Genomic DNA, 126283 nt, shown 5'->3' on the forward strand with positions numbered 1-126283 from the left:
GGGAAGGGAAAGGGAATGAACTGGTTGCAAGATTTGCTCTTCTAGTATCTAATTAAGAAGGTTAAGTGAAACATAGAACCTCAGCTCTCAAAATAGCTGCCTGACAACATACACACACATACAGACCACACACACACACACACACACACACACACACAATGTGCACACCAGTTTCCCCTGCTCACAGAGATGGCACCCAGCAGAGACCTTCTGAGAGGCAGGAGACAGAATCGCAGAAGAGTTTGGGACTTGCGAACACTGCTCCCCAGAGCAAAGATATAGCATGAGAAACAAGCTGAATGTCTGACCATGGAGGGCTCTCCCTGCGATCTGCTCACCTCTACGTTTCTGAGAGAACAGCAGATGCAGGTGAGCCAGTCAGTGGCTGTAAGCGGCTTCCTAGGAGCCCATCTGGGTTAGCAGTCATTTGAGTTGTTTATCCGTTTATTTTGTTTTATTTTATTTTATTTTTTTTTTAGGAGAGAGAGTTAAAGGCCAGAGGGAGATAAGCTGCCATCTGTCAGCAGTGATGTTTTCCCAGCAAGAGCAGAGGTTACCCAAGGGTGATAGTTTCTATAAGCTGAGGCCGACTTCCTCCTATCCCGCAGAGGGAGCGGTCACAGTGAAATCCGCAGACTTGTAGGTAGTGTGGCTGTCACAGCCTCTCAGTTCTTGAATGTTTGAGATGTGGCTGTGCTAGATAAGCCAGACATTTAAAATACACTTTGGATCTTGAAGGCTTTATGGGAGAAAATAATATAAACTATCTCAATAACTTTACATGTACCGCATGTCGAAATAGTATTTTGAATAAAGTAGGTTAAATAAGCTGTCTTTGTGTATGTGTAGTGTTGTGCACATGTGTGTGAAGCCAAGTGGTCATTGTCTACTGTTAATCACTCACCATCTTCCTTTCACTGAACTTCCAGCTCACTGGCTGGCCAGGCCACCCACGACAGCCCAGAGAAGCAGGAATACACATTCCCTGACCAGTGAGGGGACTCGGACTCAACAATGCACCCGACATTTTATGTGGGTGCTAAGGACTTGGACTCGGGCCCTCATACTTGTGTAGCAAGTACTCTACCTCTGAGCCACCTCCCTAGCCCCATAAAATGATTTAAAAACAAGATGGGGTCTCACTGTAGCCCTGGCTGGCCTGGAACTCACCACGTAGACCAGGCTGGTCATAAACTCAGAGAGTTGCCTATATCTGCTTCCCAAATCCTGGGATTAAAGGCATAAACCACCTCTCCTAGCTCCTTTATCTATCTATCTATCTATCTATCTATCTATCTATCTATCTATCTATTTAATTTTTATTTATTTATTTATTTTCCTTTTGCTTTTTCAAGGCAGGGTTTCTCTGTATAGTTCCAGCTACCTTGGAACTCACTATGTAGACCAGGCTGGTCTTGAACTCAGAGATCTGCCTGCCTCTTGGAACTCACTATGTAGACCAGGCTGGTCTTGAACTCAGAGATCTGCCTGCCTCTGCCTCCCAAGTACTGGGATTAAAGGTGTGCGCCACCACTGCCTATTTATTTATTTATTTATTTATTTATTTATTTATTTATTTTCTGGTTTTTCTTTCTTTTTTTTTAAATATTTATTTATTTACTTATTATGTATACAGTATTCTGCCTGTGTGCATGCCTACAGGCCAGAAGAGGGCACCAGACCCCATTACAGATGGCTGTGAGCCACCATGTGGTTGCTGGGAATTGAGCTCAGGATCTTTGGAAGAGCAGGCGATGCTCTTAACCTCTGAGCCATCTCTCCAGCCCCCTATTTTCTGGTTTTTCAAGACAGGGTTTCTCTTTAGCTTTTTGGAGCCTGTCCTGGAATTCGCTCTGTAGCCAGGCTGGCCTCAGACTCACAGAGATCTGCTTGCCTCTGCCTCCTAAGTGCTGGGATTAAAAGCATATACCACCACTGCCCGGCAATAAAATTATTTTTACATGTAGTTTCCCAAAATGGATGCAATCTTGGGAAATGGAGGCTGGAAGATCAGGAGTTCACCCTGGGCTACATAGCAAGGTTCGGGCTGGTTTGTGATACAGAAGACCCTGTCTCAAATAAATAGATAATTCGTAAAAAGTCAGTAGGTGAGCCAGACATGGTGGTGCACACCTTTAATCCCAGCACTCCAGAGGCAGAGGCAAGATGGTCTCTGTGAGTTTGAGACTAGCTGGTCTGTGTAGAGAGTTCCAGGATAGCCAGGGCTACATAGAGAAAATCTGTCTCAAATCAATAAACAAACAGGTTGGCAATGTGATCAATGCTTAAAACACTTGCCACACAAACCTAAAGTCCTGCATTTGATTCCCCAGAACTTACATAAAGGTGGGATAGAGGCTCCACCCTTAAAAGCAGTTCTTTGCTCTTCACACATGCATTGTAATATGTGTGCATGTGTGTGCACCCACGAATACAAATACAAATTGATAATGTAATTAAAAAATTTTTTTTTCGAGACAGGGTTTCTCTGTGGCTTTGGAGCCTGTCCTGGAACTAGCTCTGTAGACCAGGCTGGTCTCGAACTCACAGAGATCCACCTGCCTCTGCCTCCCAAGTGCTGGGATTAAAGGTGTGCGCCACTATCACCGGGCTTATTTAAAAATGTTTAAAGGAGGAAAGGGGACTCCACAAAGTTGTCTTCTGACCTCTGCATGCAAGCCATGACACACACACCTCAATAATCAAATAATACAACAATAACATATAAATAAGCAGTAAATAAATTTTTAAAATTAGCAGCTTTCTTGGGAGTAGTTGAGATAGGATCTCTCGGTGTAACTCTGGCTGTCATGTAGCTTGCTATATAGACCAGGCTGGCCTTGATCTCACAAAGATCTGCCTGCCTCTGACCCCCAGTGTGGGATTATAGGCGTGTGACACCACTTTTGCCCCCATTTAAAAATTATTTTTATGTATATAGATGTTTTACTTGCATATGTGTTTGGGTACCATGTGCATGCATTGCTGCAGAGGCTAGAAGAGGGTATCAGACGGCCTGGAACTGGAGCTACAGACGGCTGTTAGTCATGATATAGGTGACGGGAACCGAACCTGGGGCTACAGACGGCTGTCAGTCATGATATAGGTGACGGGAACCGAACCTGGGGCTACAGACGGCTGTCAGTCATGATATAGGTGACGGGAACCGAACCTGGGGCTACAGACGGCTGTCAGTCATGATATAGGTGACGGGAACCGAACCTGGGGCTACAGACGGCTGTCAGTCATGATATAGGTGACGGGAACCGAACCTGGGGCTACAGACGGCTGTCAGTCATGATATAGGTGACGGGAACCGAACCTGGGGCTACAGACAGTTGTCAGTCATGATATAGGTGACGAAAATTGAACCTGGGGCCTCGGAAAGAGCAGCCAGTGACCATCTCTCCAGCACCTTAAAGGCAGTAATCTTCTCATACATGGCAGCTTAGCTTTGACTGAGGAGGAGGAGGAAAGAGCAAGCTTGCCAATAGTGGGCAGAGAAAATCCTCTGGGGGAATTAAGGCCTACAGCCTCGTTTGCTCAAAGAGACGCTCCTGGGGACGAGTTCCTGAGTCGTGGGGCTCCCTCTTTAGTCTTTACCTCACAGAGCTCCCATCCCCCAAGACTGAAAGAACTTCAGAGATGGTGCCCACAGCCACTCAGCTTGGGGAGTCTGGTTGACAGTACCAATCTAGACTGGACACCGAGCAAAGGACTGAGACCCTTTGCCATCTGCAGCCGTCTCCCGGTTACTGCTTGGGAGGAGGAGCCAGAAGGGTTCATTGAAATTCATTTTTGTGGATGTTTAATATTTCAATTAAGATGATTAGGCCCAAGCCTGAATGAGCAGCAGGGAGGCAGACCTGCTGAGAAGACAGAGTAATGAGATCAGTGGGCCCATCCACAGGCTCCTCCATGTTCGCAGGGCGTGATCTGTTTAACGTCTCCACAAATGCCAAGATCGGATTAGAAAGGCAAGAAGGGAGAAGTGGGGGTGGGGCCGGTGAATGGAAAGTTACTGTGGAGAGAGAGCTTCCCACATCCTGGTCGCCTGGCACTGCCATGGCATCTCCTGGGCACTCAGCATAGAGTCCCCACTACATCACTCTCTTGTTTCATTTTAGGGCACCCTGGTGGGAGGACCTGCACATCCGTATGGTGAAGTGTAATTAAGTCTCCACACAGACATTCACTCAAACACACACACCTGCCAGAATGTCGTAGCTTCAGGCCACAGAATCCTAGGTTAAAGGAGGTGGACATGGTAGGTCACCAGGGATTGGGGGAGCAGGAGGAAGCACTAAGTCTCATGCAGTGCTTCAGGGGCACAGAGGGAAAGACAGACAGACAGACCAGGTTCACATCACCGCATTCCCACATGGAATTCTGGGTGTGGGACCCACCCTACCCAGGCCGGAGTCTCAGTTGGACGCGTTTCCAGCTGTGTGACTTTGGGCAAGTTATTTAACCTCTCTGTGCCTTGGTGTCTTCATCCATATCATACAGGGCAGTGTGTTAACAAGTTAGGAACTCTCACACGTTTGGAACAATGCCTAAGACATGGTTCTGCTATTTCAGATCCAGAAGAAGAATCTGCTTGTTTTGATAACTCAGGAACAGAAGCCTCCAGAATGCATCTAGGAGTCTCAGAGACACCCACAGCACTCTAGAGACATCAGCTCCACCCTGGGTAGAGGAACGGAATAAGAAGAGCAGGAAGCAAGGTGTTCTACAGAAGCTGCCAGTGAAGTGGGGATGGTGACCCTGGACCGCTACCACTAAGAGCTGATGTCCCCAGACCCACCCTGCACCGAGCAGGCACCGTGCTTGAACAGAGAGGGCCAACCTTCCTCTGGATCATGGAACACATGATCAGGTTTTGAAGTATAATTGGTTTCTTTTGGGGGGGGCGGAGGGGGGAATAATGGTCCCTAAATATGTTTTTTGGCTCCTCTCATCTGCCACCGAGCAAAGGAGGGAGTCACTGGGTACTCGGCCCTCAAGGGAGCCTGGCAGCTGTGCGTGTTCCCATAGAAGGAATCTCCACGCCACAGGTTCTTTGCATGTATGAGCAAGACACCACATTAGACTCTGAGCAGTAGGATGCCGAATTAAAGGGAATCTTAGTCTTCAAGAGACTTCTTCCAAGCGAGGGCTGCCAGCAGCTGGGCTCCCAGCCCATACACTTATACACACAAACCCCCCAGAGAGAAGCAAGGGGGTGTCTGCAAATGCCAGACTGCTATAGTTCCCTTTGCTTTCTTTTCGGGAAAATTATGCAGCCCTCCTTCTTCACTCACTTCCACTATCTCTCTTTCCCCACACCCCTTTGCCTTCCTCCTCCCTGCCTCAGGTTTGCTCTTGTCCCCCAGGCCCTGTGACGGCTTCCTTCCTCATCCACACCTCCCTTTTCAACCTGCTGCCTGTTCTCTCCTTCCTTCCTTCCTTCCTTCCTTCCTTCCTTCCTTCCTTCCTTCCTCCCTCTCTCCCTCCCTCCCTTCCTCCTTCCTTCCTCCTTCCTTCCTTCCTTCCTTGATTCCTCATTCTCAGGCTCCCCAAACACCAGACTCCCCTCTACTCCCCACCCCCAGCTTCCATCCCAAGGGTCTTCGCTTCCTCTTCCAGCACCGGGGACAGCTCCAGCCCCCGGAACAATGGACCCCAACTTAGGGCTCCTCTATAAATTCTCCATCTTAGTGTATTGCCCAATTTCTGATTGGGGAGTAAAATGGGGGAAGGGTTGTTAACAAGACCAGCTGCTCTTCTAGGGTGGAAAGGGAGTCAGGGAGGATAGGATTAGAAAGAGGGAGTGGCTCTTGCCTGGGTTGTGCGTCTCTCTCCAGAGTAGAGAATTTGTATTCTACCCCTGAGACTGACATCATTGATGTCAGGGGAAAGGAGGTGGGAGTGGGGAAGGGGGTGTGGAGGGGGGGGGAGGTTTTTGTTGAGGAGAGCGCGGCCGGAGAGCAGAGCTCCGGGACCCAGGTGACCGGGAAAGAAGGCAGCCCTAAGTGTCGGAAGTAGCCGGCAGCGGTCCAGGCCGGGGAACCATCCAGGGTGGGGGTGGGAGGGGGGTCGAGGGAGAACCTGAAGGGGATAGGGCAGAAGGGACCCCCGGAACCCTGCCGCCATCAGAGATCAAGTATTTGGCATCAGGGATCTTCGGACCCAGCAGAAGGATCAGCCACAAGGGAGGTGTCCTCCCTAGGAAGCCAACGAGAGAGTCACCTGCCCCACATCAGGAGCAGGGACCCCTCATGACGCCGCTGGCAACCATATCAGGCCCCTAGTCCCTCAGTCTCCTCCTTCCTATCTCCCTCCTCTTACTCTTTCCTCGACTCTTGTGGCATTTGTGCCTTTGCTCCCGCCCTCTGCGCTCCAGCGCTCCTATTACCACCCAAACGCCCCAGGGCTTAGCTGCCCTGACCCCCGTCCTGGGATATTTGCCAGATCTCTGGGAGGGAGATCATTTGTTTGGGCTATGCCCCCTGGTGGCCTGACAGTATCTGCCTAGACCCCTGACCCCTAGCCCTCAACTCCCCAGGCCTCCTTTGTGTGAAGAGCCCTCCTCTGATCAGCACTGTGGTTGGGGGCCAAAGGGAAAGCCGGCCCTGCTGGGCCCCTGGGCCCCACCACCTGTCTCCTGGTTGGGCAGCTTCCCTTGTCTTTGGGCCTCTCCCTGCTCTCCCCTGGCCCCTCCTCCTGGGCCGCCCCAATGAAGGAGCCGGATGCCATCAAGCTGTTTGTGGGGCAGATCCCGAGGCATCTGGAGGAAAAGGACCTGAAGCCCATCTTCGAGCAGTTTGGTCGGATCTTCGAGTTGACTGTCATCAAGGACAAGTACACCGGGCTGCACAAGGGTGAGGGGTCAGGCCAGGCTGAAGAGGAGGCAGCAAGGATGGAGAAAGCCAGAGGGAGGGAATGGCTGGGAAGGAATGACTTGGAAGCAGAGTTCAGGGGCTGGGGACTGGATGGAGGAGCTGAATGAGAACTCAGTGGAGTGACAGGGACTTCGGGGTGGAAAACTAAGAGGAACTGTACATAGAGATGAAGAAGGGTGTTGATGGCATGGGAGGAACTCCAGAAGGACCGGAGGGACAAGTTTGAGGAGAGAGGACCAAAATTGACGGTGTGAGTAGCCCCAGATGATGCTGGAACGGCCGGCCAGGTGTTCAACCTAGAAAGAGTGGGGTATAGCCAAGCCAGGGCAGCCTAGGCTGAAAGTGATGAGCAGAAGAGAGGGACAGGACGTGGGGAAGAGAGACTGGACAAGGTTTGTAGGACTTAGAAAGTTATTAGGAAAATGCTCCTCAGGGCTCTCCAAGAGCTGCGCTGCTAAACGGGGCTGGCCTGGGATCAGCACTTGGAGAGCTCCAGATGCTGGGAACCCGGGCCACACCACCTCCCCGCTCTCAGGGCTCAGGAAAAAGCACTTCCGGCTGCTGCTTTTCCTCTTCCTTCTCCATGCACAGCCCGCACCTGCCTCTGATGGAGTTTACGAGACTTGAGAAATCGGGGAAATGGAAGAGGAGAGGGTGATGATGGCCAAGATGGAGGGAAGAAGGGAAGAGAGAGGAAAGAGGAGGAGAAAGGGGGAGGGAGAGGGGGAGAGAGAGAGCCCTACCTGCTTGGAAATCACTGCTCTTCCTATCCCAGTCCCGTCTCTCAACACATCAAATGCTCCCCCGCCCGTGTCCCTCACCTCAGGTCTCTGCTCCAGAAAAAGGGTATAATTTTTATCCCTCTGGGATGCCTCCCCAACCCAGCCGGCAGAGATGGCAAGAAGGGGAAACGCCTTCCCCATCCGAAACCCTAGGAAGGGGAAACTGGGGACTCATTCCAACTCTGCCTCTCCACCTGTGTCTCCTCAGGATGTGCCTTCCTGACATACTGTGCCCGCGATTCAGCCCTGAAGGCCCAGAGTGCCCTGCACGAACAGAAGACTCTCCCAGGGGTGAGTTCTGCGCTCTGCAGGGTCAGGGGGCTGAGAAGAGTCTCGGGAGTGGCAGAGGACCCTCAGCCCTCCCAGGACACTGAGCTATTTTCCACCTCTTGTCATCAGCGGGAAACCCTTCTAGCATCCTTTCCTTCTGTAGATGTGTGGGAAAGAATGATTCCTGGAGTGGATGGGACCTTTTCTGGGGGGTGCGTGCCGCTCCTCCCCCACTCCTCAGTCCGTCCCCAGGCCACGCTAGAGGGAGGACCTAGCTGTATGGGAGGCTTGCACAGTAGACTGGACACCTGTGTCAGAGGGAGCGCGAGGCGCCCAGGCGCTCTTTTGTGGTACTGGATAAGGCAGGCTGGGTGGCTGTGAGGGGGGGAGGGGTGCTTCCCTGAGAACAGGCAGCTGGGCCTGCTGGACTGTTCCGTGCTGGCTTCTGAGACCACGCAGGCTCCCTTCCTGTCTCCCAGGAAGAACTCCAAACAGAGCCACAGGGCATCAAAGTTGAGCAGGGTCTGAGGCGGATATGAATTTGGGGACAGCAGGCAAGGGAAGAGCTGACATGGTCTTTAAAGAGCAGGCTTGACCCCACCAAATGCCCAGGGAAGTCGGGGAAGCAGAGGTGACTCTGAGGTGGCTTCCCTCTTGCAAAGTTACATTTCTTTGTCTCTTGAGCCAGCCTCCTACCAGCCTGAGCTGGTAACCTCTAGAAGCTTCCCCCTCCCCCCACCAGCCCCTTTGCCGGTGTCTCTGCTTCTCTTGGCTCTCAGACTGTGAGTACCAGGTAGCCTTTCCTGAAGCCTCATTGCCCACGGCAAACCTTGGCTCAGCACTGTCTGGGGGTTGGAGACATCTGTCCTAGCCTCCACGCCTTCCCCACGTGGGACAGAGCATGGTACTGACTGACCATCCTGAAAGGAAACAGACAAAACAGATGGGGTGGGGATATAGAAAATAGAACTACTTATACCGCCCCCGACTTCAAACTCTCTGGAGGTCCCCTCTAGCCCTCCCCACCGTCTTATCCCGACCAACAGGAACCGCCATTGCCCAGAGTGGAGGGCCGGTTCATGGTAGGTGCATACTAGCGAGCCGGCCAAGGGATCTAGAATGAGCATGTTCATGCGCATGCGCATATGAGCACCTTACAGGCCTGGGGAGGGGTACATGCGAACTGCTGGGTTCCAACTTTCCCTCCTTTTCCTCTCTGGAGGGCCCTCACAAATCAGTTTTTACCTCCACTGCTGTGGGTTTCCTGTTCCTCATTTCAGAGCTTCTGCAGGAACTGGAGGGTCAGCGGAAGGAGACCAAAAAAGGCCAGAGAAGGGACTTGGATGAATGAGAGTGTGAGCTGGGCAGGCGCCCCAAAAGGCAGAGTACCAGCTAGGGATAGCTCCCCTGTATCTGTCCCCTCCAGTTGCCTCTGAAGCTCAGGCGAAACTCTGTCTTAGATAAGACACTGCCTGCCTTTCCTGAAATCACAGTGGGCTGGGCACGGGAGTGGGGGAAGGCCCCTGCCAAGAATGCTCCTCTCACTTTGCTCCAGACCTCCCAGGTGACACGAAGTTCCCACGGTGGCCTTTGCCACAGTTGACAGAATCCAGAAGGACTGATAGAGTTTCTAATAGGAAATGCGGGGTTCTGTTCTTCCAGGAGAATCACATGCTAAGGGGTTGAGAAAGCTGGCACAGGGCAGTCAAGGGAGCAGACACCTGAAGCAAACTCCTGCCTTGTACCCTACCAGGTGTTCTACCCTGCCATTTGCCCCGTCAGGGCTGTGTGTGTGTGTGTACATACAATACACAGTTCCATCAGTAACTTTTTGTTCCTGTCTCCAAGTCCTCCTGCAAAGTCTATTTTAACGAGGACACTTTAACCTGCTTCCTGCTCCCCTTCTTCGTCGCCCAGAATCTAGAAGGCGCTACCATATTGAGATGTTTCAGGCAGGTCTGTGGCTGTTGAGTCCCGTTCTCGCTTCTCTCCAGGAAGAGTTCCCAGGGTGGCTCCTTTCTGATCCTTTCTGAGCAGGGTGTGGCCTCTTGGAAGTCGCTTGTTGGGGCTGCCTCTGCCTGGCTTATTCTTTCCCCGTCTGCTCTGGATCAAACTCCCACTCTGGAGATGTGGGCATTCCCATCAGCTTGAGGCAAGGAGGGTGGGCTCTGGGGCACCAGGAACTGTGGAGCCCGGAGTGGCAGGGCTCCCGATCTGCACCCTCAAGAAAATTAGATTTCGAGGAAGAGCGAGCTCTTTTTGGAGTTGGGATCTTACTGTTGATGAGAGGGATGGACCTGAACAGTGGTTCTGTTAGGGCAAGCAGCGGGCTGGAGTGTCAATAGCCCCTTCTTCTTTGGGAGGCCCTAGGGAGGGCTTATCACCTGGTGGGTGGTAACTAGGGAAGCGGCGCCTGCCTGGTTGCCAGGTAAACACAGCGCAGCTGGACTCAGGGGAGGGGGCAGGTGCGCCCAGGCAAGCTAACAAAACTGAGCTTCCCACAGGAAGTGCCAGGACAGGAAGGAGCGGGGCTGGAAATGTGCATTGGGGGTGCTGGGGAGTCCTCTGTGAGGGCGTTGTAGGGGGTCGTCCACACTGTGGTCTGCGCTGTGATCTCTGCGAGAATGGACACCAGCCGTGGGTATTTACTGACATGCTATTTTTGTGCTGGAAGCCTGGGCAGGCACATCATTTCCTCTCCCAGGTTCTCGGTCTCTGAGAGAACAGCAACTTCCCTGGAGACTCGTCGGGAAGGGCCTAGTGCTATTACTAAGAATGTCCATGCTGTGGCCCTGACTGGACTGTCTCCACATCTTGAGGGGGGATGTTGACTAGCTGCTGTGGGGCCTGGGAGAGAATCTCCTGTTTTGGTTACAGTACAGAAGAGGTGACTGACCATAAGTCTCTAGCCCACAGACCTCCCCTATATGTTTCTCTCTCTCTCTCTCTCCCCCCCCCCCCCCCCCCCCCCCCCCCCCCCCGTCTCCCTCTCCCTCTCCCTCTCCTCCCTCTCCCTCTCCCTCTCCCTCTCCCTCTCCTGAGGAGATTGAGTCTCAGATGGGATAATCCCAGATTGGCAGGAGGTAAAATCTGGGGGGTGCAGATTGGCAGGAGGATTTATGAGACTGTGACCCTCCCCCCCCCCCCCCCCCACCAGCTGCTCATAGACCCAGAGATTTGGGGGAGGGAGGCTGGGGCAGGAATATCATTGAAGATGAGTCTTAGGTTTGCTCTGAGGCTGTGAACACCTGGCTGGCGAGTCCGGCCAGGGGCTGTATTTTTGTATTTCTCCTTGTTAATTCCAATCACTCAGGGTCTCCAAATGCTAGAGGATCAAAGGTAAAGTGCACCTGACTACAGAATTCCTGGTCTGTCTTCTTGAGGAAGTTGAAGCCCAGTGGAGAGAAATGATTTAGCCATGGCTCCTAGCAAAAGGCAGGGCTCCTAGGACCTAGGTCTACTTGTTAAATGACTTTGGTTAGCCTACCCTTAGCCTCACTCTTAGCATGTAAATGATGCTTGTCTTAGACTGTGGGTCTCCGGAGTGGACTGGGTGTGACCCTAGCAGTCAAAGTCCTCACTAGTGACAGAAATCCAGCGCTGAATCCTGACCACTTTCGCTTTCCAGCCACTACCACGCTCGCCATCTTGGTTACGGAAATCAACTTGTGGGAGTTTCCCAAGTCCACTCACCAAACAAGACACGGGGAATAGAAGTAGGAATTTTTCCACCCACACTGAACAAAGGGTGATACTGTGGGTGTCAGGGAGAAGGTAGCGAGCGCTCTGGAGAACCAGGGAGCCAGGGAGGATTAAAGGGAGCACAGAGCCTCGGCTCCTTCAGCTTTCTCGGCTCTTCGGACCATGGATTGGTTCTGGAGGAGGAAGCAGGAGAACAAGCAGTGTGGCCCCTGCAGGACTCACTTCCCTCTAGGACCAGGAAGCTTTCCTGGGCCCCTCCCCCACCTTCCAGCCCCTCCCCAATCCTCCACCCCAGCATACCCTGTTCCCACCCCCCCCCCCAGTCCTTCTCTGGGTGTGTGTGGAGAAGCAGAAGTGATGACATCACCACGGTCGCCAGGGCGACGGGGATGGATAAATCAGGCTGAGTGGGCGGTTGCCATGGTGCGCATTCTCCCGTTGCCACGGAGACTGGGCATCTGCTCCCTTTGTGCTGCCCGAGTGCCTTCCCCCTGGGGTCAAGGGGTGTAGGGGAGCAGAAAGAGAGGCAGACACACCTCCAGTGGTTAGAAGGAATTCTAGGCCTCCGTGGGGGTCTCCCTCATCCTTCCTTGGGGTTTCTCCATGGGATAGCCTCTGCTCCTACTTTGCAGATGGGGGCAGCTCTGGTTGATCAGGCCCTTGGCTGAGCCCTGACTTAAGAGCTGGGTCCTATGGACGGGCATTTCTCACCTAAGAGAGCAACACCTATGGGTGGTGGCCCAGGCATTCTGAGGCCAACCTGAGTCCAGAGCTGCACCCATGAGCATATTCCAACACATCCCCTCTCCTCAGTACCTTTAATCCTTTCAGGTCTGAGTCCTAGACAAGCCCTGCCCTTTCCTTCCCATCATCTTAGAGGGCTGAGGCAACTTCCCATCAGTCTCTGGCCATCTCAGCAGGGGAGGGCTCTTGGATGTTCCAAGGAGGTCCTGCCAGCTTCCTTCTTTTCTCTCCTATAGATGAACAGGCCCATCCAGGTCAAGCCGGCCGACAGCGAGAGTCGAGGAGGTAGGTTCTATAACTTTGGATTCATCCCCTTTCCTCTTACCCTCAGGCCCAGGGTTTGAAAGAGATGAAGGGTGTCCTCTGCTAAGGAAGGAAGGCCGATGGTACTGGAGAATTGTCTCAGGCTGGGGTTAAGGGATGGGCCAGTGTTGTGGTAGGAGGCGAGGTCTGACCCCTTCGCAGAGATGACAAAAATGAGGCCAAGGTTCAAGTCCTTCTTTCTTGACCTGAGATGAGAGTACTGCCCATTACTGAATCTCAATTTTCAGCTATCACTCCTTTACACCTAGAGTTATTGTCCCCCAGGACGGGGGAGTCTTGTCAGGAGCAGCAGGTACACATAGAAGGTGAAAGGCTGGGAGAATGGTCAGGAGGTCCTGAACACTACTCCCCTCCTATGCCCCGCCCCCAGAAGATCGGAAGCTCTTTGTGGGGATGCTAGGAAAGCAGCAGACAGATGAGGACGTCCGGAAGATGTTTGAACCATTTGGGACCATAGACGAGTGCACTGTGCTTCGGGGGCCAGATGGGACCAGCAAAGGTAGCCTTCCCACAGCTTCCCTTGTCCACGGAACCCCAGAGGATGCCCTCACGTGAGGTACGCCCAGAGGTAGGCATTCACCCTCTTCTCCACCCCAATGTTCGTTCACCCCAGGCTGTGCCTTCGTGAAGTTCCAGACTCATGCTGAGGCCCAGGCAGCCATCAACACCCTTCACAGCAGCCGGACCCTGCCGGTGAGCCCCACTCCCCACCCACCAGGCCCTAGCATAGAGCAAGATTCTATTTAAGATAGGACTTCTGATTTATTATTTTTAAGTTTTTGCAAAAGAATCAATGAATTAAATATTGCACCCTACACCTACTCATCTCCAGTCCGAATTCTCTTACTCTCCTCCAGCTTCTCCATTCCTCGGTCTTACCTCCCACCTCTTCTCTACCCTCCCCTCCCCCCACCTTGCTCTCTGGGGTGTCAGGACCCTTGCTTAGAGGCCCCACCTGCCCAGCACACTGATACTGCTGCTCCTGATGTTAGCGTTGGGTCACTTGAGTGCTAGCCGGAGTTCCTAGCGGGAACCCAACTAGGTGCTTCCAAAAGATGTGGGGCTTCCCACAGCTCCAGGCTCTCTAGCAGAGGCAGGGTGGGCATCGGACAGGAAGAGGACTCAGCATCTGATAGAACTGAGCCCTGGGCCCTTCAGCTCAGAGAGTCTAGGACTCTGTGACAATCCTTGGAATTCGATTTGGCTCAGGCTAGCATGAAAGTGTGGAGTGGCATCACTGAGCACTCTGCGAGACCTGGGGTGTGTGGCTGGAGTCACAGCAGGGAGATGACGCAGCTGTCAGATTAACACTCCCCACAGCTAATCCACTGTGGGCAGCCAGCACGGGCGCCTCTCGGCGCTGTCCCCTCCATCCCCACAGACCCGTCCAGTCTGAGCATTTAACTTCACACTCCTCAATTCTATCTAGCCTTTTACAAACCGGGTGCAGGGAGACGGTGGGATTAGGATCCCATTTGGACTGGGTATTGTGATGGCTGTGCTCCCAAAGAGGTCTACGAGCAGGCGCCGAGGCCCTAGGGAGCAGACGTTGACTCTGCCTCTGACACATGGGCCTGTGCCCAGGGTGCCTCATCCAGCCTGGTGGTAAAGTTTGCTGACACGGAGAAGGAGCGAGGTCTCCGCCGAATGCAGCAGGTGGCTACCCAGCTGGGCATGTTCAGCCCGATCGCCCTCCAGTTTGGAGCCTACAGCGCCTACACCCAGGCCGTAAGCATGCCCCCTCCATCCCCAATGTCCTTCATGGCCCACCCTCCAAACAGCAGGGCTCGGGAGGGAGATGGACAGCAGTGCTGGGGGCCTGGCCCTACTCTCCTCTCCCCATCCCACAGCTGATGCAGCAGCAGGCAGCGCTGGTAGCAGCTCACAGTGCCTACCTCAGCCCTATGGCCACCATGGCTGCCGTACAGATGCAGCACGTGGCTGCCATCAATGCCAATGGCCTCATCGCCACCCCTATCACTCCATCCTCAGGTAAGGCCTGTGCTAAGCAGGTAGGGCTAGGGAGAAACACAGCTGGGCAGATAATGATAGCATGGTGACCGTGAGCAGGGGAAGCCACCAGGTCCAAGAGGTGCTGGGATCAGAGAATGGCCGCTTGCTCCACCCTGCCCCCAGATGTGTCAGCTGGTTCTCTGCATCTGTGTGCCTGTCTCTGCTCTGTCGCTACCATTTTCTCCTTCCTAGGAACCAGCACCCCTCCTGCCATTGCTGCCACGCCCGTCTCTGCCATCCCTGCTGCCTTGGGCGTCAACGGCTACAGCCCGGTGCCCACCCAGCCCGCAGGGCAGCCTGCCCCTGATGCTCTGTATCCCAACGGGGTTCACCCTTACCCAGGTGGGGCTCTGCCTGCCCACCTTGCTCCATCAGCCATCCAGGCCACCATTCCCATGCCGGCAGCCATGACACACCTTCCCACCTTCCCTCTCCAACCCCAGGGCTTACGGTGCTTTTCTTGCTCTCTTCCTGGGCAGGAGTGCTCCTAGGGTTCTGTTCTGTTCTTAGTGTTTTTGAGACAGGGTCTCTTTGTGCGGCCCAGGCTTTCCCACAACTCAGTACGTAGGCTAGGCTAGCTTGGAACTCACAAAGATCCGCCTGCCACTGCCTCCCAAGTACTGGGATTAAAGTCATGTGCTACTTACTTTACCTGGCATTCTTTGTGTTCTTGGCTAGGGCAGCTGAGGCTGAGAGGTAGAGCAATTTATAGTCAGTCATAGACCTGTCTACGCGACACTGGGCTCTTTCCCTTTTCCTACTGTCATAAGCATCTCCCCTTCTCATCTCACCCCTCACCCCTACCCCATGAAGCTCTGTCAGCTGAGAGGGACGCTGGTGGGGTTCCCATCGTGTCCCATCCCAGACCCCACTCATGGCTTGTGGTGCTCCCTTCAGCCCAGAGCCCTGCTGCCCCTGTGGACCCTCTCCAGCAGGCCTATGCGGGAATGCAGCACTACACAGGTGAGGAGACGGGCCCGGGCCTGCGCATGCGCAGATGGGCGGGACGGCGGCGTGAGGAGAGCCGACCTAGAAACCATACATCTAAGCCTTCTTCGACACTCTCTGCTAACCACGTGCTCAGGCTTTCCTGACAAGCTGTGCCTGTGAGAGTGGATGCTTGAGAAAGCACCCCGGGACTTGATCTGAGGAAGCCCCTTCCCTGATACTCTCAGTCCTGTGGATTCCACTGGACTGGGCTGGGGAGGGAGACAAGGCTGGCTGTAAGGGGTCGGGGGAACCCCATTTGCTTTTCCTGTTTTCACTACCCTAGCAGCCTATCCTGCAGCCTACAGCCTGGTTGCACCTGCGTTCCCGCAGCCTCCAGCCCTGGTTGCCCAGCAGCCCCCACCACCACCTCAGCAACAGCAGCAGCAACAACAGCAGCAGCAACAGCAGCAGCAGCAGCAACAACAACAGCAACAACGGGAAGGTGCCAGAGAGGGGCAGGGTCCTGATAGCTGTGAACCACCCATGTTGTGGGCTTGGGTACTCCCGAGCTCTGCGCCAAACTCAGCTCTGGCCCTATGTGTGAGGATGGAAGGAATGGGGACCCTGGTCCCACACTGCCGGGGGCCTGGATCGGCAGCTACTCTCTGCAGCTGCCCGCCCCCACCTCTGATGATCCAGTCTGCATTTCCCAGTCTCTGAGCTATCCCTTCTATCTCTGCTGCCACCCAGGCCCTGATGGCTGCAACATCTTCATCTACCACCTGCCCCAGGAGTTCACAGACTCAGAGATCCTCCAGATGTTTGTCCCTTTTGGTCATGTCATCTCAGCCAAAGTCTTTGTTGACCGGGCCACCAACCAGAGCAAATGTTTTGGTAAGAACATGATGATCCAAAAGACCCCATGGACATTTTTGTTTGAACTCTAACTTAGAACAAAGTTTGCCACATTTGGAGGCATTTAGGGAGGGTCTCAATGAGCTCAGCATTTGAAAACCTGATTATACAAGACCACAAAAGAACGATCTCCAACACACCCACCAGCCTATACAGTTGCCACCCAAGCCCGGCTCTTGTAAAAACATCATAGCTTCATCTTCCTCCTTAAGAACCAACCTTGGGGCTAGAGATGTAGCTCAGAAATCTGAGCACGTGTAGTGGCATGAGATCCTATGTTCACATCACACACACATGCACACACACATGTGCAGTGGCATGAGATCCTATGTTCACATCTCACACACATGTGCCATGGCATAAGATCCTATGTCCACATCACACACACATGCACACACACATGTGCAGTGGCATGAGATCCTATGTTCACATCTCACACACACATGTGCAGTGGCATGAGATCCTATGTTCACATCTCACACACACATGTGCAGTGGCATGAGATCCTATGTCCACATCACACACACACGTGTAGTGGCATGAGATCCTATGTTCACATCACACACACATGCACACACACATGTGCAGTGGCATGAGATCCTATGTTCACATCTCACACACACACACACACACACACACACACGAGCCAACTCCATTTCATGTAGTCTAGGGATATTAGATTTCCAAAGGACGTAGGTTTCAGCTGGAAGCCTGTTTCAGACCCTTGCTTCAAAAGCCATTTACAGGGTTCTCAAAGGGTAGGTTCTGAGAGCTTTCAGGCTAAGGGTCACCTTTCAATGAACACTGGGAAACACATCCTAGATTGTGAATGGCTGGACTGGATTCACTCATTAAATCTATCATGAACCAATTCTTTCTGACTGCCTACTGTGTGTCAGGCAGGTCTCTAGGTTTTAAAGATGCTCGGAAGGAGCAGGGTGGTGCTGGGAAACAAACAAGTAGCCCTGGCGCTACGGCTGGACAGCGCTGTGGGGCCAGGCCGGCCTTATGCCCTTCTCACCCCAGGCTTTGTGAGTTTCGACAATCCGGCCAGTGCCCAGGCTGCCATCCAGGCTATGAATGGCTTCCAGATTGGCATGAAGCGCCTCAAAGTCCAGCTAAAGCGGCCTAAGGATGCAAACAGGCCCTACTAAGGGCTTCAGGTGGGTGCTGCTTTGTCCTGTGACCTCATCTCCAGACTCCACACTGGGGCCAGACCCCTTAAGTGAACCCCCACCTTTCTTCCACTACCGACCCACCATGATGCTGGGCAAAACAAAGTGGGATCTGGGCCACTCCCTCAGCTACTGAGTCATTTGTGTCTCCTGCAAGCACGCACGTGCGCGCGCGCACACACACGTGCGCGCACACACACATACACAACACACACCCGTGCATGAGCACGTGTGCACACAAACACACAATCCCAGGGAGAGCCAAGTCTACACCTATGTCTGCTCCCGGAGTTTTCCACAGAATCTGGTCTTATTTGTCTGGTCAGTGTCTGTGTGTCTGTGTCTTTCTCTTTTCTGGTTTTCCTTTGGGTTGGATGTAATTAGTGAAGTAGGTTGGGGGAGGCAGGAGGCTGCTTTAGAGAACTGGAGGGTCATAGAGCCTCTTGGTTCGGAAACCTTCTCTCCCAAGAAGTGGGGACACTCAGGTCCTGTTGCCTGTTGCCCTGAACTGCAGGTGATTTTCCCAGGGCTGTGGACTCTGGGGCAGAACACAATACAGATGGGAGTGGGCGTGGCTTGGCTTAGTGGAGAAAGTGGCATAGCACAGACCTGGGATTTGTACTGAGTAGGGCCCCTCTACCCCAGTGAGGCTGCCATTCAGATTTGGGGCACAGAGCTGTGAACCCTGGCTACTTTTGATTTGTTTAATCTCCTTTGGACCAAACCTTGAAAAAAATCACAACCCAAGAACAATACCCACATTTCTGTTTCTCCCCTTTCCCCCCAATCCTGGCTGCTTAACTCCCCCCACCCTGGGGGCCCCCAGCCCAGGGTCCGTGTCCATTGTCGGCTGAAGCCCCCATCCCGGACCCCTGCTCCGGGCCCCTGTAAGTTGCATGGAACGAGCGTGTTGTCTTTGGAGCCAATTGTTTGTTATCTGGGGAGGGGCTGTGGAGGGAAGCGCCCCCCCAGCCCAGGCTCAGGGCCGGGGGCAGCTCGCGGGATGTGCTTGGTCAACAGTGGTTGGTGACTGTGGTCTGTGGTCTGTGCATTTTTCTCTTGCTTCCTTTGTTCCTTTCCAAAAAGGAATGAGAACAGTGCCTTAGGGCTAGGGGTGGTGTCACCCCATCCCTAAGCCCCTCCTGGGTCACCCCAGTCTCTGCGGATGCTCCCCTCTCCAGGAGTCTGTCTTGTCTGTGCACCCTCTTCTCCTTCTAGTTATCTCTGCCTGCCTGTGTGTCTCATTCCTTTGCCGCTCTCCCCTCTAGCTCTATCTGGTGTTTCTTCCTAATAGCTTCAGCTTCTATTTTGTTCCACCCTTTCTTCCCCATTTCTCTCTCCCTGCTCTATGCCCTCATAGCTGGAGGGATGGGGGAGGTGAGCGGATGGTTCTGTTGGGACATGGCCTTTCTGATGGCCTGCCTTTCTCAAGTAGCCCCATCATAGGTGCCATCACTCCCTGCCACCACCCGCCCCCTTCCCGGAACCCATGACCAGTATTAGCCATCTTCCCTGTGCGTCACCCAGATTTCCTTTCTTCACAGGTCTGGAGATACCAGAGGAAGGGCACTCTCTTCCCATGACTGGCCCCGGCCTTCTCTGCACATCTGCCCTGGGCCTTGATTGGACTCTAGGGCAAAAGCTGCTTCGTGGCCCTAAGGGTCCAGGACCTGGCTCACTCCCACCACCTTGCCTCTCTCAAGGGCCATGGTTTTGCTTCCCTGGCTCCAAGAGCCTATTTCCTCCCCAGTGCCCTTTTGGCCTTTGTGAGGAAGCAAGGAATAGGCTTGAAGGCCCAGGGATATCTGCCTTCTGCTAAGGCTCGAGTCGGGCCTCTGCACCCACCGTTCGCACTTGTCTCCCTCAGTAGGCCTGGAGTAGCTGTACAGGCCCACGAGGGCGGCCAGGCATCCTCTCTCCCAAGCGTTCTCACCCCAGCCTCCTCTGCACCGTAGGGGCTTCTCAGAAGCTGGCTCTCACATCTTCCTCCACCCTCAGCTAGACGTAGGATGTCTCCAAATCCCAGGCTCCTAGCCCTAACACTCACTGCCTCCCCCAAGAGCCCCTCAAAGGAGGGTGTGGGGGAGCCCTGAGGGCTGTCTCTCTGCCAGCCAGTCACAGAGACCCTCCTTTCATGAGGAAAAGACCTTCCCTGAATCCCTAAAATGTTTACTGTCTCTGCTGGCCTCCATGTGAGTACCAGGACCACCAGGGCCTCACCCAGCCCAACCAGCAGGCGCTGCCGCCCTCTTTCTGGGAGTTTAGACAATGTTGCCCTTGGATTTTTTTCTCTCTCTCTTGATTTCTCCCTTTGCTTTGGGGGTAACTGGGTATTTGGGAGGAAGGGTGTGGGGAGGGTTAAAGGGGTTTATTACCTGATCATTTTCTTTAGGAAGAAGTTTTAGGGAGAAGAACATGGGTGGGGGTGGGATGGTAGAGGGCGAGAAGGGGGGTCGATTTCTGACACTCTCTATGCTTTACTTATTTATTTATTTTTACTTTTGAAAAGTTGGTCTTTTCTGTCTAAATAAAGAAAGAAGTTTAAAAGCACCCAATATGAGTCTTGGAAGGTTGAGAGTAGGGTGTTCACATTGGGGAGGGAGGGAGGGAAGGAAGGAGGGAGGAAGATTAGGGTTAGGGAGACAGAATTTTGAGGAAGATCAAGCCCTTGCTATGGTCAAGCCTTGCTCATAACTTCATTCGTCTTTGGGGGCTTGATTCTAGAATGCTCTTCAGAGTCAAGCACAGTGGAAGGACCTGCAGCTGAGTACAGGAGTGAGCACTGGTCAGCAGGCCTCCCTGAAGGCTGGGGTCTTCTTTCCGGTGACTCTAGGAGCTGGCTAACACTACCATTGCTGTGTGCGTGTGGTCAACACCCGTGCTGACCATTAATGTTCATTCCTCATTCTCCAGAAGCCCTTTGGGCAGGAGGCAATTAGCAGCAGGCAGGGAAGATGTTTGGAAGGTTAGCTCCTTTTCCCAGAGTCACAATGCCAGAAAGAGGAAGCTGTGGAAGCTGAACACCTGTCCAGCTGCTGTCTTCTCACCTGTTCCCGAGGTGAAGATAGCCAGCAGTGTCAAACGGTGCTGGAGCGCTCCAGCTGGCAGGTCTCCAAGTCAGCTCCTATGATTCTTTCCCAAGAATGCTTTTACTTGTCACACCAAGGGATCATGTGGTGTGGGCTCCCTTCACTGGGCAGGGTCCACTGGTAGGCAGCAGCTCTCCCCAGGCTCTTATAGACTTGTCCTCATCCAGTTATGACCTGGCCTCAGGCCAGAGCTGTTCAGTGGAAGTGTGACTGAGGGCTGGGGATATAGCTCGGTGGGAAAACACTTGCCAAGGCTGCCCAGGGCCCTCTACACCAACACAGAGGTAATGAGAAAGAAAGCAAGGGAGGAAGAGAAGGAAGCGTGGGGTGGGGGTAAATACCAGGGCAAAAGAGAAACTTAGAGCCATGTGTAACTCCTCAGAGCTAATCTCACCTCTCCCCTCCCCTCTCCTCTTAGCAGGGTCCATAGTTTAGAAGAAGGCAGGCACACCAGCACATGGCTGTAATTCTAGCACGTGGGAGATTTGACATGGAGGACACAGGAGTTCTGAGGCCAGCCTGGACAGACAGACACACAGACACACACAGCACTATGGAGATGCATTTGGGTGTGGCTTCAAGGAAAAGCAAGTCTCAGTGTGGTAGAGATCAAGAATGGGGTGCTGTTTTTCTATAGTCCTTCCTTTTGTGACAAGCAGTAACTCAAGGGCCGAGACTTACATGCACATGGCAGGAGAAGAGCCCATGTTGGTGGCAGGAGGAGGTGGCTGGTTTATGTTGCTCGAGCAGATCACCTTTTATCTTTTTTCATTAACTGTGGACCATGGGATGGTGCCACCCACCAACACCAGGGTACCCTTTCTCGTTCATCCTCTTAAGACATGCTCTCTTAGGTCAGTTTTAAATCCAGTCAAACTGGCAATGAAGACCAACCACTTAGAGTAAAGATTCAGGCAGGACGCTCAGCTAATAAGGCACCTGAAATCTTAAGAGATGGACCGTGTGCGCACATCTACGTGGTGACAAGAAGTCAGGGTAAGGCCAACAGGAGCTGGCAGCTAGTATTTGGGAGTTTCCCCCAGAGCTATCTCAGCTTTACTACAGTTTATAGGTCAGAACCAAGATGAGAGGTGAGTTTCAGACCAAGAGAATCTCCCAAGGTGACTGTGTCCCCTCCCTCCTGCTCCCGGGCTGCTTGTAGGTGGATGTGGCAGCACCTCAGTCACTGTCTAGTGTGTCCTTCTAATAACTTGCTGAGGCAGAGGAGTGTAGGTGGCACAATAACAGATGAGATAGACGTCATTTTAACTGTAGAACCAAAAACCCAACACTGAGGAAAATATCCTGGTACAGAAACTAGGGCTGACAAGGGCACAGCAGGGGAAAGCCTGGAGGAGCTCATATTCTCCTCTTCCCTTTCTATAATGTCAAAGCTGGGAAATGTACACACACGTGAGCTGTCCCTACCCGTTGTCGTTCTTTGCTGATTTAAAAGTCATGGTCTTTTTGAATAAGCATTTTACTTCTTGGGTCTCAAGTATTTGTGACCCAAGAATTCCCTTGAAGGCCAAGCTTCCCTGCAAGGAGAATCTGAAGAAATCTAACCCAATGTCTTGGTTCTAGAAAAGCTTTGCTTTCTCACCTTTCAGCCTCTATTTTTAAAATTTACGTATTTAGGTTTCTCAAGACAGGGTTTCTCTGTGTAGCCGTGGCTGTCCTGGAGCCCTCTGAAGACCAGGCTGCCTCCTGGTGCTGGGATTAATGGCATGCACCCCGCCCCCACCAGGCTCAGCCTCTATTTTAAGCATTTACTATTCAATATGCACACACATGCATGCAGACAAGCATGCACCAAGGCACATGGTGGATAGAGGACAATTTCTGGGAAGCTGATTCTCTCTTCACCATGTGGGTCCTGGGGACTGAATGACCACTGAGTCATCTTGGTGGCCCACTGAATGACATGTAACTTAGAATGGTCTCCAGATCATTGCCTAGTCAAAGAATGAACTTCAACTCCTGCTCCTCGTCACCACCTCCCAGTTCTGGGGTCACACATGTGTATGACCACATGGCTCATTGTCTATTTCTCCAATTTCCATCCAAAGGACTGCATCCTCTCTCCTGCTCAATAAAGAGTTCCTGCCATGCACCCCTTGCTTTTCTCCTGCACTTATTTTGGTCTACCTTTTCCCTTAGTTTTCCTGCTAGTAAATATGACCACATTTACCCACTCATGTCCAAGTCTGGATTACAACCTTTCCATTTCTTTCCCCCCGTTTCTGGGAGGGGTGGTTGAGACAGGGTGGCCCCAGACTCAGTCTTCCCTCCTTAGCCTCTCAAGTCCTGAGACTACTGACAGGGGCCACTGCACTCAGCTTCTCGCACACCTTCTAGTCAGACCAACAATGAAGCCCCAGCTGGGTTACTCATGTCTAGGTGGCCCCACTACTATCATTACTGTCCATACCCACTGCCCCACTACAGAAGTCTGCAGGGTGCTCCTCTGCCTCTAGTCCCCTACCTGCTCTTCAAGGGCAGTGTCAACTCCAGTTCGCTAAGGTTTGCTGAGTGACTTCCATATGCCTTCTTCAATGCTACAGTTCTACTGCCCTAAACAGGTGCCCTCAACACCAGAAGCTACTTAGTAATCAAGGAAGAAATGACTACTGGGGCTGGATAGATGGCTTGGTAGCTCAAAGTGCTTAGTGTGGGTCCCAGCACCCACAGAATGACTCCCAACCACCTGTAACTCCAGTACCAGCTAATCCCAACTGCCACGATACACATAAAATACCTCTAAATGACTCCTAGACATCTACACTGAATTTCCCACCTGTGCCCAAATCTGAAGTCTGATACTAAAATACATTCCCTTCACAGTACAGGGCTTCTTGCTGCTGTTTTTAGAGGTTTCCTGATTGACTGATTTTTGGTTTTTCAAGACAGGGTGTTTGTGTGTGTAGCCCTGGCTGGCCTAGAACGTGCTCTATACACCAGGCTGGCCTCGAACTCAGAGAACAGACCTTTGTTCCCCTGCATGCTGGATTAGAGGCATGTGCCACCTTGCCTGACTGTAAGCTCTTTATGTGAGTGCTCACATGTGTATCTGTGCACCACATCTTCCTGGTGCCCAAAGAAACCGAAGAGGGCTGGATAGCCTAGAACCAGAGTTACAAACGGTTCTGAGTCTCCATGTCCTGCGAACTGAGCCTGAGTCCTCTGAAAAACAGACAGTGCCCTTAACCAACTAGGCATCTCTCTAGGCCGCTTGATTTTCTGAGATGGGAGCTCATGTAGTCATGATCTTGAACTTGCTATGTAGCCAAAGATGCTTTTGAATTCCTAATCGTCCTTCCTTCCTTTACTTCCCAAGAGCGGGCATTGCAGGTGTCCCTGCCTGGCCTGGCTCAACTCTTGCGTCTCTAGTCACACTCCCCTATCATGTAAATTCAATGTTATTACACCATGAAAGATTTCATTTCTACAATTTTTCCTTATATCTATTCCTTCCTTTCAGTTATCACTGTGTCTGCTTCTTAATGGAATAATTATAATAGTCTCCTAACTGATCCTGTCTTCTGTACAGTGGAAGGAGAATCACGTGCCACAAATTGCCCTCTGACCTCCTACATGTGTACTGTGATTTGTGCATGTCAACACGCGCACACACGCACATGCACACACGCGCGCGCACACACACACACACACACACACACACACACACTGTAAAAACGGGCTGGGGAACCCTTACCTCCTACTGCATTCTTGTGCATACACTCTGTTCCGCTGAAAGTGTTCTCACTGTGCTCTGGACAAGTCTGGTCTTTCTTACCCCAGGTTTCTTCATCCTCCGTTGCTGCAGTGTCTTATGCAGAACAGCCCAATACTGTTTGAGACCTGCTTGATGAAATTCTACTCATGTTAAATAATTCACATTAAATACATTAAGATTTCCGTTTGCCTTCATCTTTAAGTCCTAATATTTATTATATTTATTGAATATGTGCATGCAGTACAGCTCATGTGTACGCAGAGAATCACTCGTGGAAATCAAGTTTTCTCTTTCCCCACGTGGGACACAGGGATCGAACTCAGGTTGTCAGGCTCGGCAGCAAGCATCTTTACTGAACCATCGTGGTCCTTCCCTCGATTTTGAGACAGGGTCTTACGTGGCCCGGGCTGGCCGTGAACTTGCTGTGTAGCTGAGTCTGGGCTTGCATTCCTAATCCTCCTGTTTCCCGAGTCCTGAGGTTATAAACATGTACCACCACGTCTGGGCCTTTAGCTGGAACGCTCATAGCACTGAAATCTTCCACTGTGCATCATGGGGCTGTCCTGTCTCCTCTTAAGGCTAGGACCATGCCTGTATCTACTGTAGTTTCTCACACAATGTCCCATACACATGGTATTTCTTAATGGAGTTGGCTTTAACCTCTGTAATTCTAATTCTATAATTCTACCTTTCTATGGATCTCTCCTAATTAAAGAAAAAAAATTTTTTTTTAATGTCTAGTGGTCAATGTCAGATTCCAAATACTAGACGTTGGTGGCTGGGTGAATGAGACTGTGAATATCATCTCTTCCCAAATCCAAATATCAAACTTGGTCCTTGCTTTTAGGGTCAGCTAAGGAAGAAAAGCAAGTGGTAAAGGTTATGAAAATAACGAAGAAATGAAGATTCATAAAACAGATGTCTGACCCATTACAAATGCTGAGCTTTTGAGGGGCAGGCTCTCTTCTGAGTAGGAGGTGGCCTGGTACCTCAGAGCAAGGAGAGCAGGACCACCCTTATTTCTCAGGCATCAGAGGAGTGAACGCAGCCCCCAGACCTGGTGCTGCCTAGGCATTCGCTAGGGGTGATCTAAAAATGTCTCCTTGTTTACTTAGAAGATCCACATATGCTGAGGGCGAGGTGGGGCCTAATACTATGTCCCAGAGGCTCTGCCAGGTTTTCTTTGTGCTTGGTGAAGGGGTCTGTGAATAGTCACAGATTCTGTGCAGGAGAGCTCAACAAACTGAGAGCTGAGGAAGCAGGTGTGATTTCTGAGGGAGCCACTGGGAAAAGAACTGTCCCTTCCTGCCTCTATTCCCTGCCTCACCGGGTACCTGGGAAAACCAGTCAGATGTTCCCTCTCATTTTCAGACTAGTCGTTCCAACCAAACTCTCAAGGGCCCCTCCTTAGTTCTTCCCACATAACCCAAAGGATTTGTAGTCTAGGAAACCAAAGAATTGTTTCATCAATAAATCAATTTATTTAAAAGAATATGTTACAATTAATTACACTAAGTGACATTACCAAACAATCTTAGAGTGGTTAGCTCTAGAGCAGGGGCTGGAGAAACACTGGAGCCAGTGTGGTCTCTGCATTTTCTCTTCACATTTCATAGATCACAAATAAAAATACAAGACACTGCAGTGAAAATACAATTAGAGTTTCTCTCAAATAAATTAAAAGGATGCATGGCCTGGGGAAACTGAAGCCCAGCTCACTGGCTTAAAAGGGGCCTGATATCAAGTTGGCGCCCATGTTTAGCAGCTGGCCAGGTGCTCCTACCAGAGTCAGCCCCTCTTCAGTCTTGTTCCTCCCTAGACCCCAGTTCCCGTAACCTCAGTTACTGCTGAAAAAGCTGCTGCTTCTAGGTAGAGGGAGCCTGGCAGATGCACTCAGGTTAGATTAAGAGGAAACCAAGGTGGGGGGGCTAAAGAAGCATTCTCCCTCCCACTAGTTCTGAGTATTCGGCCACGCTCTCCCTCCTCCAAAACGAAGTTAAAGTAACCCACAACACTGGCGAAGGAGCGGCCATGTGCTGAGGCCATCCCCAGACATATTAATGGACTGGAGACAGGGAGACCCTCCAGTCCGGGAGACTTCAGGTCAACTCATATGCATGCAGGTCCCTTTAAGAAAGCAGCTTTCTAGGAGCTGGCCCTTAAGCTGGAAATTCTGAGATGAAAGAGGTGTCCCCTCTTATCAGTGCCCTACTTTGCTGCTCCAAGCATGGGACTGGAGCTATAAAATGGGTAACTCAAAGCTACTGGCCCAGGTAACTAAAGGATAAAACTAAATGGGCCAGGCAAGAGGATGCTGGAATATTTATCTCGTTCCTCCCTGAGAGCTCTGTCCAGGCCTCGGAGCTGCCCTGAGCACTAATCTGTAGCTGTGCTGAGCTTAGGCCCCGGCATGGGAAGGGCAGGACAATGGGGACCATGATAAAAATACAAAGAGCAGCAAGCTCAAAGCACTACCCAAACAAAGCTTTCTACAGGGTCAGGTTTCTCAGGGTCCATAAAAATTTTCTGAATTTTTGTCTCATAGAAACTCAACATGGAGGAGACAATGGGAGACCAGGAAGATCCTGCTGGGGTGAAGATGGGGTGGCGGATTCCCTTTCTCAGAGACAAACTGCAAAAGAAGACTGGGAGACAGATGCCATCCTGGGCAGAAGCCAGGACTACAAAACATAGTAGGGACTGAAGAAAGAAAGTGCAGGGGAAATGGGCAGATGGAGTAGAGTTACATCTAACACTGCTTCATGCAAAGGGACTGGATGCTGTGGGTCTCTGGCCGTGGTGGCCTCTGCCTCCATGACTGGAGCCCCACTCTGATCCCTCTGGGTCTCCCCCTTCCCGTCTCCTTGCTGCAGCTATGAGACCACCTCAAGTAGGCTGCTCCTACACAGATTCTGTTAACAGGCCAACACCTTTGGGGCTCATACTTAGAAACCTCCAAAAAGCCCTGTCTCTTCTCTAGAAGGCTGTTGAGTAGACTCCTTCATGCCTCTCTCACCGAGGGAACAGGAGCACAATGTTGCCATTTTTACAGTTTGAACAAAGATGACCTCCAAAGTACCTTGGAGTAGAAATCAATGCATCTACTTTTAAGGTACTCAGACTCAGGATTAAAGCCAGATGGAAGAGTTGATCCGGGATCAAAGCCTTCAAATCAAGTACCACCCTCTCCAACTTTAAACACTCACCATTCTTATATTTTATACTCCGTGGTCCCACAGATTTGCAGAGGGAAGGAATAGACTATCCTAAAAGGTTCACACCTTCCCGGGACAAGTGGCTGCCAGAATAATAGAGACAGAAAAGTGGTCTCCTAGGAATCTGCAAAACCAGTATGAAAGTAGTATGAAGTTTTAAAACAAACCCAACACTGCCAACACCACCCAATTCTGGCTGCCTTCCAGCTGTATAAAGCCCAGGATGCCAGCCTATGGAGGCTTCTATTTGGAAGGTACAGCGGGGAAGCAGGAACTCAAGGTCTGAGAATATTACCCTAGTGCCAGCCCTGGCCTGTGCCCCTAATGTAGTTCTTAGGTCCTAGAAGTCCAAATGCAAAGGCAGACAAGGACCTCTTCTATTTCTGAGACAGGGTCTCATGGAATCAAGGATAACCCTGAACTCAGGATGGGCTTGAACTTCTGACTAAGTGCTGAGATTACAGGTGTGCACCACCACACCCAGATTTATGCTGTGCTGGGGTGGAACCTAGGGCTTTGTGCATACCAGGCAAGCACTCTGCCCACTGAGGCCCAATCCAGCCCCAGATGAAGAACTCTGAGAGACTTCTCTTCAGTCCCCTTTGAAGTAAAGAGTGGAGACCAACTGAAATCAAGCATATTCCACTTCTCCCTGGCCCTGAGCTGGCATGAACAGGGCTATGATTTGGTTGACAGAGACCCAGACTCTAAGTTTACCCAAGTCACTCCCTCCCCACAAAACTGTTTAAGGTAGTTACTAGACAGGAACGGAGGAGGTAAACCCTTATAAATATGAGGCACTGCTTCCCTCCTCCTCTCCGTATGTTCCTGCCCGACTGTCCCTGTCACAGAAGAAAAGTTTCCTATGGTGACAGCTCCCTGACACTACCCTCACCTCTGTTTTGGGCCAGTTGAAAGGAAGCATATAAAAGGCCCGAAAGAAACAGGAAGGAGATGTAGAATGGACTAGAGTCACAATGACTTTGAATGGAGACCATAGGTCTTTAGACTCCCTGTAGACCTGCAGTCTAGCTGCTCTTGAGAAACAGCCTTTCTCCTCCTCAGCACCCTCTTGAAGATAAAGACATACATTCCTTGCTCCTCGGACTCTATGGCAAACCAATAGCCAGAAACTGTACTCAACACACAAAAAAAGGGGGGAACCAAGCAGGTTGTAAACTTTCTGAGTCCTGCATGAGGAGAGGTATTTTCCCTGTAATTTTTTTTCCTTTTTAAAGTTTGTTTCAAAATAAAGAGAGCAAGAGAGAGGTCATGAATTCAGCGAAAGATGTGTAAAAACACAAGCTAAAAAAGGTACTGCCATCAATAGGAAATTTAAAAAGAAATATATATGTATATACGTGCAGCTAATTTGTGTATATATAATTTTTTACATACATACATATATATGCTTGAACAGTGCAAACGGATGGAGTTCATAGTTCCAGTTTTAAAAATATAGTACAGGAGAGTCTGTTGGTACGAGGCCTGGGGAAACGACAAGGGTGCCTTTGGCGAGTTGGTTGGGCTTCCTTCTGTCTGATCTCAGTGGACTTCGGGCACTATCAACCTGCTCTTCTCTACCAGCTCAGTTCCAGAGACGTGGAGTTCACAGGGAGTTATTAATATTTAGCTTAGGACTTTGGGATAGAACGACCTTTTTTTCTTCTTTTGTGTTAATGGTTACTGTCTGACATGGGAGACAAGAGGGCCAAGAGGATGAGGGCAAGGAGAAGGGATGGGATGAGGAAAGGCTAGGTGGCCACATCCCTCTGCTGTGACCTCGCCATCTGGAAAATATTCTGAAAGGAAAAAAAAAAGAAGAGTTATTGAGGAGCAGCGTGGCCTCCGATCTGGAGACAAGCCTCAGACAGAGCTGGAGCAGCAAGCCTAGCGGAGAGCTTGACCAGCTTCCCATCCAGAACCACAGCCTCCTTGAGCACAGAGAACTCTCTCTCACTACCACCACCTGGCTCAGTCTTCCTGTTTTACAAGAGACAACTCAGATCTAAGGAAGTTGCTTTGCCCAAAATCACAGACCAAAGAAGCAGGAGAAATCCCAGGTGACTTTCAGAGCCCAGTGTTCTTTCTACTATAGCAAGAACATCAACTTCCACATGACTGACTGGACCTTTTGATTTCCTGATTTTCTCTGAGAATTTAAGTAGCTAAGTATTTAGACAGAGTCTTCTAAATTCTGCTCCAGCACGGATGCTATAAACAACAGTGCAACAAATTTCCCCCACATGTATGTTCTTGGTTAGTGAAGAAAGACCCTACTGTGACTTATCCAGGCAGACGGCTAAAACTCAGGGCAGGTGCTCTCCTGGGTCAGGAACAGCATGGAGGGTTGGTTATTCGATTAAAACAACAACAACAACAGTAAAAATCAAACAAACAGGCAGAAGAGGGTCCATGAAGTCATGAGAGGTGGGAGAGCCTGCAGCCAGTGTCCACCCCTACACAAGGGGAGAAGCAGGGCTTTGTGCATAGCCCATTCACCATCCAGAGGCCAGCCTTGCTGGGAGAATGTCCTGGCTCACATGGGACAATCAGTCTCTAACTAATATTCCTAGAAAGACAGAAATGGAGGTGAGGGTCCCGGTATTTGGTAATGGACCTATAAATTTTAAATAAGATGAGGAAATTAATTCAAGAATTCTTTACAATTACCTCTTTTCTCCACTTGAGCTCGCAGAATACCCTCTCAAAGCATTCATGCATGTAATTGAACTGGAAAAAAAAAAGGTAGCAATACTCACTGACTTCCCAAGAGCAAACACAAGATCCCGTCTTTGAACTTCAGCTCTATCACCCCACCTTCCAAACCCACCCAGGACCTGCTGTGAACCATAAACACAGACCTGGCAATCTATTGTTCTCGAGCTCCTCCTAGTGGTGACTATGACATATGGATGCAAATTTCACAATCCCAGCTGGACAAAACATCAAACTATTCCTTTTGATCTTATGGCTATCAACAAAGGAATAAAAGCATGTGCTCAGGGCTATAGAAATGCTCCAGAGAAACCAGGCTGTGATGGCATTCATCCTTAATCCCAGCACTCGGAAGGCAGAAGCAGGTGGATTTGAGCTCAAAGCCGCCTGGTCTACATTAGCAAGTCCCAGGCCAACCATGGCTTCATAGTTTGATCTTGTCACAAACAAAAATACAACAAACAATAACTATAGCAAGACAATGGAGAAAAAGCTTTCTCTGAGATCCCAACTTCATTGCTTCCTAGAGCCCCAGACTCATGCGATTTTCTCTTTAGTTCCCACTAGGATTTACTTAAAGCCCACTCTATCTCCCCTGTGCCCCCATCTCCCACTCACATATGGCGTGAAGATTTTAACCCATCGAGGCTTCTTCTCTCCTCGCGCATATTCAAAACAGAAGGCCGTCCCCTCTTCATCTGTGTCCCACCGCTGCATTTCATCCCATTCAAATGCTATCACCTGGTTCTAGACGGCCAAGAACAGAGTGAGGACCTCAGACCAGCTGAGCCAAAGGGGTTCTGACAGAGAAACACTAGTGCTTCAGGGAAAGGCTGGGACAAGAGAAACTGAGGCTGGGACAGTGGCTCAGTGGTAAGTGCTTGCTGGGCAAGGTGACCTGAGTTTGAGCCCCAGAACCCGGACAAAGGTGGAAAAAGAGAAAAAGACTCTATAAAGTCGTCTTAAAACCTCCACAAATTCACCATGACATGCATGTGTGTGCATGCACACACACAACACGTGCACGCGCACTCACATGAACACAAGCACACACATGCACACACACACTCACAAGCATGCACACACGCACACGCATGTGCACACACGCCCACACCATATAATAATCAAAATGAATAATTTGGTGTAAGGAGTCAGTGAAGTAAGGATCAATATGGTTTCACTGATTATCAACACAGGTTTGATTTCAATTGCCCCACAAAGAGGATCTAAAACACAGAACGCATCACAGAGCTCCTGGCCCAGCCCCGGGGAACTCCTACCTCCAGCTGCCCTTCTTCAGTGCAGGCATGAAGCTTAAAGTGCGTGATGCTGATGGCTGTGATAACGTGCCCCTTCCTCCTGGAGTCACAGGCACAGTGTGGGAAGATGATTTCATTGTAGCCCTCACAAGTCCTTAGCATGTTGAGGTACTAAATAAACAAGAATGAAAACCATGTCACAAGACACTGAAGCACAATGCAGAGTCACTCGGTGGACAAGAGTATTTCACCGAAACTACCCAAAGCCCTGGCTTCTGACTCGCATTTGTCCCTGGTCGGGCCGGGCCTCTGTGCACTCCTTTATCCCATCCTCAGCTTCAACTGCCACCTCCCAACACCAGTTCTTCACTAAAGAGACAGGAGAGACGCTGTTGTCAAGACCACCAGCTTCAGAAAGGAATTCCGACGGCAGCCAGTGTGGTCCTCTCCCTCCACTGCACTTCAGGCATGGGAATCTAATCTATCTTCACAATTGTTTCCACCCATCTTTGCTAACCACGTCACACCGATCTTAATGATGGAGACTAAACTACTACACAGCTCACACTCATAGCCCAACTCGTCCTCTTGTCACTTCACAGAACCAGAGTGAGGTTATTGGTCAGAAATGGAGCAATTAGACCAGATTCCTAGACTTTCCTTTCTTCACCATCAATTAATCCCTAAGTGACTCTGTTGTCACAAGTCTCAAGTATATAAGTGTGGTAGTTGCCAACTCAACACATTCTAAAGCCGACTGAGAAAGGGGCTCCGTGAGGAACTGTCTAGACTGAGCTGTCCATGGGCACGTCTGTGGTGGGGGTGGGGTTACATGTTGAAGCCTAAACGCGAGCGGCACAACTGCCGGGCTTGGGGTGTTGGACTGTGTAAAGGGGAAAGGTGGGCTGAGCACAGGCATGCGTGTTCTGTACTGTGCGGCGTGCTGGGACGAGCTGTTTCAAGTCCCACAGCCTGAACCACAAACTCAAATAAACCTTCAGCTGCTGTCAGGGCATTTCAACACAGCAGCACAGATAAACTAAGACGCCAGCCTCCCCATACAGCATCCAGACCCACATACACAAATACATGATCCTCTCAAGGTTAATCCAGAGACGGCTCTGCACTCTGAAGCTCACTCGACCTTGCTCCTGATCTACTGCTATCCCTGGTCTCTGAGTCAACTCACAATTCCAAGGTGAGAAGGCACATGGATGGAACATGAAAGCATGCAGACAAAGGGAGATGAAGGAGGAAATAAAAAGATTCACGATCTCTGAGCTGGTGTCCTTCCAAGGGTTGCCTCTGAAATAAGCGTACGGGATTACTCCCACACAGGCACAGGAAGTTACACAAGACCAGGGCACGCCTTTAATCCCAGCACTTGGGAGGCAGAGGCAGGTGAATCTCCATGAGTTCGAGGCCAGCCTGGTCTACAGAGCTAGCTCCAGGACAGGCTCCAAAGCTACAGAGAAACCCTGTCTCGAAAAACAAAACAAAACAACAACAACAACAAAAAAAAAAGGATGTCTTAAGAGCTCAAGGAGTGGCAGTACACCACTTGGAGTACAAAAAGGAGTGGTTATGAAATGACAGATCTGGAAATTACTTTTAAAAACTCTAAAGCAGGGGGCTAGCTAGAGAGATAGCTCAGCATTTAAGAACAGTTGCGCAGGCAGAGGATCAAAGTCTGGTTTCCAGCACTCACACTGCAGGGTTCACAACTGTCTATTACTCTAGCTCCGAAAGATATGACAACCTCTTCTAGATTCTTTGGGCAATGCATGCACATGGTACACATACAGACAAGCAGACAAACACACATTAAAAACAAAAACAATTTCCAGAGTAGGGACTGGGAGATTAGCTCAGTGGAAAAATACTTGCCAAACACATGTGAAGTCCTGGTTTCAACCTTCAGCATTACGAAGAGGGAAGCAAATAAAAAAACAAAAACTCTAGTACAAGACAGAGCCAAACAAAGCATGCAGGTTATAAGGTGAAGACAGCCAGCCAGTGTAGCAGGTAGTACATGTACCATCCTTTCAGCTTCTCTGTGTGCTTAAAAACTTAGGATGAAATGGTAAAGGAAAAAAATGCCCTGAACCCAGGCTCCCAACATCCAATCCAAGCCATACTCCTAACACAGTCATTAGAAATGCTGACAGGCGGGAGCTGGAGAAATGGCTCAGCGGTTAAGAGCACTGGCTGCTCTCCTAGAGGTCCTGAGCTCAATTCCCAGCAACCACATGGTGGCTCACAACCATCTGTAATGAGATCTGGTGCCCTCCTCTGGCGTGCAGGCATACATGGAGGCAGAATGTTGTATACATAATAAATAAATAAATCTTTAAAAAAAAAAAGACATGCTGACAGGCTCACACACAGTTATTCTGCTCAAGGGTGCTTCAGAACCTATAATGCAGGTGGGTGTCGCAGGACCTGAAGATGAGTTCTGCATGTTCTTTCACAAAAAAAAAAAAAAAAAAAAAAAAGTCGACACTGGTGCAGGACAATTGCCTATATTCTGTCAATTATGTTTTAAACAAACGCTGATTGGCCAGTAGCCAGACAGGAAGTAGAGGTGGGTTTATGAGAACATGAGAATTCTGGGAAGGAGGAAGCCCATTCCTCCCCAGTCCTGTCCCAACCATAGAAGAAGGATGATGTGATTGCCCCGCTGAAAAAGGTACTGAGCCATGTGGCTAACATAGATAAGAATAATGGGTTAATATAAGTTATAAGAGTTAATAACAAGCCTGAGTTAATGGGCCAATCAGTTTATAACTAATGTAGACTTCTATGTGATTTCTTTGGGACCTAACGACTGTGGGAACTGGGCAGGACAGAAACCTCAGACAACACAACATAAAAGAAATTCATTGAGAATTGTCTTCTGCTGTTCTGACAAACTTATCTGTATATTCCTAATAGGGCATTTTATTGTACAGATTTTTTTTCTTTTAGATAGGGTCTTATTATGTGGTCAGGTGGGATAACCTGGAGCAGGTTAAATACACCAGACTAGCCTTAAACTTGTTTCTGTCTCTGTCATGAGTACTAGAATCACAAGCTTGGTCCACCATACCCAGGCCCTCTGTATTCTTCTCTCTCTCTCTCTCTCTTTTTTTTTTTTTTAAAGCAGCATGCAGATAAAGGCAAAGATTAGAAAAAGCTACCAGGAGAGACATGGACCTCTGCATATTCTGAAAGCTCTGTGATATTAAGAAAATATTATTCCTGGGGCCTCTCCCACTGAAAAAGGTCGCCTGGAAGTAAAGGGCACCGCCTCTCCCTTGACTCCGGGGAAACATGCAACATGAGCGGCAGTTCTAACCCCACTCCTAACCCCAGCTCTACTCTGACGAGTCACATGATCCTACAAACTGATTTGGATGTGAATGACTCAGATAGGCCCAAGGGTTTGAACACTTGGTCCCCAGCTGGCTGTGGAAGGAAGCTGCAGGAGGCAGACCTCGCTGGAAGAAGTGGGTCCCTAAGGGAGTCTCTCACTCCTGTCACCATGATGGACGGACTGGATCCTCTCTAACTATAAGCCAGGGTAACTTCTTCCTCCCTTACGTCACTTCTTGTCTAGTATTTGGTCACAATAAGCAAGAAAAGTAACTAGGACACTGGGTAAGGACTGCACTCTGAGTGCACTTTGTAAAATGAGGCGAACACTTCATAACCAGTCTAGAACCAGATCTCTTCTTGTCCTTGGATTCAACAGTGTCACTCCTGAAAGCAAAAGACCTTCAAGAACGTCCTTATTGGCCTAAATTCTAAAGCTAATCTGAATGGAAACTAGGGGCACCCGTGTCCTTGACAGGAAGTCAGATAACAGTCTTACTGGGACCCGGTCTTTGGAGACTCTCGGGTTGGCATTATTTCTTAGGTTCAAATACACAATCCTAACATTGTTGCATTTGTAGCAAACTTGAAAAGAAGAAACACTGAAACTTTACATGAATTTAAAATTAGAAAAGGTAAAAATTTTTATTTTCTAACATATTTATAACATATATCTAAAAAACCAAACGTTAAAGCTAGGCACGGTGTCTACCTCTCTGATACTAGAACCTGGGAGGTGGAAGTGGGAAGATGCTTAAGACCAGCTTTGGCTAGATAGCAAGTGAAACCCCAGTCTGGGTAGGAGACCTAGCCTAAAAATAAAGCAAGCACACAGAATTATTCTGTCCATTCTCTATTTTGAATAGCTAAATATTACATATGACTTAGGTAAGTGGACCACTTAGGTAAAGAGGAAAAGTATAGAAAGGACATTTTATAAATGTTCAGTAGTTAATGAGAGTACCTAACAGAGCAGTACAGTTCAGGTGAATGGGCAAAGGGTCCATTCTAAAGAATCCTGTGCTCTCCCAGCTCACTTGTCTAAGGTCAAACCAAAGGTCTAATGGAAATACGGAGGAACCCTGGGAGCCAAATCTCCCCAAGCTCAAATTGAGATTCTGAAGCTCTTCAGGTTTCACAATCTTAAGTACGCTTTTTTCTTCCTTTTTTTTTTTTTTCTTCCTTTTTTTTTTTTTTGGAGATAGGGTTTCTCTGTGTTAACAGCCCTGGCTATCCTGGAACTCGCTCTGTGGACCAAAATGGCCTAGAACTCACTGAGATCCACCTGCCTATGCCTTCTGAGTGCTGGGATTAAAGGTGTGTGCCACCACTGCCCAGCTTCCAAGTATGCTTTTTAAAATGTATTTTCTACTTTTATTGTATGTATATGCATGTTTTCCTTCATATATGTTTATATACCACATGTGTGCCTGGTGCTGTGGGGGCAGAAGAAGGCATCAGATCCTCTGACCTGCAGTTAGATAGTTGTGAGTTGCTGATGTGGGCGCTGGAACCTGACCCTCAGTCCTCTTCAAGAGTAGCCAGAGCTTTTCACCACTGAGCCATCTCTCCAATCCCCAGGACAATGGATTTTTGTTTATTTTTTGAAAGAAGACCTCAAAAAGTAGCTCTGGCTGGCCTGGAGTTCCTATGCAGGCTGGCCTCACACTCACAGTGATCTACATGTGTGTGCCATCAGTGATCTACATGTGCGTGCCATCACACGTGATCCCAGTGCTAATATCTTTCTTTTTAAAGATTTATTTAATTATTTATTTATTATGAATACAATACTCTGCCTGCATGTGTACCTGCACCCCTGAAGAAGGCAGCAGATCTCATTACAGATGGTTGTGAGCCACCATGTGGTTGCTGGGAATTGAACTCAGGACCTCTGGAAGAAGAGTCAGTGCTCTTAACTGCTAAGCCATCTCTCCAGCCCCTCCAGTGCTAGTATCTTAAAGAACAGTTGTGTTTTAAAATATTATTTCATAGACAGAAAAATTCCCTTAGCCAAAATCATGCCAATATTTAATTATTTTTGATTTTCTATTTTAGTTTGCTTGTATGTATTGGTAAAACGGTTCCTGTATTTCTAGTGATTGTCTATGGAAAAGAGATTATTTTTTATCATGTAAGTGATAAAATAACTATCTTTTCTAGATGTAAGGTTATGAGCTAAGATCAATGCTGACCGTATTTACCTTCTAACTTAATGGCTCTCTGGGGACGATGAATGAAGTCAAGACATGGTCTACGTGATTAGGCTGATCTCAAACTGAAACTCGTTAGATAGCCCAGTTGGTTCTAAATAACAATCCTTTTGCCTTAGCTTCCTGAGGACTGACATTATAGGTGTATAGCACCACACCTGGCCCAATTAAATTAATAAATTAACTTAAATGGGTAAGTACACAAAAGATAAAAAAATTCACGTAATGTATCAGAATCATTTCTAATGCATCTACTGTCCTGTGTGACACACATGGAATATTGCAAAAATTACAGTTATAAGTGATCTGCCAAGAGAGAAAATGATAAATTTATATATTTATAACTATATTATATATAATTATATAACTATATTATAAACATAACTATAAATTTATAAACACTGAAATCTTTGTATTCTTTACATTTTATTTTTATTATTTTTTTACTAGTTTTTAAAAAAACATCCACTGTATTTACAGCAGATACAAAATAAAAACTAACTTTAAAACATTTAAAGAACATGCTAGGTAGTACTATCCAACCGAACTTCCTGCAATGCTGAAAATGATCTATGCATGTACTGTCCAACATGGCAGCCACTGCCACATGTAACTATTTAATACTTACAATGTGGCCAGTATAACCAAAGGAATGAATTTTAAATAATCAAGTTTAGAGACTGGAGAGATGGTTCAGTGGTTAAGAGCACTGACTGCTCTTTCAGAGGACCCAGATTCAATTCCCAGCATCCACATGGCAGCTCACAACTGTCTGTAACCCCAGTTCAAAGGGATCTGTCACCTTCAGATCAATGCATATAAGATAAATTTAAATACATTTTTTAAATTTCAAATTTCGATTTAAATAGTTACACGAATAGTTACACTACATGAAGTAGTGTCTAGATCAAATACAATTCTAGGAAATCATACATTAAAAAAGCTCTACTGAGCATAACTGTCTGAACAAATGGAAAAAAAAGTTGTAAAAGTAATGACTTTGCTAACTCATGATAAACTAAATGTTAATGTTAAAGACCTAACGTAGTCTCACCATCTGGGAGGCTGAAATAGGAAATTCAAGATAAACTCAAGGTTAACCTGGTCTACACTGAGAGTTTGAGGCCAGACTGGACTGCATACCAAGCTCTAGGCTAATCTGGACTAAGACATGCTCTAGAATAGATAAATACTAAAAGCTTTTTAAAAAAAATACAAATACTAGGTTCTTACAGAATATTTATATTATAATGTTAGGGATTTTTTTTTTAGATTTATTTATTTTGTGTGTATGAGTGTTTTGCCTGCATGGATATAAGCACACCATGTGTGTGCCTACTGCCCAAGAAGGTCAGAAGAGGGCATCAGATTCTCTAGACAGTTGTGAGCAGCCATGTGGGTGTTGGGAATCAAACTCAGATGCTCTGCAAGATCAACAAGGGCTCTTACCCACGGAGCCAACTCTCCAGCCCATATTGTTTTAGACGTCACTCTGGTGCTGTTCCGAGACAGGACTCATGTGACCCTTAAATTCACTAGGCAGCTAAGGACAGCCTTGTCTTCCCGTCCCCACTTCCAGTGCTAGGATCACAGAGTGGATCGCTATCCCAGCTTTATCTTATGACATCTCCATATAAAAGAATACTGTTTGGCTATTATTAACAACATTATGTACTGAATTATAATAACCTAAGTTTCTGATGTAATCAATGGGGAGATACAAAGAGATTTTGCATCAAAGTCTATAGGCTCCCTCTATTAACGAATTAAACCTCTGATCAGGTTGTGGTACCTTTCAAAACTGACTAGGACAAGACGTTTAAGAGGTAATGAGGTATTTTATGAAAGTGTTTGGACGCAGACTTACCATGACCATTTTCCTTTGTTCATATAGCTTCTGTAACTGGTAAGACTTCTCCTCTGCTTTAATGTGACCTTTCTTCACATCATCAGCAGCCTATCACAAAGCAAAGCCCGGGAAAGAAAATTATGCAGGTGCATTTTCAGAAAAGCTTGCATTCATCTGAAGCCCCACCGCCATCGCTGCAGTGAATGCCATCACACAGGTGTATTTACTAGAATAACTAGTACTTACGGAGCATGCCTGTGAGAACTCTCTTGTCAAGAGCAAATTTAAACACATGGAAGAAGAGAGAGTACACATTATCTATTAAAGGTAACAATGACACAACCAAGTGCAAGTGTGCAATGTGCAGTCAGAACAGGAGCAGCTGTAACCATGGTTACGGGGAAGCCCAAGGCAGACACCCCTGGGCGCGCTGAGTAAGAAAGTCTCTCAGATGAAGTCAGGAACAGGAATAGGTGTGGCCTAAATACATTTAAGAAATAGACCTGCTGAATTTAAGGCAATGGAGCTAAAATAAGCATGTTTGTTCTCTCTCTCTCCAAATAGGTGCACACACATATGTGTGTATAGATATATTTGCATACATATAGATAGATCGATATGGATCCGTACATGCGCGCGCACACACACAGAAATGAGAAAGGAATGGAATAATAGCGGCAATCAAGGATGTTGTAACACTAAGGTACAAATCATTTCTAATAGATTTACTTCTTTTTTTTTTCTTGAGAAAGTTTCTCACTCAGGCCTGTTTGGAGATCACCATGTAGACTAGACTGGTCTTTAAGTCATATTTCTCCTGCCTCGGACCTGAGTTCTAGGAATATAGATGTGTGTCACCACACCTGGCTTACCAGAATCTCTGAAAAGAGAATGGTTCAAGATTGAAATCGAGAGACCCGATCAACTCGTAGCTCTACTCCCAACTGCTGTGGAACATGACTTTAACTGTGTAAGGATGTGTTACATTTGTTTGTTACAAAATAATACTTTACCTATGTAAAAGTGCTTTGCACTTGTTTATGCTGCATTTATTTAACTATGTAAAGATGTGTTACATTTGTTTAATTATGTAAAGATGTGTTGCCAGTTCACCTTGCCTAATTAGTCTAATAAATAGCCAAATGGCCAATAGCTACGCAAGAGAGAAACAGGTGGGGCTGGCAGGCAGAAAGAATAAGTAGGAGGATTCTAGGCTGGAGGAGAGAGAAGAGAGAATGAGGGAGAGAAAAGGGGAGATGCCCCTGGACAGCCAGTCAGGCAACTGCCAGTCAGTCAGACACAGAGGAAGCAGGAAAGCAGGGCATACAGAATGAAAGAAAGGTAAGAGCCTCGAGGCAAAACAGATGAAAAGAATGCATGTTCACCTTTTTAATGTGAGTGTGAAGGATTAGAGCTCAGGTCTTTATGACTGAAGAGCCACTGCTCTTACCCACCAGCTATTTCCCAGGCCCTGAATGTCCTTAGAGGGGCTGTGCTAATTTTCCCTTGTCTATCTTTTTTTTTTTTCTCTCATGGTTTATTTTTTTATATTTAAAAAATTTCCATCTCCTTCCCTCCTCCTCCCCCTTCCTCCCCTCCTCCTCCCCCTTCCTCCCCTCCTCCTCCCCCTTCCCTCCCCTCCTTCTCCCCCTTCCCTCCCCTCCCCTCCATCCCTTGTCTATCTTGAGTTGGCTATAGAGACCCTCTGAAGGTCCTGGGAGAGAGTTCATTGGTGAACCGCTTGCTGTGTGAGCACAGAAACCATACAAATAAATAGCTTCATACAGGACTGCAGAGATGGCTCACTGTTTAGGAGCACTTGCTACTCTTACAGAGGAACACTCAAATGGTAAAATAACTATCTGTAACATTAAAGCCGGGCGGTGGTGGTGCACGCCTTTAATCCCAACTCTCAGGAGGCAGAGGCAGGCGGATCTCTGTGAGTTCGAGGCCAGCCTGATCTACAAGAGCTAGTTCCAGGAAAGGGTCCAAAGCTACAGAAAAACCTGGTCTCAAAACCAAAACAAAACAAACAAATAAACAACAACAACAAAAACACCCAACCATCTGTAACATCCAGAGAATCTGAAGTCCTTTTTGTTTCCTTGGGTACCAGGCAAGCATATGGTACACATACATACATACAGGCAGACCACTCATAAACACTACAAAAGGGGGGGGGAGCCAGGAGTAGCACATGCGTGTAATCCCAGTGCTAGGGAGGCAGTGACCCTATCTCAAAACTAAAGTAGATAATTCCGAAAGAACACTACCCAAAACTGACTTCTGGACTCTACACACACAGGCTCATACGCTTACTCACACTACCACTCTCTACAGAGGAATACGTACCCAAATGAAACAAAACCCTCTCATGACAAGATCCCTATTCATGAAGGGCATCCTGGACCCTATGAAAAAGGAATGCTGTACAGAGGCCAAGCTGGGTATCACCATTCAATCTAACAGCATTAAACCAAACCTGGTATGTCCAATCATATTTTAATATGGTTGCTTATAATTCAGTCATGCTCACATATTAAGTCTCTACACACACACACACGAAGGGAGATGGCTCAGTGGGTAAGTGCTTGCTTTATAAGCATGAGGGCCTAGTTTGAATCTGCAGTTCCCATGTTAAAAAAAAAAAAAAAAAAAAAAAAGCTAGGCTATACATGCCTGTAATCCAAGCATCAAAGGGAGGAGCCAGATCCCAAGAGATCATTGGCAAGTCAACCTAGCCTAACTGCTGAGCTTCTGTTTCAGTGAAAGATCCTATTTCACGGGGGTGGGGGGAAGGTGTCAAGGGAGGTATAGGGGAGTAGGGGTGGTGCATGCCTTTAATCCCAGCACTCGGGAGGCAGAGGCAGGCGGATCTCTGTGAGTTCAAGGCCAGCCTGGTCTACAAGAGATAGCTCCAGGACAGGCTCCAAAGCTACAGAGAAACCCTGTCTCGAAAAACCAAAGAAAGAAAAAGAAAAACAAAAAGAAGAAGCCTGTCTCAAGACAACAACACAGAGAATGACATAGGAAGGAACTTGTGTGCTGCCTTGGCCTCAGCATATTTGTGTATGGGCATTTGAACCACAGTATCTGTACCACATTTGAGTGTATGTATCACGTACCTCACACACTCTCTCTCTCTCACACACACACACACACACACACACACACACACACACACACACACACAGACACAGACCCAAAAGATGGAGCTCTGAAAGCTCTGAATTACTTAACATGACCAATTTGCAGGACAGGGAACATGAAAATTAATCCACCTGCCAGGAGGGCAGTGTACTCCCAGCTCTCCCAAGATGGAAGTTCCTATGCTCTAGACCATTTTAGGCTCACTATTTTTTTTTTGTTTGTTTTTGTTTTTGTTTTCAAAACAGGGTTTCTCTGTAGCTTTGGAGCCTGTCCTGGAACTAGCTCTTGTATACCAGGCTGGTCTCGAACTCACAGAGATCTGCCTGCCTCTGCCCCCCAAGTGCTGGGATTAAAGGTGTGCGTCACCACCGCCCAGCCTTATGTTCTTTAAAATATCCTCTGTAATACAATGGTAAATACAAAGTTACTTTTGTTTGGGAGCAGTTTAAGCAAATTGTGCACAGCAGAAGCAGTGTGTGTGGTGGGGAAGGGGTCATGGGAACCTCAATTTGTAGCCAAGGGTTGAGTAGTTTCAGAGCGCTTGTAACGAGGTCTAAAATGGGGGCTGTTTGAGGACTTTAGCCCTTGATCAGTGAGATTTGATATTTCCAGGAAGACAGTGTCAGAACTAAATTATGCTTTTAAAAATTTTATTTATTTATTTATTTATTTATTTATTTATTTATTTATTTATTATGTATACAATATTCTGTCTGTGTGTATGCCTGCAGGCCAGAAGAGGGCACCAGACCCCATTACAGATGGTTGTGAGACACCATGTGGTTGCTGGGAATTAAACTCAGGACCTTGGGAAGAGCAGGCAATGCTCTTAACCTCTGGGCCATCTCTCCAGCCCCTAAATTATGCTTAATGATGCCTGGGGTGGTATCCACTGAAGAATCACACACTTGCTGGTGGGGAGAAATCCCTATACCCTTTAACATCACAGAAGTCTTTTGTGCTGACTATGATATGAGAATACAGAAGAAAAAAAGAAACCAGATATTTTGCTTTTCCCAGACACACAGCATATATAATACTGCTTTAAAAACCCTAAACTTACTTTTTTATGTGAACTTTTTAAACACTCTGGCACAGCTCTAGCCTTTATCTCCTATGAAACAAGATAAACTGTATTTTAAATGTTACTCAGACTCAAGGATTCACGCTGAATTGTCAAATTACCAGCTCTCTACCAACAGACAAAGAAGGAAGACTTATTTACCCACCTGATGAAAGAAGTATGTAACAGCAAGGTCATTGTCATTTAAGAGGACCTCTTCCTCTGTGGTAAAAAGCCACTTGCGGACAGTCAGGCAGGTGCCGGGCACCGCTGACGTGTAATTCTGGACGTAGAGTTTATGAGGAAATTCATTAGGTGCCAGCTTACGTACTGAAGAAGACAAAATAAAGCAAGCTCAAGTAGAGAGATATTTAGGAGCTTCCCAAGTAGAGCTGTACAAGGCAGACTAACATAGTAGCTGCCATTATTTTCAGCGTCAGCTCAAACTCATCAAGAAACTCTACCTCAGGATCACATAACTGCATATCCAGCCAAATGTACCCTTCCTAACTAAGACTCTGGCCAGTGAAGCAAATGACAAGTCTTCCAGCTAACATGACTGCAATGGATGCCAACTCCAAATTCAGTTAAAATGCTTGATCTATGAACTGCTCAGTTACAAACATCAAAGTGGACATGCTAAGTCCACCAAACGTCTTCAGAGCAGCCTCTCCTTTTACCTAGTTCTTGGGCATCTGGATTCTCTCCAATGGCCACTCTCAATGTACTGCATTTATTTATGCAGAACGGAACAGTACTTCTCTCTCATCCCCTCCCAAGCCCTAAGGCATTTACACAGTCTAGCCAGCCTCTGAGTAGCACCCCAAGAGCCTGCCCCCCTCCCGTGGGGCCACGGGTGGCGTGTTCCACCACTCTCAGTTTACTACTCCTAATCCCTACACTTGCTTGCTAAGTCCTTTCTTGGCTTTCTGACACTGCAAAAGACGGCTCTTGCTGTATTCCTCCTCTATAGCTTAGAAAGGATAAAGTTAGAATCTAAGCATGGTGGTATCTCACCCATTCTTTACAATACAACTCATATCTGTGCACTGGGCCACTGAGAGTTAGTAAGAAAGATAAGAAGAAGATGGCGGCTCCCTGGAATCAGTCGCTGTCTACTGACAGAAGAAGAAGATGACAGTCAGTGGTCAGAAACCCTTTACAAGATCTGCCGAGTCTGCTTGCTGAAGGCAACTCATGAGTCCTAAAGCCCTTCTTTGGCAAAGCAGTTTCTGTCCAAGAGTATTAGAATAAAACACCCCAAACAAAATATAGTAGCAGCTATTAGCACTTACCAAAGGAATGATTGATCACTTCAAATAAGGCAAAGTAATTCACTGTTGTACTGTCCATGCCAACCTTTGCTGCAATAGCCTGAAGTTTAAACATGAGAGAGTTGTTTCAGAAAAAGTAAGTTCAGACAATGCTATGGGACAGGTATATATACATGAGAAGGGGAAAGGGAAACACACTGCATCCTGGCTTCATAAAAACTACATGGCCCACAGCTCTCCTTAAGCTACACATGAACCCAAATATAGCTGTCCTCTGTGAACATCTCCCTTCCAACACAAGCTGACAATATTTTGTCCATGGTGCCAAAGTTCCTTTTTCAAATATGAATTAATCCCACAAAGGTATTTTTGAACTTATTTTTAGTAATATGTGTGTATGTGTGTCTGTGTGAATGAATGCCACATATATTAGGATGCTCACAGAAACCAGAAAAGACAATGGACAGCTTGAAACTGAGTTATCTCTCCAGTCCCAACATAGGTGTTTTATATCACTTAAAAAAATATACTTCCCGGGTGGTGGTGGCACACGCTTCTAATACCAGCACTTGGGAGGCAGAGGCAGGCAGATCTCTGTGAGTTCAAGGCCAGCGTGGTCTACAAGAGCTAGTTCCAGGACGGGCTCCAAAGCTACAGAGAAACCCTGTCTCGAAAAAACAAAAACAAAAACAAACAAACAAAAAGTATACTTGATAAGACATACCATAAAATGAAAGCAATTTAAAAAAATATTTACTGTTTGTGTGTGTGTATGTGTGTATGTCTCTGTGTATGGGGATGGGGGAGATGAGCCATGTGGACGTCAGAGAATCAGTTCTCTTCTAAGGATTAGACAAGACAGGCTGTCAGGCTTAGAGGAAAAAGACTTTACCCACTGAGTCATCTCACCATACCTGATACCTAGTTTCACAGACTCAGCTTACTTTACTATAAGCTGTTAACACACAAGATCTTATGCGTAGAAGTGTTTTACCTGCATGTGTATCTGTGTGACTGGTGCTCATGGAAGCCAGAAGATGTAGATCCACAAAGAATGTAGTTAGAGGCGGGTTATAAGCAGCCATGTGGATGATGGGAATCAAACCTGGGCCCTTTGGATGAGCAGCAAAGTGCTGGCTGCTAGGCCATCTCTCCGGATCTGCCAACCTCTGACTCTTACTTTTTTGTTTTGGAGATAGGATCTCACGATGTTAGCTACAATGGCCTTGAACTCCTAGATTCAAGGGATTCTCCTGCCTCAGCCTCCTAAGTACTTGGATCTATATATGTGTATTTCTGTGCTTAATTCTTGGGCTTAAAACATTGTCAATTCTATTCAGAATTCACAAATTATTTCTATTTTTCAGATGATCTATGTTATAAACTGGGGACATCTCTCTTTCCTAAGAATTATAGTCACCAATATCCATCAAAGTCAGAAAACGCTGACAAGCAGCATATTCACAAGAACCAATCCTCTCTGAGAACTAAGAGCCTAACATGACAAATGAGAAACTGAAAGATTTCATGTGCAAATAAATCAAAGTAAAATTACATATATGTAACACACACACACAAAAAAAACCCCACAAAGCAGAAAACAGTAGTAACAAAATCAGTTTTTAAGAGCACTTCCCATATAGGCAAGGTGCTCACGAAATAGCTAGAAGATGTTGGAAGACTGAACCAAATAAGACCTTCTTCCTATATCTGCTCACACACCCAGACTAGCTTCATATGATATTGTGTAGGAACCAGAAACTACAGGTATTCGAAATCAACCTTCTATATACTGTATTGATCAAAACTAGAATACTCTCAACTACGGTTTACAAAATGGCTTCTATCTACAAGATTCAGTAATATGATGGAGAAGGGAGAGTATTAAAAAATACCCTAGGTGCAGGCTGGAGAGATGGTCCAGCAGCTAAGAACACTTCAGTTCCCAGCACCCACACTGGAGCTCCAGTTCCAGGGTACCCAATGTTCTCTGCTGGCCTTTCCAGATAACCACACACAATATTTACATACACAGTCACAGATATACAAACATATAAAAATTAAACAACAAAATACCCTAAGTTTTTCTAAAGAAACACTGAAAAAAGTAGAGAACAAGCCAGGTTGTGGTGGTGCATGCCTTTAATCCCAGTACGCAGGAAGCAGAGGCAGGTGGATCTCTGTGAGTTCGAGGCCAGCCTGGTCTACATAGTGAGTTCCAGGACAGTCAAGGCTGTTACACAGAGAAACCCTGTCTCGAAAAACCAAAAAAGAAAAAAGAAAAAAAGGTAAAAACAAACTTTTTTTCAGTTATTCCAGTACTATAAAATTTCAAAGATGGCTGGAGTCCTACAGTCAACTGCTAAGGTATATTGCAGTAGATTAAATGAAGGATAGATTTTTTTCTTTGATAAAAGGAGTGCTTTGTATAATCACTGATAACCAGAAATCTGTCTGTCTCCCTGAAAATCTTGATCAAGTTCAGGCAAATAAATGGGCCTGCAGGCAGTGCTGACACCCACCCCAGACTGTGATCTTGACTGCTATTTCTCACTGGAGAACCAAGACTGGCAGAGCAAGGCAGGACATGTCTACAAAAGACACCAGGACACCTTGTTCTAATGAATGCCCCATAAGCTAATGGATGGAACCAAAACTATATAGAAACAGACATGAAGGAACTTCCTTTGGTCAAACATGCAATCATTTGAGCATTGAAGAGACAGTAACATGCTGTTTATTAAATCACAATTAGAAATTTACCTGTAATTAAAAATAAACTATTAACAATTGTTGCACCGGACAACACTGGAAACAACTAAGGCATCAATTCTTTATTTTGACAATTGTCAATAAAGGAAAGAATTAAATTTCTAACATTTCTTTCCCACAAACAGCCCTTCAGACTAAATTAATAGCCTTAATTGATAAGGAAAAGTTACTTATAGAAGAATTCTAGTTACATGAAAAAACCGAGGGAACTGAAAACCAGCACTTTGCAACTTTTGTGGAATTATTGATTAAGGCAACGATTATCAATGGACAATAGAAACTTTGTAGTGAGAAGTCTAGGTAAACTCTCAAGTGACTGACTAAGCATGTAAACACTGAATGGACAACTCGAGACCCAGAGTGCCTACAGAGAAGCAACATATTGTATTATTACAGCCTGTAAAAATATATACAGTATTTAAAAACAAAACTTAAATATAATCAAGCCTCTAGAGTAAATTTCTATTTATAGAAAATACAGGGAACTACAAGGACATGGTAAATGACCTACAAGGAAACAGATAAATTCGGAATAACCCAACTTCTGCAAACACACAAAAGCAGGGAAGGGAAACTACTTTATATTGAGTCAAAATTAAGACCAAATGTGATATAAGGACCTGTTCTCAACCAGATTTTTTTAATTTTGTATGACACTCCATCGTTTATTTCACTTTTTTCTTTTTTAAATTGATATCTATTGAGCTCTACATTTTTCTCTGCTCCCTTCTCTGCCTCTCCTCTTCCCCCTTCAATCCTCCCCCAAGGTGCCCATGCTCCTAATTTACTCAGGAGATCTTGTCTTTTTCTACTTCCCATTTAGATTATATCTAAAGTTTCTCTTAGTGTCCGCATTGATGCCTAAATTCTCTGGGATTGTGGTTTGTAGGCTGGCTTTCGTTGCTTTATGTTTAAAAAACACCTATGAGTGAGTACATGTGATAATTGTCTTTCTGTGTCTGGGTTACCTCACTCAAAATTATGTTTTCTAGCTCCATCCATTTTCCTGCAAAATTCAAGCTGTCATTATTTTTTTTCTGCTGTGTAGTACTCCACTGTATATATGTACCACATTTTCCTTATTCCATTCATTGGTCGAGGGGCATTTAGGTTGTTTCCAGGTTCTGGCTATGATAAACAAAGCTGCTATGAACATAGTTGAGCACATGTCCTTGTGGCACGACTGAGCATCCTTTGGATATGTACCCAAAAGTGGTATTACTGGGTCTTGAGGAAGGTTGTTTCCTAATTTCCTGAGACATCGCCACACTGACATCTAAAGGGGCTGTACCAGCCTGCATTCCCACCAGCAATGCAGAAGTGTTCCCTTTTCCCCACAACCTCTCCAGCATAAGTTGTCATCAGTGTTTTTGATCTGGGCCATTCTTAACAGGTGTAAGATAGAATCTCAGAGTTGTTTTGATTTGCATTTCTCTGATGACTAAGGATGTTGAACATTTCCTTAAGTGTCTTTCAGCCATTTTAGATTCCTCTGTTGAGAGTTCTCTGTTTAAGTCTGTACTCCATTTTTTAAAACTTGACTATGTGATCTTTTGGTGTCCAATTTCTTGAGTTCTTTGTCTATTTTGGAGATCAGACCTCCGTCTGACGTGGGGTTAGTGAAGATCTTTTCCCATTCTGTAGGCTGTTGTTTTGTCTTGTTGACTGTGTCCTTTGCTTTACAGAAGCTTCTCAGTTTCTGGAGGTCCCATTTATTAATTGTTTCTCTCAATTATTAATTGTCTGTGCTGCTGGGGTTATATTTATATATATAACCAATGCGTTCAAGTGTACTTCCCATTTTCTCTTCTATGAGGTTCAGTGTGGCTGGCTTTCTGCTGAGGTCTTTGATCCATTTGGACTTGAGTTTTGTGCATGGTGATAGATATGGGTCTATTGTCATTCTTTTACATGTTGATATTCAGTTATGCCAGCACCACTTGTTAAACATGCTTCTTTGTTCCATTTGATATTTTTTGCTTCTTTATCAAAATCAGGTGTTCCAAGATGTGTGGATTGATATCTGGGTCTTCTATTCGGTTCCATTGGTCCTCCTGTCTGTTCTTATGCCAATACCAGGCTGTTTTCAGTACTGTAGCTCTGTAGTAGAGTTTGAAGTCAGGGATTGTGATGCTTCCAGAAGATCTTTTATTGCCCAGGATTATTTTGGCTATCCTGGGTTTTTTGCTTTTCCAAATGAAGTTGAGTACCGTTCTTTTGAGGACTTTGAAGAATTTTGCTGGGATTTTGATGGACTTTCAACCAGATTTTTAACAAACCAACTATAAAAAATTTATTTATTAATTATACAGTGTTTGGTCTGCATGCCAGAAAAGGGAACCAGATCAAATTACAGATGGCTGTCAATCACCATGTGGTTGCTGGGGATTGAACTCAGGACCTCTGGAAGAACAGCCTGTGCTCTTAACCTTTGAGCCATCTCTCCAGCCCCAGCCTACAGCACCTGATATTCCCAGGCAGTCTCCCATCCAAGTACTAACCAGGCCCGAGTGCTTAGCTTCCGAGATCAGACGAGATCGGGCACTTTCAGGGTGGTATGGTGTAGACAAAATTTATTTTGATAATTGAAAATTTCTAACTATGGAGTTAATTAGTAATAAGAAATGGTACCCTTTTGTTTTTTAATATTTTTATTTTATTTTATTTTACGTACATTGGTATTTTGCCTGCATGTATCTGCATGTGAGAGTGGCATCTTGGAGTTACAGACAGCTGTTAGCTGCCATGTGGGTGCTGGTAATTGAACCCAAGTCCTCTGGAAGAGCAGCCAGTGCTCTTAACCACTAAGCCATCTCTCCAGCCCCATGGTGCCATTTTAAAAATCTGATAATGGCATTGGTTATGTAGAAAGAATGTGCATGTTTTAGATGAATGCTGGCGTAGACACAGGTCTAGTATGGATTTTGAAAAAAAAAAAAAAAAAAAAAAAAAGAAGATGAGGAGGAGGAGGAGGAGAGGGGAGACCTTCAGAGGACAGGGAAAGGGTGCATGGTGTAAACGTGGCAGAATCTTGATGTTGATAGTTACTACACATAACTGATGAAGGGACTGGGAGAGTAGTTCAGTGGTAGAATACTTGCCCAAGGCCCTAACACCATAACAAGAAGCGTATGGAGAAATGTATGATATATGAAACAAGTGTTTTGCAAGGCTGGAAAGATGGCTCTGTGGGTAAAGGAGTTGCTGTGCAAGTGTGAGAAGCACGGTTCAGTCTCTCACACCCATAAGAACTCTGGGCTACTTGTAACCACGTCCCTAGGAGGCGGAGACAAGGAATCCCAAAATCAAGTTGGCTAGAAAGACTTGCTAAATCATTTGGCAAGAGACCTTGCCTTACTCTGTAAGGTGGGGGCAACCTAAGAAGGCACCTCTGGCTTCCACAAGCATACATACATGTACATTACAACATACATGTGCACCTCTACAAGCACACGCATGAGCATATAACCCACACATACAAGCTTTGAGGGGACTAGGGAGATGGCTTCGTGGTAAGAGCACTTGCTGGACAAGCATGAGGGTCTGAGTCTGAATCCCTAGCACTCACATAAAAGGGTGAGACGACCTATATGTACTCAAGACCCAGCACTGTCAGGGGTGAAGTCAGGAGGACTGCAAGAGCTTGCTGGTCAACAGCCTAAAGATTCTGTCTCAAGGAATAAGACAGAGAGTGATACCTAATATTTAGGAAGAAAATAATGTCAACCTCTGATCTCCACAAGTACAAGAATGCACAAGCCGACACACGCACAAACACACATGTATACATGCAAACCTGCTCATAAACCTGAACATACCACATACGTACACATTTTTCTTTTAACTTTTGTTTTCTGGAGACAGGGTTTCTCAGTGCAGCTCTGGCTATCCTGGAACTTGCTCTGTAGACCAGGCTAGCCTCAAATTCAAGAGATCTGCTTGCCTCTGCCTCCCGAGTGCTGGGATTAAAGGCGTGTGCGACCACTGCCTGGCTACATACAGCATTTTTTTTTAAGGTTTTTCAAGACTGGGTTTCTCTGTAGCTTTGGAGCATGTCCTGGAACTAGTTCTTGTAGACCAGGCTGGTCTCGAACTCACAGAGATCTGCCTCTGCTTCCCGAGTGCTGGGATTAAAGGCGTGCGCCACCACCACCTAACACACACAGCATTTTTAAAAGAGGGTTGTTTTGTTTTTACAACAACAGAGAATTATAACCACTGCACTCTGGGATATTTACTGTACCTTTTTTTTTTTTTTTTTTTTTTTTTTTAAATACAAGGTTTTGTTATATAGTCCTGGCTACCCTAGTACTTTCAACATTCTTGCCTTAGCTTCCCAAATGCTAGGATTACAAACACACATCAATACACCCAGCTCTCATATACCTTTCTTTTAAGGGCAAAATTACTTCACATTAGCAATATGAATTAGCAAGTGTACCCTGAACATTTTGTACATATTAGCTCATTTAATTTTTTACCCATCGTCACATCTTCCAATGTCAAGCCGACTTGCTCAGGTTTAATTTACCTGGTACACTTGGTCTGTAGTGCTGTTCTTTTTAACTCTGACGGTGACTGTTGTTCCATCCGGTAAAGCTACTCTCAGCTCTACATCAGACACACCATTGTAATTCTAAAGGAAAAGAAAACATTTGCAGCCCAGTAAATTTTCAATCCTTGCTACAATGCTAGCAAAACAATAATCTAGTGTAAGAAATAGGAAATAAATTCTATTAAAATGAGAAAAAACAAAGTCTTAAAAGTTAATATATTTACAACTCATACAGCTAACTTTAGGTACATAAGTTTAACTCATGTTCCCATTTCAAAACAGAATACTGTTGAGAATGTCTAGATGGAGTCCAGATGAGATTTTGGGTCACTCTTTGTCACTCCATTCAGAACCCACAGAGGAGAGAAACAACAGACAGGCGCGGTCTCAACATGTGTCGAGTAACTGAGCAGTAGATCTGCTTAAGGGATATGCTGGTGTCCTTTCTGAATCTTGATATGATCAGACCATCTTCAAAAGGAAAAAATGGATAAGACTTAGGGATCTAAACTAGTGTCATGCCCATTTTTCTAGCAAAGACTATACAATTCTTATTTTACTTAATTAAAAACAGAGTTGGGGGTATGGCTCAGTACAAGAATGCTTGCCTACAATGCTTAGGGCTCTAGCACCACACACACACATACAAAAAAACCTCATGGCTTTTGATAATAACACATTTTTCTTTTTTTGTATTTTTTTAGATTAATTTTATGTGTATGGTGTTGCCTACATGTATGTATGTGCACCACGTGCATGTCCAGCGCTTACAGAGATCAGGAAGATCTTTGCATCCTCTGGAACCAGAGGACAAATTAGCTGGGAGCCACCATTCAGTTGCTGGTAACTGAAACTACGTTCTCAGCAAGAGCAACAAAGGCTCCTAACTGCTAACCATTTCTCTAGCCTCAATATATTTTTCTAATACAGTTTGTCTTTCTGTTTTGCTTCTTTAAACGGTTTTGCCTTGTAGCCCAGGCTCACCATGAACTCAAGGCCATCTTCCTGCCTTGGTCTCTAGAATGCTGGGATTATAGACATGAACCACCATTGCTAAGCTTCAACAAATTTTTGATCTTGTCATTTTTTCCTCTTCTTTTATATATGTATGTATATATATATATATGTGTGTGTGTATATGTATATATATATATATATGTATATGTCTATTTTTATTTAATGTGCATTGGTGTTTTGCCATGGATATCCAGTCCCCTGGAACTGGAGTTACACAGTCACGAGCTGCCATGTGGGTGCTGGGAATTGAACTCTTCAGAAAGAGCAGTCAGTACTTTCAACCGCCAAGCCTTCTCTCCAGCCAGAAATTGTTTAATTTTTATTACTGAGAAATAACCACCTAGGAATAAGTTCATTTTTATTGACCATTAAAAAATTTACTATTCTTTGTCTAAAAGTACACTAAACACTACAATAGCTTCCTCCTTACCCACAGGCTTATGTTTCAAGATCCACAATGGATGCCAGGAACCGTGGTTGGTACTAAAACACACAATTATCATGCACTGTAGCTATAACTTTATAGCTTAAGGTGCTCCAGCAAATCAGCATAAATTTACTTTTTTTTCAATTTAACTTTATTTTACGTACATTGACATGAAGATGTCAGATCCCAGATCCCAGGGAACTGGAGTTACAGACAGTTGTGAGCTGAAATATGGGTGCTGGGAATTGAACCCAGATCCTCTGGAAGAGCAGCCAGTGCTCTTAACCACCGAGCCATCTCTCCAGCCCCAAATTTACTTTTTCTTGTCCATAATTTCATAGGTAGAAGGGTAGAAGGGACAATCCTACTACAGACCCTGGCAATCTTACCAGGATTCTTTTTCTTACTGTTGTGAGGGAAGTACTCTATGGCTTCCTTTGGATCTATGTGATTGCTAACCTTACTCTCAGGCATTGAGGGCATCATTAAGGATTATTTGAATATAGCAAGCACTGTGTGTGATACTAGAGCAGGCACTGTGATAACTGACCAGACTACTAGGTGACTACCAGGAAGGTGGTATATGCGGAGTAGATATACTGGACAAGATCATTTAGGTCCCAAATGGGACAGCACAGATGACATAAAGCTTTATCATGGTACTCAGAATGCCACACAATTTGAAGCTTACAAAGTGTTTATTTCTGAAATATTGTATTTTATATTTTTAGACTATGGCTGACCACAGATAACAAAGTAAAACCATGGACAAGGGGAGGATACTATTATTCTTTATACCCTTATTCTATAAGAAGCCTATAATCTAGTCAGAAAACAAGATACGTACACATTAAATAACTGATGGACAATACATTAGTATTACATATGCATCCTTCTATCCAATTAACACTTATTAAGCACCTCCAACATGCGTGATACTGTGGTAAGGCACTGGGGATATAAAGATAATCAAGATTTAGCTCTTACCTACTGGTAGCTCACACACTCTTGTAAGCTAAAAATATAAAGTGACAAACTGATTATATGTATAAAAATTAGAAAATGAGATGGCAACAACATGATGACTGGGTGGTACTAACTGCAGAAGTTCTTGGTAGGATGAAAAATTGATGACTTGTGTTATCGGAGAAAAAAGACTTCAAAGAGAAGGTGGACCTGGAAAACGGCAGACTAGAAACTGCCTCTGCAGAGCACAGTGACTGAGAAAGTCAGAGAACAAAGAACAGACTCCACTCCAGAGACAGACAGAGCAACTCATGGGATGGTGCGAAGAACCGAAAAGATCGGAGACCCAGCAGGGTGGTCAGGGAGGAGTGACTCTGATCTGCTCTAAAGGATTAGCAGTACAAAGTGAGGGAAGGCGGAAGAGGACATAAACTCTAGGGAATGCCATGGATTAAAGAAATAAAAAGTACTCCAGAGCAATGAAAGGGTCAGCAGGTTTGCTCAGCTGACAAAGGCACTTGCCACCACACCTGATGACCTTGACAAGTTCGGTCCCCAAAACCCACATAACAGAAAGAAGGAACTAATTGCTCCCCAAGGTGTCTACCGTGTTGTATGTGCTACACTGCATGTACAGGCACACACACAATAAATAAACAAATGTTAAAAGCTATTTCATAGGTTTCATAGCATCATAAAGAGAAAGTACCAAAGTACTGGAATAACAATGTACCAGACAGGGGTATGGATGGGATGGGGGAGAGGGGCAGATCACAATGTGTACCTTGTGAGTGTTTTGTAGGAGTTCAAACTAAATCCTGAAAACTGTGGGAAAGTTTCAAACTTGGAATTAGCTAGTGTAGCCAGGCTGGCCTCGAACTCACAGAGATTCACCTGTCTCTGCCTCCTAAGTGCTGGATTAAAGGCATGCACCACCACCTTGCTCAAGTTTCAAACTTTTAAGTGGGAAAATGGTGCAAAATAGAACAGTCCTCTAGAAACTTAGCTGTGAACAAAGAAAAATGGTTACTACAAAGAATAAAATTTTGTTTTTTTCTTTAACATGAAAGAGCCAAGCTTTTATTCAGGGGGCAGAGAAGCAGGGATGGAGTGATGGAAGGGAGGGGGGAAGATAGGAGAGGAGGGGAGAACACAGAGGAGCATTTTCTCATGGCAGCAGAATTATGGCAGTGAATTCTCAATTAGTTCTGCCACATATACCATTAAGACAGTTCCCCAACATAAGAGAGACCCTAAACCCAGTGCCTTGGGAGCTTTGGGATCAGCAGGCCACTATGTCACTTCTACATAATCTTACAGCACTCTACAGGAAGCAAATCATCATATTTGATATTTGTTGATGCATCAGTGTCCACCAGACAATGAAGAAATAATCAAAACATTACCTCAGAAATACAGAAAGAAACTTGTATCTCAAGAAGAAATAATTTACCAACATGCAGGTCCAGAATAACCACTGTGGCGGCCATTTGTCATCAGATGAAAAAAATTACCTTTAAAATAACTTCAAAAACAGCAAACAAAGAGGGAAATAGGCAGGTAGGCATGCAGAGGAACAGTACAGTGAAAAGAAGCAAGTATCTTCCAGCTCCAACTGAGAGGAAAACAGAAGACTCACAGGAAAATGGGTAGAGCTGGAGACCATCCTGTTCAAAGTCAACCAGACTCAGAAGACAAGCACTGCATGCTTTCTCTCATAGCTTAACATATGTGCAGGACATGGACGTGGAGGAAAGAGGAAGGGAAGAAAAGAGAACAATGCAGTAGGGAAAAGCGACTGTCACGTTCTTCTCTCATCTGAGACTCAACTGCATAAATGTAAATGGAAAACAAAGGCAGGGGGAAGGACAGGAAACACAATGAGGGTGAGCCTGGACAGAATACAAAGGTGTGTGCATGTGCATCTGCACATATACATGTGCGTAACTGAAAATACCATGATGGAATTTATTATTTTATAGAATAACTAAAAAAAAATTAAAACAAAAAGAAGAGAAAGTAAAACTGGCTCTAGATCTTAAATGGTAGATATATATGAAAAAGAAATGGAAGAAATACAGCTGTTTAGAGAGTCAATTGCAACTTATCCCATAAGCAGTATCTACATTTTTGCCCACAAGGAGCTAAGCAGAAGCTGTTAGTGCGGTGGGTGCTCACCTACCTCGTCAGATTCTGACAGGAACTCCTGCATGATGTCGCTCTCACCAATGACTCGGATTGAACACACTGAAGAGAACAAAAACAATATCTAGCATCAGGCCCTAAATCAAGAATATTAAAGAATATATCAAGGTTTACATTTAAATTGTCAGAGCTAAGCATGGTCATACACATCTACAATTCTAGTACTTGGGAGGCTGAAGCAAAAGGTTCACTGCAAGTTCCTTGTATCAAAAAGGACACAGAAAATGTTTAAATCATGGGTAACAGGTAACTGTAACCTAGTATATTATATGTATCCTTAGCTGTAAACCTAAGGCATGACAAACAATTCGCCTAAATGATATAAAACAGTACAATAAAAGGAAATATAAAGATGTAGTTTGCTAAAAATGTTAAACACAAAAGAACATAGCACATTTAACTCTTAAGTCCTGTGGGATCAATTATCAAGTCAGAACATAAGGGAAAAGACAATGGAAGAAAGAAAAAGGTCAGGTAAGAATAAACCAAATATCAAACTGAAATGCAAAGGAAAAACATTTATTTGTCCTAGGAACAGCAAGTCAGAGAACATCTAACATCAATTTGGAAACGGGACAGGTAAACCAAGAACTTGAGAGCAACAGAGCACCTAACTTCACTTACAAAGTGATCTAAGGAAGACAGACAGAAAGACAGAGAGGCACACAGAGCAAGACAATGGGGAGAGGAAGTGAGAAGAAAGGAAGGAAGGAAAGAGAGAAGCAGGTAATAAGTAACTTGTTGTCTAATCGAAGAAAGGTACCCACCACCCCAGGATGATGAATGAAGAAAGGTACCCACCACCCCAGGATGATAAACAACACTGAGGACTTTATGGCACAGTTTAAAGTACCCTCTGTAACGTGCCCATGGCGTGTTCAGAGGCCAGGCTACTGTAGCAAAACATCACTTCAATGCAGGAAATAGTTCTTCAGGAATAAGGTTCACTGTCAGAGTTAATTTTGTTGGGGTGTTCTGTTTTGTTTTAATTTCAAACTGAATTGGGTCAGTTAGTCTTTACACATTATTCCTTCAAACTAATGTAGTGTTGAGGCGGAGGGCCGCTTCCCGCCACCTGGCTAGTTTTACCCAAAATAATTACACGGAAACTGTATTCATTTAAACACTGTTTGGCCCATTAGTTTTAGCCTCTTATTGGCTAATTCTCACATCTTGACTAACCCATATTTAGTAAATCTGTGTAGCACCATGATATGGTCGCTTACCAGGAGAGTAACCTGCATCCAACTCAGAGAGGAGAGGCATGGCAACTGCCTATGGCGACTGCCTGAAGCGTCTGCTAACTCTGCTTTCTTTCTCCCACAATTCTGTTCTGTCTACTCCGCCTACCTATGTTCTGACCTACCAGGCCAAGCAGTTTTCTTTATTAATTAACCAATGAAACAACAGATATACAGATCACCCTCCTCCATCAAACTAATATTCTAAAGAACCCACTGCACAATGTGGTGGTCTGAATGAGAATGGCCCCCATAGGCTCATGTGTTCAAATGCTTCATTCTCAGTTGTTGGAACTGTCTGGTGGGAACTGGGCAGAGTGGCCTTGCTGGAGGAAGTGTGACACTGGGGATGGGCTTTGAGGTTTCTATAGCTTATGCCTCTCTTGTGGATGAAATGTAATCTCTCAACTACGGCTCTGGTTCTAGTGCCAGGCCTGACAGCCTGATTGCCTGATACTATGCTCTGGCCATGAGGACAGCCATGACTTACCCTCTGATACGGTAAGCAAACCCCCAATTCAATGCTTTCTTCTATAAGCTGTCTTGGTCACAGTATCTGCTCAAAGCAGAAGAACAGTGACTAAGACACACAGCTAGCAATAATAATCAGCTGTGACAAAAGAGCCAGGCGAGTCTCTCCTCATGACCACGAGATTATCTTACTCAGATCTGTGTCATTTCTTTGCCTTTCTAGAAAAACACAGATTCTAGTATCTACACGCACAGAAACCCACATTATCATTTCAAAGTTTCATTGATTCTACCTATAGGCTGTTGAGAACAAGGAGACTTTAGATGGCCTACAGCTGAGTAAACCTTTACAGCTATAAAAGGAATGTTTATATACAACGTGCTATGAGCCAAGAATCAATCATCAATGCAGCGTAATATGTATTTATAGGTAAATATGACCCTTTAAATAAAAGCCAACCAAGGGCTACCAAAAGCATTCATTTTTCTGTTAGGAAGTCTCTGCAAGCTAGCGAAGAGGGACACTATTACTGCAGAGCACATTTTGGCCTTCAGAGCCTAGGTCATTTACTACTTCTCATCTAAAACATAACTTCCTTACACTACTGGTTTTTATGAAACACAGGTATGCAATTTAGGGATCAGAAACAATGTCCACTTAGCATAGTAAAGTTTAATGAACTAGTTTACTTTTTTTTTTGGTCTTTTGGTTCTTTGAAACAAGGTTTCACTGTGTAGCCCTGGCTGTCCTGGAACTCACTCTGTAGACCAGGCTGGCCTCAAACTCACAGAGATCCACCTGCCTCTGCCTCCCAAGTGCTGGGATTAAAGGCGTGTGCTATCCCCTTATCCTTTTAAACATTTTTAAAACTTACATTTATTCATTTGGGTGGGGCACACACCTACCACTGCAAAGGAGTGACGGTCAGGGGAGGACAACCTGTGTGAACTGGTTCTCTCCTTCTACCACGTGGGTCTTGGAGACTGAACTCAGGTCATTAGATTTAATGACAAGTGCCCTTACCTACAAGTAATCAAGTCTGGCTTACCCTTTTCTAGATATTCCTCCAGTCCGCGACGCCGGGCATCGAGCTGTTGCTCTGATAATGAGAACGGCCACTTTCCTGGGAGTCGAGGAAATGTAAAGTTGGCAAACTCCCTTTTCAGGTTTTGATGCAGGATGGCAAATTCCCGGTACCGCTTAGAACAAAGCTGCCGCCCTGCCATGTAAACGTTGTACACCTGATGAGACAGAAGAACAAGAAAGTCACAGTCACCTCCACTCACGAGGGTCCCAGGCAAAGTCATCAGGTTTTCAGGCCAGGTGGCCTTTACCTGTTGGGCCATCTCACCAACCATGGTCCTTTCTGTTCTATTTCTTCTCTCACAGATGGCATTTGGGCTGTCTGGAAATTTAGCTAGCAATGTGAACAATACTGCCATAAATGTCTATATACAAGTCTCCTGTTGTACACACAGAAATGGGAACTGAACCAAGGCTTCAAAGATATGTACACTTAACCTCAGGAGACAGTGTCCAACTAAGATATGTACATTTAACCTCAGGAGACAGTGTCCAACTAAGATATGTACATTTAACCTCAGGAGACAGTGTCCAACTAAGATATGTACACTTAACCTCAGGAGACAGTGTCCAACTAAGATATGTACACTTAACCTCAGGAGACAGTGTCCAACTAAGATATGTACATTTAACCTCAGGAGACAGTGTCCAACTAAGATATGTACACTTAACCTCAGGAGACAGTGTCCAACTAAGATATGTACACTTAACCTCAGGAGACAGTGTCCAACTAAGATATGTACATTTAACCTCAGGAGACAGTGTCCAACTAAGATATGTACACTTAACCTCAGGAGACAGTGTCCAACTAAGATATGTACATTTAACCTCAGGAGACAGTGTCCAACTAAGATATGTACACTTAACCTCAGGAGACAGTGTCCAACTAAGCCGCAGGATTTTTAACAACTTACACTCCTTTCCTTAGCATCTTGAAAAAAATCCTTTTAAGGGCTGGGAAGGAAGTATAATTTGTAGAATGCTTGCTGAATGCAGGAATCCTGAGTTCCTAGCAGGAGGAGCCAAGCACCAGAGAAACCAGGCACTGTGGAGCATAACATAATCCCAATACTCAGGAGGTATAGACAGAAGTTCAGGGTCACCCTCAGCTATACAGCAAATTCAAGGCCAGTCTGAGATATGCGAAAAGAAATGTATTTCTGCCAATGGAAAGAATATGAAAAAACTTCAGAATGATCCTAGTTCATTTTTCCCCAGTTACTAGCCAGGACAGTCTGTCAACATGACACAGAGTATATCACTTACTAAGGCCTTTCTTCATCATTTCCAAATCTCATATTAATATCAGCATCGCAATCTGAAACATTCCAACTTTTCAAAGTTCACAGTTGGCCAGGCACACCTTTCTCTCAGCACTCAGAAGCCAGAGGCAGACTGGTCTACAGAGGGAGTTCCAGGACAGCCAGGGCTACACAGAGAAGCCCTGTCTCAGGAATAAAACGTAAAAAAGTACTACAGCCTTTAAGAATTCAGTCTCTTTAAAACATCCATAGTGTCTTTCAACATTTGAAATGTCTCTATGTTGAACATTTCTTCCTATATTCATTGTTAGAGTATCCTTTTTGATAAAATACCAGTTCTTGAGGCTCACCTATTGTTACCTTAAATCTGTGTGCATTTCTCATGGATTGGTAGGGCTCCTGGAGTCCTTTGTTTTGAGATGTTTGTTTGCTTCACTATGTTGCCCAGTTGGCCCCAAGCTCCTGAGCTCAAGTGATTCTCCTGCTAGCGCCAAAGGAACAAGCCACCACTCCAAGCTCTGGATGGTTTTTCCACTGGGATTTTTGTTGGGTTGTTTTTGAGACAAGGACTCAATGTGTAGCACAGGCTGAACTCACACCTGAGACTCTCTAGCCTCTGCCTCCCAAATGCAATCTGATCACAGGTGTGCCCCATGGTGCCCAGTTTATGTTGTTGTTCTTTGTTCTTGCTGATCCTTTTCACTTGTGCAGTATGACTATCTTCTCCCATTTTTTATAATTTTTGAAAAATAAAAGCTCTTAATTGTATTTATTTATTTATTTGGTTTTGGGGTGTCTTTGTTTTGTGATGGTCTCCCTATGTAGCTAACTGAAGCTGGCTCTCAGCTCCTGATCCTACTGTTTCTACTTCTCTGGGCTAGGCCACCAGACTTGGCCCAGATAGCAACCCTTTCTTTCTTGCTATCAGTTCCACCATGAACAGCAAAAAGCTCTGCAGTCTAAGAGTATAGTTTATTACTCTTCTTCATAGAGAACACTTTTGTGCCTAAACAAACTTTTTTCTACCCACACATTCAAACCTTAAGTAGAGTGTGGTAATGTATGCACTCAAGAAACAGAGGCAGGGGGATCACTGCAAATTCAATCAAGGCCACCCTGATCTACACACCAAATTCATGGCCAGTCTGGTCTAACACCAAGCAAGTCCAGTCCAAGGCCAATCTGGTCTACAGGGCAAGAGCAAGGTCAGTCTGGTCTACACAGAAAGGTCAAGGCCAGCCAGGAATGCTAGTAAGAACCCATATCTACAAAGTAGGGGAAAGATCTAAAAACTATTTGCCAATATTTACTACTAAGAACTTGTAATTTTTTCTATAATGTGGAGTTCTACTGGCAATTTTTTTCTCACTGTCTTCTTTTTTAACTTTTAATATTTCTTTTGAAGTCAGAAATATTTACATTAATTTTTAACTGTTTTCCCTAAATATAAATATAAGCCACCCAAACTGGATGTCCTTAGGTGGTCTGTAATCAACTTCTTACTATAAATAACAGAAAGCTAGACATAAGACAGGAAGCAACTCTTTTCCAGTCATGGGACAACAGGCAGCGAGGACCTGTGATCCCTAAGAAAAGGAAGAAAGTAAGATGAGCACTACAGCTACGCGGCTCTCTGCCTGGGTAGCTTCTAAAGTAAGGCTCAAGGAGGTCACGTGAACGAAGGTGCTAAAAAGACACAGGATCCAGAAATTCCCCTCCCGGTCACTTGAATTCTGATTGATTAGCAATCCCAGGGGAAAACTCTCAACTAGGGGAGCTGTAAGTGAACAACTCTGAGTTCACACTGGGTTTAGAACAACTCACCTTTTTCCAACCAGAAAAAAAGAAAACAGAATTCCCTGAATTTTTTTGTCATTTAGAAGACAGCTCAAAAGGCTACTCTAGGAAGGAGACTGAACTAGCTCTAGACCAAGAGCTCCTCCAGCTGGGATGTTCTCGCGCATCCTGCACTTGCCCGGCATGCTCTAAGATCTCGGGTTGATCCTTAACACTTACTTTATAATTTTTTATGTTTTTTAAAAAGTTATACAATGCCATGTACGTTAGTGCACGCCTTTAATCCCAGCACTCGGGAGGCAGAGGCAGGTGCATCTTCGAGTCTGAGGCCAGCTTGGTCTACAGAGCAAGCTCCAGGACAACCACAGCTACACAACACAATGAAACCCTGCCTTGGGGGTGCAGTGGGTGGGAATCTGACAAAAATCTAGTGTCTAATAGCATTAAATTCAGCATCTAGTATCCAACAAAAAATTTAACAGGCATATAAAGAAGCATGAAAATTTCCAGCCAGAAGGAAGGGCCTCAGGAGAGACAGAAACAAGAATGCAGTAGGCAGGAACTGTTACACATGGCTTTAGCTTCTATCTGGGATTTAGGAAGCACTAGGAAAACTTTCACCACTTGAGGTAGAAGAGCACCGAGGTCTGACAGACCAAATCAAAAGCTGAAAGTGAGCATAGAAAAGAAACCAGTTGGCAGAGAGAGATTGGAAATACTGCAGTGTCTGAAGGTGGAGTTTAAGATATCAATCAGACATGTGATGCATTAAGTCTCCAGAAAGCCGACAGTGTGCCATAAAAGCCATCCTTGTGCAGCGACCCTAGTGAGGTATTGAACTCTCCACTCCAGCCTGCATCCCCTTCTTCAAAGTGTGCCATCTCTAAATGCCAGTATCCACATCTCTGTCCAACTCCTTACCCTACCAAACAAGTGCCTAGCACCTCTCTGGAGGTCCACTGAATGCCGACGTACCACACTGGCACAATACATCCCACTGACTTGCAAGCCTTTTCCATGGGTCTCTAACAACAAAAACTGGGTACACTGTAGGAGACTAAAGAGAGTTTCCCCTGGTGGCTCAAGCATACAAGAGGTGATTTAGCAATGGTGGAGTCAGACACAATGTCCACCCACTACCCAGTTCCTTTTTGTCTACTAAGAAAAGATAGCGGCAAACCCCGTGATGCAGAGGGCATGGGCAAAGACTTTGGAAAAAGTAAAAGGGAGTCACTCCCTATTCCTGGGAGTGAAGGGAAGCCAGCCCACGTTCCTACTGTGACACTAACACCAAGAGGTCTGATGAAGGGAAAACACTGCAGAGTTGGTTTGACTTCAATAAGGAGAAAAGGCAGAAGAATTAAAGAACCAGAGACAAAGACCTACCTAAACAAAAGGTAGACCAAACAATATCCACCTCTGCCATGACAGAGAGCAGGTGAACAGGGTCTGGTGAGATGGTCCAGTGGTAAAGGTACTTGTAAAAACCTAACAGTCTGAGATATTGCCTCAACATCCACATGGTGGAAACTCTGAGGCATCCTCTGACCCCCATACACACCTACAGCAAATAAATAAACCAACAAACAAATAAATGCAGAGAGAAAAAGAACTTGCCTGTTGTACAGACACTCAGAAGATGGAAGAACACTGAGAACCCCTGAATGCCTTCCCCAGCAGCCAAACACCAGGAACAGCAGCCATTCAAGAGGAGCTGCAGCCAGTCAATAAGGTAAGGATAGCTCCAACAAAACCCAAACCCATTTGACTACTTGCTCAGCTCCTTAATAGAAAAGGCCCAGCCACTTCGAGGTTCAAATATTGATTTCAGTGCTGACAGTTTCCCACACATGATAGTTTGGAATCAAATACTAAAAAACAACAGCAAAGCTGAGTATCCCTTCTCCTTCCCTTCCCATTACTTACGAGATAATGCATCTACGTGAGAACACAGATGCTGTGGTGCCTTGAGTAAGAATGGCACCACAGGCTCAAATATTTAAATGCTTAGTTATTAGGGATTGGCACTACTTGAGAAGGACTAGGAGGTGTGGCCTTGTTAGAGGAAGTGTGTCACTGGGGGTTTGAGGTTTCAAATGCCCAAGCAGGCCCAGTGGCTCTCTTTCTTCTTGTGGATCCAGAGGCAGAACTCTCAGGTACTTCTCCAGCATCATGCCTGCCAGCATGCCACCATGCTACCCAACATGAAAATGGACTAAACCTCTGAAACTATAAGTAACCTCCAATTAAATGCTTTCTCTTCTAAGAGTTGTAGGGCCATAGTGTCTCTTTACAGCAATAGGACAGTGACCAAGACAGACGCTGAAACTAGCAAAGGTATTAGAGCAGGTGTGGTTAACATGCTGACAGAGCTAATGTTTAAAGGGGAAGTGTAACATGAACACTTCAACAATAGGAAAGAAAGATGAAAACCAGGTGCAAACATCAAGTGGAAATGGCAGAAATAAAAAGCACAGCGAGAGACAGTGCAATGATGACAAACAGTGACTTAAAGACAGATCAGTGGGCTGGAGAGATGGCTCAGTGGTTAAGAGCATTGCCTGCTCTTCCAAAGGTCCTGAGTTCAATTCCCAGCAACCACATGGTGGCTCACAACCATCTGTAATGAGGTCTGGTGCCCTCTTCTGGCCTGCAGGCATACCCGCAGACAGAATACTGCATACATAATAAATAAATATTTAAAAAAGACAGACGAGTTAAAACCATCTAGACAGAAACAAGAGAAAGAAGACATAAAACAGAGCATCCGAAAGCTCTAGCACAAAACCAGTATAACAAACACTGAACTAGACTCTCGGAAAGATGAGAGAGGCTTGGAGAGAAATATATTAACATTAAGAGCACTAGCTGATATTCCAGATGATCCAGAATCAGTTTGCAGTACTCACATGGTAACTCACAATCCTCTGTAACCAGTTCCAAGGAATTCTACACACCCTTGTGTCCTCTAAGAGTACTAGGCATGAATGTAGTGCACAAACATACATCATATATGAAGGCAAACCACCCATATACAATCTTTAAAAATTTTTCTTTCTTTTTTTTTTTTTTTTCGAGACAGGGTTTCTCTGTAGCTTTGGAGCCTGTCCTGGAACTAGCTCTTGTAAACCAGGCTGGTCTTGAACTCACAGAGATCCGCCTGCCTCTGCCTCCCGAGTGCTGGGATTAAAGGTGTGTGCTACCACCACCCAGCTAAAAATTTTCTTAAAGAAAGAAAAAAGAATGGAGAGTTGAAGAAATATAGACACACCAGCTGAAAAATTTCTAAAACCCACTTAAGACTTAGATAAATCAGGCTGGAGGGATGGCTTAGTGGTTGAGAGCACTGGCTGCTCTTCCAAAGAACCCAGGTTTGATCCCCAGCACCCACATGGCAGCTCACACTTGTCTGTAACTCCAGTTCGAGGGCTTCTGACACCCTCACACAGATGTACATGCAGGTAAAACACCAATGAACATAAAATAAAAATAAATTATTTTTTAAGAAGACTTAGATAAATCAAAGATGAAGAAAAACTTTGAAGGCAGCCAGAAGGAACTAAAATATTATATAAAAAGACTAAAAAAGTAAAATAAACAAGCTTCTCATAACAAATTATGCAAACCAGAAGCCTACATTGTGTGTGTGTGTGTGTGTGTGTTGCACACGAGCCTTGCAACCGTATCTCAGGTCTTGGTTCTCTTCTACCATGTGAATACTCGAGTTGTCAGGCTTGGCAACAGGCACATTTTTGCCCTCTGAGCCAATCTCACTGGCCCATGGTGTGGCTTTTTTATAGTAAAAGAAAACATCAACCCATAATTCTGTGTCCTATAAAAATATCTTCCAGCTGGGCGGTGGTGGCGCACACTTTTAATTCCTGCACTTAGGAGGCAGAGGTAATCATACCTCTGAGTCTGAGGCCAGTCTGGTGTACAGAACAAGTTCCAGGACAGCCAGGTCTACAGAGAAATCCTGTCTCAAAAAACTAAAGCAAGCAAAGAAAAAATTTAAGCTGGAAATGGTATTTCATGCCTTTTATCCTAGCACCTGGGAGGCAGAGGCAAGCAGATCTTTATGAGTCTGAGGCCAGCCAACTGGCTTGGAACTTGCTATATAGACCAGACTGACCCCAAACTCAGATTTACCTCTTTCTGCCTCCCAAGTACTGGGTAAGGTATGTATCACCATATTCGACATGCAATCAAAACTTTTGTTGCTTTTGTTTTTTCTTTTTGGGACAGGGTCTCACACTATATCCTACACTGGCCTGGAACTCCCTATGTATTATTATAGGCTTGCAGAAACTGGCTCTCAACACTTTTTCAGGCAGACAGTTTAGCCACCCTGTGAGTCTCTGGATCACTCCCTAGTATCACATAAACTGAGAATGGTGGCACATTCTCATAATCCCAGCACTTAAGAGCTTCCTGCAGGAGGGCCACAAGTCCAAGGACATCCTTGGAGGCCAGCCTGTGATATAGAAGATACTGTTGTTTTTAAACTTCAGACCCACAGAAATTGAAGAGGACACATTGTCTATAACAGATTTGCATGCAATGTTAACTGAAGTTATTCGCGCAGAGGGAATATGATACCAGATGAAAACTAGATTTATACAAAGTAATGAACCACACCAGAAATGGTATGACGGTAAATACTTTTTTTTTTTTTTTTTTTACTGAAGTCTCTTTAAAAGTAATGGTGGAGCCAGGTATAGTTCTGCATACCTTTAATTCCAGCACTTGAAGCAGAGGCGGGCAGATCTCGGTGAGTTCAAGGCGAGCCTGATCTGTACAGAAAGTTCCAGGTCTGTTTCTTTTTTTTTTTAAATTTATTTATTATGTATATAACATTCTGCTGCCATGTGTGCCCACACGGCAGAAGAGGGCGCCAGATCTTATTCAGATGGTTGTGAGCCACCATGTGGTTACTGGGAATTGAACTCAGGAACTCTGGGAGAGCAGCCAGTGCTCCTAACCACTGAGTCATCTCTCCAGCCCTCCAGGCTGTTTCTAAACAAACAAACGAACAACAACAAAAGTAACTGAGTTTGGCTCAGCAGATAAAAAGTGCTGATGCCTGACACTGGGGTTTGTTCCTCACAGTCCACGGTAGGAGATGGAGCAGCTCCTTCTGGGCTCCACAAGCACACAGCAATGTGAACATGCCCCCCATATACACACATCTTCGATTATTATTATTATTAGTGTGCACACTAATAATAAGTAAAATAATAGGTAAAATAGTAAAAAATAAAATATTTGACAGTTGATGCTTATAAATTAAAATGTATATTGTGTACAGAACAAACACTAAGAAAACAGAATAGCCAAAAGCAATCTACAGATTCAACGCAATGCCCATCAAAATCCCAGCAAAATTCTTCAAAGACCTCAAAAGAACGGTACTCAACTTCATTTGGAAAAGCAAAAAACCCAGGATAGCCAAAACAATCCTGGGCAATAAAAGATTTTCTGGAGGCATCACAATCCCTTACTTCAAACTCTACTACAGAACTACAGTACTGAAAACAGCCTGGTATTGGCATAAGAACAGACAGAAGGACCGAATAGAAGACCCGGATATCAATCCACACATCTTCGAACACTTGATCTTTGATAAAGAAGCAAAAAATATCAAATGGAACAAAGAAAGCATATTTAACAAGTGGTGCTGGCATAACTGAATATCAACATGTAAAAGAATGACAATAGACCCGTATCTATCACCATGCACAAAACTCAAGTCCAAATGGATCAAAGACCTCAGCAGAAAGCCAGCCACACTGAACCTCATAGAAGAGAAAATGGGAAGTACACTTGAACGCATTGGTTATATATATAAATATAACCCCAGCAGCACAGACACTGAGAGAAACAATTAATAAATGGGACCTCCAGAAACTGAGAAGCTTCTGTAAAGCAAAGGACACAGTCAACAAGACAAAACGACAGCCTACAGAATGGGAAAAGATCTTCACTAACCCCACGTCAGACGGAGGTCTGATCTCCAAAATAGACAAAGAACTCAAGAAGTTGGACACCAAAAGATCACATAATCAAGTTTTAAAAAATGGAGTACAGACTTAAACAGAGAACTCTCAACAGAGGAATCTAAAATGGCTGAAAGACACTTAAGGAAATGTTCAACATCCTTAGTCATCAGAGAAATGCAAATCAAAACAACTCTGAGATTCCATCTTATACCCGTAAGAATAGCCAAGATCAAAAACACTGATGACAACTTATGCTGGAGAGGTTGTGGGGAAAAGGAAACACTTCTGCATTGCTGGTGGGAATGCAAGCTGGTACAAGCCCTTTGGATGTCAGTGTGGCGATGTCTCAGAAAATTAGGAAACAACCTTCCTCAAGACCCAGTAATACCACTTTTGGGTACATATCCAAAGGATGCTCAGTCGTGCCACAAGGACATGTGCTCAACTATGTTCATAGCAGCTCTGTTTGTCATAGCCAGAAGCTGGAAACAACTTAAATGCCCCTTGACCGAAGAATGGAATAAGGAAAATGTGGTACATATATACAGTGGAGTACTACACAGCAGAAAAAAAAATAACAGCTTGAATTTTGCAGGAAAATGGATGGAGCTAGAAAACATCATTTTGAGTGAGGTAAACCAGACCCAGAAGGACAATTATCACATGTACTCACTCATAGGTGGTTTTTAAACATAAAGCAAAGAAAGCCAGCCTACAAACCACAATCCCAGAGACCTTAGACAACAATGCGAACACCAAGAGCGACTTATATAATCTAAATGGGAAATAGAAAGTAGAAAAAAACAAGATCTCCTGAGTAAATTGGGAGCATGGGGACTTTGGGGGAGTGTTGAAAGGGGGAGGGGAGCAGAGAAAAATGTAGAGCCCAACAAATATCAATAAAATCAAAAAAAGACAATAGAATAAATTATACCTAGTAAAACAATAGTAAGGACAAATATTCTATTAAATCAAAAAGAGGCAGAGGAGTTATTAAAAAAAAGAATGGCTGGGTGACAGTGGCGCATGCCTTTAATCCCAGCACTCGGGAGGCAGAGGCAGGCGGATCTCTGTGAGTTCGAGGCCAGCCTGGTCTACAAGAGCTAGTTCCAGGACAACCAGGGCTACCCAGAGAAACCCTGTCTGGGAGGGGGGGGGGTACAGATTTTATAATGTTAGAGTCAGCCCACCAATAACAGCTTTTATACATAAAGAAAAACTATAAAACTCAAGATTCTACTCCAGTTATTACATACTTGTACAAATCAATGTACCTACTGATAAAATTCTGAACAAAACACACACATAAAACGAATCTGAGGAACTTGAGAAGTGTTCTACAAAGCTGGCAGACTGGAGGAGAGTGAAAGCACCAGGGAGAGCTCTGTCTGCAGGTGTCCCATTTGTTTACTGTCGGCAAGGCAAGCTCAAGTCATTTCACTACAGACTCTCAACTGAGAAAATGACCGCATTAGAATGGCCCATAGGCAAGCTTGTGGGGAATTTCCTTTCCTTTTTTGGTTTCTCAGGACAGGATTTCTAAGTAGCTTTGGAGCCTGTCCTGGAACTAGCTCTTATAGACCAGGCTGGCCTCGAACTCACAGGGATCCGCCTGCCTCTGCCTCCCAAGTGCTGGGATTAAGAACTTGTGCTACCACCGCCCGGCTTGTTTTTTAATTTTACAGAAGACCACAGTTAAGAGATTTAGGAATTTTACAGAGATTGTGGCTATTTTAGAGAGACTATGGATATTTCAGAGAAACAAATTTTTGTTGTTGTTGTTGCTTTGGTTTCTCAAGACAGGGTTTTTCTGTGTAGACCAGGCTGTCCTCAAACTCAGATATCCACATGCCTCTGCCTCCCTAGCACGGGGATTAAAGGTGAGTCACCATTGCCCAGCTGAAGCTGAGTGTTTTAAAGAAACTGAAAATGTAAAGACTGTAGTGTTTCAGAGTTGGAATGTTTCATATTGTGGCATTTATGTTAATATAAAATCTTCAGGATCATCAAGGAAAAGAAAGTTTTATGACCTTAATAACTGATGTGTTTGTGCGTCAAATTGACAAGGGGTCAACTGTCCTGGCTAATTTATTGTCAAATTGACACAAACCTAGACGTATCTGGGAAAAGGGACTCTTGATTGAGAAAACGCCTCTGAGAAAATGCCTCCATAAAATTGGCCTAAGGTAAGTCTGTGGGGCATTTTCATGGTTAATGATTGATGTAGGAAAACCTAGTTCACAGTGGATGGTGTCTGCCCTGGGCAAGCAGTCCTGAATGTGTAAGAAAATAGGCTGGGGCAAGCCATCAGGAGCATTCTTCCATGTTCCCTGCTTTTAAGTTCCTGTCCTGACTTCCCTCAGTGATGGACTGTGACCTAAGGGTTGTAAGCCAAAATGAACCTTTGCCTCATCAAGTTACTTTTGGTCACAGTGTTCTATCACAGCTACAGAAACCCGAAGACACAGGGTCAGGACGGCTTCCTGCTTCTAGGGGCTTTGTGCTACAATGGGCATCAGTAGCCAAGTAGCACAACTTGGACAGTTACAACTCTGAAAAAAGCTGGATGGATGCCATGAAGTCCCATCTGTTGAGGAGGCAGAGGCAGGAGGATCCTCTGAGCCAAGAGTTTGGGGCAATACAGGACTACATATTGGGACCCCATCTCTTAACAACAAAACCTCCAAAAGAAAATCTAACATCATCTTGGCTTGAATGGGAAAAGACTCCTAAGCAACTGTGGCTGCCATGGGAATAGGCAATAAAGACGCCTGGAATCAAAGCCAGAGATAGGAATCTCTTCTGTGAATTGAATAAACACACATGTATTTCAGACTAGTTTCTCTTTGAATGATGTGTGCAGATGCAGGGGCTGAGATGACTCAATGGGCAAAGCAGGTAAGTCAGAAGAATACTAGAGAGCCCACAATCTACACATGTAACATTCACAGTATCCAGGATACTATTCAAAATTACTATCAAAATTAGGACATGGCCCATTCTCGAGGAAAAATCACTTAGTTGAGAACAACCCTAAAATAATGTAAAAGTTGAAATGTCCAAATATAAGCAGCCAATGGAACAGAAACAAGTCCAGAAAAAGAACTGCATTCTCAACAATAATGCTGGGATACTTCAATGGGGGAAAGCATATTCTCCTCTAAACAACTGGCTCTCTGCTTACAAATAGATAAAAGAACCTTGGTGCTGTTTGAAGCACAGCTACTGCGTCCTGCCTCAGGAAGCAGCTGGACAACCTGACTGGAGAGCAGCGCACGTGACAGAGACGCTGAACAGCACAGACACATACAATGGCCTTGAAATGAAGGGACTGGGAGCTGGTTCCCAGGACTTGCTCAAAACTGCCTGTAACTCCAGGTGCAGAGGATTCAATGCCTTCTTTGGGCCTCCATGAGCACTCATACACACACAAACAAAAATTATATATTTATATATTTACAGGGCAGGATTTTATATATATATGGGGCAGAATATGGATGACATACGTCTTTAATCCCAGCACTCAGAAGGCAAAGGGATAGGGATCTCTAACTTCAAGGCCAGCCTGGTCTATAAACCAATTTCCAAGCCAGCTGGGGCTACACAGTGAGACCCTATCTCCAAAACTAATAAATAAATGAACAAATAAATTTTCAAAAGAGAACTAAGAACACAGCATTTATTTATTTTTTTTATATTTACTTATGTAACCAGTGTTCTGCTTGCATGTATACCTTCATACCAGAAAATATCTCATTATAGATGGTTGTAAGCTACCGTGTGGTTGCTGGGAATTGAACTTATGATCTCTGGAAGAACAAGCAATGTTCTTAACCTCTGAGCTACCTCTTTAGCTCCCAGTATTTATCATCTTATATCTCAAGATTAACCCTGAACCAAAAGGGTCTCTGTGTAGAAAAAAAAAAGAAAAGGAAAAAAAAAAAAAGGTGATTAGGAGGTCCCTAGCTATCTCCATGGATACCTGAAACATATGCTGGAAAACAGATTGCAACCAACACAGGCCCTGGGCCCAGTTTGGGGAGCAGCCCAGCTATAATTACCACTGTTCGTTAGACTGTAATTACATTGCACTTACCCACCCTACCCAGCTCCTACTGCCATCCTGAGACTTCTATACCTGGGCCTTAGAAAGCAGCAAAGTAGTTGCCCTTAGGCAGCTCGATGGGTCCAGCCCTGTGAACATGATTTCATTAGCCTTGCACAGACCCTGGGTACCCACCTTCCCTCTGCTCCAGGAAGTAGCTATGAAAATGAGCCCCTGAGAAGCCCTGCAAAGTCACTCATGCAGCCCTCAGACATTGATGGGTACCTCGTGTGGGCTCACTGGTACCACCTGGTGCCCACGTAGAACTAGATACTGGTACATTTTCTGCTCTGTTAGCAGTCATGTTGTGGATATGCATACTTATCTAACTTACCAACACACGTGGGAGCCCACAGAAGTGGATCCATTCCACCTTGACTGAGGTCAGAGAGTTCAGACCTATTCTTGCTCCTAGGTGTGGCTACTAACAGGATGTTTTAACCTAGGTGGTGGTTACTTGATGTTTGGGTACTGTTTGTATCTTGATAAAGAAGACTTTTGCCTTCCCCCTCCATTATGGATTGGGGTCTATAAAGGCTATGAGAAATAAACCTGAGGTCGATCTCAGCGGTCAGTGGATGCCCTCCTGACTATCTGTTGTCTCTGATCTACTCCTCACTCTTCCCCCAAGCATGGACACGTGTGCCGGGCGACACCCCTGCTGACGCGCCAGCTGCACCTCACCTATGTTCCACAGTCCTTCCTCACAAAGAGTGTTTCAAGAAGGAAATTTCCCTTGTTGGGGATTATAACTTGCTTCTGAAAAAATACAAAGAGGAGATTATATTAATTATTTAGGTTATACAATAGGTTTATAAAAAATTAGACCCCTGCCAGGTGGTAGTGGCACACGCCTTTAATCCCAGCACTTGGAAGGCAGGCCAGCCTGGTCTACAGAGTGAGTTCCAGGACAACCAGAGCTACACAGAGAAAACAAAACAAAACAAAAAAAGGACCACAAAAGGTGCAAATTAGGAGCCGGGCAATGGTGGCACACACCTTTAATCCCAGCACTCGGGAGGCAGAGGCAGGCAGCTCTCTGTGAGTTCAAGGCCAGCCTGGTCTAGCTCTGGGACAGGCAGGCACCAAAGCTACAGAGAAACCTTGTCTCAAAAAAAAAAAAATTAGAAGAGACTGAATGCAGACTATTAATGACTTCCTTAGATAGCGACAAGGACTTAAATAACCCCAGGAAATCATCAGCTGAAGCTGAGAAAGAATTGACTTTGATTGAAGAGAAAGTATAGAAAGTACATGTGGATCATGTGGATCCAAACCTTAACTGCATTCTGGTATTATTATATTACCCTCCAAACATTCCTCTACAAGAATTTTAATGCAGAGGGAAGATATCATCTTAGAATGGATCTTTTTATCACATAAGTTGAGTAAAAAATTTAAAATTTATGTAGAAAAGATCTCCAAGTTAATTAAAAGGAAAACTGGAGACTTCATCAATTAGCAGGAATAGACCTAGCAGAAATTATAGTACCTTTCAATAATGGTGAAACTGACAAATTATGGGAAGAAAGTAAACCCTGGCAAAGAGCTTTGGGAGAAATTAAAAATAACTATCCCAAAAGCAAGAGAATTCAACTTATGAAGGGAACAAACTGGATCCTTCTTTATGTTGTACAGGACACACCAATAACTAACTAGAGCCCCTACATTCTATACTGATGCAAATAAATCAGGAAAGGCAGGTTGCAAATCAGAAAATTTGAGTAAAGGAGATCAACGCCCTTATGATTTTGTCCAAAAGTCAGAATTATATGCTATTTTCATGGTACTAAGGAATTTTAAAGAACCTCTCAACATAGACATTACCGATTTACAATATGCAGAAAGAGATGTTTTGTATATCAAAACTGCTAAATTTATGCCAGCTGATACAGAATTGGCTTTATTATTTATTCAGTTATAAGACAAAATCAGGAATAGGAATCATCCCATATACATAGCACACATCCGATTCCATACAAGTCTACCAGGTCCTCTAGCACATGGTAATACAGAAATCAATCAGTTATTGATTGGAAATGTGCTGAAGGCCTTAGAATTTCATAAACAAACATCATGTCGATAGCAAAGGTTTAAAAAAAGACTTTTCCATTATGTGGCAACAAGCCAAAGAAATTATAAGGAAATGTCCAACTAGTTCTCTGCATAACCAAACACCACTACCTGCAGAAAGAAACCTAAATGGTACTCAAAAGAATGAAATCTGGCAGATGTGTGTGTTCATTTTGCAGAATTTGGAAAGCTAAAATATGCACACCACACCATTAGTACTTATTCATGTTTTCAATGGGTAACTGCTTTGAGTTTGGAAAAGGCTGATTTGGTAATCATACATTTGCTAGAAATTATGACCATCATGGCCATAAATAAAGACAGACAATGCTCCAGCATATGTCTCTAAAAAGGTGAAACATTTTTTATACTTATTATAATATAAAGCACATTACAAGTATACCACATAATCCTACAGGGCAGGCAGTTATAGAAAGACCAAATCAAACTCTGAAGGATATGTTAAATAAACAGAAAGGGATGATAAATACTTCCAGAAACAGATTGCACAAAGCTTTATTAACTTTGAATTTTCTAAATGATAATAAGAAAGGAACGACAGCTGTGGAGAAACATTGGATAATAGAAAAACTACAGAATTAGATCAGCCAATATACTTTAAAGATGTACTGACCTCAGAATGGATAATAGGACATGTGTTATGTTGAGGAAGAGGTTTTGCTTTGTTTCCACAGAGGAAGGAAAGCTATGGATACCATCAAAATTGATAAAAATTCAATTTGAACAAGAGACACCTCTTAATTAGAAGAGATGATAGTTCATTAAGCACCATGGCCATTTAATCTAAACTAACCTATAAAACTAACAAATGCTTTTCATTTGATCCCATATAACTTGCCAAAAGAGAATCTCCCCAAAACTAGGATGGGGGGGGTTGTTTCTGTCTTTTCAGGAGAATAAAGGGAGCCAGCTAAGGAATCTGAAGACCAATGGACAAATGAGACATCTAAAGAAAAAGAACAAATCATCCAGAAAAAATGTCTCAAGAAAAAGAATAAATTGGCCTATTGGTATATCACATTTCCAACAGGATAAAATTTTATAAATCTTCCTAAATATGTTTCTCCTGTTCTCTACAGACATATAATGCAAATGGTCTTTGTAGTCCCAACCAATTAAAGATTAAAGCTGGCTTTGGAGTTGGAGTGCTGCTCTCTCCTTCTCTAAACCCAAGCATGCTTATTAAAGTGAAATCCAAAATCTCTGTCTCATGTCAAAAGAGCCATGGGATATGGGACAGAAGAAAAAAAAGTTAAGGACTATTTTATTGCCACTAATCTCATAATCCTTTGGCTTTATATTGGCTCTTTAACAGCTTTTCTTAAGGTATGAATTTTATAAGATTATATATATATACATTATATATATAATATAATATATATACACACACATACACTTTTAATCATGATATTAATGGTCATACAGAGTACTAATTCTAGAAAAAGGTTTCATCTACCTTCCTGAACATGATTTCGGGTCTGAGTCTCTGTATCAGTTTTCTGCAGTGACCATGAGCAAACCTAACAGAGACCTTTAAAGTCTCTAAAAGGAGAATAGGGCCCCACAATGACAATTCCTCCAGGACTATGATAACACCACTAAGTTGAAAAACATCACCTAAAGATCAGCTTTGGACTATAAACTTCTCAGAACAATTTCAAGGTGACTAACTGAGATGATCCAGCCTAACAGACTACTTTAGCCAGGACTTGAGACAAGCCCTGTACTTTCCCATTATGCAGAGACTGAACAACAAATGATACCTCTCCAAGGACTTGACAATTAACCCCAATTTTTCTTTTCAGGATCCCCTAAAAATACCATCACTCCCCACCCCCAACAAGAGGAAGTAAATTTAAGATTATGATGTCCACATTCCCAAGAGGTGGGATGGGTGGTTTTTAGTCATCCAACAGGTTATGGATATTTGTCATTGGTTAGGGGGGTTGGTTACCAGCTGTTATTTGATAAGCCAGGAGTAAAGTTGAGCAAAAGAGATTAGATTCAGAGTTCTTGTTTTGAAAAAAAGGGGGGGATATAGATATGATAGGATAAAAAGGTAGATTACAGAATCTACTCTGAAAAGCAAAATGGGGAAATATAGATATGACAAGATAAAAAGGTAGATTACTGAATCTACTTTTAGAAAGCAACTACTAGTTTTAAATGTTTTACATTGGACTGGACTTTTTTTTTTTTTTTTTTTTTTTTGGTTTTTCGAGACAGGGTTTCTCTGTGGCTTTGGAGCCTGTCCTGGAACTAGCTCTTGTAGACCAGGCTGGTCTCGAACTCACAGAGATCCGCCTGCCTCTGCCTCCCGAGTGCTGGGATTAAAGGCGTGCGCCACCACCGCCCGGCTGGACTAGACTTTTATATATTGTATACAAATTGTGTATACAGATACAAATTTGAGATTAATTTTGTTAGAACATACTGTACATACATTGATGGAGGATTCTCATTGGCTAATAAACAAACTGCCTTGGCATTTTGATAGGGAAAGATTTAGATAGGTGGAGTAGACAGAACAGGAAGAAGGAAGTGAGGTAGATGGCTCAGTCAGATACCACGCCTCTCCTAAGTGAGATAAGCCATGCCTCTGCTCTCTGAGACAGACTGCCGTGCCTCTCCTCAGGGAGACAGATGCGATGAAGCCAGCCGCCAGGTCAGACATGCTGAATCTTTCCCAGTAAGACACCACTCGTGGTGTTACACAGATTATTAGATATGGGTTAAAGCAAGAGATGTGAGAATTAGACAATAAGAGGCTAGAAATAATGGGCCAGGCAGTGTTTAAAATAATACAATTTGTGTGTTGATATTTCGCGTGTAAAGCTAGCCGTGCGGGAGCCAGGGCGGCAGGAACGCAGCCTGTCTGCTCCTCACTACAATACATTTCTCCTCTCGTTCAAGGTATTGTACCTATACAACTCATTTAACAATATAATGCAAATTCTAAGTCCTTGAAAATTATTATTATCCACTGTTTAGAATAAGAAATTGCAGGCTAGTAATTAATCACCTATTACAATTGAACTTTCAGTTATATTAGGCTTTTTTTGTTGTTGTTGTTGTTTGGATTTTTTTTTTTTTTGAGACAGGGTTTCTCTGTAGCTTGTCCTGGAACTAGCTCTGTAGACCAGGATGGCCTCAAACTCACAGAGATCCACCTACCTCTCTGCCTCTTGAGTGCTGGGATTAGGTATGTTTTCAAGGTCAAACAAAAATATATTTTAGACAGACAGGTCACCTTCAAATACTTCAGAGATCTACAGAATATGGCATTTAAAATGTTTTAATAACATAAGTTCTTCTTTTTCTCCTAGCAGCACCAATCTACTTTAGAGAGGATAATGGGCATCGAAGAAACTCCACATGGAGTTTACATTCTTTGTAGCAAAATGGGCAAAATACCCTTGCCTCGACTGCTGACAGTATGCTGCCCTGATTAAACAAGCAGAACACAAAAGAAAATGTCTGCCAAATATTGTCATGACAAAGGTGGAACAGCCCTTCAGAATATTCTGCTTCACAGAAAAATCTGTCAAATTTTCTCGGCCTGTAGGCCAAAGAAAGATGCCACATACTGCAGAGGAGCTCTGGGTGACTGACTGGGCAGCCACCTATTTCTATCATTTCTCACTTTTTTTGGAAGTCACCTGCTCACACTTCTTGCTTACTCGGTTAATATTATTTCCTTCTTGGGTCTCTGAGGGAGTTGATTGAAGTTGATTTATCAGATACAGAAAGCAAGTTATGATAGAAAGCAAATTAGGCACAAGACTTTGGACGCATCAAGATAGGATTGATAATGTAGTGTTTTCTCTCCATTTGTCAAATGCAAATGGACTAGACATTGTTGATGTATTTATTGCTTGTACATATTGTATACAGTTATTATACTTATTGTATATAGTCTTTCTTATATTATTTATAGCCTTCTTTTTTTATTTTAGACAAAAAAGGGAAATATAGTGGTATATTATTTGTGTTTTAATAAATAAGTTTGCCTGAAGATCAGTGCAAAGCAGCCAGACTAGTCAGCCATACAGGCCAGGCAGTGGTGGCACACACCTTTAATCCCAGCAGCCACACTAGTTAGCCACAGAGGCCGGGCAGTGGCGGTGGCAATGCATGCCTTTAGTCCCAGCACTAAAGAAGAATATTAAACAGGAGGAAGACAGCTCTCAACTCAGTTTCAATCTGAGGATTGATTTGAGGAGACATGATTGCCCATTTATGGTTCAAGGTAAAGTTAAGAGCCAGAGGCTGGCTGCTTTGCTTTTCTGATCTTCAGGTTGAACCCCAATGTCTGTCTCTGGGTTTTTATTTTTTTATTTATTTATTTATTATGTATACAATATTCTGTGTGTATGCCTGCAGGCCAGAAGAGGGCACCAGACCCCATTACAGATGGTTGTGAGCCACCATGTGGTTGCTGGGAATTGAATTCAGGACCTTTGGAAGAGCAGGCAGTGCTCTTAACCTCTGAGCCATCTCTCCAGCCCCGATTTTTATTATTCGTACTACACACCACCACCAAAAACAGACTTGGAAGAAGATAGTGCTGTCTTTTGCAAATGTAGACTGAAGACTAGCAGCTCTCCAGGAATCCTCCAGGGCTCCTGCACCAAACTGGGACTGCAGAGACATCAGCCTCATGAACAAAACAGCTACTGGATTTTCAGCCTTTCCATTGTGAGACAGCCACTGTTGACAACCCAGACTACATCCTGTAAGCCAGTCTAATAAATCACACACACGTGTGCGCGCATACACACACACACACACACACACACACACACACACACACACACACGCACGAGCACACGCACACAACACACATACATACGTTAAAAGGGGCTATATATATCTATACATACACATGTGTAAATACATTATATAGTATACATACTATACAAAATAATCTAGTTCTGTTCATTCAGAAAACCCTGACTAATAAGTACACCAAGCCATGGAATGCTAATGGAAGTTAAAATAAAATATAGGTTAATAATACAATACAGGTAAGCCTTGAAAACAGCTAAATGAAAGAAGCAAGTCACACACAAAAATCCCATACGATTCCATGCACATGAAATGTTCAGTCTATGTCAGTTTATAGGACAGGAAGTAGACTAGCATGACCTGGAGCTGGCGGAAGATGAAGGCGTAGAGGGATGACGGCTACAGGGTGCAATGTATCAAAGTAGTAAAAATGTAAAATTGATCACAGGAGCACACTCTGTAAACAATCTAAATACCACCAAACTAAATAAAATTTATATAAACAATTATAGTAATGGTTTATACATTATTAAAAATAGTTAAAATAACTCTAAAACTTTTTTTTTTTTTTTTGGAGACAGGGTTTCTCTGTAGCTTTGGAGCCTGTCCTGGAACTAGCTCTTGTAGACCAGGCTGGCCTCAAACTCATAGAGATCCACCTGCCTCTGCCTCCTAAGTGCTGGGATTAAAAGCGTGAGCCACCAGTACCCAGCCTAAAGCTTTTATAAGATTGCAAGGTAATAAAGCAAGATGTGGTAGTACATAGCTGTAGCCTCAGCTCTCAGAAAACTAAGGCAGGAGGATCATGAGTTCAAGGCCAAACTAGCTCTGTGTTAAGACCCTGCTGAAGAGAGCTGCGGGGTGGAGGGCTGGCATTCTGGAGTTAAGATGCTTTATTAAAACATGAATTGCATTACCAATAATTAAAACGTGACAGAGTGGGCTTCATTAAAATTTCTAACTTTTGTTCTTTAAAGCACTCTAAAAAAAATAAATAAATAAAAGGGCAAGCCACAGACGGGAGAAATACAAAACATCTAGAGAATTTACATCCATTACAGATAATAAATTCTTATTAACAAAATAATAAAACTCAAAATTTTAAGTGGACAGAAAATTAACAGAATCTTCACACCAGTGAAACAGATGAACAATCAGTTAGTCATAAATAAATCAATTTGAGATTCCACTGTACCTACATGAATGCCCATAGTGGGGGCTGGGAAATGGCTCAGAGGTTAAGTCCACTTGCTGCTCTTGCAAAAGACCATACCAGGCAGCTCACAACCTCCTATAATTCCAGCTCCAGGGATCTAACACCCTCCTCTCACCTCTGCAGGCACGGCACCTACTAACAGATGGCCTACACTCACGCTGACACACACACTCACGCTGACACACACACACAGGTAAATAAAAATAAAAACCAGAATGGCCAGTAATAGGAACTGATCAGACAGCTCCATGGCTAAAAGAGTGTACTGCTCTTGAAGAGGACCCATGTTTGGTTCTATCTAGAAGCTCACGACCAACTCTAGGGGGATCTGACACCTCTGGCCTCAACACTGGCACACAGACACAACATACACACACACTCTCTCTCTCTTCCTTCTGGCCCCCATCTCAAAAATAACAAAAATAAATCTTTCAAAAAGCTGCATAAGAGTAAAAAAAAATTAAGTTCAAGGATGTAACTCAGGGGGACAAACTATGCTTAGCACATACAACACCCTGGGTTCAGTCCCCAGCATGAGTAAAAAAAAAAAAAAAAACAAAGGACAATAAAGGGGGACAGGGACGGGTCAGGTAGCACTTGGAGACTAAGGCAAAACCACCATGAATTAAATGCCATCCAAAGATACATGGCCAGTCTCTCCCTGGAGAAAAAAAGTATTAAAATACCACATATTGAGGTTATAGAAAAACTACAATTCTTTACTGCAAATGAGAATGAAAATATGACAAAAGTATTTTGAAAAGAAGTTTGTCAGTTTCTCTTGAGTTTTTGAAAAAAGGTCTAAAGAATGGCCTCAAACTTACTGTATAGCTGAGAATGACCTTGAACTACTGATCCTCCTGCTCCTGGCTGCTGGGTGCTGAGATCACAGGCATATTCTGCTACACCGGGTTTCTATGGTTCTAGGGACTGAACTCAGAGCTTCATTTAAGCTCAGCATAGTTCCCCCCTACTGAGCCACACCTCCAATCCAAGTCTGACAAGGATATGTGTGTCCCTGCGTGCCTGCACGTGGACCTGTGTAATGTGTGTGAACAGACAACAGAGGGCGCTGAATGTCATCCTCCATCACTCTCTGCCTTGTTAGTCAGAGGTAACGAATTTCTCAGAGAGCCAGTAAGTTCTAGTAATAGTCCTGTCTGCCTTCCACTGTGCTAGAGTTACAGGTGAATAAGAAACCACATATGGTTTGTTCCATAGGTGCTGAGCTCTAAACTCAGGGCTTCATGGTTGTGCAGCAAGCACTCTTGACCACTGGGCTATCTCGTCAGCTGTGCCAGTGAGAAGGCTCAGCTGATAAGGTTCTAATTGTTCTGCCCTCCACACACCCACGCATACTTCACCCCCAACATACAAATAATGTAAAAATTAATAATAACAGAGGTGGAAAGTAACTGAGAAAAGGATGACGACCTCAGGCCTCTACATGCACATGCTCACACGTGTGTGTGTGCGCGCACACACACAAACACACACACACACACACACACACACACACAGACCTCTAATAATTAATCTTGATTGTTAACCTGAATGGATACAAAATTACCTTAGAGATAACCTTCCATTTCCAATGAAGTTTAACTGGAGGAAAGGACTACCCTGAATGTGGACACCATTCCTAGGCTAAATAAAAAGTAAAAAGAAGAAAGCAAATTAAGGACTAGCATTCATCTCTTCTGGCTTCCTGAGTAAGGGTGCAATGTGACTAACTGCTTAATGCTCCCAATCACCGCAACTAGAACAACTCCAGCCACCATGCCTTCCCGAACACGACAGCACTCTCAAACTAAACCTTCAATTCTCAGCTTATTTCTGTCAGTTATTTTGTAGCAGCAACAAAAACAGCAGCTAACACAAGCACATATTATATGTTTCCATGTGTCTGACAGTCAATACAAAGAACAAAATATAGAGACAGAAAATAGGTCAGTGGTTAACATGGGGAGTGATGAAAATATTCTCTCCTGACTGTGGTAATAGATAAAAGACGGACACCATAAAACTGGATATCTAGCTAGATGAATGGTTAAACATACAGAAATTTGGCTAATAAAGCTGATCTTTTACAAAAGAACAATTAGTAGCTTCATTCCTTGTCCTAAGGCTACAGAAGTTGCTAAAACCCTAGGTGATTCTCAAAAGGTTCCACAACCAATCAGGACTCATTTCTAAACTTCGTGTGCAGCTCTAAGAATACAGAAACCATGCTGACACAAAACTCATGTGCAATTATCCAGTTAACTGCCATGTTTGGTTCACCTCCCCACTGGAAAGAACTCCACAAGCATTTAGTGGTTCATTCCAACAGAAGAGATAAATCTGAGTTTCAGAGATATCGTGTTAATCAGCAGATCAGCATTCTATTTCACAGAGTACTGAACCAAGAACACTGCCCTGTTAGTTAAGCACTCTGCCCCAGCTCTACTCCCAGCCCTACAGCTCCAAACACAGGTGGTCTGTTGGCCACTCTCTAACAGAACCCCTGCAGTTCCGCAAAGGATAAAAGAATTAATGCTTTGCATGTCAACGTTTCTGAAACAATCAGAGGCAAATAAAACATAGTACAACCAAGAGAAAAATAAACAGTCTGAAGTATCAATAGCAACTACATTTTGAAGACCAAACAGCATCAGGAAACAGGCTGTTACATATCATCTAAAATTCAAGATGAGTTCTACTAATTTATAATAGCTACAAAATAGAAATATGTAGAACAGCTCACGGAAATTGCAGCCAAGAGTATGTTAGGACCATGGGGGGAAAACTAAAGAGTTATTCATGCACACAGACATCACCAAGAAATGAAAGAAACAAGATGTGAAAAGGAATGAGTATAGAGATACATAGGTTTCAAAATGACAAACCTCTATTTATCCAAATATTTTCGAAGATACCTTTCAAAATTAATCTCGGTCTATAACTCCAGAGTCAACTGTAAATCAGACTACAATTAGCAAAGACATATGGCAAAAGAAACTCACGTGTTTTTATAAAAGACCAGAATACAAACTTGAAACAGTTAGGAAATAGATGAAATCGTATAAGCAGAAATAGGACTCTTCATTACTGAAGGTTATCCCTGCACAAATCAATCAGTGCCAAGACCGTCTCGAAGTGAATTTAACTTCCTGATAGACAGACAAACTAACCTAGGTTGCAGTCTTATTTTAGTGCTTGAAGTACATTCACAAGAGTAAGGAAAACAAAAGCTGATTTTGAGGATCAAGCTGGGCTGACACTCACCACAAACTTCTCACCATTCTGCTCCACATGTTTGTATGTGGGGACCGATATGGGCACTGCTTGCTTTTCTGTGTAATCATAAAATGATTGTCCCAAGGAGTCGTCACTGGGATCTAGGTTATCAGCCTCATGAGGAGGTACAGACAACACTGTCAAGATCAATTCCTTCTCTCCTGCTCGGATCAGGTCCACCACCTGCTTGTGTGTCGCCCCCTCAACATTCACGCCGTTCCTAAGGGGAAAAGGAAAAAAACAATCCCATAAACCAGAAGGGTCCAAACACTTTGCAACTCCACCCTCCTATCCCCACTCCAGCGTCACAGTATGAACCACAAAAATCAAAAGATTCATCTGGTTCCAGAAAGTCGTTAATGTCTTTCTAGACTCTAAAGTGAAAAGCTGTTGGTGAACTTACGACAGGGAGAGGAAATGCAAACAGCGAGAGACCTACCCTTCCTCTAGTCCAGAATCCGACACATTGCTTGAGTCAGGAAAGCATGGAGCAAAGACGGTGCTGCTGGGAAGCAGCGAAGCTCTTTCAGCTCAGCAGTCTACATTCCTCATCTTACCCCGTCGTGGACAGCACAAAGTGCTGTGGGCAATTCTCCCGTTTTTACTACAGTCTGTTCACCTACACCTCGTGGAAATTTCTAACATCTATTTTTATTCTTTTTAATTATGTGTATGTGTGGGTGTGTGCATGGAAGTGCAGGTACCTGCAGAGCCAGAGGCCAGGAGCTGAAGTTACAGGCAGTTATGAATCATCCAGTATGGGTGCTGGGAATCAAACTTGGGTCCTCTGCAAGAGCAGTGCGCACTCTCTACCACTAAGTCTTATCTCCAACCCCAGGACTTTTCTAAAAAAAAAAAAAAACTTCCCTCGGTCAGGTGGTGGTTCATGCTTTTAATCCCAGCACTCAGGAGGCAAGGCAGGTGGATCTCTGTGACTTTGAGGCCAGTCAGGTCTACAGAGTGAGTTAAGAGACAGCCAGGGATACAGGGAGAAACTTGTCCTGAAAAACCAAAACCAAAACCAAAAACTTCCCTCTACAGAGACTAATGTGTGCGCGTGCATGTACACATGTGATCATCCCCAAGACAGTTCTTTTACATTATATTTTCATTTTCCCCATATCTTCAAATTAATCTTTCTTTCTTTCTTTCTTTCTTTCTTTCTTTCTTTCTTTCTTTCTTTCTTTCTTTCTTTTTGGTTTTTTGAGACAGGGTTTCTCTGTAGCTTTGGAGCCTGTCCTGGAACTAACTCTTGTAGACCAGGCTGGCCTCGAACTCATAAGAGATCCGCCTGCCTCTACCTCCCAAGTGCTGGGATTAAAGGCATGTGCCACCACAGCCTGGCTAAATTAATCTTTCTTTATAGCAAGTTATTATCATGATATTTAAAAAGTATTAATCTGCATGTAGACTGATCTCTTGCTTTTAAAGGAGCAATACTTCTTTATAACCCAACTTCTTTTGTTCTTCCAGTCAGTCTGGATAATCTCTTTTTTTTTTCCTTTTTGGTCTGGATAATCTCTCAGGATTCAATCTACACATTTTCTGCTCCATACATTTCCCTTAAAACTATGTATAATCTGCCCAAACCAAGAAACACACACCTACAGTTATACAGTAAATCAACCTACTCATTTTTCTGCCTGATCACTTGTACGCAAGACTGAAATAAGGAAAGTATAAGATTGAAAGAACAGTAATTTTGTCAAGAAAGATGCTGAGTCTCACAGCACTCAAAAACTGAACAACCTTCCCAGCATGCTGACCTAATGAGCTACCTCAGCAAAAACCACTGGGCAGCTGGCCTGGAGGGCCCTACCATGGCTCTCACAAGAAACAGGAAAAATACACCTGGCCTCTACTACTTTTATATTTAAAGCTTATCTGCCCTTTAGAGTTAGGTTATTGTTCTCAGTTCTGTTCCAAACCTTTAGGGTTTTCCCTTCCTGAAAAGGAAGAATGCTAAGTTTAGCAACAAGCCTTCCGCAGTTCCCAGTCACGGCTTCACCTCTGTCGAAGTCTGGTATCTAAAACATCCATGTGTATAAACAGCAGACAGGAGAGGCCTCAGCTATCTTCCTCCCTTCTTTTCAGTTTAACAATCTAGCAAGTTCAACACAATAACCATTAAAATCCCAGCAAAATTCTTCAAAGACCTCAAAAGAACGGTACTCAACCTCATTTGGAAAAGCAAAAAACCCAGGATAGCCAAAACAATCCTGGGCAATAAAAGATCTTCTGGAGGCATCACCATCCCTGACTTCAAACTCTACTACAGAGCTACAGTACTGAAAACAGCCTGGTATTGGTATAAGAACAGACAGGAGGACCAATGGACCAATGAACTGAATAGAAGACCCGGATATCAATTCACACATCTTCGAACACTTGATCTTTGATAAAGAAGCAAAAAATATCAAATGGAAAAAAGAAAGCATATTTGACAAATGGTGCTGGCATAACTGAATATCAACATGTAAAAGAATGACAATAGACCCATATCTATCACCATGCACAAAACTCAAGTCCAAATGGATCAAAGACCTCAATGAAAACGAGCCACACTGAACCTCACAGAAGAGAAAGTGGGAAGTACACTTAAACGCATTGGCACAGGGAACCACTTCCTAAATATAACCCCAGCAGCACAGACACTGAGAGAAACAATTAATAAATGGGACCTCCAGAAACTGAGAAGCTTCTGTAAAGCAAAGGACACGGTCAACAAGACAAAACGACAGCCTACAGAATGGGAAAAGATCTTCACTAACTCCACATCAGACAGAGGTCTGATCTCCAAAATAGACAAAGAACTCAAGAAATTGGACACCAAAAGATCACATAATCCAGTTTTAAAAAATGGAGTACAGACCTAAACAGAGAACTCTCAACAGAGGAATCTAAAATGGCTGAAAGACACTTAAGGAAATGTTCAACATCCTTAGTCATCAGAGAAATGCAAATCAAAACAACTCTGAGATTCCATCTTACACCTGTAAGAATAGCCAAGCTCAAAAACACTGATGACAACTTATGCTGGAGAGGTTGTGGGGAAAAGGGAACACTTCTGCATTGCTGGTGGGAATGCAGGCTGGTACATCCCCTTTGGATGTCAGTGTGGCGATGTCTCAGAAAATTAGGAAACAACCTTCCTCAAGACCCAGTAATACCACTTTTGGGTATATATCCAAAGGATGCTCAATCGTGCCACATGGATATGTGCTCAACTATGTTCATAGCAGCTTTGTTTGTCATAGCCAGAACCTGGAAACAACCTACATGCTCCTCGACCGATGAATGGATAAGGAAAATGTGGTACATATATACAGTGGAGTACTACACAGCAGAAAAAAATAACGACAGCTTGAATTTTGCAGGAAAATGGATGGAGCTAGAAAACATTATTTTGAGTGAGGTAACCCAGACACAGAAAGACAATTATCACATGTACTCACTCATAGGTGGTTTTTAAGCATAAAGCAAAGAAAGCCAGCCTACAAACCACAATCCCAGAGAACTTAGACAACAATGAGGACACTAAGAGAGACTTACATAATCTAATCTACATGGGGAGTAGAAAGTAGAAAAAGACAAGATCTCCTGAGTAAATTGGGAGCATGGGGACCTTGGGGGAAGATTGAAGAGGGAAGGCGAGAGGTAGGGAGGGGGCAGAGAAAAATGTAGAGCTTAATAAATATCAATAAAAATGTATAAAAAGTTTTTAAAAAGAGTGAAAAAACAATCTAGCAAGTAAATTCAGCTTGTATGGTAGGGCACATTTGCAGCACTCAGGAGGCTGAAGCAGGAGAATTGCCTCAATTCTGAGACCAGGCTATATGGCAAGACTCTATCAAAAGAAAAGTCTGTGATCCTCAAAACTCTTGACATTTCTCAAACTAAAATCCTAGTTACAAACAAACCCTTAAAAGTAGTAATTTAACCAAAAACAGTCAGTCCTTTTGCTGATGGAAGTCCCAACTTGCAGAATCTGAAGAGAAACCAGAATATGACATTTCCACTTTCCAAATAACCTCAGTTCTGGAGGCAGAGGCAGGAGTCTCTTCTTCCAGGGCAACAGGAGCTACGCCACCATTTGAAAAGCCAAACAAGAAGATGCAAACAAGGAGGAAAGAAAACTGAGCAGGGTCCTGCTCAGCAGTGGAGAGCCTGCTGGGCTCAATCAGAGTTGGGGGCTGGCATCACACTGTGCTTAAAGACATCTGGGGTAAAGAAAAAAACTAAAACCTAAACTTAGGGGTTGGCAAAGGAGTTCGTCTATTCTTTTTTTTTTAAGAATTTTTAAAAATATTTATTTATTTATTTGTTATGTATACAATATTCAGTGAGAAGTCCTGCAACTGCCTCCTGCTCAAAGTGAACCAGATCGGCTCCGTGACCGAGTCTCTGCAGGCGTGCAAGCTGGCCCAGTCCAATGGCTGGGGCGTCATGGTGTCCCATCGCTCTGGGGAGACCGAGGATACTTTCATCGCTGACCTGGTAGTGGGGCTCTGCACTGGGCAGATCAAGACTGGTGCCCCTTGCCGATCCGAGCGCCTGGCCAAGTACAACCAGATTCTTAGAATTGAGGAAGAGCTGGGCAGCAAGGCCAAGTTTGCCGGCAGGTCCTTCAGGAACCCCCTGGCCAAGTAAAGTGGATGGAGATCCCTGGAGCCACCAGCTGCTTAGACCCTGTCCCTGATGTCATCAAGGTGGCGCAAGGCCGGCCCAGTGCTTGCCCCTCCCATGCCACTGCTTCCTTAGACGTCTTCAGTTCGCCCGACCCGACCGCCTGAAGCCCTGCTGGAAACCCCAGCTCTGTAATCATGTGACTGGTCCGAATCATTGTCACCTCACTTCCAAGCTAGTGTCTGGAGCCCAGTGTAATCTCTAGGGTGGCCACAGGAAAGACCCCTGCCCCGGCGGTTCTACCTGCAGAATAAAAGCCTCAGTGACCCTTAAAAAAAAAAAAAAAAAAAAAAAAAAGAATTTTTAAAAATATTTATTTATTTATTTGTTATGTATACAATATTCTATCTGTGTGTATGCCTGCAGGTCAGAAGAGGGCATCAGACCTTATTACAGATGGTTGTGAGCCACCATGTGGTTGCTGGGGATTGAACTCAGGACCTTTAGAAGAACAGGCAATGCTCTTAACTGCTGAGCCATCTCTCCAGCCCCGAGTTCGTCTATTCTTTAGCTAGTACTTCAGAAATAACTAAATTAAAAAGGTTAGTAATCAGCATAAAATCCCTAAAGACCTTATTAGCTTTTTCACGAATATCCATTTTAATGTTTCAATAAAATAGGAGACACAAGACATCTCAGGGACTGAACAACATAATATCCTACATGCTAACAAAGTTTTTTTGTAACTTTATCCTCAAATCTTACCCTTTCTTTCTTTCTTTTTTTTTTTTTTTTTTTTTTTTTTTTTTTTTTTTTTGGTTTTTCGAGACAGGGTTTCTCTGTGGCTTTTTGGAGCCTGTCCTGGAACTAGCTCTTGTAGACAAGGCTGGTCTCGAACTCACAGAAGTTTTTTGTTTGCTTGTTTTTGTTTTTTAAGACAGGGACTCTCTCCAAAGCCCCGTTGCGGTTTTTTTTTTAAGCTTTAAAGAGCTTTTTTCGTTTGTTTTTTAGCAGAACAAACATAGACTTATTAAAGAAGAAACCAAGAGTAGGAGGGCCTCCAAGGGAGAAATGAACACATTTCCCCAGCTTTCCCATACAGGATCTGACAATCTGCCACACCCTGACTTGAGTTCTGCTATTGCAGCTTCCCTCGTGTGGGCATTACCGGCACGTGTCACCCACTCAGTCTTGGAGTATTTTGTATAGGCTTGGGAGTTAGTGACCCTACAAAATTTATAGATAAGAATGTATTTGTATCATGTATCTTGTGTGTGTGGGGGGGGTCCATTGCTTTCATTGGTTTCAAAAAGGAATATGTGGGTCCAAAAAAAATTAAAAACTACTGATTTGAATTGGGCACTGGTGGCACACACCTTTAATCCTGGAACTCAGAAGGCAAAGGCAGGCAAATCTCGGTGAGTTCAAGGCCAGCCTGGTCTACAAGAGCTGGTTAAAAACCCTGTCTCGAAAAAAAACAAAAGAAAAAAAAAACAAACTACTGATTTCAAAACACAACTTTACCAAGTTGTCAACAGAAATGAACTGCCCCTTGAGTCACTCACAAAAATTCTCCCTGAAACTGGCCACACAGTGGCACACAAGTTTTTTTTGGGGGGAGGGGTTGTTTTTATTTCATTATTGTTATTATTGGGGGGGGTGATACAGGGTTTCTCTGTAGCTTTGGAGCCTGTCCTGGAACTAGCTCTTGTAGACCAGGCTGGCACTGAACTCATAGAGATCCACCTGCCTCTGTCTCCAGAGTGCTGGGATTAAAGGTGTGCGCCACCACTACCCAGCAGTGACACACACTTTTAATCCCAGCAGTCCAGAAACAAAGGCAAGCAGACAGATCTTTGTGAGTTCAAGGCCAGTCTGCTCTATATAGTGAGTCAATGAGACTGTGTCAAAAATAAATAAATCCAGGAAAGACTCCAGGGAAAATTTAGTGAGTGTTATAAACAGCAGAGAGCAAAGGGAGCTGCTTCAGTTCCCTGTCTTTGTTATCAAGAATGGACTTCCAACTGGCTAACATCCTAAAAGCTTCAGTAGAAAATAAATGCAGCCAAAGGGCGGGGATACGGTTCAGTGGCAGAACACTGCCCTAGATTCAACCCCCAACATCACAAAAAGAAAGCAACAACAAAAAACAGGAAAGAACTTCTAGTGTTTAGTGTCACACACTAAACACAGCTACCTGGCTCCACTACAGAAGAAATGCTATACACGCCTCAACTTAATACAAAGAAAGAAATTTTTTCATTCTCCAGAGAATAAAGTCAGCAAAAAACTCCAGGACATCTGATCTGAAACAGGGCCCTCCCTCCTCAGGAATTTCAAGGACTTCACAATCATAAAAGTCCTGGGCTGGAGGGACAGCTGAGCTATTAAGTGCATGTGTATACTGCTCTTGCAGAAAACCAAGTTCAATCCCAACACCCACATCATGTGGCTCACAACCACCTGTAACTCTAGCTCCAGAGGCACATGCCCTCTGGTCACTAAGAGCACCAGCCATCACATGCACGTCCCCAAACTCATACACATATACACACTCACACTTAAAAACAATAAATACTTTAAAGTATTAGTCATAACACTGTTTTCCACAAGAATACTAAACCAGATTCAAGTTAAGTATGGCCCCCAAACTTGTGCAAACATGAGACATAAAAACTGAAAGGAGAAAAGGGAAGTTTCAGTGCAGACATCTGATTCAAAGCATGTGCTCGGGGGAATTAGACATGCTTGAGACTTGAATACCAAGGACACCACTGAACAAATACTTAGTATTAGGAAGTTTCCCAACTCATATAAATAGCTGCCAATAACACCTATGGCTAATGAAGTGGCTATGAGAACTGAAGTGAGCTGTGGCTCTAGAGCAAGGGCCACTTGATAAAGTTATCAGAACTGATATCCACACCAGCAAAGGGGCGGGCAGAAGTGAGTTCTCCATCATGATAAAACCTCTTCCACCAATTTTGCTTGTCTTCTTTCTTTGTAAAATAATCTATCAGAAATTCATCTGAAAATAAATGATCACAAAATTAGTAAAAGAGAATCACACAAGTTCCACAAACAACATAAAAGGATCTGAGGCTGGATAAGACATACTAAACTATACTTTCCCATCTCTTCAAAATGAACTATTAAATTTATTCGATCAATATATGGTGATTAAACAAAGAGAATAAAAAGAGGGTGGGTATAGGGGCTGGAGAGATGGCTCAGCAGTCAAGAACACTCACTGCTCTTGCAGAGGACCCAGGTTCAGAACCCAGCACCCACATCCAGCAGCTTACAGTTGCCTATAACTCTAGCTCCTTGGAGACCCAAAACCCTTTTTTGGTTTCCCTGGACACTTACATGCATGGACATAATTATACATATGCTTACACACAGACACACACACTTTAATATAATTAAGAATAAATAAGATGGGCAGTGGTGGCGCAAGCCTTTAATCCCAGCACTCGGGAGGCAGAGGCAGGCGGATCTCTGTGAGTTCGAGGCCAGGCTGGTCTACAAGAGCTAGCTCCAAGACAGGCTCCAAAGCTACAGAGAAACCCTGTCTCGAAAAACCAAACAAACAAATAATAAATAAATACATTTTATTAAAAGATACTAAGCATACCGGTACCCTTTAAAATTCAACTTCTGGTGTCTAAAATTTTTCATAAGAAAATGCTTTATAATTAAATTCATAAATAAGACCAGAATTTTGTTTCCTTGGGAATCTAAGTGGTATTCAAATTAATTGTGTGTTTTCAACATTGTAAAGATACACTTGATAATTTTAATGAAAATTCTCATTTTTTACTTTGAGTTCAACATCTGACTCCAATGGAGAAGCTTTTAGCTAGCTAAGGGAAGTGGCTTCAGCTACTACTTAAGTCAACCAAAGTTACCCAGCTGAGGAAATTACAGAGCTAATGTTAACACTTCCAGAAGGAGAAAAGTTCTAAATAGAGTCTGCACCCTCTACTGAAGGGAGTGATCGTAATGAAACATAACGGATAGAAGTGTAACACAGCCACTGCTGTACACACTAGGGGAAGGCGCCGTCCCCACACAGCCACTGCTGTACACACTAGGGGAAGGCGCCGCCCCACAATAAGCACCATATATTTTGAACTCCTGTAACATGTAAGAGTAATTTAATGAGAATTAGCCCCTCAGAAGCAGTCCTTTAAAAACAGACAATAAATTCATGTAATCGTAACAATCAGATGCTTTTCAACTTTATACATTAAAACACAATGGCAATGTGCCCACAAGAGCTAAACCTTTAAGTGACAAAAGTACTGGGAGATGGCGCAGTGGGTGAAGCACGTGCTATATAAGACTAAGGGCCTGAGTTCAAATCCCAGCACCCACATAAAAAGCAAGACATGGCTGCAAATGCCTGTAATTCCAGTAGTGGAGGATGGAGACAGGCAGACCCCAGGAAGCCTCCTTACCAGTCTGACTCAGTGAGAGACCCTGATTCAAAAGAACAAGTAACACACATAGCAATACAGTAAGAGTTCAACGCCCCCCCCCCCATGGCCTCTGCAAGCCATAGATGGACAGGCTTGCACATTGTAATCCACATGCAACAAACATACCAAAAAAAACCACCAAGTTTTACCAAAGATGTGGGACAACTAGAATTCTCACACACTGCTGATAAGAACATAAAACAACACTCATTTCTTGTGCTACCACAACACATCTATCAATCCCACTCTCTCTTTACCCACGAGAAATGAGAATATGCTACACAAATAACTATAGCCCAACAGTTCATTGTGGCTTTATTTACAATATTCCAAAATTAAAAACAGCTTAAATTTCTAACAAAAAGTTGAAGGTAGGAGCTGGAGAAGTAGCTCAGCAGTTAAAAGGACTTGGTGCTCTTGCAGAGGACCCAGGTTCAATTCCCAACCACCCACATGGAGGCTCACAAACATCTGTATACAACTCCAGTTCCTAGGGATCTGATGCCTTCTGGATTCCATGGCAGAAGGCATGTACATGGTAAACATACATATATGCAAGCAGAATACTCAAACACATAAATAAGAGTAAATTAATTTTTAAAAAATATTTAAGATGAGGCCGGGCGGTGGTGGCGCACGCCTTTAATCCCAGCACTCGGGAGGCAGAGGCAGGCGGATCTCTGAGTTCGAGGCCAGCCTGGTCTACAAGAGCTAGTTCCAGGACAGGCTCTAGAAACTACAGGGAAACCCTGTCTCGAAAAAACCAAAAAAAAAAAAAAAAAAAAAATTTAAGATGAGATGTAAACATGGGAAAAACTTATTATAAACAAAAAGAAAGATCTTTGTTTCTTATATCATTTAAAATTAAAAATACTATTCACCATGATTATAAACATCATTTTTTTTGCCATAAAAAGGCATAACTAACAAGTTGGGCATGGTGGTGCACACCTTTAAGTCCAGCACTCAGGAGGCAGAGGCAGGCGGGTCTCTGGGAGTTGTGTAGTATGATCTATACAGAGAGTTACGGGTCAGACAGGGATAAGAGACCCTGTCTCAAAACAAACAAACAATGGCAGAATAGGAAGCTGGAGAGATGACTTAGTAATTAAGAGCACTGGCTGATCTTCCAAAGGACCTGGGTTCAATCCCCCGCACCAACACCGCAGCTCACAGCTGTCTGTAACTCCAGTTGTAAGGGATCCAACACCCTCATACAGACATACATGTAGGTAAAGCACCAATGCCTATGAAATAAAATAGTTTATATATGTGAAATAAAGTAGTTTTTTTTTAAAAAAAAAAGACAGAATAAGCATTTTGACATCAGACGTGGAGATACAGAGTGGGGAGTTGCCCAGCTGGTTTTCAGTCTTGCTTTGGTCCAGCATTTCCTTACTACTTCCCTTCCCCACATTTTGGAATAGCAATGCATATCCTGAGCCATTATATGTTGGAGTATGTGATCTGCTTTTTGATTTTGATTTTACAGGGGATTACAGTTAGGAAATTATATGAATCTCAGAAGAGACGTTGAGCTTTAGACTTTTAAATAAGTTTGAGACTGTTATAAACTATGAAAACTTTTGAAGTTGGATTGAATGCATTTCTGCATTATGATATGGCTATAAGCCTTTAGGGACCAGGGAGTATAATGTGGTGTAATGAAAGAAAATGGTCCCCAAAGGGAGTGGCACTATTAGGAGGTATGTTTTTTCTGGCCTTGTTGGAGGAAGTGTGTCACTGTGGAGGCAGGCTTTGAGATCTCGTATATGCTCTGAGATCTCGTATATGCTCAAGACATGCCCAGTGTCTCAGACCACTTCCTACTGCCTATTGAGTCAAGATATAAGAACTCTTGTAGGCAGAAGTTTCCTGTCAAAGAATTGCTCAGCCCCAAATATCCAGCAGCCACTTCCCAAATTACCACACAGAGGCTTAATATTACTTATAAATGCTCAACCAATAGTTCAAGCTTATTATTAACTAGCTCTTACATTTTAAGTTAACCCATATTCCTTATTTACACTCACCCACCTGGCAGTATCTTTTCTAACTACACTCAGGCAAGTGTGCCCATCCTGCTCTCTCTGCATCTGGCTGGTATCTCCTGACTCCTCCCTGTTCCTTCCCATCACCCTTAGTTTGGTCACCCTGCCTATACTTCCTGCCTGGCTACTGGTCAATGAGTGTTTTGTTAAACCAATTCAAGTGACAAATCTTTACAGTGTATAAGAGGATTACTCTACAGCAAACTCTCAAGTCTTCTCTAGTACCATGTCTACCCTGCATGATGCCTTGCTTCTCACCATGACAACAATGGGCCAAACCTCTGAACTGTAAGTCAGCCACAATTAAATGTTTTCCTTTATAAGAGTTGCTGTGGTCATGATGTCTCTTCACAGCAATAGAAACCCTAACTAAGACAACCAGCCTCAGATAGATAGTGAGGCCATCTCCAAAAATTATAAAACTTCTAAAAAAAAAGTAGAAAAATCTATGTGATTTGATACTTGAAAATGAGTCTTTAGATCTAACACTAAAGGCATGGTCCACAAATGAAAAAAAAAAATGTAACAAGCTAAACTTACCTTTAGCAACAGTAAAAACTGGCCCCGGTAAAGCCAATGAACTGTGTGGGTCAGCACCTGAAGCTCCCAAGCTGAAGAAGAATGTGCTACACAAGAACTTTGCCTTTGGCTGCCAGGTCTCCCACAGCAGCTGCCTGAGGCAAGGGAAGGACAGAAAGCTCACCAGCTCTCCAACTGAACACCTCCAGCAGAACAAACAAGGGTTTATTGCTTAGGAAAGAATAAAAAGTTCCTTAAATCTGTAATTACAAGGCAATCAATTTGCAAATACAATCTACTCAGGCATATAAATTTCTGGAAAATGAATCTATTTGTCATTCAGAAAAATAAGTATAAGGCTCTAAGATTTTTTTTGACTATACAAATATAATCAAGTTATTAAGGAAAAAAAAAGTTTGGCAATTACCTGTGAAGCCAAAATTTGTTATCAATAGTAAAACCAAACTGATTCATTTCACTCCCACTAGAACGTAAAATTCCAGGCTTATTCTTTTTTGTTTATTTGTTTTGAGACAGGGTCTGTCTATATAAACTATAGATGTCCTAGAACTTGCTATGCAGACCAAGCTGGCCTCAAAGTCGAAGATCCACTTGCCTCTGCCTACTGAGTGCCAGAATTCAAGCCTCACCCAGCTTGAAGATTTATGTATATGCATGTTGAGTATGTGTGTTCACAAGGTACAGAAGACAGCAATGGATGCCCTGGAGTTTGAGCCCTTGCAATGTGGATGCTGGAAACTGAACCTGTATCCTCAAGAGAAGCAAGTGTTTTTAACCATTGAATCATCTCTCCAGCCCCCAGGGCTTATTGCTCTTGCAGTTAATAGCATCTTTTAATATACATACATACATACATATACACATACATATCCCTCATAGTATGTTCAATAGACAAACACCTTGCACATTTTGTAGATGAGAAACCTGGCAAAAGGAGAGCATTTTCAAACTTCCCAAGGTTGTCACATCTTCCACAACCTCCAAATACCCAGTCCATTTCCCAATTTTAAAATACACTAACTAAAACCTAGAGAGACAGACTTAAGAAACTTCTGCTGGATCAAGGAGCAATTCCCTTATTTTCATTGAACGGTTCTGTAATAACCAGCCTAAAAGCAACCGAAGAGTATCCACACGAGCAGTTAACAAGCAGATGGCTCCACTCTTTTCAAAAGGAAATAAGCAAATCACTTGTGTATGGAGTCCATAGAATACATAGATCTACTAGTTCAGTCTTGATCTGTGGTCTGGCATTCAAATCTATCACATTTTGGATAAAGTTGGGGGTACAGTTCAATAGAATGAATGTTTTACAGTAGAGCTGATCTTGTAGGAAGAGATCTAAGCGAGATAGCCCTGAGGGTGTGAGAGTGGAAGAGCTGGCCACATCCCTTCTCTGCCATGTGGTGGTGAGGGCCAGGAAAGATACACCCCCTACTCTCCCGCCTGACCCCCTTACCAGCTACAACACTCGCCTAGGCAGCAAACACAGTAGAGCCGACCCTGCTGGCAGAGGTGAGAGAGCCAGCCCTGATGTGAGCATGAAAGAGCTGTTTCCCATTACTCATCTGTCATGTGGAGGCATGAGCATGGGGGTGTGGGGGGTGTCCCCTCCATCAACACCTGGGGCAGGTGAAAGAGTTGGCCCTGACACCAAGAGTAAATAAAAAGAAAGTTTTTAAAAAAGAATGAGGGGCTAGAAAGATGGCTCAGTGGGTTAAGAGCACTGACTTCTCTTCCAAAGGATCTGGTTCAATTCCCAGCACCTACATGGCAGCTGATAACTGGCTGTAAACTTGTTCCAGGGGATCCAACACCCTCACCCAGACATACATGCAGGAAATACACCAATATACATAAAATAAAATAAATTATTAAGAAAAACAATCTTGACTTAAAAAAAAAAAAGATGAGTGTTTTGGCATACATAGACCCTAGGTTTGACTCCAACACACACACACACACACACACACACACACACCAAAACAAGTTTTTGATAGCTTAAGTAAAAACAAAACATTTTTTTAAAAGATGTTTTTTGCTGAGTGGTGGTAGCCTATGCCTTTAATCCCAGCACTTGGGAGGCAGAGGCAGGCCGATCTCTGAGTTAAAGACCAGCCTAGTCTACAGAACAAGTTTAAAGAGAGACGGGACTATACAAAGAAACCCTATCTCAAAAAACCAAAAAACAAACAAACAAAAATCACCATATTTGTTTCTCCATTGGGTTTAATGGCTCAACAGGTAGAGATGGAAGAACATAGAGGGCAGGCTACCTGGCTACACAGCAAGTCTGAGCAACCTAATAAAACAAAGTTGCATGTGGTAATATGCAAGTGAAAAGATCGAGAGTTCTAGACCAGCTTCTACTAAGTAGTGAGTTAGAGGCCAGCCTGGGCTACTGTCACAAAAAAAAAAAAAAAAAAAAAAAAAAAGCAGCATTTTCACAATAACAGAAGTCCACTGGAGAAGGAACATAAGGACACTCAAACACAAGGTCTCATTTAGCAACTCAAATACCCAGTGCTGGGAACAGCTCCTTGGGGAACCTTCCTGGGCCGGCAGAGGCAGTAGTAAGAAATGACTCGCAGAGTGCCTGACGGTTAACTAAGAGCATCTCACAAAACACATTCCTGACCGGCAGAAATTCACCTGAAGACAGACTTTAGGTATATATTTTAATATCATATCAACTTCTCATCTTTAGTCACCTCAACTCCCAACAGGCTACGGCAAAACAAAAGATTTAAGATTTATTTTTATGTAGGTCTCTGTGTGCTCACGTAAATGAGGGTCAACAAAGGTGCCCAGAAACCAGATGTAGGTATCAGACCCCTGGAGCTGAAGGGGATGGCTGTAGTTGCAATCTGGGTGCTGGGAACTGAACTCTGGCCCTGTAGGAAAAAAGTGACTGCTCTTAACCCCTGAGCCATCTCCCCAGCACCGTCAATGGAAAGGATTTAAATCCAGGTAGCATCTTGCAGTAAAAGACAGAGAAAAGCATAGCTACAACAAGGCATGAGAGGCAGGGCCCCACAGCACATGAGGATGAAGGCGCTGTTAATGCAGTGATAAATATAGGCACAGTCACTTACAACATAAGGTGACAGGAAACAGACATTTCAGAAGCTGGGCGGACTAGGCAGGGAAGTGTGGAATCAAATGAAAGGCAGCGTCTCATCGGCTGCTCTTAGCACTGGGTACCAGAGCTTCCTAGTTCTCAGCTCCCATCCTTATACAGTCCAAGACAGTCCCAGAGGGAAAAATGGTGTGAAATTCTTTTAACTCTAGTAGCAATTTTTCCTCTCCAGTCACGGAAATGTATTCAACCAAATAAAAGCAAAATTTGCAGGAAACTATGGGTACAAATATATACACAACTGTATTCTCAGTACATAAGAACAAAATCCAAACTTATTAGTCAGGCGTGGTTGCTCAGGCCTTTAATCCCAGCAGAGGCAGGCAGATCCCTGAGTCTACAGAGTGAGTTCCAGGCCTGCCAGGGCTACATAGAGAAACTCTGTCTGGTGGGGGAGAGAGGGAAGCAACTTGTTGGCATTGCTTTCAAGGCCTTTTGTATTTCATTTTAACCTTCCTTTCCAGTTTCCATGGCACCAGCCTGCACACAGCAGCTTGAGGACCTTTACAATCTTAAGAACTTCTTGCATCTTCCTCCCATAGACTCTAAGCCTATGAAACCCTTCCTCTTTCTCTACTACTGAGATTACACTTGTCCCTCAGTTTCCCTTTAAAAGCCTTTTGTAGGAGCCAATGGGAGGAAGACTTAATGGGAAAGAGCACTTGCCTCAGAAGTTCAATCCCAGGAAGCCATGGTGGGAGGAGAGGATTTACTCCTGATGAGGCTGTCCTCTGACCTACACACAGCACTGTGTCTGCCGCATGCTCACAACACACAATTTTAACTGTGTTAAAATTTTAATAAAATTTAATAAAACTTTTAATAAAAGCCTTCTGTGAACCACCTAACCTCTTATCAATCTTCAGAGAAGCCATTCTTTCCTCTGAATTCCCATTCCGTTCCTCATTCACCTCCATTACTTTATTTTGCTTTTCACAGAGTAAACTATTTCTAGTACCTCCCCCACTGCAAAGCAAGCTTCTCAAGGGCAGAGAGCCAGACTTCTGACTCACAAGCCTAGTGATACTTGACACACAGTTTGTGCCTAACAGTGGAACCAGCTGACATGAAGTGGGCCAACATGAGAAAAAAATACACTTACAGTGGTGGACCACCTGCCTAGCAGGCACACGGCCTAGCATCCTCAGGATGAACTAGTCAGTTCAAACAAAACCCAAACAGCGGGCTGGCAACATGATGGCTCACTGGGAAATGCTCTTGCCTGGAAGGCTTGTCCGGAGTTCTCTTCCCTGTACCCACATAAAGGTGAAAGGAAAGGAAGCAGACTCCAAAGTTATCTTCTAACCATCATAACATATGTTGCAGCACACATGAATACCCATACATGTGTGAGTGTAGTCACACATATGCACACTACTAATATACCTTTTGTTAGTAATGCCATCATCCAATGAATATTTATTTATTTATTTATCTATTTATCTATTTATTTATTTATTAGTTTGGTTTTCGGGACAGGGTTTCTCTTGTAACAGCCCTGGCTGTCCTGGAACTCACTTTGTAGACCAGACTGGCCTTGAACTCACATAGATCACCTACCTCTGCCTCCCAAGAGCTGGGATAAAGGCGTGGACGAAAGGTCCACCGCCGGGAGGACCAGTGAATAATCTTACCAGAGATTATGTTCTTAAAGCACTTTGCTGTGATCATAAATTAAAATGTTTGCTTGTCAGTTAACTTTTTTATCTACCATTTCATAAGAATTATTCCCGCTGAGGCTCAGCTTCTAAAATACTTATCCAAGGCAGCATGGTAATAAAGCCCTCACCTAAAACAAACTAAAATTAACTATTAGTGGTGGTTAATAGTGGTGGCTGAAAAGTCCACCACAAATTAAAAATTAGTCCTTATGCTACTAATCAAAGTCTCTCTTTTCAAGGGTGGGGTAGAAGGGTGGAGGGGTTTAGATGGGGTTTCTCTATGTAGCCCTGGTTGGCCTCAAACTCACTATTAGACGAGGCTGGCCTCGAACTCACAGAGGCCTGCCCACCTCTGCCTCCTGAGTTCTGGGATTAAAGGTGAGCGCCACCACCGCCTGAAAGTCCTTGTCTTGGTCACAGCAATCGACACAAGTGATTTCCAAGGAAAGGTAAGAGCATTTTCAATTACTATTGCTTGTTTGCAACCTCACTCAGGAGACAAAACTTATTTTTGAAGTAACAAGGATGGCTGTCATGTTTCCTTTGCTAGGAACAGAGAAAAGCAGCAACAGCAAGGGCAAAGAAAGCTTGCTTTAGACTCCCGCCTCTCATCCAAATTAACAACATGAAATAAAGGATAAATAAAAACATAAGTCACATTTCACAAACAGAAACAAAGTTCAACTGCTATCCATTTTTACAGGAAAGTAACTTGATGGCTAGTTGCCATCAAGAATAGTGTACTATCCAAAGTCCCCACCCCCAGCTGTGGAGCTACAGGCAGCTGACGACTGGGGGAGGAACTTACTTTAAGAATACAGCCAAGAATACTACCACTGGGAGAGTCCCTGGTGCCCCAATAGATGACCTACATCCATGTCCATATGCACAGCACTAATTGGACTGAGTGGGTTAAAAATAATTAGAAGGGGGCAGGCGGTAGTGGTGCACACCTTTAACCCCAGTACTTGGGAGGCACAAGCAGGCAGATCTCTGTGAGTACGAGGCCAGCCTGGTCTACAGAGTAAGCTCCAGGACAGGCTCCAAAGCTACACAGAGAAACCCTGTCTCCAAAAAAATAAAAAATTTAAAAAATTTTTTAAAAATTAGAGGGTTGGAGAGATGGCTCAGTGGTTAAGAATTCTGACTCTTCTTCCAAAGGACCCAGGCTCAATTCCTAGCATCCAAATGGCAGCTCAAAACTGTTTGTAACTCCAGTTCCAGGGGAACCAACACCCTCACACAGACATACATGCAGGTGAAACACCAATGCATATAAAAAATAATTTTTGGTTTTTCGATTAAATTATATAATTAATTAATTATAGAAGGACATGAAGTTGGGAAGGAGATGTCATGAGAGATTCCTAAGTAGATTTGGGAGAAGTTGAGATAGATGTGATCAAGATACACTATATAGATCTGTGTAACTTCTAAAGAATAAAAATTAGGAACTTGACTATTAACAGTCAATAACTAAAACATATTTTAAAAATGGGAAGGAAACTTAAGAGCTGGATTTAATTCTGGCTGTCACTCAAAGCAGTACCCTTTCTCCTCACAAAACAGGGCTAATTTACTCCTATCCATTCAGCAAATACTCAGAAGAAAGCCAAGGTACCACTGCACTTTTGGCTAGGGATTCAATACACATAACAGTCAACACAGTCTCTGCCCTGAGAAGCTTTGAAGCTCCCTACAGGAGGCAGCCCTGAAGTTCCAATGCACAGGCACCGCACTGCAAACTGTAACATAGCAGACACTGCAAACTGACACAGCGATCGGCATCCTTTGTTCTGTCTCTTAACTGTACACCTTTGCCGCAGGACGACAGCAAGCTCCACGGAAGGAAGCACAACTGTACAGACTACTTGCTGAGGAACTGGCTTCCCTTTACTCTGGAGTTCCACGCTTAATAAGTCACTATTTGTTAGCCAAGTCCTAGCTACTGACTACCAGTATAACCATAATGATAAAGCACAATGAGCTGAGAACAGTCTAGAACAGTCCATAACCATCATGTTGTTCTGAGAATGTGGCTTAGCATGTGCGCTCCATTCCCTACACCAGGCAAAGGAGGGACAAAATGTCTAGCCTGACGCAGACACCAGTGTCCCTGCAGACCTGTGCTTCCGACTGTCCCTGGTGGTTCTTGTGCATACCAAAGTGTGAGAACTTTGCCACCATCATTCCCTTTGCTCGACAATCATTTCAAACATTATTATCTAAGTCTACCTGGAATATCTGAGCCAAAGAAAAATCAGTCAATTTTTTAAAAGGCTCTTAAGATACTTAACAGTCAATGTTTCATGACTCACTCAACTGTAAAAATACTTATTGCATCAAACACTTTGTTCAATGATTTTCAAACATTCACATGAAACAGGAAAAAAAATCCTTCAATAAACAAATTGTCACATACAACATAATTCATCTTATGCTTTACCTTAACAAGGAATGGCTGATGGTACATTACCAGGTAGCTATTAAGAAGGAAGGCACATACTCTCTGACTATTCTCACATGCATCATGACTTGGAATGCCTACAAGCCAACCCTAAGGGTCCGTGCTTGAAATGCACACTCCCCAGATCAGCTTTAGCAATGTGCATGCTGTGCAAGTCTGACCACCTGAGTTCGGTTCCTGGAACCCACCTCAAGTTTGGATGCACTGTGAAAATGTCTGTAACCCCAGCCATCCCATGAGGAGATAGAAGTAGAGACATGAAAATTTGCCCCAATATTTAGAACCCCTCAAAGTGTGCCTTGTGCATTTATATGTGCACATACACAAAGATCCCAGTACCTGGCCAAAAACATACAAACATAATCTCAAATGCAGCCTGAGTACATAATAGGCAGCTCCAAATCCACTACACACTGCAACTCTCCAAAAGGAAACTGTCAAGAAATCAATCAAGTGTCTTTACACCTAGTCTAACCTTACAGAAATTAACCTGAAGCCAGTTACTTCACATACTATGTGATTAGTGCAAAGATTTTGGTTCTGCTTATTGAAAACATCTTTCACACAATGGCCTCAAGATATGTGCACATCAAAGGGAAGACATTTAGTACACATTAGACTGGGAAAACTATAAGGTGGAGACTAACATTGTTAGTCAAGAAAACCTCCCATCTATAATAAAATCTAGAGCCCAGCGGGCTTCTTCACACTGCAGTACCAAGTCCTGGAACGTGATTCTCTCTTAAGCCAGTCACAATCTAGTCAGCCTCAAAAGGAAAAAGCAGAAAGTGAGCCAATACTGGCCCCAGCTGACAATTACCCCAGGACTCGAGCCTTGGTAAGCAGACTAGGAGCAGCACAAAGAAACGGGTCCTCTTACTAACGTTCAGGTCTGTGTCCACTTCAATCTCAGGCACTGGTCTCTCACACCTCTACCACCTGTCAAACTGCAACACGAAGGCTGGAGTAAGAGCTGTGCATCAGGAAGAGTTTAAAAATAGGGAGAACTCTCCAAGCTCAGTTATCAAGGTCCAGACACCCGCTTGTGACTTGGTGTATAATCCTAAAGGTACACAGTAATAATCCACCTATGCCTAACTCAGACTCCACTGCTTGGTATTCATCAACATCAACATCAAAAGCTTTCCCAAGACAACGGAGAGGTTAAGAACTTGAGTAAGAAGACAAATTAAAGAGCTCAAGCTGGGAATATAGTTGAGTTGGTAGAGTGCTTGCCTACCAAGCTGGAAGCCCTGCATCCCTGGGTTCCATCCCAGCACCACATGAAGCCAACAAAATGGCACACACCTGTCATCAATCTCAGCACTCAGGAGGTAGAGGCAGGACAACCAAAAGCTCAAGGTCTTTCTAAGCTACTTAGTGAATGTGAGGTCTGCCTGGGCTACACGAGACCCTGCCTCAAATAAGTCTCTAAAGCTAAGTTAGTAGCTGATTTCTCTCCTCTGACTTGAAAACCAAAGGGGAGGGAGGGAGAGACATACTAAGGTCTCAGATGTTATCGACCAGCTTAGAATTGTCACTACTACTACTTCTACAACAGCACCATAGAAGTTTCAAAGGCTCTGGAGATCAGAACACCAGCAGCTGGAAGGGGACAAAGCAAGACCATGAAGATTTTCTATCACCATCGGCCTTCCAGAGAGAATTTCTCCAGGCAGTGTTTCTTTCCCCTGCCACCTAAAATGACAAAAACTACTCTCACCCAAGGACAGTACCAAAACATTAGCTTCTACTTCTAGGTTCCTGGCCTGTATTGCGGTCCAAGGCAAAGCCCTCTCCCAGGGGTCCACAGGGTCACTCATATCTTTGCTGCAATGACTCCTTTACAGCAGGGCTCTCTGCTGAAGACTGCAATAAAGGCAAAAAGCCACCAACTGTATCTCTTGGCTTACGCACTCATGGTAGATGACATTAGCTGCAGTTTCATTGTTTTGGATCCTATAAAGCAAATGACCTAGAACTTTAACACACTTATAACTTTTATATATTGCAAATCTAAAAATAAAAGGCTGAATCTGAGTTAATTTCCAAAGGGAAAGCAAAATAACTCTAAAAGTTTCTAACAAAAAAAAATCATCAGTCGCAGATTTGGGGTTGTCTAGAAAATAAATACCTGGGTACTCAGGTACAAAGCATCAAAAGTCATTACTGCAGTCAGTACCTTAAGGCTCCCACAAAGACTAAGAATACACTGCCAGAGAATATTAGAAAATAGCCTGTAATACAGTAATAAAAAAAGCAAGCATCTATTTCCAGAAAGGTCAGAGGAAATGTACAAAGTTCCACAAGCACGCGTCAGTGAGCTACTCCTTCTTGGGGTGGAAAGATGAGGAAGCAGAAGGAATGATTCCACAGAGCAAGAGTAATGGGCACAAAAGTGGAAAGAAGGGAACCGACTCCTCTGGAAGATACAGGCAGTACAGACCTTAGGCGAATAGGCTTTGCTGTGAAACTTGTAATTAAAATGAAATGTTTAAAAAGATTTACGTGGGAAAATTCCATCATGGAAGGGTTGAGCCCAGGTGTCATGTGTGTATTGAGGGGCGGGGGATACGATATAGATGCAGTAGAGAAATTCTAGGTTGAAGGAGGATGGAGACAATGAATGCATACAGCACCTACAAGCCGGCCAACAACCACTATACAATTTTAGTACAAAGTACAAACTCACAAGCACAACACAGCTTAGGGCAGTGGAGGTCTGGGTTGAAACTGCCAAGACAAGGAGCTTTAAGACTTTAAGAGCTGTGGTGACGGCGAGCCAGCTAAAGGAGTATGGTGAAGGAAGCCACTGCAGCAGAAGGTAGTTGTGAGAGCAGAAGGGGCCTTACAAAGAGAAGGGAAAGCTATCTGGAGGAACAAGTAAGATAAAGTGTAGGATTGCAACAGCACAGAGCGGGAGGAAAATGGAGAAGGCAAAGACCTAAGGCAGTTGGGGGGGAGGGGGGAGTAGGAGCTAGGAAAGCACTACCGAAGTGTAAGGAGTGTGCACGTGGGAAGACAGGAAGCCAGAAAAGGGGCGCACTCAGAGAAATGTGGCCATGGAAAAATCAGATTGGAAATTAGGTTGCAATATCAGGATCGGAAGAAAAACTAGTGTCAACCCCTCCCCCAAAAAACGCATGCGATGATACGGTATACTCGAGATGGTATGACTACAAAGAGGAAAGAAAAGGCCAAGCGGTGGATACAAAAATGTCGGTTTGCTTTACCATAACGGGGGAGTAACTAAGAAAATAAAGGGGGGGGGGCTTAAGGTAGGGGAAGAGATGATGCCTCCAGAGGAAAAGCAGCTGACCACAGATCCTACCGGGTCTAGAGGGCAGAAGGGACAGTCCACAGGGTCTGAGGGGAGTGGCAGAGACCAGGAAACTATGATGCTAAAGATGAGAACTTGGGGAGGATACAGTACTGGCTGGGTCAGTACAGAGCAGAAACCAGCATGCCACAGGAGAAGGCAAAGGGTTTGAGAGCAGCCAAAGGCATGGGGACAGCGGGGAGAGCATTGGGATGGTGGGGCAAGGGCACAAACTGGAGACGCCAGGAAGAAGCCTCCAAGCCGAGCCGCGAAGGCCCGCCGGGGGCGAGGGTCGCGGCAGGCTCACGAGCTGGGGGAGGTGCGGCCTGAGTGACAGGGTGGGGGGTCAGGACAGGCAAAGGGTAAGGGGACGGGGCGTGGCGACCGCGATACTCACACCTCCAGGATGCGGTCCCCCTTGCGCACCCCGGCCCGGTCGGCCGCCCCCCCGGGCAGCACGGCGCTCACATGCTGCAGCGGCGCGTACAGCTCCCCGTTGATGCTCCGCAGTTGCCCGCCCTCGCTCACTTGGCCCCGCACGTTGAAGCCGTAGCCGGACTCGGACTTGACGATGCGCACGACCCGCGGGCCGCAGCCTCCCCCGCCGCCGTTCCCGGCGCAGTGGAGCCCAGACCCTCCGCCGCCGCCTCCATTCCGGTGAGGGGCTGAGGGGTAAATCCCTTCCCCGTCCTCGTCCGCCATCTTGCGAGCGAGCAAGCGAGCAAGCGAGCCGTCCCCCGCCCCCCTACGCCTCTACTCCTGCGCGCGCCCGCCCCCTTCGGCAGCCGCGCGACCCCAGCGCGCGCCCGCTCCGCCGACCGCTGGAGCTAGCCGGCCACCGCGCTGCGGGGGAAAGAGGAGCAGGGGCGGGGGAAGTGGACGGTTGGGTGCTGTGGGGCTTCCTGGGAGATGTAGTTCGGGGAGGGGGGGGAGTTGGTGCATGACGCATCCGGGAACAAAGCCTTCTGGGAGTTGTGGTTTATTGGGCTTTGGATTCTATTAGGGGTTTTCTTGGTTGGATGGTGAACATCTTTTGCTTTGTTTTGTTTTGTTTTTTGTTTGTTTGTTTTTAGAGACAGGGCTTCTATGTGTAGCCCTGACTGTGTAGACCAGGCTGGCTTCGAATTTGGAGATCCTCCCGCCTTTACCTCCCAAGTGTTGGAATTAAAAGCATGTGCAACCACCGCCTGGCTTACTTTATTCCTTTCTGTAGAATGGCAACATTTCCAAGTAGAGTGTCTTAGTCCCTGATCCTTTAAGGAAATAGCACTCATCAGAGCTGTTACATGATTCCTTGGTGGGTCAGAACTAACATGCTGAAGCTAACTTTGTTCCCTTTGTCTTTGTTTTGTAGACTCTCAGATGTTATACAACATTTACTAAACAGTAGCAGATTAACTTGTGACCTTATCAGTCGGGTAAAATCAAACACCAGACTGGAGTAGTAATTTCTCAGATTGCTATTTTCATTATTTCTGTTCTTACTCTTCTCGCTGGGACCAGGCACTCTATACATCATCCGTTTATATTTTGGTAGGTAGCCAAAAATTTCAATTGCTGTGTTTTCAAAGAATTCTCTGGTGCTATTGGGAGAAATAAATGAGATAAAGGCAACTTCAAAACTATTGCTAAATTGAAATTATTGACTACTCTAATATCCAGTTCTAAATCATGGAGACTGTTGTTTTCTTCCACATATGCTTTTTGTATGTCTGTGTTTAGCTTACGTAAAGTTGCAATACATGAAAAAAGTGCAAAAATAACTGAGCTTTAGATTGTGTTACATAATCCCTGACTTTTGTCATGCTAAGGTTCCGTTTCCCAATACATGAAATAAGGAACCGAATTCTCGATTGCTGGGTCATCGCCCAAGATGAATATACAAATGAATGAACAATTTAAGGCTGCAGTGAATCACGAACTTACAAACATCAACTAGTGGCCTGTCCCAGCACACAGAAGGCAGTGGCAAGCGGATTTCTGAGTTCAAGGCCAGTCTGCTCCACAGAGAGAGTTCCAGGCCAGCCAGGGCTACACGTGGAAACCCTGTCTCAACAAACAAACAAAATAAGAAGAAAAAAAGGAAGGAGGGAAGGAAGGAAGGTAGAAAGGAAGGAAGGGAACTTACTTGTTCTTTGTGTTCTTTGTCCTAAGGGGATACATTTCCTCATCTTTCAAAGCCACATGCTAGCACAACCCACAACTCGGAGAAATGACCCTGCTGGAGTAAGCAGCCAGGAGTGTGCACTCTCGGCATACAGCAGCCGATGAGTGGGAGAACTCTCCTTCTCAACATTACCATGTGCCAGACACTTACATCTCCAGCTCGTTAACCACCAAAGCACTATCACGGTCCCTGTGTGGAGGAATAAAGGGGCTGGGAGAGGTTACACAACTCAAACGATGACCCCCAAAGAGGCGGATGATTTCTGAAAGCAGCAAACACCCTCCTGAGAGCGTTTTCGGGCTATGCCGAGTTCTTAGGATCACAGGTTAGGTAGGGGAAGTAATGAAGGGATTGAGAGATTTTGAAAAATACTGGAGACACAAAGTCATTACAGTTAGAGCCTGCACACAAAAGTTAAAAAAAAGTTTTGAATTATAAGCAAAGGAATAAAGGTGATCTTATTTTACAATAAACAAAGCTAATGAAGATTCTTGATTAGTTTTCAAATACTGAAATAAAAAAGGGACAATGAGTTTTGCTCCAATATCTTGTTGGAATTTGGTTTGAACATGAATCATTCGATTTGAATTGAACACTGCATGGAAAGAACGTGTTGCTAGAAGAACTAGTTGTTTCTGCCAAGCCCATGCCTTTAAGCCCAGCATTCAGGAGGTAGAGGCTAGCTGATCTCTGAGTTGAGGCCAGCCTGGTATACATAGAGAGTTCCAAGACTGCCAGGGGGCTACATGGTGAGACCATCTTTTAAAAAAAACTAGTAATATTTTAGTCTTTGTTTATTTATTAAAAATATATGCCGGGTGGTGGTGGTGCACACCTTTAACCCCAGTACTCAGGAGGCAGAGGCAAGAGGATCTCTGTGAGTTTGAGGCCAACCTGGTCTATAGAGCAAGTTCCAGAGCATGTATATATGTATGTGTATGTGTTTGTATTGTGCATGTGTGCATGAGCGTGTGCGTGTGCGTGTGCGTGTGTGTGTGTGTGTGTGTGTGTGTATACTGAATGGGGGCTTAGTGGTTAAGAGCACTGACTGCTCTTCCAGAGGTCCTGAGCTCAATTCCCAGCAATCACATGGTGGCTCACAACCATCTCATAATGAGCTCTGATACCCTCTTCTGTCATGCAGGCATACATGCAAATAGATCACTCATATACATAAATAAATAAATCTTTTTTAAAAATGTATACCAAATGGGACTAAGGATGTCAGCCAGTGGGTAGACCACTTGCCTAGGATGCAGGAAGCCTCTGCTTAAATCCCTAGTAACACATAAACAAGATGAGATACACTCCCAGCACTCAGAACATAGAGGCCTTGGGAAAATCAAAAGTTCAAGGTCGTCACCCTCAGCTATGCACCAAGTTCAAGGCTAGCCAGCTCTATAAGAGACCCTTTCTATATAAGACCCTTTCTCAATGTGTGTATGTGCGTGTATACACACACGGGCGCACACACACTGAGTATACTTTCTGTTCTAGGCTTTATAACAGTGATGAGGGATGCAGAGATAAACGAGATATCTACAGACTCCAAGAAAACCAATAGTATGTAGTCAAACATAAAACGGCACCTGCCCCTCATGCGGCTGTTCCGTTTCCACTCGCACACCTGGGAAATAACACTTTTATGAAGAAAGTCATTTCAGTATTGTTTGTAGTAAGTGTAGTTTGGAAACAGCCTAGTAACAGTCGCTGATTAGATTACGATACTCACAATGGAAAACTGAATCACTTTAACCAAAAGGAACAAGGAAGCTCTTTATGGCATGAAATGCGCTCGCAGAGACTGTGCAGTCACATGAGGACGAGGCAAAACACAGACTGTAGAACATAATATCATTCATATATAAAAGAGCAGGCATGTAACTGTATATCTAGAAATATTCACAAGAAGTTGATAGCATGGATTGCCGTTAGGAAGGGAGACTAGACAGCAGGGCTGGGGACAGAAGTAGGAGCGAGACTTTACACATTTCACCTTCCCATTAGCTCGTCTCTAACTTTCAGATTTTCAGTAGAAAGAATTTGTCACCTACTCAGAAAACCAGTGAGGGATGTAATTTAGTTGGCACAGGGCTCGCTTAGCATCCAAGAAGCCCTGGTTCCAGTTCTCACACCTCCTATCATCCCAGCACTGGGCAAGTAGAGGCAGGGAATCTGAGGCTCAAGGGAATCTAGGCTGCAAAGCAAATTTAAGGCCAGCCTGGTGTAAAGACCTTGTCTTATAAAAGCTAATTCATTAATTGAATGAGCCAGGAGTGGTGGCTTACACCTGTAATCCTAGCACTCAAAAAGGTGAAACAAGAGGAGCACCACTGACCCAGGGTGAGATCTTGCTTCAAAAAAGCATAATTAATGGGCTGTAGAGATGGCTCAGAGGTTAAGAACACTGGCTGCTCTTCTAGAGGTCCTGAGTTCAATTCCCAGCAACCACATGGTGGCTAACAGCCACCTATAATGAGATCTGGCATGCAGACATACATGGAGGGAATGTTGTATACATAATAAAAAATCTTAAAAAAACATAATTAATTTTAGAAAAGATTAAACTGAAAGAGGAGGTCCTCAGATCACATAAACTAGAGAGTAAGGGCAGAGGAGATGGCCCCGTGGGTAAAGGAGCCCACGGTCAGTCCTAACGCCTGGGTTCTATCTAACCGAAGGAGTCAACTCCCAAGTTGTCCTCTGACCGACACACAAACACAGAAATAAATGCAGTATAAACGTATTTCCGGCCAAGCAGTGGCAGTGCACACCTTTAATCCCAGCACTCGGGAGACTGAGGTGAATGGATCAAGGCCAGCCTGGTCTGCAGAGTGAGTTCCAGGGCTACACATAGAAATCCTGTCTCAAAATGACAAAAGTGTGTGTGTGTGTGTGTGTGTGTGTGTGTGTGTGTGTGTATGAAAATAAGCTGCCAAGCCCATGCAATGGTGCATGCCTGTGTTCCAAACACTGAAGAAGTAGATGAAGGTTTTCAAGGTCAGCCTCAGCTACATACTAAGTTCAGGGCCAACCTGGGCTATATGAAACAATGTCTCCAACACTCATAGTCTAACAGTCAAGATAGCAAAAGACAAAACAATACTAACAATTAAATCACAATGAGAGATGTGCCAGAAGCCTGCACAAGCTGCTAGGAGAAGCCTTCAAGCACCTGGAGGTGAGGACATAGGGGAGATGTGGCTATTCACCAGATGAGTTCACAACACACAGCATGATGGTGGGGGACACTGAGGTCTGCAAGACCATCTCTGTGGGGTGAGAACGTGCAGCTCAGTAGGACTGGAGCAGAGCGCACAGGGCAGGAGGACCGGAGAGTCAGATCTCGGGGGCTCTGGACACTGGATATTGTTTGTGCCTGGGAACTGGAGTTTCAGTCCTCGGAACGTAGGGGGGTTTTCGAATGCTTCCTGAGCAGATTATCCAAATGTTCTCCCACTTGCCCTTCAGGACGTTCATGCTGCATGACTTATGAGGAACGAACTGGGTAGATCATTCAGAAGCAGTTGCAGGGATGCAGGAGAATTAATGGGATTCAAACTAGGGCAATAGCAGTGGGGATACAAGGAAGGGGACACGGGAGGGGAGGGTGACTCGGAGCCTGGGAGGATCTCAGGTGCCCTGGAACAGGGAGGAAGCGATGGTCCACAGTCCCCGGAGAGGAGGCACAAGAAGGAGGAGGAGGTGTGCAGGAGACAGTTTTCTTGCAGCCAGGTAGACCTGAGGGGCCTGTGATAGGTCCAAGAGGAGCTGTCTAACCTTTGTTTGGACAGGACCACAGCACAGGTTTGCGAGCCTTTGGCTCTGGGTGGCGACAAATCACGGACGAAGGGAGAGCGTCCAGTGAGCTGAGTGCTGATAGCAGAGCCCAGGAAATCTGCCCTTGAAGTAGCAGGCTCAAGGAGGAAAGAGACCAGTGAACAGCAGTCAGAGACCTGGGGCACCTAGACGGAGTGGAGCCTGGGTAGTCAGTGAAGCCATCTTCGGCTCGGACTTGGGTCATTCATTGTTTGCAGAGTATAGCCCACCTCAGAGCTCAGTTTACCCTCACAATAACAGTGTAAACAGAAATCATCCCAAGAAACTAGGCTCAGATAACAGCACACTACAGACTCACTGCTAATTAACCCAAGAATTGAACCTTGAACCCAAACGTTCTGACCAAAGCCAGGCCCCTCTCTTTCCTCTGAGTAAGTTCTCCCTACCTTCTGGGCCCCGCAGAGGCAGCGGTTCCCAGAACCCTGGAGGCAGCATACTTAGGTGGGCAGCCCCTCTGCAGTTCTGCTCCACAGCCTTTCCGTCTTGGGCCTTAGCTTTTCACTGCTCTGAATTCTCCTGGTCCAAGCCCTAGCTGGAGTCTTCCTCCAGTGTCCCTGAAGACTCCAGCTAGAACTCACAGTTCCCTTTTCTAAACTCCTGACGGCTCCTGATGAGTCACGCGCTTGTGTAACCCCCTCCCTCAGCGGTGAGTAGAACCTGTGACTGGCTTCTGGGCAATAAAATACACCAAAGGTGACGGTTGTGTCACACCCATGGTTCTGCTGAGTCATGTAATGTTCCTTCTTAGCAAGACTGGCCCTTCTGGCTTTTGGAAGGCTGAGAGCCACCTAGGGGGAAAGCCACACATGAGAAGCCTCAGAGAACTTCAGAACCCGAGTGGCTCTTGGGGACAGCATAAATAATAAACAAACAAACAAACAAATAAATAGGTCCCTCCATCTTATACGCTCATGAAAGTCTGCTAACAAGCACACGAACACGTAGAAGAGGACCCAAGCTCCACAAAGCAACCTTGACTGTAGCCGAGTGAGAGCTGAGTAGAGGCCCATGTGTTTTAAGCTGCTGAATCTGTAGTAATTCGTTACATGGCAAAAGAAAAATCAATCTAACCCCTACTGTATTTATGGTCAGCCCAACTCGGTTTAGGACACAACAGCAAGTATTTAGCTGTGCTCTACCTTCCCAAGCCGAAAGTAGGCTTCTGGAAAGCAATGAACTGGCCCCGTGCGGTTAGATCATTTGTTCTTGCAGAGGACCCGGGTTTGATTGCCAGCACCCACATAGTACCCCATAACCATCTATAACCCCAGTTCCAGAGAATCCCACACCTTCTTCTGACATGCAAGGGCTCCAGACATGAGAGTGCTGTACAGACAGACCTACAGGAGAATCTCAGATACAGCAAGGCAAGCAAGCAAGCTTTCTTCAGCGGTCTCCTGTCTCACATCTAAAATGCCAACCCAACCGTTGACAAAACAAAGCAAACAAACACACAAAAACAACTACCATGACTAGGTTTTTTGAGGTTTTTGTTTCTTGGGGTTTGTTTGGTTGTCTGGTGTTTTGAGACAGGGTTTCTCTGTGTAGCCCTGGCTGTCCTGGAACTCAAACTTGCAAAGATCCCCCTGCCTCTGCCTTCCAAGTGCTGGGATTAAAGGTGTGCGCCACCATCACCCGGCTTTACCACAACTAGTTTTAATCAAGTCTTTCTTCTGGGACTTAGAGAAGACCTGCCACTGTATTTACAGGTTCCAGTGAATACCAGAGTCGAATAGAAGCTCTGTAAATACAAAAGGGTAACGGCAAGAAGGGTGGATTTGGGTAAGCTGCCACATGGTGCCACCTCATCTCATGTAGAAACTTCAATAAACAAAAAGAATTTACAGGACACTTACAAATTTTTTTTTTATTGAATTTTTTGAGGTCTGTATTTTTCTCTGCTCCCCTCCCTGCCTCTCCCCTTCCCCCTTCAACCCTCCCCCTTGGTCCCCATGCTCCCAATTTACTAGGAGATCTTGTCTTTTTCTACTTTCTACTTCCCATGTAGATTAGATCTATGTAAGCCTCTCTTAGTGAATAGCTTACTTTTTAAAAATGAAGTACATGCTACAACAGGGTAGCTTTGCTCAAGCTTCCCTCAGTCGACTTCCTGTTGCCTCCGAGTCCAGATGTAAGGACTCTCAGCTCCAGCACCACATCTGTCTGCATGCCATCATGCTCCCTGCCATGATGATAATGGATTCAACCTCTGAAACTGTAAGCAAGCCACCCCAATTAAATGTTTCCTTTGTAAGAGTTGCCAAGGTCATGGTGTCTCTTCACAGCAATGAAAACCCTAAGACAGAAATTGGTACCCGAAGTGGGGTACAGCTGTGATAGACCTGACCATGTGTGTGGAATTTGGATTTTGGTATTTTTGGGAAAGCAGTGGAATGCTTTAAGAACTGCTTAATGGGCCATACTAGTAGGAGCATGGAAGACAATGGCGCTGAGAATGATTTGAATTGTCAGGAGCTGGCTCAAGAGGTTTCAGAGGAGAATTTTAGTGTGTTGCCTAGAAATCGTTTCTGTGATATTTTGGTGAAGATAATGACTGCCTTTTGCCCTGTACAAAAAGTCTGCCTATGGCTAAAGTGAAGAGTTTTAGATTAATTCCCATGGCAGAAGAAATCTCAAAACAACCCAGTATAAACTCTGACGTGTGGTTTTAGTGGTAACTCTAACTAAGTAGAGCCAGCTGAGCAGGGTAAATTACAAGATGTAAATTTTAAGGAGAAAAAGTAGAATGGTTCAAGGAGATAAACAGATGAAATGAAATACAGGGAACGGTGGCCTAAAGGCCAGATCCCACTCAGGTAAACTGCTAACTTGTGGAATGGAATATAGAAGAATTTAGAGCCAGGTGTGTTGGCACACCTTTAATCCCAGTGCTAGGAAGGCAGAGGCTGCAGATCTCTGAGTTTGAGGACTGTCTGGTCTAAATAACAAAAGACAGCCAAGCTAGACAGTGAAGAGCAACAGAAAGCTGTGAAGATGTACTTAAACAAGGGAGCTGTGTTCCAGCCCCAGCAAGCAGTAGAACTTGGCAGCCTCAGCCATGTGGTTCTGGCTTTAGAGTTAAAGACAAAGAAAGGAGTTATGGAATAAAGCTGCTGAGGCCAGGCACCTCAGTGGTATCCTTGAATGAAGGCCTAGCAGAGAGGCCATTTCATGAAACTGTGAAGGTGAAGCCTGGATCACCTGGGAGAACCTAAGATGTTAGAGATGCCCGTTGTGGGACACCTGCCGAGGAGAGCCGCTGACAGGAAGTGGAGCCAGCTCAAGGGAAAGAAGTGTGTTCCAGGACAGGCTCCAAAGCTACCCAGAGAAACCCTGCCTCAAAAATAAACAAATAAGTACATAAAATTAGAGAGCCTTTATCAGAAGGCAGAGGCAGGTGGATCTCAGCAAGTTTGAATCAGCCTGGTCTACATAGCAAAACTCAGGACAACCTGGGCTACACAGAGAAAGCAGTGAAAATATCCAGATCTAAAGCAAAAAAAAATTGCTAAACTTGAAAACTGTGTTAGTTCGTGGTTGTTTCTAACAGCCATTGATGCTGAATTTCACCTACCTTTATCGGAGAATAACTATTTACCAGCATCAACCATTGCTTGTTTTCCACCTTGTACCATCTTCCCCTTTCCTCAGATCCTCAGTTGGGTTTCATGGGCTTTCTAATGTCTATTTATTTATTTATTTATTTATTTATTTATTTATTGGTTTTCCAGACAAGGTTTCTCTGCGAAACAGCTCTTGCTGTCCTAGAACTCGCTCTGTATACCAAGTTGGCCTCAAACTCACAGAGACCCACGTGCCTCTGCCTCCCAAGTGCTGGAATTAAAGACCTGTGCCACCACGCCCAGCCCTATTTATTCTTTTAATGTATTTACTGGCAGAGTTTCTGTTTAGACATGGCTGGCCTGGAACTGACTGTGTAGACCAGGTTGATCTCGAACTCATGTTGAACCTCCTACCTCTGCCTCTTGGGTGCTAGGATGTGGTGGTTTGAATGAGAATGGCCCCCAGAAACTCCTGTGTTTAAATACTTGGTCCCCAGTTGGTGGAACTGTTTGGGAAGGATTAGGAGGCGTGGCTTTGTTAGAGGAGGTGAGTCACTGGGAGGTGGGTTTTGAGATGTCAAACGGCTATGTCATTCCTAGTTAACTCTCTCTGCCTTGAGGTTGTGTCTCAAAAGTGCTGGCTGGGTGGTGGTGATGCATGCCTTTAATCCCAACACTCGGGAGGGTCTCTGTGAGTTCAAGGCCAGCCTGGTTTACAGAGCTAGTTCCAGGACAGCCAGAGCTGTTATACAGAGAAACCCTATCTAGAAAAACAAAAACCAAAAGCAAGATGTAAGCTCTCAGCTATTGTACCGGTGCCATGCCTGCCTGCGGCCATGGTCTCCACCATGATGGTCATGGACCTAACCTTCTGAAACCGTAAGCTTCAAATAAGCTCTTTCTTTTTAAAAATTTATTTATTAATTATGTATACAGCATCTGCCTGCATGTATCCCTGCAGGCCAAAAGAGGGCACCAGATCTCATTATAGATGGTTGTGAGCCACCATGTCGTTGCTGGGAATTGAACTCAGGACCACTCTGAGCCATCTCTCAGCCCCAAACTCTTTTATGAGTTGTCTTTGTCGTGGTGTTTTGTCATAGCAGTAGAAAAGTAACTAATCCTTCCCAAACAGTTCCACCAACTGGGGACCAAGTATTTAAACACATGAGTTTCTGGGGGCCATTCTTATTTAAACCACCACATCCTAGCACCCAATTATTATTATTATAGATTTATTTTATTTTGACTTATGTGTATTTGTGTGAATCTCTGTGTGACTATATGCATGGATACAGTGCCAACAGAGAGAGACCAGAGGCATTAAATATCCCTGTAGCTAGAGTTACAAGCGATTGTGAGTCACATGACATGGGTGGTGGGAATTGAACCCAGGTCCTCTGGAAGAACAGTATGCACTCTTAACCAACGAGCCATCTCTCCAGCCCTACGGTTGTTTATTGTTGTTGTTGTTAATCTCATTTGAGATGGGTTCAATGACTTCACATTCTTAGGCTGAAATGATCCCCCTGCCTCTGCCTCCCAGGTGCTGGGAATACAAGTGAGTGCTAACATACCCGGTTTACATTTCCAAAGTTGTTTTGACTGAAACGTGATTCAAGAACCACCCTTAAATTTAAAAAAACAACAACAATAATAAAAGCACTGTAAGAGAACGTTGTGCGCAGAATGGAATCAGATTCCCCTTGAAGACCACCTGCTCATTTATTCCTTTGTTTTTTGTCGTCTTTCAAGACAGCTGGCTCACTTCATTATCTATGCCAAGAGCCTTTGGGACAGGGAGGCAGAGAGGAGGTCACAGAGCCACAGAGAAGCCCAGGCACAAAGCCTGGTGGCTGTTTGCAGCTCTGGAAAAGTCTATTTCCTGACAACATATATGTACTAATGTCTACAGCCCCTTAGAAGTCTGCACATGAGGCAAAGCTGTAAGACCACACTTTGAATGGCAGTGAGGATCTGACCTGACACACTCAGGGAGCTTGAGAACATTCCAGACGACACTGCTGAAACCAGCCTGCGCCCCATGCCCAGGGCTGAGCAAAAGGCCTATCCGGCTCCAGTCTATAAACCTGGAATTAGAGATTGTCTATTTACTTCAATCCAGTAATTCCAGGCAATTTTCCTAGAAAATACCAACCCCTCAAACCCAAGCCCGGAAGCTCACTAAGCTCTTTTTGTTGGTGTTTGTTTGTTTGTTTGTTGAGACAGGGTTTCTCTGTGTAGCCCTGGCTATCCTGGAACTCACTTTGTAGATCATGCTGGCCTCAGACTCACAGAGATCCACCTGCCTCTGCCTCTCAAGTACTAGGATTAAAGGCGTGCGCCTCTACTGCCCAGTTTTTGGTTGTGAGCCACCACATGGGTTCTGGAAATTGAATGCAGGCCTTTAGGAAGTGCGGCCAGTGCTTTTAACCACTGAGCCATCTCTGCAGCCCCTGAAAGTTCATTTAGCTCTCTTCTGGAGTTAAAATAGGTTTCAATTAGCTTGTTTGGCTTTCTGAGGCCATGTGACCCTGGCTGGCCTGGAACTCAGTATGTCACCACTAATCTGGCACTTGGCTTCGGTTCGTGAGACAGATTCTTACTACGTAGCGTAGGCTGACTCGGAATTCATAACCGATGCATCTCCCAGCTGCCTGGGATTACAGGTGCCAGACACCCTACCCAGCTCCGTCATTTCTAAATGACATGTGCCCTCCAGTGTACAGACACTACTAAATATCAGCACCCAGTTCTCTCCATTCAGCTCCGGGTGCCAGGCAAGTGCCCCAGGGCTCACTCCAGGAGTGAATATCTTTTCTTCAGTGATCCCGGACAGCCACCTTATAAAACATCCTGCTAGTCCAGATGAGCTCACTGCAGTTCCTCCACCGGCCGCTAGGTGTGGACCAATGCTGGAACGAGGAGACTAATAGCCCCTGCCATTTAGGACTTCCTGGCCTAGGCTAGAGGCAAACAGGGACCCAGAATGGGAGACTGGGTACCAGGCTGAGGGTGCATTGTAGAGGATGATTAGCACTGTCTGGCATCCTCGGGGGTTGGGGCGGGGATTCACCAACTGGTATCAGCTTTTTTTTTTTTTTTTTTTTTTTTTTTTTGAAACAAAGTCTCACATATACCAGGCTAGCATCAAGCTTCTCACGGAGCTTGGCTTTATGCAGTACTGGGGACTGAACCCAGGGCTTTGTGCGTGCTAGGCAAGCACTCTCTCATCTCGGTTGAACTGCATCCACAGCCCTTGTTTTCTGAGACAGGGTTTCCTGTAGCCCAAGCTAGCCTCCAACTTAGTACCTGTAGCCAAGGCTAACCATGAAATCCTGATCCTACTGCCTTCGCTTCTCAAATGCTGGGATTATAGTCATGCACCATTATTGCATAGGATTGTTTGTTTTTAACATTACTAACTCACTTGGTAGGGGGTATTCCCGCCATGTGCATCTGTGGAGGTCAGAAGGCAACGTTTGAGAACCGCTTCCCTCTACCATCTGGGGCCCAGGAACTGAGCCCAAGTTGCCAGCCTTGGCAGCACTTGCCCTGCTAGCTGCCTTGCTGGCCCAGGGTTTTGCCCGTTTGTTTTGATTTATAGCGTGAGTGTGGAGGTTAAAGGTCGACTTTCAGAGTCAGTTCTGTCCATCATAAGGGTCCCCGGGATCACACTCAGGTCACTAGCCTTGGTCACAGATTTCTCATCCCCACCCCCACCCTGAACCACCTCTCCTGGCCTCTGAGTATGGGCTGGAAAAGATAAAAACAAATGGCAGAAAAAAAGTGAGCGGAGGTATATGGTGTCTCCTAAAACAGCCTGCACAGTAGCAGAAGCTCAGAAACCAGAGCGAGTGAGGCTTCATCTCAGCTGTCGCATCTCCACGGCCGGGGGGGGGGGGGGGGGGGCACTCAGCCCTGTTGTTGAGTGAGCAACATTATCTCTCTACACAGCTGTCACATTCTTAAGGCTGTTCTGTGGGTCTCTACGAGATCCCAAGGCACTGTAGCCGTGGACAACTTCGTGGAGTTGAATCTCTCTGCTTTTACATGGGTTCCAGGCATTGAACCCAGGTGATTTTGAACAGGTGCTTATGATTTCTTCCTTTATTTGGGAGGGGACATGCACATGTGGAGGGCATCTGTGATTTGACCCACTAATCCAACCTGGACCTCCCTTTTCAAAAAAACGTAGGTTTTTTTTTTTTTTTTTTTTTTTGATGGGGTTTCTCTGTGTAGCCGTGGCTGTCCTGGAACTCATTGTGTAAACTAGGCTGGCCTCGAATTCATAGAGATCCACCTGCCTCTGCCTCCTGAGTGCTGGAATTAAAGGTATGTACTGCTACCACCCGGCTTTAAAAAAAAGTATTTTATTTTTATGTGTGTGTTTTTTGGGTATGTGTGTGCACATGTGTGTTTGCACACATGAGTGACTGCCCATGGAGGCCACTAGAAGGTGTTGGATCCCCTAGAGCTGGCGTTACAAGCAGTTGTGAGCCACCCTACATGGATGCTCTTAACCTCTGGGTCACCTCTCCGGTCCCCAACCCTAATCTCTTGATCCTCTGACCTTTACTCCCTCCCGTGCTAGTGCAAGTGTTACAATTATGTGTGTGCCACGGTGCCACCACATCCCGCTTGAATCCTCAGGCCACTTGTGATCACACAAAATGTGATAGTTGGTGACTGGAACTCAGACAACCTGATATTTGAGAGAAACCGAACCTAGGGTTCAGTTAGTGAAATGGCTTACCCACATCCCCGGGGTGAGCCATGCCAACACCCAGCCCTCCTTACCACCCACACTGAGCTTCCCTTTAGCATGCTCAGACTGGTGATCTTCATCCAATGAGCACATGAGAATCCCAGCTACATCATCCTCTCTAGAGAAAAGGGGGAGAGCCTGTGGCTTGACAGAGCTTTCTAGAAAACTCCAAAGCAGTCTTTCCTGAGCAAGAATTTTTTTGTTTTGTTTTGGTTTTGGTTTTTCAAGACAGAGTTTCTCTGTAGCTTTGGAGCCTGTCCTGGAACTAACTCTTGTAGATCAGGCTGGCCTCGAACTCACAGAGGTCCGCCTGCCTCTGCCTCTCGAGTGCTGGGATCAAAGGCATGCACCACCACCGCCTGGCAACCAAGAACTTATTTAACGGTGATCAAATGAAATGACATTCCTCCAGAATCTCTAAAAGGAGGAGATTAAACACCAAGCCTTATAAAAGAGATTTTTCTTTTCTTTTTTTCCTACTGTGTAGCCTTAGCTGCCTTGGAATTCACCTCTGCCTTCTGAGTGCTGGAATTACAGGCGTGTGCCACCACCACATGGTGTATATGAGACCTTTTAGTTGCTCTTTTGAGACAGGGTATCATATAACCCAGCTGTCTTCAGACCTACTACATAGCTGGGGTGTCCTTGAATTGTGTGTCCTCCTGCCTCTGTCTCAACAGCCCATCTGGTACTAGGGCTACAGGCCCGTCCCATCCTGTCTAGCTATAAATGAGATCTTAAAATCAGCTTTCATTTTACCGAAATGTTTACCAGCCTCTGGTGACACAAATAAGCAACCAAACCAAGGGCAGGGAGACTTGTTCAGTCTGTAAACGATATTTACTCTCCTATAATCCAATTTCTTCTCAGGCCTGGCCTTTGTTCTTCTGGTGCCGGACATAATTTGCAAAAAAATCCCTCATTTAATCCTGATTCAACTGCTGCCCTTTGCTTAAAAATAAATATAAAAAATTAAATTTGGTATTTACAGCATGGAAGCTCCTGAGACCTCCTGTTTTTCCTACAGGGCTCACAGGGATCACCTGCCCAGGTGCTCAAGGGCATGCTGCCCTCTGCTGGTTCCAACCTGGAGGTGCAGAGTCCCACTTGGCTCACAAAACTTAACTGAAAGGGACTTTAACCCTCTCCCCGCCAAACACCGGTGACCTGGAGTTCAGAGGGGTATGGACTTTCAAGAAAGGGCACACTGAGGTTAGAGAGTGAGCCAGGCAAGAAGTGGCACTCACTAGAGGGCAGGGAAAGGGAAATGGTCACCTCTTCAAATTAGAAAAAGCACAATGGCACTAAAGATCTTGGGACTTGAGGGCTGGAGAAATGGTTTAATAGGTAAGAGTGCTTCCGGCCCTGGCAGAGTGCCGGGAGTTGGGTTCTCAGCACCCATGTCAGGGGATCATAGCAGCGTGTAACTCCAGTTCCCAGGAGATCCAATGTCCCCTTCTGGCCGCTGCAGGCACCTGCACACACACACACACACACACACACACACACACACGCACGCACGCACGCACGCACGCACGCACGCACAATCTTCAAAAAGACAAAACGCAAGGGACTGGAGAGATGGCTCACTAGTGAAGAGCACCCAGGTTCAGTTCCCAGCCCCCACATGTTGGCTCACAACCATCAGTAACTTGGGTCTGAAGGGCTCTGCCATCCTCTTCTGGCCTCTGAGGCTACCGCCGTATGTGATGCACAGACATGCATGCAAGCAAAACACTAATACACATAAAATGGAAATAAAACCTAAAAGGAAAAAAAATTAATGTGGACTCTTTGGTACTAAAGACTCGCCCAGAATGTGTGAGGTCTGGGGGTCCAGTCTCCAGCACATCCCCACCCCCCCTCCCCACACACGAAGAATTGTGAACTCAGGTGAGTCAGGAGATCCGAGAGGCTCAGGAGGGGCTTGGGGAAAGCAGAGTGTCTCCCCGTCTCTCACTCTCCACCCCTAATCTTCTGCTCCCAAGGGGAGGCACTCCAAGCTATGCTGGCTCAAGGTCAGGACTTTTCTCCAGCTCATTCTAGGATGCTCTTCCTAGAACATGAACGAAGCCCATACTGTGGATCTTGATTCTGTCCCAACTCTAAAGTTGCACACACTTGCCCGTGCCCACCTGTACCCACACCCACCCTTACCTGCACCCACCTTTGTGCTCCATTTCCTTAAAACCAGTTTTGAATAATGATGGCACATGTGTATCTCCTGGCACTGCTTAAATTAATAGCGATTTAGGGACAGATTCTCTGAATTTCCCTTCTAAGCCTACAGCCAAGCCCCATATATTAAATGCTCAGAAATATTTATTCAGCGTAAATCACATATTTAGTGGCCCTAGTGTGTCAGACATGCCCCATGCTACACATGGTCCTTGAATATGGATTTTTAAAGATTTATTTATATGTGTGGGTGCTTTTGCCTACATGTATGCTTGTGTTCACATGTGTGCCGTACCCACAGGGGCCAAAAAAAGGGCATCAGATAATCTGGAACTGGAGTTATAGATGACTGTGGGCTCTAGGAACTGAACATTGGTCCTCTGCAAGAGCAAGTGCTATGAACCACAGAGGCATCTCTCTGGGCCCCTTGCAAGTCTTTGTTCAGAGCATTGCTTCAGTTATGAGGGAGTAAAGCAAGCATTACATGCACGGGTAGGGGGCCAGACGGCCTGTGACCTAGCTCCATCCATACTGTCTATCTGTGCATCCTTCAACATGAGACTTGCTCTCTTGTGTCTCAGTCTCATCTGTCGAGTGAGAAACGATGGTGCCTACATCACTGTAAGCACACAGTAAGTGTTCTTACTGAGAGAGCATTATCATCTTGGTTTTACAGATGGAGAAGTTAAAGCCTGGAGTTTAAATAACTTTTCCAACCAGCATGGCTAGTAACGAAGATATAGGATGATAAATAAGAGCAAAGCCTACGATAGCTCTCTGAGCTCTATGCCACACAGTCTCACTGTTGTTGGATGACCAAATGCAAGGACAAGTGAGTGACAGAGAAGATTCTTTATTGCTGGTGCCTGCCATTTGACTCTTGCATAAGGAGGATATCGGAACACACAATCTAACAGTTTCTCATTCCCTGCAATCAACTAAGAGAGTAGACAAAATTCTTTATCACTTTTTTATGTGTGTAAGTGTTTTGCCTACAAGTATGTGCACTATTTGCATGCCTAGTACCCTCAGAGGCCAGAAGAGGGCGCCAGATCCCCTGGAGCTGGAGCAGCAGACAGTTGTGAGCCACCATGTGGGTGCTGGGAATCAAACTCAGGTCTTTTTGAAGAGCAGCCAGTGTTCTTAACCAGTTAGCCACCTTTCCAGTCCAACAACATTTCAAAAATAATCTATTTTTATTTTATGTGCATTGACCACATGTGAGATTTTTCAAAACTGAAAGATTTTCAATTTGTCAACTTCGGCATGTTGACAAACCTGACACAATTAGATTATGAAATGGAAAGAGGAGTTGAAGATGTCTGGTCTGACGAGCAGAGAAAACCGAAGCCTGATGCGATAGCCCACACCTGTTGTCTCAGCACATGGGAGACGGACATGGCAGAATGGGGAGGGCGGAGAGAGGGGAAGGAGTAAGGCGACTATAAAGGGGACACAGTAGATGAAAGATGATTACAGACCTCCTGAGCCCAAGATTATACAGCCAACAAGAGAAGTTCACTTTTTTTTTAAGATTTATTTATTATGTATACAGTATTGTGTCTGCCTGCAGGCCAGAAGATCTCATTACAGATGGTTGTGAGCCACCATGTTGCTGGGAACTGAACTCAGGACCTTTGGAAGAGCAGGCAGTGCTCTTAACCACTGAGCCATCTCTCCAGCCCTGAAGTCCACTTTTTTACTGACCAATGTTTTGCAAGAATTTTTTCCCAGTAATATAGTTTACATAGCATGTCAATTAAAACACAAACCACACTGAAAGTTACAGGACAGACAGAAGGGTTAGGCTGGGCCCAGAACCCCAGTGTCAGGGAGGACAGGGCTGGCCTGCGACAGCTCAAGTCACAAGGACTCATGATTCCCTTTCCTTCAGTGCTCTGAGGACCAACGTCCTGTCGGGAAATTAATTATCCTGAAACCATCGACCTTCAATCTCTTCTTCCGCAGGGCTCCAGGGAAAGAGATCTAGCAGAAGGCCACACATCTTAGAGCCCAAAGTCAGCCTCAGTGAGTCAGGAAGTGCTTACCTTTAAGGCCCGCCTCTTTCATCCTCAGCCTGGAGAAGCATTTCCCTTGGGAAAGGGGGGGATAGTTGCCTCTCCAACTTTTAAGTTCCAAAGCTGTGTGCTTATAATCGGGACAGAAGAGAGGAAACAATTGCTCCCTGCGAAGCCAGAGTTCTAAATCAAAGCGTGGAAAAGAGGCCAAGGGCCCTAGGCGAACATCTGTCGTTGAGTCATAGCCTGAACAGACTCAGGGCCTAGCTCAACAGCCTTGCTCTGAGGAATGGGAGAACTTGGATCACACGGGCCCTACACACAACTGCTGCTCAGAGCCAGGGGCCGACTCTTCTCCATTCCAGAGGGCACTGGCCTCCTCCGGTAAAGTAAGTCACCCTGTCAAGCAGAGTGTCCTCCCAATGTGGAAACACTTCATGTGTGGAATGTGGAACAGTGAACGGCTGACAGTGATTTAAAACAAAGACAAAGCCAGGCGTGGGGTGCACACCTGAAATCCCAGCACTTGGAGAGGGGGCACTAAGGCAGGAAGACGGTGACTGTGGGGCTAGCCTGAGCTACATAATGAGATCCAAGAGAGCAGAGACAGAGATACAGACACAGACACACAAAGAAAAATGGATAAATCATCTTTGAACCTTAGAAACCTGTCTGGCCTGGAAGTCACTATGTAGACCAGGCTGGCCTTAAACCCACAGAAATCAACCTGCCTCTGCCTCCCACGTGCTGGGGTTAAAGGTGTGCACCATTACGCTCTGGGTTCTTCTCCTTTATTTAGTTTGGTAAACTTGTATTTTGAGACAGGTCTTCCTAAGTTGACGAGGCTGCCCTCCCGCCACATCGCCAGGCAGCTGAGGTTATCCTGCTCCGCCGGGGTGAGAGAGTGCTTGCCGCCGGGCTCTCTTCTGCTCAGAGGGAAAGATGAAGACCTGGGATAGGGGCAGCTGTTGTGATGGCTGGGAACGAGCGCTCCCGTGAGCTTCTTTTCCCACACCAGGTCTGCAGTCCACATTTATAGGAGGCTGGCAATGACGGCTGCATGTCTGGGCAGCTCTTAACGCCCTCATGGCAAAAGTCCTGGAGAGGCGGAACTCACCTCCCTCCGGCAGCACACAGGAGTTGGCTTAAAACACCGCAAGTGGCCGAAGTCAGGAGCTTGCCACCTCCTCAGCCCTGACACCTCTAATTGGAAGCTGTCAAGATGCTGAGTGGCTGCCCAGCCATGCTCCAGCATCCTGCTTGGCCTTTCAGCAGCAGCCCACAGCGGCATACGAAGCCGATGCCAAAGATGCCCCCCAACACACTTTATTTATTTATTTGTCTAAATAAATCTTAGAGCCTTGCTCTTGATCTCCAGAAGGTCTTCTGCCCACCTCCTATCTGCAGGCCACATCTCTGCTCCTCCTTGCGGGAGAGCCTCCCTTTCCTGCAGGCGGCACACCCATTCAGCATCCCCCAGCCAGGCCAGTCTTCCTGGCACCCTTGCCAACCCCACCCTGCTTCC

The 126283-nt window shown here is 44.9% G+C and overlaps 2 protein-coding genes and 1 pseudogene across 45 annotated transcripts; 1 reads left to right on the top strand and 2 right to left on the bottom strand.

Annotated features, from left to right (window-relative positions):
- The first annotated feature begins 6676 nt into the window (after nucleotides 1–6676).
- Nucleotides 6677–17718, top strand: Celf3 (CUGBP Elav-like family member 3). 42 transcript variants are annotated; one of them, XM_038312173.1, is made up of 13 exons: nucleotides 6677–6863; nucleotides 7875–7957; nucleotides 12619–12667; nucleotides 13077–13205; nucleotides 13320–13399; nucleotides 14291–14434; nucleotides 14557–14698; nucleotides 14912–15061; nucleotides 15617–15682; nucleotides 15993–16045; nucleotides 16124–16151; nucleotides 16400–16543; nucleotides 17591–17718. In XM_038312173.1, the coding sequence occupies exons 1-13, from the start codon at nucleotides 6719–6721 to the stop codon at nucleotides 17716–17718; spliced, it is 1341 nt and encodes a 446-aa protein (XP_038168101.1). In that variant the 5' UTR covers nucleotides 6677–6718. The 42 variants fall into 42 exon arrangements, with proteins under 42 accessions (XP_038168101.1, XP_038168102.1, XP_038168103.1 ...); XM_038312143.1 differs by having other exon boundaries at nucleotides 6719–6863; nucleotides 12619–12671; nucleotides 13078–13205; nucleotides 15993–16051; nucleotides 16127–16151; XM_038312182.1 differs by having other exon boundaries at nucleotides 6719–6863; nucleotides 15617–15700.
- An 8304-nt stretch (nucleotides 17719–26022) lies between these two features.
- On the bottom strand, nucleotides 26023–107110 carry Snx27 (sorting nexin 27). Of its 3 annotated transcripts, none has more exons than XM_038311527.1 (12): nucleotides 106622–107110; nucleotides 83926–84157; nucleotides 59363–59555; nucleotides 56579–56643; nucleotides 51963–52067; nucleotides 44681–44759; nucleotides 43552–43715; nucleotides 39191–39280; nucleotides 31778–31927; nucleotides 31116–31244; nucleotides 30453–30512; nucleotides 26023–29581 (listed from the first exon to the last, which is right to left on the bottom strand). In XM_038311527.1, exons 1-12 carry the CDS (start codon nucleotides 106924–106926, stop codon nucleotides 29534–29536), a joined length of 1620 nt encoding a protein of 539 aa, XP_038167455.1. In that variant the 5' UTR covers nucleotides 106927–107110; the 3' UTR covers nucleotides 26023–29533. The 3 variants fall into 3 exon arrangements, with proteins under 3 accessions (XP_038167455.1, XP_038167457.1, XP_038167456.1); XM_038311529.1 differs by having other exon boundaries at nucleotides 106753–107109; XM_038311528.1 differs by having other exon boundaries at nucleotides 26023–30351; nucleotides 106622–107109.
- On the bottom strand, nucleotides 49884–49999 carry LOC119801511 (annotated as a pseudogene).
- Nucleotides 107111–126283: the final 19173 nt, after the last annotated feature.

This window comes from Arvicola amphibius, chromosome 14, assembly GCF_903992535.2.
Source record: "Arvicola amphibius chromosome 14, mArvAmp1.2, whole genome shotgun sequence".
NCBI classification, from domain to species: domain Eukaryota; kingdom Metazoa; phylum Chordata; class Mammalia; order Rodentia; family Cricetidae; genus Arvicola; species Arvicola amphibius.

Excerpts from the sequence above, each read along its gene's own strand:
- Celf3 (XM_038312172.1), top strand. The coding sequence starts at position 6,719 with ATGAAGGAGCCGGATGCCATCAAGCTGTTTGTGGGGCAGATCCCGAGG. Across the intron at positions 13,400-14,290 it reads ACAGCAGCCGGACCCTGCCG|GGTGCCTCATCCAGCCTGGT; the intron begins GTGAGCCCCACT and ends GCCTGTGCCCAG. Across the intron at positions 16,152-16,399 it reads ACAACAGCAACAACGGGAAG|GCCCTGATGGCTGCAACATC; the intron begins GTGCCAGAGAGG and ends GCTGCCACCCAG.
- Snx27 (XM_038311527.1), bottom strand. The coding sequence starts at position 106,926 with ATGGCGGACGAGGACGGGGAAGGGATTTACCCCTCAGCCCCTCACCGG. Across the intron at positions 44,760-51,962 it reads CTACAGACCAAGTGTACCAG|GCTATTGCAGCAAAGGTTGG; the intron begins GTAAATTAAACC and ends TTTAAACTTCAG. Across the intron at positions 43,716-44,680 it reads AGTGATCAATCATTCCTTTG|TACGTAAGCTGGCACCTAAT; the intron begins GTAAGTGCTAAT and ends TGTCTTCTTCAG.